Source organism: Phascolarctos cinereus, unplaced genomic scaffold (assembly GCF_003287225.1).
Source record: "Phascolarctos cinereus isolate Bilbo 61053 unplaced genomic scaffold, phaCin_HiC Scaffold_726;HRSCAF=1367, whole genome shotgun sequence".
Taxonomy (NCBI): domain Eukaryota; kingdom Metazoa; phylum Chordata; class Mammalia; order Diprotodontia; family Phascolarctidae; genus Phascolarctos; species Phascolarctos cinereus.
Window position 1 is genome coordinate 270225468 of NW_027556098.1, and position 144179 is coordinate 270369646.

Below are 144179 nucleotides of genomic sequence, written 5' to 3' on the forward strand. Positions count from 1 at the left end.
AAGGACCCACATGTACAAAAATATTCATAGCAGCTCTTTTTGTGGTGGCAAAGAATTGGAAACTGAGGGGATGCCCATCAATTGGGGAATGGCTGAGCAAGTTGTGGTATATGAATGTAATGGAATACTATTGTGCTATAAGAAATGATGAACAGGCTGACTTCAGAAAAACCTGGAAAGACTTATATGGTCTGATGCTGAGTGAAGTGAGCAGAACCAAGGGGACTTTGTATACAATAGCAGCCACGTTATGCAATGACTAAGAATGTTAAACTGAACCCTTCTCAGCATTATGAGGATCTAAGACATCTCCAGAGGCCTTGGGATGGAAAATGCTGTCCACATCCAAAGAAGAAACTATGGAAGTCGAATCGCTATCACTTATTTTTACCTTCAGTTGAGTTTTGTTTCATCTTTCTGATAGTTCCTCCTATTGGTTTTAATTTTTACTTACAACTTCACTAATGTGAAAATATGTTTAATGGGTATGTAATATAAAGCCTATGTCAGATTGTGCGCCATCTTGGGGGGGGAGAAAAAGGGAGAAAAAAATTTTCAACTCAAAAGCATAAAGAAAAAAAAATTAAAATTAAAATAAAAAAAAAAAGATAAGGTATTGGACACTGAGGCACTTTCTGAAACTAAACTGCCAAACATTCAAACTCTATTGCAGAGATTGCTGGCCATGTTGTTTCAATGCCAAATGTGTGCTTGCCTAAAAGACTATTTTCTGGAGAACTCACACAAGCAAATGCTCATATGGTGGTCAGAAAAAGTAATACAAGGACACTCAAGGTCTCTCTTAAGAACTTTGCAATTGATTGCATGACATGGATGACACTGGCACAGGACTGCCCAGCATGACATGCCCTCATAAGAGAAGGTGCTGTGCTCTACAAGCAAAGCAGAATTGAAGTAGCTCAAAAGAAATGCGAGATGTGCAAATTTAGAGAATCCATCCCAAATGTTCATGCGGACTATTTGTGTCCGACCTATGGTAGAGCGTGCCAAGCTTGTATTGGTCTGATCGGCCAAGGTCGGACACACTACCTTGACCCTATCATACTGATGTTGTTTTTGGTCCTTTTCAAGAATGAAGGACAACAACCAAACCCCAAATTCAATTTAACCACTATGTAACCTGGAGATGGCAGCCTCCTCCCTCCCCCTCCCTGCCTCAGGCTATCTCTGAATTCTTTCAATTGCATTTTCATTTTCTATGTGAGAAGTTCTGGGCAAGTCTATTCTATTATTTCCTTCATTATAGTGTTAAGGATTTTTTTGTCCTATGCTGTCCTGTCCTTCTGGGAGGCTTAGGATCCTTACGTTGTCTCTACACATCCTATCTTTGAGATCAGTGTGTTTTGCTTGCATAGTAAACATATTTTCTTTTAAAGTAATTGGTTTTTTTTTTGCTTTTCTTCTTCTAGATTGTCCTTCACTTCTGCATATTTTCATTCCCAATCTATGTTTCTCTCTTTTGTTTTTTGGTGAGGTTTGCCATTGTAGATTCCAGTTTTTCTATTTTGCCCATTATTTTTTTGTGTGTGTGTGCAAGCCATAAATACTGCTCTCACAATTATCATTTCTCTTTAAAACCACTCAGGAACAGTGTACTGTGGTTCCAGTCTCCTCACATTCCACAGGGTCCTCTGTGTAATCAAGAGTTGGATCGTTTTCCTATTTTGCAGTATTTACTTTGAGATTCCTGAACTTGTTTTATAGATCAGGAGTCCATATTTCCTTCCATTCTTACTGCTTTCCTTGTTATTTGCTTCTGCTGAAGGTCTTTGAGTTTTCTTTTTCTTGAAATTTTTGATAATTTCAGTCTCTTACCCCTGCCCCCCCCCCCCATTTCTCCCTATCACTTACTTTCTGACTTCCTCTCCTCTGATTTTGGTTTCCTTGAGGGATAAATCACAAAGCATCCCAGGCTCCTCCCATGCTGGATAATTCACAGTTCACCACCCTAGGACTCTGCCCTAGTGACTTTTGATGGACAGAACTGTCCCCAGCTGGATGCTGTGTTATTTTCCTCAGGCTTAGTGGAGTACAGTACAACCCTCTTATACACAGTGATCTGTCCTGGTGTCTATCCCCTCTGTTCCTTAGTTCTTTGGCCCAGCACTGGCAGTTCTGAGCTTTGTAGCACTAATACTATAAGGTTATCTGTCGCAGGACTGACTTTACTGGTATTATGGGATTGTTTGCCTGGCACTGGCAGTTCAGAGCTTTGCAGAGCTGTTGCTATGGAGTTATGGCTTTTGACAGGCTTTTATTTCTAAAAGGTTGTGGTAGAGCTGACTGTCACTATCAAATCTCTACAACCTGAAGCCAGACTTTTCATGGCATTGGAAAGAAGAATAGGGGATCTGGACAAAGGGTTTGCTGCATGCCCTGGCCCATGTGTTGAATTCTTGGGTCTGCTAGTGACTCCTCATTGCCTATTTCAGGGAGGTGGGGAAGGGATGCCAAGTTAGCTCAAGGTAGGTGTCAGTTCATGGGATTTTGTTGTTTTTAACTGTGTTTTGGATTATGGGTGTCCTAAACTACGAAGACAGCTTAAGTTGCTTTGTCTTTGGCACATAATTTCTGTTTTGGAGAGGTATGAGAACTCATGGGGATCTGAGAAAGCCTAGTCTTCCATCTTGTTCACATGACCTGGAACCTTAGGTTTTCTCCCTTTATACTATTTCACTGGTGATCTCATCAGTTCCCAGGGGTTTAATTATTATCTTTATGCTGATGATTTTCAAATCTACTTATCCAGCCCTATCCTCTCTGCTGATCGACAATCTTGCATCTCTGGCTGCCTTTTAGACATCTTGAACTGGATGTCCAATATGCATCTCAAACTCAACATGTTCAAAATTAACCTCATCTTTCCTCCTAAACCCTCTTGCCCCTAAACTAAACTTCCCTGTTACTGTTGAGGGAACCACCATCTTCTTAGTCCTTTAGATGCACAACTTAGTGTTATTCTCAAATCCTTACACTCTTTCACCCTACCTACCCCTATGTACAATCTGTTTCCAAGGTCTATGGATTTCACCTTTGCAACATCTCTTGAATATGGCTTCTTCTCTCTTCTGATAATGCTACCACACTGAGTAGGCCATAATTAACTCATGCTTGAACTATTGTCTTCCTGCCTCAAGTCTCTCCCTACTCTGATCCATCCTCCATTTAGCCATCAAAGTGATTTCACTAAAGTGCAGGCTTCCAGTGGCTCCCTATCACCTCTGGGATCAAATACAAAATCCTTTGGTGTTCAAAGCCCTTCATAACCTAGTTCCCACCTACTTTTCTAATTACTACCTGACAGGTGGATATTCTTTGACCAGTAACACTAGCTTCTTTGCTGTTCCATGAACAAGTCAATTCATCTCTAGCAATAGCCATCTCTAGGGCATTTTCTGTGGCTGTCCCCTATGCCTGGAATGTTCTCCTTCCTTATTGCTATTACCTCCTGGCTTCCCTGGTATCCTTCAAGTCTCAGTTTAAATCCCATATTCTATAGGAAGCCTTTTCTAACCCCTTTTAATTCTCTCACCTTCCCTCTTTTAATTATTTTCTATTTATCTTATATATAGCTTGTTGGTACATATTTATTGTTGTTTTCCCCATGAGACTGTGAGCTCCTTGAGGTCAAGGACTGGGTTTTTTTTAATTTTTGTCTCCCCAGCATTTAGCATAATGCCTGGCACAGTTGATCTCCAATGGACCTTTCAGTGCCCAAACACAATAGTTTCTCTTCCCAGACTGCATAGGTTTGCTCTTTGTAGAAATAATTTCTCTAACCTTTGAATACAAATGATGCCACACCAACAGAGACCTGGATTGTAATTTTTAAAAAATGAACTCATTGAGACATATAGAAGGACCCTAATCTAGTCCTGGGTCATTGGGAATAAGAATACACATTAGGCAGCCAAACTTTCTATCCCTGAGTTGGAATACAATTCCTATTGTTCTACTAGACAAAGTAGTCCCAATCCCAATGACTAAGTGAGGCAGAGGGATTAGATGTAGTGGAAGGGGTTAATCGCTTCTGGACTGTGTCTCAGACCACAAACAAGTGTCAGTGCATTTTAAGAAGGCAAGAATGATGTCAGCCTCCGACTTTCAAGAGCCAGTGTTTTCCTTTTGGACTCCCTGACTTTGCAGAGTGCAACGGTGAAGAAGGGCCACTGTGAGGGCTGTCGGTTTCCTGAGAGCAGCACAGTTATTGCATGGCGGAGGAGGGGATATGTGGAGGGAAGGAAAGTATCCGCCCCAGTGGCTTGAGCTCATGGTGGCTCCCCTCAATGCTTGATCCTCAGTCTTCATCTGTGTCATTCAGAAGTGCTTCCTGAGGGTTGGAACCTGATGTCAGCTTTTGGATCCCAATGCTTTCTCCACCTCTGAATCTCTTCACCCGATTTACTACACTACAAGAGAGGATTCATGAGAAATATTAAATCCACCAGAAAAATGAACTCTAGCTCCCACACCATAGGGAAAGGGGGGAGGGGAAGGAATAAGCATTTGTTAAGCACCTACTATGTGCCAGGCACTGTGCTAAGCACTTTACAAATATCTCATTTGTTAAGAGGGCTTGAGGAAATTAGGTAGGGAAGCAAAAAGAAATAGGATGCCCACAGTCACTCCTTTCCACCTGTCTTTCTTGGGACTCTGGGTCTAGAGCAGCATCTTGGGTATATCTGTTCCACTGGGAAGATGAGAAGACAGATAAAAACCCTAAACATAAGGGTGATTATGATAAGGGCAAGGGCATAAGAAACACACATATTTCCATCTGATAGACTTGTATGTCTGAATGACAAGGCTAGGGTAAGGGGTTAGGCCTGTAAAAAAGGGCTTGGGAGGCAGCTGGTAGTAGGGTTCAGCATTTTTCCTCTCATACATACCCACAAACCAGAGAGAAGTTGATGGCTACAATGATCACAGCAGCCACGTAGTGCCAGCAGAAACACATGGTGATAAACATGATGTTATCGTGAGATGTTTGGTCCCACACAGGACCCCCAGAAGGTGGATACAGCACAAAGCCAATCTGGGAAAATCACAAGGAGAAAGCCCTCATTACCAGCTCACCCTCAGGAACCTCTTGGGTCTTTGCCCCTGGCATACAAGGGCCATTCTTCAAAGACCAATCACTTCTTTATTCTAAAACTGGCTTTAACTAAGACTTATTTAAAAGGAAATTCCAGGGTCACTTCCTTGGGCTGAATAATAATTTATTTGCAGCAAACAGAAAAGACCAATATGTCCCTAATTATAGTCTTCATGGGCAAGGTAAACATATGATTGGGCAGCTATGTGGCTTGCCTAGGCTCTTGCATGGCAGTATAGTAGTACCCGAGTAAGTAGTACCTGAGTAAGATTCAGGTGGTACAGGGACCCAGGGGTAGGGGTAGTCTCCAGTTTACTGGTACTGCTGAACATTTGCTGATAGGTCTGAGATTCCAGTTGCCATGACTCCCTTAGCCTTCCCCTACAATGCCTGTCCTTGACTTTCTTACCCACCACTCTGTTGTCCTGCCACAAGCTGAGAAGCATTCTCCTGTGGACTTACCTGCCAGAACCAGGTGCCGTGGGCAATAATGACGCTGACTCGGAAGAGCTCTAGGACAATATTGTCTCTGATGAAAACTTCAATGAAGGTGGAAATGGCTCCTGCCCCCAACGTATATAACAGGAGAAGGTGGATGTGCTGGTCCAGTGGTGGCCGACCATGGACATGATAATAGAAGAGAATGCCTGACACGAATCAAATCACAACCACTAATGAGTTAGTTGTTTCTTCATTCAAGCCTTCACTTGCGCTGCGTCCCAATACTAGGATGCCCTTCTCACTCTGCTTTTCTTCAGGCACCCACTCTTCCTCCTCTCCTGACACCATCCTGAGCCTGGCCTTCCCCAGTTAATTCAACCCTCCATTCTAGTTATGCTTCCTTTACTTGTGGGGCCCTTTAGCACTTCCTTGAACCATTTTAGTGAGCATTTTGCTTGTTTATGGCTTTGTAGGTGTAATTAGGTCATTCCATATGCTGTGTTCTCCCAATAGATTACCTATTAAACTCCCCAAAGGCAAGGGCCATTTCTTCTCTCTCTTTGAACCTGACCACTGAGAAGACTGAATTGATCCTATATCATTTTGTTATTGATCCTATTTACAAGTAGTTGTTTTGTCCTGTAACTGTTTAAGTCATGGTTCTTTGTCTCTGAACTTCAGAATTCAGCTGGCCTGTAAGTTTAAAAATATAGCTCTCCTGCCTCAAGGAACTTAACTGATGTGGGGAATGTGTGTGAACACAAAGGAAGTCTAATAGCTTTAACACCACTAAGCAATCCTTCAAGGATGTCTGGTTTGCTACCAAATGTCTAGCCTGCTGTCTCTATACCTAGACTCACTTTTTAGTCTCATGAGAGAAGAAGTGGGGGTTGTTGCTAGCCCTACTATCAAACTTCTAACCAATCACGTTGTTCCCTGTGCCTCAGCTCTGTAATCAATCATATTGTCCCCAATCCCATGATGTCATCTACCCTGTTCTGTTCTTTTGTTCTGTGCTCCCCAAAACCTATGTAAGAGGAACTGTCCTTTTGCTTAGGGTCTTTGGTATAAATGGAGGCAATCCATTGACCCCATTATATAAAATGGCAGCATGTCCCTGTTAATAAATGTTATCTTGCTCAGAGATTTGTTTCAGTTTACCCTTCTGTTAAGATTCGAACACGACACCACAAGGCTTCACAAAGGGTTCTGCACACACTGCTACTCTGCCCAGTACATTCATGTTGTGAACAGACTCATGGACAACCGCATAACTTAAAATCAGGTACTCAGATCCTCCAGCAGTCTAGGGAGGAGTGATTTGGCCCAGAGGTCTGATGCAGGTACAGAATACTTCTGGCTCCTTTAGCTAATTTTGTCTTGTGTAAGAGAGGTCTTCTTCCTATGCTAGCAGTTGGATGTTCAAGGACTTCTGACAGAGCCACATCTGTCTAATTTTAGAATGAGGTCAAGAACTCAAGGCTTCTTTTGCCTGACCAAAAAGACATGTCTTTGCCTCTGCTTTGGCCAAAAGCAAGAGGAGTAGGGTTTGAAAGGTCATAAGAGAACCTGGTTGTTCAATATCCCCTTCAAAAACATTAAAAGAAATGGTCTCATCCCTAAAGAACATGCCTGTAGGATGCCCCCAAGAAGACATCTTCCTTTGCAAAGGAGAATTGTAGATAGATTCGTTCTTTCCCAGTGAGTAATCAGCTTTGTTCAGTGACCTTTGAAGTGATCTGAACTTATTGTTTTTTTCTTTAAAAATTGGGGTAGGATGGGAGGAAAGGATCAGTGGCCCAAGTCCCCAGAAATGATCTTTTTCTAGTCTGTGTTATGAAGCTCATCCTACTTGTTTAAGCCCTTTGTGGGTCCTGGAAATGGGATTTTCTAGTCAAGTATTTTGTAGGTGGGGCAGCTAGGGAGCACAATGGATAGAGAAGACTCATCTTCCTGAGTTCAATTCTGGCCTCAGACACTTACTAGCTGTGTGACCCTGGGAAAGTCACTTAACCCTGTTTACCTCAGTTTCCTCATCTATAAAATGAGCTGGGGAAGAAAATGGAAAACCACTTCCATATCTCGACCAAGAAAACCCCAAATGAGGTCACAAAGAGTTGAATATGGGTGACACAATGGAACAACAACAACAATTTTGTGAGTGAGCCACGTGGTCCCTTTGGAGACCCACTTGGATAAGTATCTCTTGTTCTTTCCCTTCTCCCTCCTCCTACTTGCCTTCAGTGACCGCAGCCAACGACATCAGAAGCCGGTCCAGCCCCAGAGGGATAACAGGGAAGAGAACAGTGAGCATGTCCATGAGGCCAGAGAGCCCATAGAACAGATACATGGTGCTGTGCTGCCAGTTCATCAGTTTTACCCAATCATGGTCAGTGTACAGGTGCAGGTGAGGTCCATCTGGTACAAACTGCTCTGCAAGGATCCCTGGTAGGAGACAAAGAAGCGAATAAAGGATAGAGGATGACCCTGTAGCTGGGGGATGGGGAGAAGGCGGTGGGTTAACGTGCTGTTGTCTGAGGAGCAGCCGATGCCTACTCTAGAGAGAAACGGAACATTTATGCTTGGTCTTCTGTGTGGGCATCCTGAAATTTGTGCTCTTCTCAGGGAGCAGCATCGAGCTGAAGCCCAACAAATATTTATTCAATAATGAAGGAAGGAAGGAAGGAACAAACAAATGAACGAGATCTGCCTAACAGCAGACTTACATGAATTACTGAATAACATGAATTACTCCAGACAGCTAAGGAGGATGTTTTGTGGCCTGCATGGCTGGTGTATGGGATCAGTCAGACTTATATAAGCCAGACTCAGCATGACCAAAGGTTTGTCATGGTCCCTGCCTCAGTTTCCCTCTCCAGAGTACTTACAGGTCAAAAGTGACAAGTGGTAGAGGACACCAACTAGAAACAAGCCATGGAGAGGCACTTTGCTTGACCCCTCAATACCACCCTATCAGGGATGCTCTGAGGGAACACCTCAAAACTGACTATAACAATAGATGCCTAATGGTTTTTCCTATATCCAGTCTATCTCCTTTCTAATCTAGCCTTTAAGTTATTTGAGTAACCTTTCCATTGAACTACTATTATACCTCTGCTCAAAAAACATTCTCTCCCTTTTTGTACACCAAATTAAATATAAATTCATAATTTGGCTTCCATGATCCTCTTGAACAACTTGAATGAATCCAGCTTACCTTTATAAGCATTATCTCACACTGTTTCCCCCAATGTTCCCTACTGTCCAGCTAAAGTAAATTACTGATCATCTCCTATTCTTGTCCTTTCCTCTCTTGTTTCAGTCATTCTGCTTATGCTGTCTCCAGTACTTGGAATACACTCCCCCATTTCTGCCTCCAAATCCTTCCCTTTTTTGAAGGTTCAACTCAGATATCATAGCCCTTTCATGAAGTCTCCCCTCATCTAGAAGGGAGCTCTTCCTTTTCAAATTGCTCATTGTTCTTTATTTGAATCTCTCCTTTTTGCATTGATTCTATTCTGTACTATGTTAGAATTACATACGAATGTGTCATATTCTTCCTTTCCTCCTATTACAGTATATGTTCCTTGAAGGCAAGAATTGCTCCTTGTTTGAAGCTTGTATTCCCAGTGTCTAGCAGTTGTCAAGACTTGTTTCTACTTTTGCAACACTTCTCACATTTGTCCCCTTTCTCCCATTCATGCCTTATTCAGGTCCTTCTCACCCCTCCTTTGGATAATGGTAGCAGCTTGCCAGATGGACGTTTGGCTTCCAGGCTCTCTCTTCTTTAACTCTTCTACCAAAAGACTGCAAACATTATCTTCCTAAGCATAAATCTGACCATGTCATTCCCCTCATCAGTAACCTCAATGTCTGCCCTATACTTCCTCTAGGAAGAAAATACAAACTTGTTAGCTTTGAATTTAAAGCCCTTCACAGACTGGCTCCAGCCTCCCTTTCCAGACTTGCCCATTAATCCCTTTCATGAACTCACTATGGAAACTCCCTCCTCCAGGCCAGGCTGTTCCCCCACATCATGAATGTGCCCCCTTCTCACCTCCACCTTTCAGAATCACTAGCTTCTTTTAAGGTTCAGCTCATGGACCATCTCACCATCTATGGTTATTAGAGCTTTCTCCCTTTTCTTCCAGTTATTATTATTTACTTATCCGTGTGTTGTATCCCCCAAATAGAATGTAAGCCTCTTGAGTGCAGGCATGGCTTTTCATTCTGACTTGCTGTCTCCAGCATATAGCACAGAGCAGTAGATGGTTAACAAATGCTTTGTCGTACTGGATTCAGTTGTTGCCATTGCAGGTCTTCCTCAGACGATGGAGGAGAGGAACAACACTTGAACCAGTCTGGTGTCCTTGGGAAAGGGAAACTGTTCACAAACAGTTCTTTAATAGCTCCCATAGAATCCTTCTATTGATTGTCTGCTCACTACCCCACTGGCCCTCCTGCCTCTCTCACCTGGGATGTGGGAAGTGCTTAATGATATGGTTGTTAGCTACTCAAGGTCCAAATCTTTTCTAGTGCATATTATGAGAAATAAATGAAAGAAAAAGGTCAATTAGTCTAAAACTGACCCTAATTACTCCTTCATTTAGAATCTCCTCAGCAGTCACTGACTCACTTTGAATAATTACAATCCTGTATTTATTGCTTGGTAAGAGTTCTTAAGTCCAATAATAAAATCTTGCAGACCCTAAACTCCCTTAGGGCAGAGACTATGTTCTTTTTCTTTGGTTTGTCCTAGCAGCTTAGTATACTGAGGCAGTGTCCTCATAGGACATAAGCTCTTTGAGGGCAGGGAGTTTCATTTTTGTTTTGTATTCCTAAGTGCTCAGCAAAGTCTCTTATACATTAGGAGATATTTCATAAATGTTTATTGGCTGAATGATTTATAAGTTTAAGATTTCATTTCATTGTAATGACTTCATTCATTTCATCCACAGGAGATCGTCAGTAATTTCTGTAGTCTCAGCAGTGTGGGGAGTTCTTATTGTATCCTTAGATCCTAGCACAATGTTTGATAAATTTATAGAATGGTATATACAGGGTGTCCCAAAAGTCTTAATTTAAAGCTTAAAAGTGCACTAAGACTTTTGGGACACCTGCTATGTCACAGATCTAGAATGAGATAGGGGCCTCAGAGTACATCTCCCTCATTTTATAGATAAGGAAACTGAAGCTGAGGAAGGTTAAGTAAATTTTGCAAGGGCATACGGGTAGTAGCAAGTGGCTGAGGTGGGATTTGAAGCCAGGTTCGTTGACTCCAAATCTAGTACTCTTTCCACTGTCTCATATTGCTTCCTATTCTGGATACTTAATAAATACTTGATTAATTAATTGTGGAGATTCCTTTGACTAGTGCAGGTCAGCATCTTATCTGTAACTTACAGCCCTAAGACAGTTTCCTGGGTCACTGATAGGTTAAGAGCCTTGTACAGGTCACTCAGCTAGTATGAGTCAGAAATGAGACTTGAACTTTAAATATCCTGTCTACAGTTCTGGTCTTCTATCCTATGTCACATTGCCTCTCATTGTATTATGTCCTACATTATATATATATATATATATATATATTATAATTATAATAATTACAGGAGTCCACTTATGCCAGATGCTTTGAAGAACAAAGTATAATCCCTGACAGGTCCTTCCAACATGAGAAGACTTGTATTAGGAGCTGAATTAAATTCAATATCACAAGCCTTTATTAAGCACCTGATACGTGCTGGGCACCGTGCTAGATGTTGGGAATATACCACCGAATGACTGGCAGTTTCTATTTTCGGTGTTTCTTTTAATGGGAGGACATTGACTTTCTAGCCTCTTGGTGGAGTTAAGAGGCAGGGAGTGTGTGTGTGTGTGTGTGTGTGTGTGTGTGTGTGTGTGTGTGTGTGTATCAACAGAAGGTCATGGATATGGCAGGGAAATCCCAGGCGCTAAGTACTCTGCCTCTGCTTACCAACTATAGCAAAGAAGACTCTGACTCCTCCATCGATGATCTCAATCTTTTGATAGTAGTAGTTCAGCTTTCTGCTTTTTCCTTTCTGACTTGTGTATCTGAGTGAGTATTTCAATGACCACCAGATCCCAACGATCAAGAAGAAACTCCCTGGGAGGGCATGGCCCTTGAAGTTTGCCATTGTGGTGTCAAGGGACCTAAAAGAGGAAGAGGAAGTTGTTAGATAACTGAATGAGGGACAAATTTGAGACTCATTTTGATGGTAAGTAGAGAGTAATGAACACAGAGATGAATGGGTCCAAAGTCAAGCCCAGTTAAGACTAATCAACCCAAATCTGCTAAATAGAGTCATTCTAAGGATTTGGCCAGTTTGGTACAGTCATGAGTCTTCGGTAAAGGACATTTGATAAATGTTTTTTTAAAGAACAAGGAAATATAGCACTGGGCACTAGGCCTTTAAAAATTGGGAAATATTTCTTATGAATCTTTAATTGGAAGCCTTTAAAAATGTTTTTAACCTTAGGGGTGGGGGATGAGTACCAGGTATAGGAGAACTGGGTTACAGTGAGGTGAAGGTGAGCAGGCTCAGGTATATAACTATATCACAGGCTCTGGAGACCTCAGGCCTGAACCTGCCACCATATAGAGTTTTACCCAACACTTCCAGCAGCTCTTTCCACCCAATCCCAGTTGATCTCATAATAGTAAACATTGTGATTATGTGCAACAACCACACAAAAGGCAAGAGGAGCGTACTTAGAAATAGAACTGCCAGAAAAAAGAGAGGAAACAGTTACATAACTACTTTCAGGAAGGCTGGGCCTTTGATGATAAAACTAGAATATTACAAACAGCCACAACATCACAGAAGCTCAGAGTCTGAAAGGACCTAAGAAGCCATTCAGGCCAGCATGTACCTAAGCAAGAATCCCCTACTGCACAGGACCTGGCAGGTGGCCACACAGCCTTTCCATAAAGATCAGAGGAAACCCACTACCTCCAGAGGAAACCTTTTTTTTTAAACTTAATAGTATTTTATTTTTTTCCCCAATTACATGCAAAGATAGTTTTCAACATTCACTTTTACAAGATTTTGAGTTCCAGATTTTTTTCTCCCCCCCTCCCCTGCCCCCTCTCCAAGGCAGCATGCAATCTGATATAGATTATACATGTACAATTATATTTAAACATACTTCCACATTAGTTATGTTGTGAAAGAAGAATCAGAACAAAAGGGAAAAAACTACAAGAAAGAAAAAACAAAACAAACAAGAAAAGAGAACATAGTATGCTTCAATCTGCATTCAGACTCCACAGTTCTTTCTCTGGATGTGGATAGCATTTTCCATCATGAGTCCCTTGGAGAAATTATCTTAGATCATTGCATTGCTGAGAAGGGCTAAGTCTATCAAAGCTGGTCATCGCATAATGTTGCTGTTACTGTGTACAATGTTCTCTGGTTCTGCTCACTTCACTCAGCATCAGTTCATATAAATCTTTCCAGGTTTTTCTGAAGTCCAATTGCTCATTAAAACCAATAGGAGGAACTATCAGAAAGATGAAACAAAACTCAACTGAAGGTAAAAATAAGTGAGAGCGATTCGACTTCCATAGCTCTTTCTTTGGATGTGGACAGCATTTTCCATCCCGAGGCCTCTGGAGATGTCTTAGATCCTCGTAATGCTGAGAAGGGTTCAGTTTAACATTCTTAGTCATTGCATAACGTGACTGCTATTGTATACAAAGTCCTCTTGGTTCTGCTCACTTCACTCAGCATCAGACCATATAAGTCTTTCCAGGTTTTTCTGAAGTCAGCCTGTTCATCATTTCTTATAGAACAATAGTATTCCATTACACTCATATACCACAACTTGTTCAGACATTCCCCAATTGATGGGCATCCCCTCAGTTTCCAATTCTTTGCCACCACAAAAAGAACTGCTATAAATATTTTTGGACATGTGGGTCTTTTCCCCTTTTTAATGATCTCTTTGGGATACAGACCTAATAGTGTTATTGCTGGATCAAATGAAGATAAGCATAGTTCCTTTTCAAATGCCCGATACAGATTTTTTCGGGGGGGGGCATAGCTCAAAGCATCAGTGTATCGTGTTTCTCCTAAAGAAGGTTGAATCTGTAATAGACACTTGATTCTTTCTCCAAGAGTCATAATTCCTATTGTGAACACACCAGATAACATCCCAGCTGCAAACAGCTAGGGATAATTCAATTTATCACTTGGTTCTTCTGTTGTAGTTCCCCCCCACCCCAATCCAAAGCCAAAGAAGCTCAAAGCAAACATGGGGGTGATACCAACAATGGGAGTGGTCATTCCTTGGTACAGGCCTTGAACACCCTCTCTAACAAGTGTCTTTCTGAAACAGCCAAAGGACCCCCAATAGAGGGGAGGTTGTCCTGGCTGGCTCTTCAGCTGAGTCTGTAGCTTTACCTTCACTTTGTCCAGAGGGTGACACCAGGCACACACTGTCAAAGCCAGGAAGTTCTTTAAGGAATTGATGGGCACTGTCACCCTTACCTCTTCATCATGGTGCCAGCCTTTACATAGGCCTCTCAGTCCTTATCTTGCCCCAGCCCCAGCTGCTGAGCTTTCCCCCACATTGAGGAAGGAGGCCCCATGCTTCTCTTTATGCAGGTTAAGACCATAATAGTTTTTTCAGTTGCTATTGTTACATCATTGACCTCTACTGAACTTGCAGTCCACTAAAACCCCAGATCTTTTTCAGGTGAACTACTATGATTGATTATGCCTTTCCTATCTTATTTTTGTGAAGTTGGTTTTTGTTTAACCCAAATGCAGTACTTTATATTGAACTCAATTATCAATTATCAACTCTTCTTATGAATCACTTTAGCATCAACTATCAAGATTGTGAATCATCCAGTATGTTAGCTACACCTCTCAGGGTTGTGCCATCTAAAAGATGGATAAGCATGCCATTTATGTCTTTATCCAAGCCATTGATAAACATGCTAAACTGCCTATATGGCCAAGCAAAGATCCATGGGGCGTCCACTAAAGCCTCCTTCCAATTTGACACTGAATTATTAGTGAATACTCTTTGGGTCTGGTCATTGAACCAGTTCTATGACTCATTATGTGTACTATTGCCTAGTCCACACTTCTCAGTTTTTCCCAAATGAATAATATAAGTCACTTGGTCCACTGATAATGCTAAAACCTAGTTAAACCTAGTTAAAATATTTCTATGGCATTCTCTTGGATCACTAGTTTGGTAACTCTATCAAAAAAAGAAGTAAAGTTAGTCTAGTATGACTTACTCTTTTTTTTTTTGAGGCATTTGGGGTTAACTGACTTGCCCAGGGTCACACAGCTAGTAAGTGTCAAGTGTTTGGTCTGAGACCAAATTTGAACTCAGGTCCTCCTGACTTCAGGGCTGGTGCTCTATCCACTGCCACCTAGCTGCCCCCTAATATGACTTACTCTTGATAAAACTATACTGACTTTTTGTGATCACCATTTCCTTTTTTTTTTTAAAGATATTTACCAATCATCCCTTTAACAACAAGTTCTATAATTTTGCCAGTAATTCAAGTCAAGCTCATTAACCTGTGATTTTTAGCCTCTGTTCTCTTCTCAAGTTTTGAAACTTGGAAGGTTTGCCATTCTTTAGTCCTATTATTCTTGACTCATCTTAGGTCCTTTGGAGATACGGTTGATCATTGCTTTGATCAGAATTCTTAAGTCTTTCTGAGCTGTTATTTTTTTTTATTTTGTTCTCATTTTATAAATTGTTTTCGTGGTTCTGTTCGAGTTCTTCTTTATCAGTTCCTTTTCCCCAGGATTCTCTGAAATCATCTCTCCTAATTTCTTACAGCACAATAATAATTTATACTTTTATACCACAATTTGTTCAGCCATTCTCCAATTGAGGGGCCCATTTAGCTTTTGAGATTGTTTTAATTCCTCCATTTTTTTTAAAGAAGCTTCTTGTTTTTATTGTTAGGATCCGGGTTACTTGAGAGGGATGAAAGGAGAGGAGTGGGTGGCTCCACTACCCGGCCTGCCGTGTTTCACAGGCTTGTAGGTGACAGAGAATTCGCCCAGGTAGTGTCCAATCGCCCCGGGCTTCATTTCTGCCTGATTGGAGATCTTGCCGTTACAGACGCCCACATTACTTCCCACCATCTCTGGCAGGATGATCGCGTCCCGAAAGTGTGTCTTTACCACTTCGGGCGCTTCAGGAGGGGATGGTGTTTGCGCCGCAGACCCCTGCCGAGTCGCCGCAGCTGCCCAGCGCCTCACACCTGCATGAGCTGTTCCTAGGACCTGTCCAGCGGCTGATCCAGGTCCACGCCACCGCAGGAGAACTTCCGGAAGGTTCGCTTCTTCTTCGGCTCCACTTCCGCCACCTTGTCTGCTGTCAGGAGAAAGAAAAACTCCTTTTCTTCTTTAACTCCTGTTAATACCCTTTTTAAGAGCAGAAATTTGTTTTGTTTGTAAGAATTTCACTCCCCGGTATTATCATCCCTCCCCATTCCCGCTTATTTCCCTATTGAGTTTGATACATTTCTGAATAAAACTCTGCGTGTGTGTGTGTGTGTGTGTGTGTGTGTGTGTGTGTGTGTGTGTGTGTGTGTGTGTGTGTGTGTGTGTGCTGCGCGCGCGTGCGCACGCGCGCTTAACCTTTCTTTGCTCGGTTCAGATAAGCGAGGTTCATCTGATGTCTGCTCCCCCCTTCCTTCATGTATATCACTTCCTTCTTTTCATGTATACCAAATGTGAGAAATATCAAGCTTCACCCCCTTATTCCGATTTTTCTATATTAACATAACTCCATTTACCTGCCCTTTTCTTTGCTCTCTTAAGACCACAGAAAAGCCCATCATTTTGCCACCCCCTACATCAATTGCTATCCTACCCATCTGCCACCAATAAGCAGATAAGCCCCAAAGCCTTAGAAATAGTGGTATCCTCCAGTTCACCAATTCTGCTTCCAGCCTCCCTCCTTCCCAAACATAATCTAGGAAAGAAGCCTCTGAGGACAAGGGATCAGTTTGTGAAGCACTTAGAATATCAAATAGAGGAGTTTATTTTTATCACATTGATGATAAAGAGCCATTGGAGTTTATTGCATAGAGGGCTGACATTGTCAGATATGTGTTTTAGGAAAATCACTTTTGGAGTCATGTGGAGGATGGATTAGAATGGGGGAGGCCTTGAAGAAGAGAGACCAATTAGAAGTTTATTGCTGTAATCCAGGAAGAGGTGATGAAAGCTGACATTAGGGTAGTGGCTAGAGGGGAGCAGATGTTGAGATGACATAAAGGCATAACAGGCTTTGCAGGGTTTGATCCTGGCAATTACTTCCTCCTTCTGTATAGTGCTGGAGGAGACAGGAGGTGATGAGCTCAAAGTTACGCATAGAGGGGTTGGCCTTGGTGTTGGGAAAGACATCTTCAGCAGAGACTAAAGGGCAAAAGAATGTGAGATGATGTCAAGAGGTTGGGAGATGTAAGGAAGGAAAAAAGAGCGAACTTACAGAGAATGGCCTGGTTTTTTCCTGTGAGTTTGAGGTCCTCAACTGAGGAGAGTGTGGGAGTATGTGGTATGGTATGTGGTGAAGAGAAAAAAGAAACCACCATGGGGATTGGGATAGAGAATCAATTAGAGAGGAGTAAAAGATTGCCTTGCTAAGGTTAAGGCCCAGTTGAGATTAGATAATTTGTAGTGGATCCAGTCAGTATGGTTGCATGACCTCTTCTAGGATATATGGGGTTTTTTTTCCTAATATAGTTAAAATTTTTTTGTTGTTGTTCTCAGTTTTGCTTCCTAAACTCAGCTCATTCCAAACTTTATTACTCCTGGCACTGATCTTACAGGATTATGCCAAGATTTGGTAATTATCTTTTTTTTTTAACTTATGCTTGGCTTTCATCTCTTTGTATCTTGTGGAAATCTAATCTTGTGGAAATCTATACCATGCACCAAAATAAATTCAAAATAGATGCATAACTTGACAATTTGACAGGTGACACTACTAAAAACAAATAGAAGAGAATGAGATAAGGTATCTTTAAAAACTATGGCTAAGGATAACTCTTAACTAAACAAGGATGGAGGAGATCACAAAAGATAATGTGTTTTAATTATATAAATTTGAAAAACTTATATAAATAATCAGTGCAAATGGGATAAGAAGGGAAATAGTCGGTTGAGAAAAAATCTCTAAGGGTCTAATACCTAAGGTGTGTATATATATATATATATATATATATATATATATATATATGTATATGTATATATACACATACATATATATGCCTTTGATATAAAATATCATATCATAAATACATTATAGGTAAAGGAAATGTGATACCTTTTCAAGTGTAGAACAGGGGACAGTTCCTAACTAAACAAGAAATAGAAATGACCATAAACAATAAAATAGACAATTTGATTACATACAATTTCAAAAGTTTTTGCGATAGTAAAATCAATGCAATTAGAATTAGATGGGAAAAAATGAACTGGGAAAAAAAAGCTGTTGTAGCCAATTTATGATATAAAAATCTGATCTTCAAGATACATAGGAAATTGATACAAATATATAAGAACAAGAGCCATTCCCTAATAGATAACTAGTCAAAGTATACAAAGAAGCAGATTCAAGGAAAGAAATATAAGCTATCAAAAGTATATGTGTTCATGATACACCAAAAATATGTGGTATGAAAATAAATTAAATAACCTCTACATATGGGATGATTAGGATTTGCTGGCAAAAATGCTTAAACATTTCTCTGTGCTTATGTATGAGCACAGCTTCTAGTAAAGCTGGGAAGGTCTTCGCGACTATTTCAACCTAGTCTATTTTCAGTGGATTACATCCCATTTTCAGATACTTTGGAAGCAAGGAGAGTGAGGTTGCTTCAGCTTTGGTCCTGGTCCGTGTAATTAATCAGGAAACAATTCGATCACAGATTTCTTCCACTACCAGGCAAAAATGGCTTACATTGGGGGCGGAGCCAAGATGGCAGAGTGAAAACAGTAACTTGCTTGAGCTCTCCCCCAAACCCCTCCAAGTACTCATAAAAAATGGCTCTAAACAAATTCTGAAGCATCAGAACCCACAAAAAGACAGAGTGAAACAAATTTCCAGCCCAAGACAACCTGGATGATTGATCAGAAAGGTGTATCAAGCTGGGCTGGGAGCACAGTGCAGCCCGGTGTGGGTGCGCAGGCTGCAGCGAACCTGGAGCAGGCCTCAAAGGACTGAATCATGGGCAACTGTGGAGGTTTCCAGACTTCTCAATCCACGAATGCCAAAGACAACTTAGAAGGTCAGTGGGAAAACTCTGTTTCTGTCGGTGCTCAGAGAGGAAGGCGAGGTTTCAGCTCCATTCCCCAAGAGCGTGGCCCTGGAGGGGGAGCTGCTTCCCAAGCATCTGGCCCATAGACTGAGGGGGAATCCAGTGGCTGATCAGAGGGATTGCAGGGATCTCTTTGCCAGTGCTGAGGCAGGAATCTCTTGCTTTGCCCGTGTTTGGATCTGGGTCACAGTTCTGGGCTGCGGTGCTGGGGTGAGGAGGAGCACTGGCGTGGTAGAGCTTGTAGTGGCTGTGGAGAGAAACCCCTCCTCACAGTTACAGGACAGAAAGGAATACTTGTGGTCACAGGCCAGGAAAGGAGTAAACACCTCGCCCCTTATCATACCACCTTGGAAGAACTGAAAATTTACAGGTCCCTACAAGTATCTCTGAAAACAGCTATACAAACCCCTGAAGCTTGGGACAGTACATTCTCCACATTGGAAGCAGACTCTTACCTTAACAAAGAGTTTAAAACTCAAGTAATTGGCCGGGATCATGAGCAAGCAGCGCAAAAAGAGTCAGACTATATTATCTTACTTTGGTGAAAAAGAAGATCAAAATATACAACCAGAAGAAGACAACAAAGTCAAAGCTCCTACATCCAAAGCCTCCAAGAAAAATATGAATCAGTCCCAGGCCTTGGAAGAGCTCAAAAGGGATTTTGAGAAGCAAGTAAGGGAAGTAGAGGAAAAACTGGGAAGAGAAATGAGAGTGATGCAAGAAAATCATGAAAAACAAGTCAACAGCTTGCTAAAGGAGACCCAAAAAAATACTGAAGAAAATAACACCTTAAAAAATAGCCTAACCCAAATGGCAAAAGAGGTCCAAAAAGCCAATGAGGAGAAAAATGCCCTAAAAAGAAAAATTGGCCAAATGGAAAAGGAAGTCCAAAAGATTACTAAAATACTTCCTTAAAAATTAGAATAGAGCAATTGGAAGCTAGTGACTTTATGAGAAATCAAGACACTGTAAAACAAATCCAAAAGAATGAAAAATTAGAAAACAATGTGAAATATCTCATTGGAAAAACAACTGACCTGGAAAATAGATCCAGGAGAGAGAATTTAAAAATTATTGGACTATCTGAAAGCCATGATCAAAAAAAGAGCCTAGACATCATCTTTCAAGAAATTATCAAGGAAAACTGCCCTGATATAGTAGAACCAGAGGGCAAAATAGAAATTGAAAGAATCCACAGATCTCCTCCTGAAAGAGATCCCCAAAGGAAAACTCCTAGGAATATTGTAGCCAAATTCCAGAGTTCCCAGGTCAAGGAGAAAATATTACAAGCTGCCAGAAGGAAACAATTCAAGTACTGTGGAAACACAATCAGGATAACACAAGATTTAGCAGCTTCTACATTAAAGGACCACAGGGCATGGAATATAATATTCTGGAGGGCAAAGGAGATAGGATTACAACCAAGAATCACCTACCCAGCAAAACTGAGTATAATCCTTCAGGGGGAAAAACGGTCATTCAGTGAAATAGAGGACTTTCAAGCATTCCTGATGAAAAGACCAGAGCTGAATAGAAAATTTGACTTTCAAATACCAGTGGAACATGAAGAGGTAAACAGGAAAGAGAAATCATAAGAGACTTATTAAGATTGAACTGTTTACATTCCTGCATGGAAAGATGATATTTATAACTCATGAGACTTTGTCAGTATTAGGGTAGTTGAAGGAAAAAATTATATGTATGATAGATAGATAGATAGATAGATAGATAGATAGATAGATAGATAGAGGGCACAGGGTGAGTTGAAGATTAAGGGGTCATATTTGGAGAATAAAATTAAGGGATGAGTGAGGATGATACTCGGAGAAGAAAAAAGGGAGAGGTAGAATGGGGTAAATTATCTCACAAAAAAACAGAAAAGTCTCTACAGTGGAGGGGAAACAGGGGAAGGTGAGAGGGAATGAGGAATCTTATTCTCATAGGATTTGGCTTAAGGAGGAATAACATACACATTCAATTGGGTATGGAAATCTGTCTTACCCTACAGGAAAATAGGGGGAGAAGGGGACAAGAGAGCAGGGGGATGATAGAGAGGAGGGCAGATTGGGAAAGGGTAATCAGAAGTAAATACTTCTGAGGAGGGACAGGGTCAAAAGAAAGAATAGAACAAATGGGAGGGCATGATAGGATTAAGGGAAATAGAGTTAGTTTTTCACAACATGTATACTATGGAAGTGTTTTGCATAACTGCACATGTACAACCTATATTGAGTTGCTTGCCTTTTCAATGAGGGTGGGCGGGGAGGGAGGAAGGGAGAAAATTTGGAACTCAAAGTTTTAAAAACACATGTTTAAAAAAATGTTTTCACATGCAATTGGGAAAAAAGAAATACAGGAAATGGGGTACAGAAGTCTATCCTGCTCTACAGGAAAATAGAAGGGGAAGGGGATAAGAGAAGGGGGGGAGAGATAGAAGAGAAGTCAGACTAGGGGAAAGGGTATTCAGAATGCATGCATCTTGGGGTGGGGGAGGGGTGAGATGGGGCAAAAAATTGGAACTCAAAAACTTGTGGAAGTGAATGTTGAAAACTAAAAATAAATAAATTTATATTTAAAAAAATGGCTTACATAAATTTTTTGTTGTTCATATCTCCCAAGAATCTTGCCTAAAGCAACTCTTGCTGTTTCTCAGGTGTCCATTTTCAATAAATGGCCAGAGATGCATGTTGGTGTTGGGGATTATATCCTAGGGAAAAGAGTATTTTTTTGCCCCATTCCTGAGTTGTCAACCCTGCATTTATTTGGTTGTACTTAAAACAGCAGTGGACAGGGCTCCTGCACACTTAGCCTATGGGTCCTGGATGATGATTTATCCAGCATGCTTTGGAAAGGATCTGTTAGTGCAGGAGTTCAACCCACAACCACAGCCTCCTTCTATTTGGTCAGGGCTTTCAGAAGAGAAATTGGAGGCTTCCCATCCCATATCTTAGCTCTCTTACTGGCATTTGCTGCCTGGAATCATGTTTCTCATCCTGGTTGTTGACAGTGCCCTACCCACAGCAGCCTCTCAATGAAATGTGATGATCTCCAGCTTTTAGAATAACACTTAAACCCTGGGACAATATTGGCCTAGAGAAGGGTTTGTTTGGTCCCAAATTGAAGGCAAAACTTAAAAGCAAATAAAAGTTTTCTGAGACTGAGGGAAACAGATTCAAACAATGGTGAAGTACCAGAGATGGAGACTTCCTCATAGGATTCTTCCTCATACTATCTGTTCTCATACTATCCCAGTCCCATCTTCCTAAAATTAATTTCTCTCTCTCTACAGCCTACTCAGTCTGAGAAACTTTAACAGTGGAATGATTCTTCTGAGTCTCACAACAAATGTTTTCAGAATCCTATTTCTAAAATTTATTTATGTTACAAGGAAATGGATTGAGGGAGAACCTTGGTTAGAACAGGGGTGATTTTTTTTTTTTGCCTTTTCCTATAATAAATTAACATGGATTAGGTAGTTGACATTATGGAAGGCATAGGGAGCCTGTTACTGAGGAGAAAACATAGGATGTGTGTATCATTGTAGGATCATAAATTTAGACTTGAAAGGGCCTTTAGATATCATCTAGATTGGGGGTTCTAACTGGGGGTCCATGAACATAGATGGGAAAAAAATTACATCTATATTTGCATCAACCTCTAGCCAAAATTAAGCATTTCCTTCAATTATTTTAGGACATTCTGAGAAGAGGTCCATAGGCTTCACCAGGCTAACTGAAAGAGGTCAATAACTCCTGATCTAGACCAGTTCTTCCTTTTTCTAGATGAGGAAACTGAGGTCTAGAAACCTGAAGTCTAAGGTATCACAGTCAGCAGGAATGACTATAGCTGCAACCTATGGATGGCTGGGAGGTAACTGAGAAGGCATGTGATGCACAGAACGTTCTAGGTTGGTATCATGGATGGGAGGAAAGGCATTGTTGTCCAAGGGATTATCCCTCCCTTCTCTGCAGTGACAAATCACTGGATTTGGAATAAATGAAATTGTGTTTGAACCAAAGTGTTGTCACTGAGTTGAGTCACTTGCCTTCATGACTGAATACATTATTTATTAAGTTTCACTTCTTGTTTTCACATGCAACTGGGAAATAAGAAATACAGGAAATGATGTATAGAAGTCTATCCTGCTCTACAGGAAAATAGAAGGGGAAGGGGATAAGAGAAGGGAGGGGGGAGAGATAGAAGAGAAGGCAGACTAGGGGAAGGGGTATTCAGAATGCATGCCATCTTGGGGTGGGGGGAGGGTGAGAAATTTGGAACTCAAAAATTTGTGGAAGTGAATGTTGAAAACTAAAAATAAATAAATTTATATTTAAAAAAAAGTTTCACTTCCTTCAACTACAAAATGACGTGGCTCTTGAGCAAATCACCTAGAATTAGCAGGTTGGACTAGATCGGGGGTGGGGAACATGTGGCCTCAAGGCTACATGTGGCCTTCTAGGTCCTTGGGTGTGGCCTTTTGACTGAGTCCAAGTTTTATAGAACAAATCCTTTTATTAAGGGTATTTGTTCTGTGAAGTTTGGAGTCAGTCAAAGGGCTGCACTTGAGGACCTAGAGGGCCACATCTAGCCATGAGGCCACGGTTCCCCACCCCAGGCTAGATAATAGGATCATAGATTAGAGCTGGAAGAAACCGAATGCTGATTCATCAGTCACCAAGGATTTTTATTAAGAGCACTGTGCTAGGTGCTAGGGTTACACATACAAGAAATGAAAAAACTCCTACTTACAAGCATGCACTCTAAAGTATATTTACCTATATAGGTAAATATAGATATAGAGATATAGCCATATATATATATACATATATATATATATATATATATATATATATATATATATATATATAGAGAGAGAGAGAGAGAGAGAGAGAGAGAGAGAGAGAGAGAGAGAGCTATAGATATAGATAACTTGATAGCTCTAACTGTGAGGACAACAAATACAAATAAATACAAAGCAGTTAAATCACAGCCCAGTGGATGAATGCTGGACCTGGAAGGAAGGTCAGGAAGACCTGAGTTCAAATGTAACCTCAGACACTTACTAGCTGTGTGATCCTGGGCAAGTCACTTAACCCTATTTGTCTCAGTTTCCTCAATCTATAAATGAACTAGAGAAGGAAATGGCAAACCACTACAGTATCTTTGCTTAAAAAATACCAAAAGGGATCACGAGGAGTTGGACACAATTAAAAACGACTTAACTATGGGAAGGGGACTGGGGATTAGGTTCGTGTTCAGCTCAGCTCCTACATAGCATTAGTCTCATCAAATTCAAAGTCCAAAGTCAAATAAAATGAACAAAATGAAGCAAATTAGGGATTCCCACACACTCCTTTCCCTGAACCCCCAAACTCATTATAACCAACAGGCAAATTAGGCTAGGGTATGTGTGCTCAGTGGTCTCTGGTTGCTGAGCATGAATAGATATATGAAAAAATTACAGAAAGATCAGTTGGATAACATTCGTGCCAAAGTGAGAACTGGGATGGTTCTGAAGTGAGACTGTAGGTTCAGATCTCATTTCTGATGCCTACTACCTGTGTGACCTTGGGTAAGTTACTTAAATATCTAGGCCTAAGTTTCCACGTCTGTAAAATGAGGGAGCTGGACAAATGAATTCAGAGGTCCTTTCCAGTTCTAGATCTAGAATCCTATAAGCCTATATATAGGCTGAATCTGGAAAGCCTTAACTTACCACTGGCCATGGTAGACATTCAACCACAGAACCAATAAGGGGAAGTCTGGACCACCTTGGAGAATCTTCCACTGTAATTCCAACTAGCCATATTTGCCTTTTCCATTGCTGATGGGGGATGGGGATGGGGAAGAGGGGAAAGAAGTGCAATGGAAGGGATGGGCCTAGGTTAGGGTTTCTTTTCAAAACCATTCAGAAGGATGAAGGTCAGAGGGAAATAAGGTTCTAAGATCAAGGCACACTTTTCATTTCCAGATCATGGCACCTTGTACTTCCTGGTTCTAGCCTTTACAGCAGAACATTTGCCTGTCTTTCATGTTATTTCCTTTGGAATTCAGCCAGCCCATTTATTGACTTGTTTTTCGATTTCGAGTCTGTTTGCAGATGGGCTGTCATCATATTTCCCTCCTCTAGAAATGGATGTGAAGTAGAATTTTGGAAAAGCCCAATGTGCTCTATTTTCCCTGTTGTACCTGCTGGATGGTTCGATTGTGGGCTGATTTCATTCCTGAATTTCATTCAACCCCAGATACTCCTGCTCTGGAGGGATTCCAGCTCAAAAATTTTCAGGGGCTCCCAAGCTTACAGCATAAAACACGAACTCCTTATTTTGGCCTTTTTTCATTGTTGTTTAGTAGTTTTCAGTCATGCCTGGCTCTTTGTGACCCCATTTCAGATATTCTTGGCAAAGATACTGGAGTGATTTGCCACTTCCTTTTCCAGCTTATTTTACAGATGAAAAACTGAGGCAAACAGGGTTAAGTGACTTGTCCAGGACCACATAGCTAGGAAATGTCTGAGGCCAAATTTGATCTCAGGCCCTCCTGACTGCAGGCCTGCACTCTCTGCACTGCACCACCTAGATGCCCCTCCAGCATTTTAGGCCTTCTACAATCTGACCTTCACTTATCTGTAGCCCTGTTTCATGCTACTTTTCTTTTTGCCATGGCATCATTGTGTCCCGCTCCCTCTGAGCACGGTGCATTGGCATAGGCAGAACCTTTCTTATGCCTCGAATGCCCTTCTTCCTCCCTTCTGTGTGTCGTGTTTTGTCAAGGCCCAGTTCTGGTGTCTCCTCCATGAAACTTTCTTGATCCCTTTGGTAGAAAGTGATCACTTCTGCCACAAATATCCTGTAGGACTTTGTCTGGACCTCCCCTTTGCCTTTTTTTTTCTTTTACATTTCACTTTGTATGATGCATAAGGTTGAGGTTAGTCTATTTGTATATCTTTACATGTCCTTATTTCCCCCGATTGGACCCACTCTCCCCCTCCTGCAGACTGTAAATGCCTCTGTGGTAGGAACTCTTGGTGTTCATTTCCCAGAATCTAGAGCAGTGGATGCTACATGGTGGGCCCTTAAATATTGACTGGCCTGGATTCTGGGGCCAGCCTGGTTCCCTCCTTGGATCTTGTCCCCCTGTGTCCAACCACAATTGGACTGTTACTATTGCTCTTGGGGGAGGAAGGGATCATTCAGGAACGCAACAGGATAAAAACCAGGCAGTGGAGGCCACAGGCCTCTTCCCATAGGTGATTTCACATGGGGAAGTATTCTAGAGCCAAAGAATTCAGTTGCTTGCCTGCCAAATCTAGGCCAATTTAATTAAAAATGTTTAGATCAATTTAATTTTCATCAGAGCAATGACTCTGGCTCAAGATATAAGATATACCCTTAATTCAATTTACTTCAGTTAAGGGAAGGTGAGGACAAGTCCTCAAGAGACCTCAGACATTGAGACAGGTGTTGAGAAAGTCCCTGGGACACTGATTTTATGAATGAACACACCCTAAGAAAAAGGAAGGAAACAAGTCTATATTAAGTGCCAATTATGTACCAGGCACTGTGGTAAGCACCTTATAAATATTATCTTATTTGATATTCAAAACAACCGTGGGAGGTAGGTGGTATTATTATCTCCATTTTACAGCTGAGGAAACTGAGATCAACAGAGGTTAGCCCAGGGTCACACAACTAGAATTATCTGAGAGTGGATTTGAATTCTGATCTTCTTGATTCTAGGCCTACAGCTTTACCTACTGAGCCACCGAGCTGCCTCCTAGGGACTCCCCCTTGAAGGGAGGTGGGGACATGTCAAGGAGAGACCTCAGATGTTGGGGCATAAGGATCTATGGGGAAGAAATCTCAGGTACACTGGAATTATGGATGGAAACATCTGAAAGATACTTCTGAGGGAGGAATCATTGGATGGTGGGGTGGAGAGGAGTGGTGAGAATGGAGCCAGAAAGAAGCTGATAGCTTCCTTTTTAAACTAACTTGTTTATTAGAGGCTAAGCTCAACTATTCTCAGTTTTTGTATTCTGGGGCAAGGCCCTGGACCCTCTGTGCTATATTACAATTCTGGTGCCTACTACGTCAAAGTGTTAGGTTTGGAGTGGAAAGGGACAGAGTGGAAAGAAGAATAAGATAAGGCCCTGACTGTATCTAGGGAAGGGGGTATGGTTTTGCAATGTCAGAAGCCCTCACCCGGTCTATCACCCAATTTGTCCTAGTTACCAAGCATTGTGTCCACTATGTGCCTTAGGGATCGAAGTCTCAAGACTCCAGAACAAAGTTTGCTGTGAAAACTTGCCATGACCCTGACATAAGGGGAGTGCCCAGGAAGGATCAGATAATCAGATGCTGTTTTAACATGTGTTTGAGCAGAAACGCCAGGAGAATGGATTTGTTTTTGAAACTCCAAGGTGTCAATGGGTATGGGTTAGAAGGAAGTTAGTGTTGAGTTCATTCTGCATTTCCATGCCCAACTCCACCCACCAGAATGCTTTTGGGCCAAAGAGCTCACACGACTACAGCTGATGAGCTGCCACAAGGCTGATTTTTGATTGCTCAGGTCATTATAAAGTTGTCTCTAAGCTCTTGAAAAAGTGTGAAAATCTCAAGACATCTCATGAGTCACCAGGCAGATAAGCACTCTGATGAGTACAAATTTTAAAATGACATAAATGGAAGGTGGAAGCAGTGGTACACAGCCAAGAACAAATATAAAAAAATAGACCTCTAAGAAAAGTCTGAGGAAGGCTGAAGAACAGAATGAGCTGAGATTTCTGCAAAATATGAAGGATAACCAAAGTTTTAAAAGACATAGTTAAGACAATAACAATAATAAAGAAAGAGGATCACTGTATGGAGCAGGTAATAACCAAGAGAAAGTGATCAATTAAACTCCTATTTCCGTTTTGACTTTTAATAATACTTAATTACTTACTATTAATACTACTACTACTAATCATAGTAATATTCTTAATAATAGCTTGCATTTATATGGCATTTTAGGATTTGAAAAACACTTTACATTTTATCCTCATAACAGCCATGTGAGATAGCTGCTTTTATTGCCCACACTGCTCTACAGATTGTGGAAGTGAGCTTAAGAGAGGTTAAATACCTTGCCCAATATCCCATGGCTGTTGTTTGAGGAAGGATTCAAGCTCAGGGAGGTCCTGCTGACTTCAAGCCCAGCAATCTTTCCACTGCACCACATGGTACTCATAAGGAGAATGATTTTCAGATCAATAAAGGCCAGAATAAAAATGGTGAAAAGGAGATTTACAGAGACTTTTGGTTATGATGGCTGTATGAATGATCACTGTCATTCTTCCATCTAATCAGTATCCCCTCATTACAACTTTTCCTATGCTTTTCTCCTCCTAGATCACTTTTGGCCTCATGGTGACCTCTCATCCCTCTCTACCCTTCATTACTTTCTTAGGTCATGCCCCTGGCTCTGACTTCATTTTCTTCTGTTCCCAATCTTGGCCCTATAGGTTACCAGTTCAACCCAACACTGTCATTTACTCTCAGATCCCTTTGTCCTATTGCTGCTCACGCCTTGCCAAACTCCAGACCTGAACTCTCTGACCCATGGCCTCCTCCCCTCCTACTTACAGTGCTGCTGAACAAAACTGGAGGGAGTCATACAGCTTAACAATCTAACCTCAACTAGACCCTTACTGCAGGATGGCAGTAATCCTTTTACTCCTCCCTAATTGAATATCTCATTCCCCACAGGAATGATTCCAAATCTTCTCTTCTGTGCTAAAACTTCCAACATTACCTTTCCGCCTCAAAGCTTAAGATGAGGCCTTATACTTTACTGAGAAAATAGAGGCCATTTGGTGTGAGCTCTTTCTTTTTCTAGATCACACTGTCTCTTGATACCATCCCTCATTCTCTCCAGCACTTAGCACAATGCCTGAAAAACAGCAATCTGGAATTATGCCCAAAGAGTTATTAACCTGCCTATTCCCTTTGACCCAGCAATACCACTACTAGGTCTATTACCAAAGATGATTAGGGAAAAAGGAAAAGAACTTCTATGTTCTAAAATATTTATAGCAGCTCTCTTTGTGGTGACAAAGAACTAGAAATTGTAGGGATGCCTGTCAATTGGGAAATGGCTGAACAAGTTGTTATGGAATACTACTATGCTATGAAAAATGATGAAATAAATTATTTTAGGAAAACATAAAAAGACTTGCATAAAATAATAAAGAATGAAAGGAGCAGATAAGAGAACATTGTATACAGTAATAGCGATATTGTTTTAAGAATGACTTTGAGCTAATAAGTTATTCTGACTATTATAAATACCCAAATTAACTATAAAGGATACATGAAGAAAGACAATATCTGCATCCAGAGAAAGAACTGAAAAAGAATTATGTATAGAATCATTTTATGTACATATACCTACTGTGTTTTAAGAAATGATGAGCTTCTTTTCATGGTGGCCAAGAATTGGAAATTGAGGGGATGTCCATCAATTGGGGAATGGCTGAGCAAGTTGTGGTATATGAATGTAATGGAATATTATTATTCTATAAGAAATGATGAGCAGGCAGATTTCAGAAAAACCTGGAAGGACTTATATGAACTGATGCTGAGTGAAGTGAGCAGAACCAGGAGAACACTGTATCCAGTAACAGCCACATTATGTGATGACTAACTTCGACAGACTTATCTCTTAGCGATGAAAGGATCTAAGACAACTCCAAGAGACCCATGATGGAAAATGCTGTCCCATATCCAGAAAAATAAGTATGGAGTCTGAATGCAGATTGAAGTATATTATTTGCTCTTTGTTGTTGTTGTTTTGTTGTTTTTTTTCTTGTAGCTCCTCCCATTGGTTCTAATTCTTCTTTACAACATGACTAATGTGAGAATGTTTAATATGAATGTATATGTAGAGACTATATGAGATTGCCTGCTGTCTTGGGGAGAGGGGAGTGGGAAAGGAAGGAAGGAGGAGGAGAAAATTTAAAACTCAAAATCTTATGGAAGTGAATGTTGAAAATTAAAAGTAAATTTTAAAAATGCATGCTAAAAAATAAAAATCATAGTTACTTGGCATTTAAAAAAAGAGAGAGAAGAAAAAAATACTGAAGTAGCCAGAGAGAAAGAGTTAAGGTACCAAGGAGCTACAGCCAGGATCACACATGACTTGGTAGTTACCACTATACAAAGAAGAAATCTTGGAATAGTCAAGAAAAAAGTAAAAAAAAAATCTTGGAAAAGACAAAGGATAAGCTTTACAACCAATAATAACTTGCCCTGGGTATAAACCTATAGGAATAAAAATATGTCTTTAGAGGAATAGACTTTGAAGCGTTCCTAGTAAAAATATCAAAGCTCAGTAAAACTGAAATGTAAACACAATTATCAAGACAAACCCAGATAAATACTTTTGAACAATTGCAAAGGACTATACAATGATGAAGTGCTCACATTTTAAGAGGGGGATAAGAAACAATTATCCCTTCAAAACACTGTTTTCATTAGTCACAAGAAGAGTTAAATCAGACAAACATAAGCCTGGAGGTGGTTTTAATTTGTCAAAGGAGAGGAAAGAAAATAGAAGGAAAAGGAACATAGTAGAGGAGAAAGGAGGAAGAAAGGGGTAGAAATCCCTATTTCTTATAATTGGGGCATGTAATGAAAGTATACAGTCGTGAAGGAAGACATGGGAGGAGTAAGTATGAATTAAATACTCTTATTAGAAGCCAGTAAGAAAGAATAGAATTTTAGAAAAGTCAGATATAATAGAGCTTCAATGATTACTGAATGGAATAGAAAGGAGTATTCATATTGTCAGCTAAACCAGAGCACAAAGACCTCACAAACAAATGTAGAAAAGAAGAGAATATTAACCACATATTTATTGACCACACTGAAATAAAATGTGTTTAATAAAGGGGCTTTGAAGAAAGGATACAAACTTTAAATGGAGGTTAAATAATTTAATCATAAAGAATTTATGGGTTAGAGAACAAATCTTAGAAGCAATAAATGATTTTGTCAACAAAAAGGACAACAAAAAGACAACATGACAAGGCTTATAGGATGCAGCCAAATCAGTCCTTAGAAAAAGGTTTATTTATCTAAATACTTTCGTGAATGAGAGAAAAGATTAATGAATTGGGCATGTGACAAAAAATACAGAAAAGCAACAAATAAAAAAATCTTAAGTAAACACACACAAGAAAAGAAATTCTGAAAAAATTAAAAAAGAGATTAATAAAATTAAATGAAAATAGGAGCTATTTTTTGGGTTTTTTTTGTTCTTTTTTTTGCTAGGCAATGGGGTTAAGTGACTTGCCCAGGGTCACACAGCTAGTAAGAGTTATGTGTCTGAGGCCAGATTTAGAACTCAGGTCCTCCTGAGTCCAAGGCCATTGCTCTATCCACTACACCACCTAGCTGCCCCTCCATTTTCCTTTGTCAAATGTGTTACTCTCCCTTTTTCTCCCTCTCTCCACCTATCTGATCTTGCTAAATCTTGCTGCCTCTACTTTACATCTCTTGTGCTTCTTACCCCTTCTCTCTATTTACACAGCTACCATTTTAGTTCAGGCCTTCATTACCTCTTACCTAGACTCTAACAATGTCACTCTAATTGGTCTCCTCTCAAATCTATCTCTACTACAGTCTACCTTGTACATAACAGCCAAAGTATTTTTCCTGAAGCACATATCTGACCATGTTACTTCCTTTCGCAATAAGTTCCAGTGAGTCCCCATTGCCTTTAAGATGAAATATAAACTCTACTGCCTAGCTTTTAAAACCGTTCACAACACAGGCTCAACATATGTTTTCAACTTCACTGGACATAGCTTCCTGAACCACATTTTGGTATCTAGCCAAACTGGCCTGTTCTTTTTTCCTCAAAATGACACTGCATCTCCAATTTCCATGTTTTTTCCATTGGCCATTTTCTCACCTCTCCTTGACAGAATCTCTTATTTCAAGATTATGTTCAAGCACCACCTTCAAAAGGAAACCTTTTCTGACACCTCATGATTGCTAATTCTCTATACCTTAACTACACTGTATTTTATACACACATACATACACACACACACACACACACACCTATCTATGTACATATACATATGTATACACAAATATATATATATATTTACTTTGTATTCATTCTGTATATTATGTGTGTATTATGTGTGTATATGTGCATATAATATTTCCCCTATAAAATATAAGCTTGTTGAGAGGGATTGTTTTGTTTTATTTTATTTTTAAGGATCTGTATCCCCATCACTGGCAAGGGGGTTGGATTATATGATCTCTGAAGTCTCTTTAAAGTCTGAGATTTTAGGATTCTGAGATGTGCCCAAATTCCTTCTGGAACAGTTTAACCCTCCTGCCTACCCAAAATCATAAGTAAACTGTCTCCTAATCCTAATGAGCAATAAGATTTCTGAAGAATTATCAAAAATCACTGCATTTTCAGAACTGACGATCACTTAGTCCAATCTCCTAATTTTATAAGCAATCAATAAACAAGCATTTATTAATTACCTACTATAACCTCTCTAGCCAAATTTCCAACTTAAAAAGGGGTTTTGAATGTCATTAGGCTTCTCTCCTATGGCAAAGCACCTGGTTGCTGATTTTATTCTAGCTGAAATTTACAAGGTGGGGGGGTCCATTGCTCATACAAAAGCTGACTGAAATTTTCTGGGTTATATGGCAAGAGGAGGTTATCCCCCAGTCCATCTCTATAAAGGTAAAGGAAAGAGACTGTCCTGTGACAATCACGGGGTGGGGTGGGGTTGTCTCTCTCTCTTAGTCATTGCTGGCAAGATTCTTTGCCACAGTCCTCCTTAATAGGCTGATCCTTCACCTGGAAGATGGTCATCTACCTGAGAGCCAGTGTGGCTTTAAAAAGGGCTGAGGAACAGTTGATATGGTGTTTGCTGCCTGACAACTCCAGGAGAAATGCCAGGAGCAGAACAGAAGTCTGTACACAATCCAACCAAAGCCTTCAATACTGTCAATTGTGAGGGCTTCTGGAAAATTATATCAAAATTTGATTGCCCAGAGAAGTCCATCAGTATTGAATGTCAATTTCATGACAGTATGCTTGCCGGGGTTCTGGATAATGGATGATGCTCTCATGCTTTCCCAGCTGTCAGTGGAGTGAAGCAAGGCTGTGTGCTTGCTCCCATGATTTTTAGCATGATGTTTTCAGCTGTGTTGTCAAACACCTTCAAAGAGGAGGAACATGGCATCAAGGTCAGCTACTGTATTGGTGGTAAATTATTTGACTTGAAAAGGTTACAAGCCAAGATTAAAATGGAGGGAGTATTGGTGCATGCTTTTTTGTTTGTAGATGATTGTGCACTCAGTGCAGCCTCTGAAGCTGAGATGCAACAAAGAATGGATTAATTCTCTGTTGCTTGTGCTAATTTTGGCTTAACAATTATCACCAAGAAAACACAAGTGTTCCACCAGCCAGTACCACAACATCTACACATGGAACCATTGGTTACAGCAAATGGAGACATTTTGAGTGCTGTGGACAAGTTCACTTACCTTTGCAGTATATATATACATATACTGGTGAGGCAATTGGAGTTAAGTGACTTGCCCAGGGTCACACAGCTAGTAAGGGTCAAGTATCTGAGGCCAGATTTGAACTCAAGTCCTCCTGACTCCAGGGCTGGTTCTCTATTCACTGTGTTATCTAGCTGCTCTCTGCAGTATATTTTCCAGAGATGTACACATTGATAATGAGGTTGACACACAAGTCACCAGAGTTAGCTCAGTGTTTGGGAGGCTCCAAAGGAAAGTGTGGGAGAGAAGAGGTATTAGACTGACTACCAGACTGAAGGTCTACAAAGCCATCATGCTGACTTCATTGTTGTATGCCTGTGAAACCAGTACAATATACCAGCACCATGCCAGGAAATTGAATCGCTTCCATTTGAATAGATTCTGAAGATCACCGGCAGGATAAGGTACCAGACACTAGAGTTCTTTCTCAAACTGAACTGCCAAGCATTCAAACTCTACTGCAGAAAGTGCAATTCCAAGGCGCTGGCCACATTGTTTGAATGCCAAATGTATGCTTGCCTGAAAGACTTTCACAGAGAGCTCACACAAAGCAAGTGCTCACGTGGTGGTCAGGAGAAGTGATACAAGGACACTGTCAAAGTCTTTCTGAAGAACCTTGTAATTGATTGTGTGACTGGGAGATGCTGGCAAAGGACTGCCCAGCACAGTGTACCCACATCGAAAAAGATGCTGTGCTCTATGAGCAAAGCAGAATTGAAGTAGCTCAAAAGAAGTGCAGTATATGCAGATTTAGAGAATCCACCCCAAAAGTTCACATGGACTATTTGTGCTTGACCTGTGATAGAGCATTCTGAGCTTGGATTGGTCTGATCAGTCATAGTCAGATACATTATAACTTGACTCTAACATAATGATGTCATTTTTGTCCTCTTTGAGAACCAAGAACCAACCAACCATACTCAAGGCACTGAGGGATACAAATACACAAATGAGACATCCCTGCTCTCAACATGCTTATGTTTTATCTGAGGGGCTTAGAGTCTATTCTTACAATTATACCACAGAGTAGCAATTACAACTGTAGCTAACATTTATATAATTCTTCACGTACATTGTTTTGTGGAAGCCTCACAACAACCCTGTTGAAGTAGGCACTATATGGTATTATCATCTCCATTTTAAATATGAGGAAACTGAGTCTTAGAGAGGTTAAGTGACTTGCCAGTGGTCACATAGCTAATAAATTATACATAAAATATTGGAACCTAGATTTCCCTTGACTCCAATCTTTCCATTATGTCAAGCTTCTTCTAGTATTGGCTTCAAGGCAAACAGCCTCAACAGGATCAAAGCTTAAGGGACCAACTCAGGAATATCTAGACCAAACAGTCATCTGGGGAAAGTAGTTGTACTGATTCAATGCCAGACTTTGTTCAAGAACCTACAAGATAGCAGAGAAAGGCAGGAAGCAGCTTTAGGGTGGATCAAAGAGTGGGTACTTAATATGTGTTTATTAAATTGAACTGAATTGAATCTACAAGGTGGAAAGGAAGAAAACAGGTCATATCAAAAAGAGAGGAAGGCATTTTAGGGCAGCAGGACAGATCTGACATGAATCCAGGGGGATGGAAAAAAATGCAAGAAGTTAATATGAAGTAGATGGGAAGGTGGTAAAGAAAATTATTAATTTCAGAGGGACATGAACAGAAGATACAAGAAAGTAAGAAGATGAGGTGCAACTGAGGAGGCAATCAATTTTTTTTTTCTTTGCAGGGGCTCATATTATATCAGAGATCCAAGTGCATACAGCCCTTTCCTACATTCAGGTTGGTATGTATTACAGCTGTATTGTGGCCACTCTGTGAGAGGATTGGCATGTACACCTAGCAAAGAGAGGTGGGAGATCATGGGTTTACTTGGTAGTAACTAACCACACAATAATCCCCCGTTTGGTGCTAGCCATACATACGGTGCAGGGACACAATTAGACTTATATTGGTCCTCTATCCTCAATCCCAACATCCCAATCTTTGTTGCCTATAAATAGAGGAGTTGGCTTGAGGATCAGTCCGTTGTGCCACGGAAGGTACTGTAAACATAAACAGCACACAATCCCCATGAGGACACACAAGAGAAAATCCACAAGCAGATACTTTAGCCAATGAAAGTTCTGTACCCTAAAACATATCTGTAGCCCATTGACTTTAGCAGTTCAATAGAGTCACTCCACATGTTTTTCAAATGTTAGGGTACCCACTTTCAGCCTCCTGTTATCACAGTTTTCTTCCATGAGGAGTTAGACTCTGGATAAGAAAGGTAGCTAGAGACGGCATGAAGGGCACAAATATCATGGGCTATGGGTGTTACAAAATCATAACCCCATGTTTCCTTCAATGTCAGAAAGGTTGAACAAACTTAAATAAAAAGAGTCACAATCTCATACATCCCTTAAATAGGCCCTATAGGTAAACTAAATCAGGTTACAGTTTAAACCACTTAGAGTGCTCACTGTGTACTAATCTGAGAGGGGACATTTACATATCACCAAGGTAACCAAGAAAACTGACTAAACATAACACCATGAAACAAAGGCCAGAGTAATATAATTAGGGACGTCAATATTAAATAACATCAAGTCTCCTTGTAACCTGGTAACCCACTCCCAACGTTCATTCAATCAGCACATTTTATCTTGAGGCCCAGATGTCCCATGTAGTCCCTGGTCCCTTGGACATTCTCTGGGCAGCTCTGAAGCAGGTTTCTTCCAGCAGATCTGCTTCTCTGGTTCCAAGTCACTTGTAGAGATTCCTAGGTAATTCTGCTCAGTGTTGTTAGTAATAAGACTGTATGATTCAGTAAACCTTAACAAAATCTAATCAGGTTGGCTTTTGTAATTAGTTCATGTGGTGAGAACTAATTCAAACGATACGGATCTAACCCTATTAACAACAAAGCTATAAGAAGGCCAAGAATTAGGAATCCATAATTCACCTGAAACTTCCAAGAATTTCAGTTTTTACATACCACCTGTTGTTCCTAGCTTTACCAAAACTCTGTATCTGATATGGACAATGTCATTCACAAACTGAAAGAAGAATCTTAAAATCCATGAGAGCCTGACTTGTAAAATGAGTCTATCTTTTATTATTTTCAAATAGGGACTTCAAACTAGGAGAACGTATAATCAAAACATAATCAAGTCTGTATTTCCCCTTAGATGCATTTGGAAGCCAAACTAGCAGCTAGTTATTTAGATTTCTAACAGTTTAATTCTGTTGCTTTCTCAAAGTTCCCTACTTGATTAAATTTAGGATACATATACACACACACATATTCCTCATGTCATCTTGAAGGAACGAAGTACTTTAAGGACCTAATCTTATACATGCATATATAGCTATGCATAAGGGAATGGCAAGGCACTCTATGAGAGGGCTGGCACATACACCCAGGAAAGGGGGTTGGGAGATCATGGGTTCATTTATAGTAGCTACAGCCTAATAATTTAGAATTGCACTATGACTTCTGAGACACTCTGTATATGAAAAATTCTTAATGCACACTAAGGAGAGACTAAGACTGAATACTTTAAACCTGAACTGAGAGGTGGATCTGGGTCTTGTGAGGCAACTCAGACTAGTCTTCCTTCATTTTATTCAGAGGAAGAAAATGGAGAAGCAGAGGAGGAAAGAGAAGGCAGAGGGATGGGTTGCCCCCTTTGTATGTACTGAGTTCTGATCAGCAAATTCTTCCTTATCTTCCTTTGCATGCAGGAATTCTGATCATTATATAGGTGATATCCCTGAGTCATTTGTGGCACGTTGTGGAGAGATGTGACAGTTGGCTTGGGTGGCCTGGGAAGATTTTCTCTGTCACCAAAATCAGTCAGTTCACAGAGCCTACCAACTTGGCACTTTACACAGTGGGAAAGCTGAAAGCAACCTGAGAAATTTGTGGTCCATCCCAAAAGAGCTTGGCTTAGTTTCCATTATCTGTAAGATGGAACCAAATGATCATTATCTCTCAGTCTTTACTGAGTACCTACTAAGTACTCAATACTACTGAGTGATGGAGAAACAAAAAAAAATGTTAGGCCCAGTTGTTCCCTTCTTGAACAATCTAATTGGAGAGACAAGGCATAATATACACTAAAGGAGAAATTAGAAAAGGTTTGTTTATTTTGGTTCTTCATTCTCAAAGACGAACAGTGACATCAGGCAGCTGATGTCTTGACTTACAAGTGAATTGGATTTAAGTGAGGCAGAGTTGTGCAAAGTCACCGCCTCAGTCTCTCCTTCAGAGCCACCTGGATCCAGCGGCAAGATATAGATCAGGACGATTGGAGATGGCCCCACTCTTCTTAGACTATGCTACTTTGAAGTATTAAGTTCTAACGTCAGAGTTTAGAGGAAGTAAAGGATATGACGAGAATAATGAGAAGGACCACATTGGGGGAAATTTTCTTTTAATCTTAACCATTTCTTCTCAGGCATTCTACCACCTGTCTTAACTTCCTACCCTAAGTCACTTTCTACTCTTCAACTCATTTCCTAGTCCTGTGTCTCAGTGTTTCAGACAAATCATTCTTTCGATAGTAATAAGATACAACTCAAATTTATATAGCTTTTGAAAGTTTGCACAGTGTTTTCCTCAGTGTGAGTTTCCTGTGAGGTAATGAGGTAAGAAGTCCAAATATTCCTATCCCTCTTTGGCAGATGAAGAAACTGATATTCAGAAGGCCACATGGCTACTGACAAGAATGGGAATTGAAACCCAACTTCTACTGACTCTGTGCCCAGTAGGGATTTCCACAAAAGAGGTAAACTACAAGGATAGGAAGATGCTACTTAATCCAAGTTAATGAGAGTCTGGGCAGAGGCTTCTTAACTGGCAGAGCCAAGCATCCATGAGGTTAGTGCTATCCAGGTGTTCCTAGGTTCCCCTGACAAACACAGGAAAGGGAATGGCAGAGCCAGACACCCTAAGACTTTGTCAGTCACTGCAGCTTAAATGAAGACTAGCAGAATTCCATCTGCTTACTCACCAAGTGAAAAATTAGTTTCTGTGAATTTTAAATGAGGCAATAGAAGACTAAATCTTATACTACCAGTACCTATATCCAAGGAAAACAAAACTTTGAGATCAAATTATTTTGTAGTCTAAATAAGCCTGGTAATAGAGTCAAAAATATAGAAATGGTTATATATGCCTGCTCAAAGATCCAGGGATCCCAAACCTTCAGTCTTTATCTTTATTTTTATCTCCCTGCTGGGTTGGGGGAGGAGGTGGTACACTTTTTATGTCTGTGTCCTTATGGCACAGAAACACGTCTGTGGGTCATATCAGCTATTCTCTAACCCTTAGAAAGGACTACAGTTGAGTTTTTCTTATATAAGCCTAAATCTGTCTTGCCAGATAAAAAGATATCTTGTTCCCCAGTATCTGTTTCACTTCCACTTGGAATGCCTTGCCACACATACATTATTTTTCAGGCCTATGACATGTATAGAGTAATTGATGATGGACAGCTAAGTGCCCAAGTGGATAGAATTCAGGGCCTGGAGTCAGAAAGACTCATCTTTCTGAGTTCAAATCTGGCCTCAAACACTTACTAGCTGTGTGACCCTGGGCAAGTCACTTACCCCCCCGTTTGCCTTAGTTTGCTCTTTGATAAAAAGAGCTAGAGAAACCCCAAATAGGGTCACAAAGAGTTGGACACGACTGAATAATGACTGAACAACAAAACTGATAATTTTTCTCTGAACAGAAGTTTATAGGTTCCTGGGACAATTGAAAACGCCTGATTTAGAGGATTGGTGCTTAGTAAGGAGACGGTCCTTGGGACTGCCAATCTAACTCCCTTAGGGATTCATGAGAAAGCTCCAGGACTGAGCAGAACAGCTTTGGGTCTAAAAGCTAAAAGGGCAAAAAATCCTTTCTCTGAGCTCCTGCCAAATGTTAAGTCCTTGACTCCTGGGCCAGATCATAAGAAGTAGATTTGGCGGAGAGAGGAGGAGAGGGAGTGTTGGGCCCTATGTTGTTTTTCATGCAGTGAAAATACCTATTTTCTGAACTAAAATGAAATCCAAGACTAGCTAGGTGGTCCTTTAACCTATTTAAATCCAGAAGGGACCAAGTTTCAGGTTCTTCTATAACCCTGCCCAGCTAACATTCCACCTCTCCTCACGTTTCAATTTCCAATTTTTTGAGATCTTTTTACTCATCTATCATTGTTTACAACAAGGAAGGAATACATGTTTAAACCCTGAGACCCCAAGCCTCAGTAAGAATGCAGGACAGAGCACAGATGGGTGTGTGAGCAGGCTGGGGAGAAGCAGCTTTTCCCAGTTTGATATCCTAGTGGTAAGAGCACTGTATTTGAAGTCAGAGGACTTCAGTTTAATTTTAGTTTAAATTTTGGCTCTGATACTACCTGTGTGACAGTGAGCAAGACTGATGTTCCAAACCAAACTTATTAACTTTCTCCCCAAACACACCCCTCTTCCTAACTTAAAAACTCTCCTTCAAAGCCCTTCATAACCTGGACCATTCCTACCTTTCCATTTTCTTTCATCTTACTCCCCTACATGTAATCTTCATCCAGTGCCACTGGCTTCCTTGCTCTTTGGCTAACAAGACACTCCCCCTCTCGGCTCTGGGAGTTTTCACGGGCTGTTCCCGAATGCCTGGATCTCCCTCCCTCTTGATTTCCACCTCCTGGCTTACCTGTCTCTTTCAAGTCTCAGCTAAAGTCCCACCTTCTATAACCTTTCCAAAACCTCTTAACGCTACTACCTCTCCTTCGTGATTTATTTCTCATTTTTCCTTTATATCGCTTGCTTGTTCCTAGTCTTTTTCACGTTGTTTTCCTGAATTAAGTCTGCGAAACCCTCGAGAGCAGGGACTGTCTTTTCCAGCGCTTAGCACTGTGTCACCAAACAGAAGGTACTTATTAAATGTTTATAGACTTTGTAGGCCTCAGTTTCCTCATCTGTAAGATGAACGGGGCGATCTCTAAGGTCTCTTCTAGCTCTAAATCTGTGATCTCACGGGGCCCTTGTTCACAACTTGGCTAGCAGAGGGCAGTCAGTCCAAGTGCGTGCGTCCGGAGGTGGGTGTATCTGGCACAGGGGATGAGGAGGGGAGGAGGTTGTCGGTTGTGGAACAAGGCAGGGTTAAGGGTGGGGAAGCGAGGTGAGAGAGAACGTGCAAGCAGAACTCCAGGGGCATGGCGGGAGACGGGCTACCAGACACCTCCGGGAGCCGGGAGCGGCAGGTGCGCTCTGACCAGCGGTCTCCGGGTTGCCTTAGTGCTAGAGGCTGTGCCTTCTCTCCTGATCCTCCGAAAAGGGGCTCTCTGAACCCAGCGGCTTGGGCTAGTCTCTTCCGGGCGCCCCTGACCTCAGCGGCGACTCCTCGATTCCTTCTGACTCCCTGCCCACTTTGCCGGGTCCCTTTCTCCTTCCCCTCCCTCCATTTTCTCCGCAGGCAGCGGGTCGGGGATCCCTACCTGGGCGGTCAGTCTCGGTCTGACTCGGCCTCAGCCGGTGCCCTGCCAGGAGATATAGAAAGGGGTGCGCAGTAGGAAGCCGTCCAAGCAAGCAGGGTTCTTGGTAGCAACTAAACCTGAGCGCTCACCCCGCCCCTCCAGCAGGAACTGTGTCAAGGGTTTAAAGCTGTTCCCTCCCTGGGTTCCCATTCGCCCGCCTGGCATTTCCTAGTGAGCTGGACCATAGCCCCACCCGAACCTTTATCCCCAAGGATTGCCTTTCTTCCCTAGGGTTGTGAATCAAAACTTCCAAGCTTTTCTTGAGTCACCTCTTTCTGCCACTGCGTCAGGGGTGGGTGTCCCAGGATATATAGATCATTTAGAACAATGCCCCCATTTTATAAAGAAGGAAACTGAGTCCCAGAGCAGTTAACCCAGGGCAGAGTTTTGCAGTGCCCTACCTCTTTCTTCTGAAGGTAGCTACCCCATACTACGCCCTCTTCCTCTGCCTAACAGGAGTGGGACCTGTCACATTCAGAAGTAGTAAGGGAGTTCCTGTGTAATTCAGAAATCTGGTTTTATCTTTTCTTCTATCTCCTGTTGTTTATCTCTTGACCTTCCCACTGCTCATTAGCTCTTAGGACCATGGAAAGGAAATTTGCCAGTTCTGCAATTTGTCAGTGTCTCCTGATAAAAGCATTAGTGAGGGAAGATCCAGGAACTCTTGGCTAAATGTGGCTAATGGGCTCTCTCATGTCCTTCACAGGAAATGGAGAGTGGGAGAATGGGTCACTAACTGGCTAGACCTAAGAATATGATATGGCATTTCCTAACTCCAAACTGATTAAGCCTCAGTAGTAGCTGCTCCAAGTAAGGTCAGGAAGATCTCCCTTTTCTCTGCCTCTGCAACATCACTAGACTCGGAAAATGTGCAGCAAAGAGTGCCAAGGCAAACCGCCGTAGGGAAATAAGGCAGCATTCCTACCCCAATTACAATCAAAACTAACCAACTCTTGCCCAGGAGACTATCAAATCATGTGCCCTGGGGAATGTGTGACAAGAAAAATAGCTGAGGCTGAGGATGAGATGATAAGCCAGCATCCTGCTCAACAATCTTTTTATTTTATTTCTAAATGTTTTACTTAAACAACATTGCTGTCCCTTTTTGTTGAGGCCCCATCATTCTCTACTGCTCCCTATCACGAGTAGAATCGTTCTTTGTAACAAAGAAACATATTTAAGCAAAAATAAATCAAAGCATTCATCGTGTTTGCCCAGTCTCACACCTAGAGACTATGGCCTCTGGCAAGAGGTGAGAGGCAGGTGGAGGTTTTGTTTTTCAGACCTCGGAAGTCCCATTGTATCACTGCACTGATCAGGGTTCTGAAGTCTTCCTATGTTTTCTTTTACTTTGCCAGTAAACTCTGTCCTAACAGTTAAGCGAAGAAAATCGAAAGCAGTTGATCCCTACGTGGCTGAGAGTGATTTGCATTGTAAGAGCTTAATAAATGGTTGTGGAATCAAACAATTGTTAATTGGAGCTGTTGAAGAAATGCATCAGTAGAGTCAAAGGATGTAGTTCGAATCCGAACTGCTACTTACTGCTTATGTGACTCCTGGCAAGTTACTTCATGTCTTTAAAGCATTTTTTTTTCTTTTTGGGGAGGCAATCGGGGTTAAGTGACTAGCCCGAGGTCACACAGCTAGTAGGTGTCAAGTGTCTGAGGTCAAATTTGAACTCATGGCCTCCTGACTCCAAGGCTGGAGCTCAATCCACTGCTCCACCTAGCAGCCCCTTCTTTAAAGGATCCTTAAGGAAATATTGGCATTCCGTGAGTAGACCAGATAATTTTTACTTCATGTCTCACTCAGGGAAACAGTGTGGTACAGTGGAAAGAATTTGGGGTTGCAGGACTTGAGTATGGATCCTGGCTCTGCCACTTAGGATCTCTGTGACCTTGAGCAAGTCACTACCTCGATGGACTTCCGTTTCCTTATTTTTCCCTCCCCAAACCCTCCCCTCTTCCTAACTTCCCTATTCCTGGCAAGGGCACCCTTTTCCTCCCAGTCACTGAGGCTCTCAACCTGGGTGTCATCCTCAATTCCTCATTCTCTTACCACGCTCCCCTCTTCACTCTGTTGCCAAGTCCTGTCATTTCTACCTTTCTCACATTATTAAAATATACTCCCCCTTGTCTCCTCTAAAGCTGCCCCTAGCCTGGTGCCGGCCTCAACGCCCCATCTGGAGTACTGTACTAGTCCCTGGGGGGTCTCCCTCCCTCTAGCCTCTCTCTGCGTCTCTACTCTCTCTGTCGTCTCTAACCAACTGCCAAAATGATTTTCCTACAGCAAAGATCTGGCCAATAAACCAATAAAAGGCCCTACTCAGTAACCTTTGGTGGGTCCCTATCCCCTCCAGGGTCAAATATAAAATACTATTTGGCGTTTGATATTCTTTACAACTTTCACCCTTCCTATCTTCCCAGTTTTCTTATATTTTGCTTCCCCACCCCTGCTCCATGTTCTCTACAAGGAGCAGCTAGATGGCCTGGTGGATACAGCAATGGGCCCGGAGTCAGGAAGACCTGAGTTCAAAGGTGGCTTTGGACACTTATTAGCTGTGTGACCCTGGGCAAGTCACTTCACTCTGCCTCAGTTTCCTCATCTATAAAATGGGCTGGAGAAGGAAATGGCAAACCACTCCAGTATCTCTGCCAAGAAAACCCCAAATGGGACATAACTGAACAACAACATGTATTCTATAACCCAGTGACGCTATTTTTTTTTTTTTTTGCTGTTCCTTGCACTCCATCCCCCGACTCCTTGTCTTCTTACTGGTTGTCTCTCATGTCTGACTGCTCTTCCTCCTCACTTCAACCTCCTGGCTTCCCTGGCTTCTTTCCAGATTCACCTCCAATTACACTGGAGGCATCCAGCTTTCCCAGCAATTACCTTTTATCTACTTGGTAGATATCTTGCACATACATAGTTATTGGCACATCGTTCCTCCCTGGGAAGGTGAGTTCCTGGAGGGCAGGGACCTTGTGTTTTGTTTAGTGCATTACTTGGAGAATTGTTAAAGCTTAACAAATACTTGTTAACTGGTGGAGCATTTTATCTCTCAGAATTGCTTCTCTGAACAACAAGGAAATGAAATTAAGTCTCAGGTCTTTAATGAGCTGGAGAAGGAAATGTCTAGTCACTCCGGTATCTTTACCATGAAAACCCCAAGAAGAGGTCACCAAGTCAGACGTGATTGAACTGACTCAGCAACAGAGAGTTAGGAGGAAAAATTCCATCCGCCTCCAAAGGAAGAACTGATGGAGTCTGAATGCAGATCGAAGCATACCGTTTTGTATTTTATTTTTTCATTTTTTTGTTTGTGTTTTCTTTTACAAAGTGACGAATATGATAATATGTTTTGCATGACTGTGCATGTATAACCTATATAAAATTGCTTGCTGTCTCAGAGAGGGGAAGGAAGGGAGGAAGGAAGAGAATTTGGAACTCAAAATTTCAAGAAACGAATGTTAAAAATTGTTTTTACATGTACTTGGTAAAAACAAAACAAAACAAAATAACATGCCTTTAAATTCACCAGAAATACATTAAACACATTGACCCATAGTTTGTAGATTCCCCGCCCCTTTTAAAATTGGGCCAGCATTGGTCCTTCTGCAGCCCTGACGTGGCCTTTCTGTTCTGTGTGGTCACTCAAAGGTAACAGACTTGGGCTAAGAAATCACCTGCTAGCTCTGTCTTCATACTGGCATTTGGCGCAGTGCATCACTTGGGACTAAGGTTCAGACAAAGCGAGCTTTTACTTCAAAAACAGCAGTTCAAGAAGATATAAACTAATTGATAAAAGTCACCAGCAAAAAGGTTAAACAGACTCAGCAAAGAGATTTCCAAACTCCAAAGTCCAAAAACTCCTTCTATACCCTCCTGGTCCAGAGGGTCCATGGGGAGGGGTGGGAGGAGGAGGGGGTGGTGGTGGTGAGGAAAAAAGTGGGGGGGAAGGGGGACAGATTAATCTCCTGAGGGGCGAAGTTGTCCCGTCCTCCTCCAGGTTTGGCCCACAACCTCCTGGCTCCCCACAACACCGGCCAGGACCGGCCCTAGCTCACATTTCCCCAGTTCCACCTGTTTCCTGTCCCATAACAAACTCAATGAGGGCAACCAGGTGCTCTCTTATTTCCCTGCTGGTCTTGATTTTCAACTTAATGTTAACCATTTTATTTGATCCTTTCCTAGAAAAGAAAACAGAAGCAAAATCAAAACTGAGTAGCTAGGTCTTCTCAGCCATGATTATTATTCCATCTGCCCCAGGCAGTGATCATATAATTGCTTTTATTCTTCTCAAACACAGCTAAACAAATAGGGGGAAAAAAAGCCCTTTTTGTTGTCCTTAGCATTCGGTGCTAGCCTCAGCTCATTCTGGGCTTCAGCATTCCTGACATTATTATTACAGAGCACGGCTTCTCTTTCTTATCCATTTGCAATTACCTGCAAGCCTTTGCTTCCATTTTATATACATGTCTTTAAAAAAAAATATCTGAGTTGGTTAATAATTTCCCTGTGTGGCCATATTCTTAGACCTCTTCTTTTTCTAGGAATCCTTTCTGTCTGTATTTCAGAGTATCACTCTTGATGTCCCCCTTGCACTGACTTCCCCTGTTGAAAATTAGGGTGCTGACTCCTACATGTCCTAATTGTACGAAGTCATCTTTCCAGAGAGTTTTAAGGTTCACAAAGCACTTTCCTCACAACAATGCTGTGAGGTAGATGGTTCAAGAATTATTACTTCCACTTTGCAGATGTGGAAATCTGGGCTCTAAGAGATTAAGTAATTTGCTTTTAATCATAAAGCTATTAAGTACTATTCCAACCCAGGCTTCCTCACTGTAAATCTAGGACCTTATCTATTACCAGTGCCTGGCCCTGTCTATCTGTCAGTGTCTATCTGTGTGTCTGTCTGTCCATCTGTGTATATCTATGTAGCTATTTCTGTGTCTGTCACTATGTCTGTCTATTTGTGTATCTGTCTATCATTTATTTTATATCCTACCCCATTTATATGCTGATAATACTCACTTTTCACCTGGAGCCCTAGGAAATGGGTAATTATGATGGCTGGCCTCTTCTGGGAATAGAGAAAGGGCAAAAAATGGCGTAATTCAAAAAGTCTGACTCTGGGATAGATATCCAGAGCTGAATGATATGACAAAGAGGCAAATCTCTATAGAAAGCACATACCCGGACCTGTTTGGAGTGGGATAGGGTAGAGAGAACAGCGCTGGTAGCCACAGGGATCTAACAGAAGCTGTGCCAGTCCCAACTTTGAGCTCATCCAGCCTGAAAGCAGAAGTGCAGCTTTCAACCCTCAGCCGCAGACGGACATGAAGAGAGAACTCCAATGGTCGGAGGTACCTTGTCCAGAGATCTTTGACCTAAAGACTGACCTGTAACAGAGAAAATAAAGTGGAAAGTGGTGAAAAGGCCTATTAAGAGTTTTCCTCTTCAGGACTTATTAGGGAAGAACTTTGAAACCCCACACTCTAAAGCTAATTTAATTAAACAAATATTTATTAAGTGCCTACTACATGCATGATACTCTATTAAGTGTTGGGGATGCAAAGTGGAAACAAAAGATGGTCCCTGTCATCGTTTGATAATCTAATAAGGAGGTGATGGGGAGGAGAGCTGTGACAAAGCTATTCTTACCTAATTTTTGGCCTCATTTAATCCAGTGTACAAAAGCCTCTTTGAGCTGACTTAGGATGAAAAATTCTGTCCACCTCCAGAGAAAGAACTGATGGAGTCTGAATGAAGATCGAAGTATACTGTTTTTTAATTTTATTTTTTGTGTTTTCTTTCACAAAATGACTAATATAATATGTTTTGCATGACTGCACATGTATAACCTATATAAAATTGCTTGCTGGACCTTAGGCCATCCTCTGGGGCACACATATAATAGCATCTCACTACCCTAGAGTTTGGCATAGAGGGAGGAGAAATCTAATCTTCTAAGCCAAGAGAAAGGCTCAATAATAACCCAGACCTGGAAAGACTGAACCTTGTGTCAATACCAAGCACTTGGGAGTGCTTGGAGAATGATTCTGAAAAGTATGTTAGAGCCTTACATTAGGGGCAGTGTGGTGGACCAAGAGGAAGATGAGGCAGCATGGGACAGTGCAAAGTAAACTGGGATTGGAGGCAGGGGACCTCAGTTCAAATGCTCTCTTTTATTATCTGTGTGACCTAGGGACCTAGCAAGGCACTACCTTTTCTGGTCCTCATTTCCTCATGAGTGAAAGGAGGAGGTTAGACTAGATAACCTTTAAACTGCCAGCAGTAAATCTATAATCCTCTGACCTGGGGTCAAATCCTAACTCCAGCACTTACTAGCTATCTGAGGTGGACAAGCCATTTAATCTCTCTGAGCTTTATATTTTTTAATCCATAAAAGATCCACAATAATACTCCAATCACCCACAGTACAGTGCTATGAAGAAAGCACTTTGTAAAACTCAAAATGTGATTTTATAGCTTCAGAAATGGCTCATAGGTTTTATATATTTATTCCTCCTGCATGAGCAAATGCTTGTGTGACTGGTACTCCTATTGGAGGTACATCGGGAGCTATTAAAATAAATGTGTTGATGCCAGGCCAAGAAGAAATATTTTTCTCTTTGGTAACATTCTGCCAAGTGATTTCAGAGTCTAAGGAAGAAAAATCCTTGGACCAAGTGAAGAGATTTAAATGGGCAGTCCTTTCACATAAAGTTGATATCTTACACTAACCTGCTTTCAAAATATTTTTTCAAGGAACAAAAGCTGATCTAGCCCTATGGATGACCATGCAACTGTCAAGGTAATACTCTAATTAAGAAGTTACTGAGATGCTAGAGTTGTGGGTAATTAGTCTTTGGGACTCAATAATAGTTTTCTGTGTTAGATGAGACAATTAAGTTTTGAGTGATTGTGGGAAAGTAATATTATTAGGGCAGTGAGGTAGCTCCATGGATAGAGTGTAAGGCCTGGAGTCAGAAAGACCTGAGTTCAAATTTGGCCTCACAAGCCCTGTGAGTCTGGGCAAGTCACTTAATCTTTTTTGCTTCAGTTTCCTCATCTGTGAAATGAGCTGGAGAAGGAAATGGCAAACCATGCCAATATCTTTGCCAAGAAAACCCCAAATGGGGTTGCAAAGAATCTAAAATGACTGAACAGTGACACACACACACACACACACACACACACACACACACATACACATGTGTGAGTATGTATATTGTATTTCAGTTTGTCATGCTCTGACCCACCTGATGGAGCCAGAACAGCAAAGTCTTGTTTTTCCCCCAGAGCATGGAGGCCCCATCCTTTCCCTATATGTTGATTAAGCAACCCTTTCCCCTATATTCTTAGCCCTTTCCCCCATATGCTGAGTAGGCAACATCACCACTCCATATCCCACCCTATCACCAGTGACCTTGTGGCCTAGGGACCCTCAGCCTACCCTATCACCAGTGACTTTGTGGTCAAGGGACTTTCCCAAGAACACACAAGTAATGACACTCCTTAATGCCTGATAGTAACTTATGTAATGTCAAAGCCTCCATTAACATCTCATGAATATGATATTGAAGGGACTCTCCAGAGCAAAAGCATAGCTACTTCATGATAGCCACCCAGAAGACCCAATAAAGTGCAGGCACAAGTCTTCTTTTGTCTTGCATAGCACAAAGATTATGTCATAGCAAATTTCCAGAAGTCATTCCCCCTTCAGCTCTTATATAAGCAGCCCCCATTCCTCTTTCAGTGTCCTGAGCTACTTGGTTCTGTTTGCTTTTGCGACAATAAAGTCCTGCTTGGAAGGACTCGGGCCTTGGTATTCTTATTGACTCTGAACCAGCTCTCCCACTGCACTCTGACCCACCGAGGAGCCCTAGATCTGGCTACAAGAAGAAAAACCTCTCCATCGCATGACTCGTGGAGAGAAAGGAGCCATCTCATCCAGTCTTCTGCAGAGAGGAGGGGACCCAATGGTGGAAAAGCATCAACATAATTTTTTAGTCCAAGAACTGGAAATTGTGGAGAATTTGAATTCCAGTTTTGTGGAAGAATGTCCAGAATTCAAATATCTCATTCGGTCATACAGGCATGGGAAACCTATGGCCTCAAGGCTACATGAGGCCTTTTAGATCCTTGGGTGTTCCACCTTTTGATTGAGTCCAAGCTTTACAGAACAAATCCTTTTATTAAGGGGATTTGTTCTGTGAAGTTTGGATTCAGTCAAAGGGCTTCCCTGGAGGACCTAGAGGGCCACAAGGAACTTGAGTTATGTGACGTGGAGGAACAAAACCTATACTTTGGCCACTCTTATTTGAATGGCCCAGGTCCGGGTCCAGTGGGAAAGGAGTTTGCTGCTCTAATCACTACAAGTTTGTTTACCTTACAAGGGGAGTCCAAACTCTTAGTTTTGTAAGGTTAGAGAACAGTATGGTTCCATATGGAGTGGGGAAGGGGTGTAAGGTACAAGAAATTATGTTTCTGCAGATGGCAGAAGAAGTGGTACTAACAATAGAATTCAGAATGCTTAATGAGCTTACGCATATTAACTTCTCCTGGGGGGTGGGAGGGTTGGGGAGGGTTAACACAATTTTAGGCACAATGTTGTATGTAGTAGGGGAGAAACATATTAAGGAGTAATATGAAGTAGGCATTCTGGGAAGTTGTACACCTTGAAGTATCCAGCCAATGGAGAAATGAGGGAGAGACCCTGTGTTTTGGGACAGGGATATAACTGCTTGCCTTCCGTTCTGTAGGGTGTGTCTGTCTCTAGCAGCACACCTGCATCTTGCAAGAACATATAATAAATGAGTTTGCCTCATCCACCTCGAGAGTCTTTGTTTTTCCTATAGAGGATATTCCTAACAAGGGGGAAGTGGACACACTAAAAAGGCAGAAGAATTGAACTAATTTATGGGCTACTGAGAGTTTTTTGTGACTTCTGTATTTTGACTGTGGGATGAGATAAAAGTTGTCCTCTACCAAATAATCATTATAAGCTTAAGTGCTTGCAGGGAACTTTTACTCTCATCTGAGGAGGCCTAGATACAAGCTATATTCTGAAGTTCCCAGAGAAAACTGTGGTTGCGGTAAAAGGAGACAAAGAAATGGATGGAGGAAGAATCCCTCCTCCCCTACCAAGATTCATCTTGATTTATGTAACCTAGAGCATTCCCTCTTACTGAATACTCCCTTCTCTCAGCTTCAGAGATACTCAACTCTCCTAGTTGACCTCCTATTTCTCTTTGTTTGTTTTTGCTTTTTGGTGAGGTAATTGAGGTTAAGTGACTTGCCTAGGGTGTCTGAGACTGGATTTGAACTCAGGTCCTCCTGACTCCAAGGCTGGAGCTGTATCCCCACCTAGCTGCCGCAGACCTCTTATTTCTCCAATCATTATTTGTCTATTTCCTTTACTGGCTCCTAATCTTCTTGACTTCTTAATGTGGAATCTACCTATAATCACTTTTTCTTGGTGATCTCATTCACTTCTATGGCTATAGCTACTATTTCTTGTTAAGGAAAAAAAAATCTACTAACATAGAATTATCTTCAGGAACAAGGCACTTTACTGCAGTTATAGGGAAGAGAGACCAGGAGGCTGAAATTTAGAATTCTCTCCCCAAAGGGTAAGTTTCACAAAGAGGTTTTTACATGTCCATGTAGATGTAAAAGTATTAGCAATTTGAAACAATTTATAACTTGTGGAGGAACTAGGCAAGAGTATCTTTAAAGAAAAGGCCGAGCTGACCTTACTTCCTTGAACTATTTCGTATTTTTGCTGTTTGGTTAGCAAAAGTCTTGTATAGTTTGGACAAAGAGCCTCTTAAAATAGCATTTTGAGGTTATCTCTGCTGAGGCCATCTGCTGCTTCCTCAAAATAAAGTTTAGCCCTCAGTAAGAACTAGAGCTTTTAATATCTTGATCATTATAAGGAGTTGACTTCCAGATCTATATTTCTAGTCCTAACCTCTCTTCTGAGATGTTCACCTGTATCTCCGCCTTCCTTTAGGAACTCTCTATCTTTATATGCTTTCACCTCATACTCAACATGTCTGAATCTGAGCTCATTATCTTTTCCCCCAAACTTCCTTCTCCTATTACTACTGAAAATATCACCATTCATCTAGTCTGAGGCCTGAAAAGGGCATCCTTCAAGGCTGTATTGATTTGTGATAGGGAAAAACTTGGACAGAAACTTCCTTAGGTTTCCTTAAGAAGAAAATTATTATCCATGGAAGAGAGGTCTCCAAGTATGGAATCTTGAAGCAATCTTTGCCTTTCCTCTCCCTCGACTCTCATATCTAATCAATTGGAAATTCCTACCAATTCTACTTCTGCTATATCTCTGGAATCTGTCCCTTCTTGTTGGGCTAATGATTGATACCCTAACCACAGGCTTTCATTCCCACGCATCTGGATGATGGCAACATCCTTCTAACACATTTTTTCTGCCTCTACACTCTATCAATCAATTCTTAATAGATTGGATAATCCAGAATAATCTTTTTTATGCACAAACACGTCACTTCTCTCTTCTAAAATCTTTAATGGCTTACCAATCAAAATACCAAGAAATTGTTTCATAGAGTTAGAAAAAATCATAACAAGATTCATTTGGAAAAACAAAAGGTCCAGAATATCAAAGGAACTAACGAAAAGAAATGCAGGGGAAGGTGGCCTAGCAATTCCAGATCTTAAATTGTATTATAAAGCAGCAATCATCAAAACTGCTTGGTACTGGCTAAGAAATAGGGAGGTGGATCAGTGGAATAGGTTAAATATGCAAGACACAGTAGTCAATGACTCTAGTAATCTATTACTTGATAAACCCAAAGACCTCAGCTTCTGGGATAAGAATCCACTCTTTGAAAAAAACTGCTGGGAAAACTGGAAAAGAGTATGGCAGAAACTAGGCATAGACCCAAATCTCACACCATATACCAAAATAAAGTCAAAATGGGCTCATGAGTTAGATATAAAGGCTGATACCATAAGTAAACTAGGAGAACAAGGAATAGTTTACCTATCTGATCTATGGAGAACGGAAGAATTCATGACCAAACAGGAGATAGAGAACATTATAAAAAGCAAAATGGATAATTTTGATTACATTAAATTGAAAAGTTTTTGCACAAACAAAGCCAATGCAACTAAGATTAGAAGGAAGGTAGAAAATTGGGAAAGGATTTTTACAACCTGTGTCTCTGATAAAGGCCTCATTTCTAAAATATATAAAGAATTAAGACAAATTTATAAGAACACAAGCCATTCCCCAATTGATAAATGGTCAAAGGATATGAACAGACAGTTCTCAGATGAAGAAATTAAAGCCATCTATAGTCATATGAAAAAATGCTCTAAATCGTTATTGATTAGAGAAATGCAAATCAAAACAACTCTGAGGTACCACATCACACCTATCAGATTGGCCAATATGACAAAACAGGAAAATGATAAATGTTGGAGAAGATGTGGGAAAATTGGAATGCTAATACATTGTTGGTGGAATTGTGAAATGATCCAAGCATTTTGGAGAACAATTTGGAACTATGCCCAAAGGGCTGCAAAAACGTGCATACCCTTTGATCCAGCAATAGCACTTCTAGGGCTATATCTGAAAGAGATCAAACAAATGGGAAAAGGACCCACATGTACAAAAATATTCAGAGCAGCTCTTTTTGTGGTGGCAAAGAATTGGAAATTGAGAAGGATGCCCATCCATTGGGGAATGGCTGAGCAAGTTGTGGTATATGAATGTAATGGAATACTATTGTGCTATAAGAAATGATGAACAGGCTGACTTCAGAAAAACCTGGAAAGACTTATATGGTCTGATGCTGAGTGAAGTGAGCAGAACCAAGGGGACTTTGTATACAATAGCAGCCACATTATGCAATGACTAAGAATGTTAAACTGAACCCTTCTCAGCATTATGAGGATCTAAGACATCTCCAGAGGCCTTGGGATGGAAAATGCTGTCCACATCCAAAGAAGAAACTATGGAAGTTGAATCGCTATCACTTATTTTTACCTTCAGTTGAGTTTTGTTTCATCTTTCTGATGGTTCCTCGTATTGGTTTTAATTTTTACTTACAACTTCACTGATGTGAAAACATATTTCACGGGTATGTAAATGTAAAGCGTATATCAGATTGTGAGCCGTCTTGGGGAGGGTGGGGGGAGGAAGGGGGAGAAAAATTTTCAACTCAAAAGCATATGGAAGTGATGATTGATAAATCAAAATAAATTAATAAAATTAAAAAAACCACAAAAAACCCCCAAAAAATCATGTAATTATGGCTAAAAAAATAAAATCTTTAATGGCTTTCTACTATGTACTAGGCAAAATTTGAACTAATAATCATCTGTCCTTCCATCTCTCCCTTTGCCTTATTCCTTCTAAAGCCATTATTTTGCCTCACTGTGATCTCTAATTCCTCTTTTCTTTCATTATATATCCAGTTCATCAGCCCTGATTTGGTCTTTTTTTGTCCCTTCATTGGCTTGACCAGTTGATCAGTTCAGTAGTAGGGGAAAGGGAACAAGCAATTATCAAGCACCTGTTACGTGCCAGCCGCTGAGCTAAGCACTTCACAAAGATTATCTCATTTGACCCTTGTGACAGCTCTGGGAGGTAGGTGTTATTATCATTCCCATTTTACAGAAGAGGAAACTGAGGCAAAGAGCGTTTAAGGGACTTGCTCAGCATCACACAGCTTGTAAGTATCTGAGGCCAAATGTGAACTCTGGTCTTCCTGATTTCAAGGCCAGCCTTCTACATACTGCATACTTAGCAGTATGTCGTTTATGACCTTTCCCCGCCTTGTGTTATTTTAACATACACATTGCAGTTCTCAACCTTGAACAACCCGGTCATTAGCTTTTACTGTTCCTATTCTTTTGCTTTAGAGGATATAATGCAACTATGTCATATAATCTAAATTCAACTGAACCCTCACTGCTTCATAGCAATCCTTTTATTCTTCCCAGATCGAATTTGTATTACAATGTCTAAAGTATCTGTTTCAAAACTTTTATCTTGTCAGACCTTCAGTATCTTCCTCAAACCCTTTTTTTTTTTTGTCTAGGTAATGGAGTTAAGTGCTTTGCTGAGTCACACAGCTAGTGAGTATTTTGTGTCTGAGGCCGGATTTGAATTCAGGTCCTCCTGACTCCAAGGCCAGTGTTCTACCCACTGTGTCACCTAACTGCCCCCTTAACCTTTCCTTCTTAATGGAGAACCTCACCTCCTAATTTATTGAGAAAATCTAGGCTATATATCATAATATGTTTCTCTATCTCCCAACTTCTTCTTTCTCTATAATTGCTTTTTCTTGGCAATCTATTCACTCCCACAGCAACCACCTCTTTTTTTTTTAAGGCAGTTGGGGTTAAGTGACTTGTCCAGGGTCACACAGCTAGTAAGTATCAACTGTTTTAAGTGGCTGGATTTGAACTGAGGTCCTCTTGACTTCAGGACCAGTGCTCTATCCACTGTGCCACCTAGCTGCCCCACAACTACCTCTTTTTTTTTTGACTTTTTAAATTTTTTTTGGGGGGTGGGTAAGGTTAGGCAATAGGGTTAAGTGACTTGCCCAAGGTCACACAGCTAGTAGGTGTTATGCATCTGAGGCCGGATTTGAATTCAGTTCCTCCTGAATCCAGGGCTGGTGCTCTATCCACTGCGCCCCCTAGCTGCCCCACAACTACCTCTTTTTAAGGAAAAAAAAAACAATTACTAGCATAGAAAATTATATTCAGGAACAAGACTTTGTTGTTGTTGTTGTTTCAGTCATGTCGGACTCTTCATGACCCCATTTGGGGTTTTCTTGGCAAGGATACTGGAGAGGATTGCCGTTTCCTTCTCCAGCTCATTTTACACATGAGGAAACTGAGGCAAACAGAATTAAGTGACTTGCCCAGGGTCACACAGCTAGTAAGGATCTGAGGCCAAATTTGAATTCAGGAAGACTCATTTTCCTGACTCCAGGCCAAGCGCTCTTCCCATTGCGCCACCTACCTGCCTTATTCTTTACTGCAATTATAGGGAAGCGATAACAGGAGGCTGAAATTTAGAATTCTCTCTCCAAAGAATAAGTTTGAGTATGATAAGTACTTTAAAGTCCCTCCACATCATCACTTATTCTCCCCTCCTTTTCTTCAGTTTCTGAGGACGTTATCATGGCTCTTCTCCTTGTCAAGACATGGCAGACAGCTTATGGAAAGGTTTGAGTTGGAATGTTACAAACAAGGAATAGGAGTAAGGCCAGAATAGATGGAATCTAATGTGTTTCATGGAGAAGAACATGAAATAAGTCATAAGAGGCAGACTGCAGTCAGACTGTGAAGTATTTTAAATACTAGAGCAGTTTGTATTTTGTTCTGGAGCTAATAGCCACTGAAGCAATCCAGGGGAAAGGAATGGGATGGGGTAACCTGTTTAGTCTAATATTTTAGAAATGTAAATTTGGTAGCACGGAGGAGGATGGCTGGAAGAGCAATTCGGAGGCTGTAGGAATCGTCTAATTTGGGGTGGGGAGCCTGCGGCCTCACAGCTATGGGTAGCCACAGATTCCCCATTCCTGGTCTAGGTGAGAAGGGAGGAGAGCCTGGATGAGGGGGGTGGCTATGTGAGTAGGAAAGGACAAATGGGATAGATGGAGCCATGGGATAGATATCTTTGAAGACAAAGCCCACAAGAGCCAGCAATTAATTGTAGATAGAGGGTCAAATGACTCCAAGGCTGTCAAACCTAGGGTCTAGAAGAATGGTGACCTCAAAAGAAATAGGGAAGTTAGGAAGAGGGGTGTATTTGAAGGGAAAAATTAATCCGTTTTGGACATATTGCATCCCAGATGACTATTGTGAGGGTCCAGTGGGCAAGTGTTGATGTGGAACTGAAACCCAAGAGAAGAATAAGGGCTAGACGTGTCAATTTTGTAGTCATCTGCACTAGAGATGATACCTGAGCCTTACAGGAACCAATGAGGTTGCTAATAATAGCAATAATAGTACATACTCATATTTATACTGCACTTTATAATTATAAAGCTCTTTATATTCATTATCTTATTTGATAAAAGAAAAAGATTAAAGCAAAAGAAGAGGGCCTAGGACAGAACCACACTTAGGAGATGGGCATAGATTATGGTCCTGCAAAGGAGGCTGAAAAGGAATAGTCTGACATGTAGCAGGAGAACCAAGAGAGTAATGTCGTGAAAATCCAGGGAGGAATGAAAATCTGGAAGAAAGAGGCAGTCAAATGATGTAGATAGATCAAGAAGACTGGGCCTTTCAAGAGGAAAAGCCCTTTGTATGTTTTAACAATAAAGAGACAACTGAGAACACTGGAGTGAGCAGTTTCAGTTGAGTAATGGGGCTGAAAGCCAGATCACAAAGCATTGGGAAGTGAGGAAGTGGAGGCAATGAGCATAGATGGCTTTTGGGTGCCATTTTCTTGTCCTTCATTTGTAAAGCTATTTGCTGAAATGCTTTTTGTTTCGAACTAATGTGTCCACTGGACGGTGAAAATGAACATATCAGTCGGGGTTCATAAAAAAAATAACTGTGAGTGGGTGTCATGGGTTCTTAATAAATGTTTATTGGCAAACTGACTGCTACCTAACCAAATACCTTGAACTTAGGGTTGATTTTTTGTGGGTCTCAGATGTGTATGGGGAACCCCAGGTACTATATCTCATAATACTTGCCTATTCCTCCTTTGAATCTACTTCTTTGTGTTTTGCTTATTTGGGTACATGTCATTTCACCTCTGCACATTGGACCATAATCTCTGAGGAGAGAGATTATAATTCTTTCATCTTCATATGTTCATTAACCTGTTTATAGCAGGAGGTTGATAAACATTTGTTGGATTTGTTCAAAGGTTCTTCATAACCACAGGCATTTCTGATGAGGTCTTCCCTCAGGGCTGGGTTAATAGAATATTGGAAGATTTTTGTTTTAGAGAAAAACTCCCATGTAACATACAATATATGTATATATCATACACACATATATGTGCATACACATATGTATTACATACATATTTGTGTTATACAAAATACAAATATATGTAAACGTATGTATGTATATATAGTTAAGCAAATGAATTTCCACATTGGCCATGTCCAAAAACGTGAGTCTCATAATGTATATTTAGCCCATCACCTCTAAAAACAAAACAGAAAGCCTCCCCTTTGCTTTTCTAAAGCAAGAAATTGTTCACTGGAGAATAGCATTTGGCAGAAGAAGGCTTTATTATTTGGGTCATTTGAAATCTTGGATATTACTTGTGGGGTTGATGCTTTACTAATAGCTACTAATGGGCTTGACATGGCCAATCTTAATGAAGAGTTGAGGGCCATGCTGTAGAGATCCAAATGTGGCTGTTACACAGAAGCTGACTTTGATTTTTAGACATTTGCAAAGGTCAGCTGACAAGGGGGATTCCTGATCCCAAAGTCATTAGAGACTGCTGAACAACTAGTGGTGAGGAGGGAACCTGAAAAATGTTAGTCATAAGGGAGTCAATGTCAGTCACTCACTTAAAATTCTCCTTCTGTGTAAAATAAGAAGATACTGGTGACCCCCTTGAAGATTCACTTGAGATATTAACCTTCCTGGAGCCCTCTATGTACCCAAACACCTACCATTAATGCCTGCACAACACGGGGGGAGAGGGGGTGCGAAACCAAGATGGTGAAGCAAAGGCAGGGACTTGACTGAGCTCTCCCCCAAACCCCTTCAAATACCTTTAAAAAATGACTCTCAACAAGTTCTAGAGCGGCAGAACCCATAAAAGAGATGGAGTGAAATAAATTTGCAGCCCAAGACAACTTGGAAATCGGCAGGAAAGGTCTGTTACACCAGGGTGAAAGAGGAGCTCAGTTCAGTGCAGGCCACCATCAGTGTAGACTGGGCCCAAACAAACCCAGAGCAAGCCACAGGGCGGCTGAATCACTGGCAGCAGTGATGGTTTCCAGGCCTCTCAGCCCACAGACACCAAAGACAACTCAGCATGTCAGCAGGAAAGGTCTGTTGCACCTGGGTGAGAGGGAGCACAGTCCAGCGCAGGCCACACAGTCCCAGCCCTAGCAAACCAGAAGCAGGCCTTGGGAGTGACTGAATCAGCAGAGGCAGTGGCTGCTTCTGTAGCTCTTGGCCCACAGATGTAAGAGGGTCAAAAAACTGGTCAGAAGGAGATTACAATGGTCTCTTTGCTAGCACTGAGGCAGGACTCTGTTGCTTTGTCTATACTTGGATCTGGGCTGCAGTCCTGGGTGGCAGTCTCATGTCAAGCAGGAGCAGTAGCACAGCAGAGCTTGCAGCCACAGTGGAGGGCGGAACCCTCCTCACAGTTCCAGGGCAGAAAAGAGTGCTTGTGGTCACTCACAGACCAGAGTACAGGCCAGGAAAGGAGTCAACACACCTCTCCTTAGATCATACCATCTTGGAAGAATTGAAAACTTATAGATCCCTAGAAGTATCTCTGAAAACAGCTGCACAAAACCCCTGAAGCTTGGGACAGTGCACCCTCCACCCTGGAAGCAAAGCCCTACTTTAACAAAGAATTAAAAGTCAAGTGATAGGCTGGGGAAATGAACAACAACAGAAAAAACTGTGACCAAAGAAAGTTACTATGGTGACAAAGAAGATCAAAACACACACTCAGAAGAAGACAATAAAGTCAAAGTTCCTACATCCAAAGCCTCTAAGAAAAACATGATTTGGTCTCAGGCCATGAAAGAGCTCAAAAAGGATTTTGAAAATGAAATAAGAGAGGTAGAAGAAAAATTGGGAAGAGAACTGAGAGTGAAAATAATGAAAAACAAGTCAACAGCTTGGTAAAGGAGACAAAAAAAATTCTGAATTATATAATACCTTAAAAAACAGGCTAGGTAGAAGCTAGTTGGTACAGTGGATACAACAGCAGCCCTGGAGTCAGGAGCACCTAAGTGCAAACATGGCCTCAGACATGTAACACTTACTAGCTGTGTGACTCTGGGCAAGTCACTTAACCCCAATTGCCTAGCCAAAGCAAAACAAAACCCCAAACAAAACAAAACAAAAAAGAAACCCAAAAAAGCCCCAGACTAGGCCAAATGGTAAAAGGGGTCCAAAAAGTCAATGAGGAGAAGAATGCCTTAAAAAGCAAAATTGGCCAAATGAAAAGGAAAGTAGAAAAGCTCACTGAAGAAAATGATTCCTTAAAAATTGGAATTGACAAATGGAAGCTAATGACTTTATACCAGGAATGTTATAGCCAAATTCCAGGGTTCCCAGGTCAAGGAGAAAATATTGCAAGCAACCAGAAAGAAACAATTCAAGTACTGTGGAACCATAGTCAGGATAACCCAAGATTTAGCAGCTTCCACATTAAGGGATTGGAGGGCTTGGAATATGATATTCCAGAGGGCAAAGGAGCTAGGATTACAACCAAGAATCACCTACCCAATAAAACTGAGTATACTCCTTCAGAGGAAAAGATAGATATTCAATGAAATAGAGGACTTTCAAGCATTCTTGATGAAAACACCGGAACTGAATAGAAAATTTGACTTTCAAATACGAGACTCAAGAGAAGCATAAAAGGGTAAACAGGAAAAGGAAAATCTTAAGGGACTTAAATAAAGTTGACTGTTGACATTCCTACACTGAAAGATGATATGTGTAACTCATAAGACCTTTCTCATTATTAGGGTAGTTAGAAGGAGTGTATATAGACAGAGGGCACAGATGTGACTTGAATATGAAGGGATGATATCTAAAAAATAAAAATTAAGGGGTGAGAGAGGAATGTACTTAGTGAAGGAGAAAAGGAGAGGTAGAATGGGGTAAATTACCTCACACAAAAGAGGCAAGAAAAAGATTTTGCAGTGGAGGAAAAAGCGGGGAGATGAGGGGGAGTGAGTGAACTTCTCATCAGAATTGGCTCAAAGAGGGAATAACATATACTCAATTGGGTATAGAAATCTATCTTAACCTATGGGAAAGTAGGAGGGGAAGAGGATAAGAGAAGGGAGGTGGTGATAGAAGGGAGGGCAGATTGGAGAAGGGGGTAGTCAGAAGCAAAACACTTTTGAAGAGGGACAGGGTGAAAGGAGAGAGAGAACAGAATAAAGGAAGGATAGGATGGAGGCAAATCCAGTTAGCAATAGTAACTGTGAAAAAAAAATTGAAGCAAGTTTTTCTGATAAAGGCCTCATTTCTCAAACATATAGAGAACTGCATCAAATTTTTAAAAAATAAATGTCATTCCCCGATTGATAAATGATTGAAAGATATGATCAGTTTTCAGATGAAGTAATCAAAGCTATCTATAGCCATATGAAAAAATACTTTAACCCACTAGTGATTGGAGAAATGAGAATTCAAATAATTCTGAGGTGCTACTTTATACCTATTAGATTGTCTAACAGGACAGAGGAGTTAGATGACAAATGTTGGAGGGGGATGTGGGAAAAATGAGATGTTAATGAACTGTTGTTGGAGTTGTGAACTGATTCAACCATTCAGTAGAGCAATTTGGAACTATGCCCAAAGGGCTATAAAAGCATGCATATACCCTTTGACCTAGCAATACCACTACAAGGTCTCTGTATTCCAAAAGAGATAAAAAAACAAAAAGGAAAGGGATGTATATGTACAAAAATATTTACAGTAGCTCTTTTCTGGGGGCAAAGAATTAGAAATTGAGGGGATGCCCATCAGTTGAGGAATGGCTGAACAAATTGTGGTATGTGATTATGATGGAATCTGATTGTGCTATAAGAAATGATAAGCAGGATGCTCTCAGAAAAACCTGGAAAGACTTACATGGACTGATGCAAAGTGAAATGTACTGTGTACAAAGTATTGTGGTTTGTGTTATGTTGTGTGGTTTGTCTTTCGTTCTCGAAGATGACCATGACATCAGGAAGATGGTACCATGACTTGCAAAGTGAATTGGCTTGCAGTGAGGGAGGGCTGTGCAAAGTCATTAACCTCACTTTCTCCTCCAGAGCCATCTGGATCCAGTGGCCAGACATAGATCAGGAGGAGTGGAGATGGCCCAGGCGTACAAAGTAACAGCAATATTGTAAGAGGGTCAGCTGTGAATGACTTAGCTATTCTCAGCAATACAACGATCCGAGACAATGCCAAAGGACTTATGATAAAAAATGCTATCCATCCTCAGAGAAAGAAATGATGGGTTTTTTGAAGCATCCTTATTTTTTTTACTTTATTTTTCTTGAGGTTTGTGTGTGTGTGTGTGTGTGTGTGTGTGTGTGTGTGTGTGTGTGTGTTTTGGTCTATGTTTTCTTTTACAACATGACTATTATGGAAATGTTTTGCATGACTACACAAGTATGACCCATATCGAATTGCTTGCCTTCTCAATGAGGGGGTTGGGGAGAGTGGAAGGGATATAATTTGGAACTCCAAGTTTTAAAAACAAATGTTAAAAATTGTTTTTAGGGACAGCTAGGTGGGGCAGTAGATAGAACTCCAGCCTTGGAGTCAGGAGGACCTGAGTTCAAATCTGAACTCAGACACTTAACACTTACTAGCTGTGTGACCCTGGGCAAGTCACTTAACCCCAATTACCTCACCAAAAAAGCAAAAAAAAATTGTTTTTAAATGTAACAGGAAAAATAAAATACTAAATAAATGAATTTTTGAAAGTTTGAAAAAAAAATACCTGCATGCCCTCTTTTCTTCCTAAGAATCATGAGCAGTAAAGGCCCTGGATTCTAATGAATAAGATTGATCCTTAGAGGCTGGAAGACTTTTGGGGCATTAGAAATTGTTCCAGGCTTGGAAGAAGAACCCCAAAAACTTGGATTCTAGTCTCACTTCTGATACTGATGAGCCGTGTGACTTCAGCCAAATCACTTCCCTTCTCTAAATATCATCTGCCCCATCTGTAAAACGGGCATGAGAGTGTATAGTGGGTAGGGCACTGACTCTGGAGTCAGGAGAACCTGTGATTAAGTCCTTCCTCTGATGCATACTGGCTGTATGACCCTGTGCAACTCACATATCCTCTCGGTGTCCCAAGCAAGTCTCTGAGACCAAGTGGCAGAACAGGAAATCTTTCTTGGTAGAATGTTGTCAGAGGGAGTTCTTATAACAATGAAATGAAACAACAGACTTGGTTCCCACCTCCACTAAAAAAAAAAAAGAAAAGAAACAATTCCTCCCTTCTTCTCCCCACCCCAAGTGCCGAAATTGTTGGAAGTAAAGTGCCGGCATATAGACTAGATGGCACAGTGGATAGAGCACTGAGTTTCAAGTCAGGAAGACCTGAGTTCAAATTTGGCTTCACACACTTACTAGCTGTATGATCCTAGGCAAGTCACCTAATCTGTTTCCCTCAGTTTCTCCAACTGTAAAATGGGGATGAAATAATAGCATCAGGGTTCCCATGCCAAGACCACCTGTTTCTTTTCATTCTTCTCCTTTTAGTATTAGGAGACAACTTGTTTTCCAGAGTTAAGGCTTAGCAATCAAATTGTCATGCCCTGAGCCTGGCAAAACAACAATCCTTTGCACTCACCCTCTGGATGAATTCTGCTGCAGCTAAATAGCAGAACTGATGGCCCCTAAGCTCACATAAGGACCAGAAAGCCCAGATATGAAGCCCTGTTATGAATGGACTCTTTGTCACCAGACAACCTTGCCTCACCACTGTTGCTATGGTATGCCACACGGATTCTGAATAAAGAATGCTTATTCTCTCTCTCTTTTATTTTTCTTTTTAGGCAATTGGGGTTAAGTGACTTGCCCAGGGTCACACAGCTAGTAAGTGTCAAGTGTTTGGTCTGAGGCCAGATTTGAACTTGGGTCCTTCTGACTTCAGGGCCGGGGCTCTGTCCACTGCGCCACCCAGCTGCCCCTAAAAAAATGCTTTTTGCTTATAACCACTGTTAGCTCTTTGCTTTTACTTTATTTTGTTTTTCGGAGTTAACAGTTGGGGTATTACCTCTGAGCTATTTGGTATTTTTCAGGGTTACCAGTGGTTGCATGACTTCTGTGACTCTTTGATTATTCATTTTTCAGGGTTTGGCAGTTTCTGTCTCCCAGGATGGTTGTGCCCAGCACATAGTAAGTGCTATATAAATGTTAGCTATTATTGTAATTATTATTATTATAAACAAGCTATTATTATAATTATTATTATTACAAACTGCAAAAGATTACTTAAAAGTGAGCTATTATTCCAACACTTTGAAGACATCTTGGAACATTGTCTTTTCTCTTCTATCTCTTTCTTAGTGGCCTATAAACATTTAGAAGATCTTTTTTCAAATTATCTCATTATTTTTTATTTTTTACTTCTCGCTCAATAGTATTTTATTTTTTCCAATTACATGTAGAGATGGTTTTCAACATTCACTTTTATAAGATTTTGAGTTCCAAATATTTTTTTCCTTCCCTCCTTCTCCTCCCTGCTCCCCAAGATGACAAGCAATCTCCTATAGGCTACACGTGAAAAATGATATTAAACATCTTTCCACATTAGCCATGTTGTGAAAGAAGAATCAGAGCAAAAGGAAAAACCATGAGAAAGAAAAAACAAAAACAAAAAAAAGAGAGAGAGAAAATAGTAGGCTTTGATCTGCATTCAGACTACACAGTTCTTTCTCTGGATGAGGATAGCATTTTCCATCATGAGTCTTTTGGAATTGTCTTGGATCATTGCATGGCTGAGAAGTGCTAAAAGTTGGTCATCACACAATGTGGCTGTTACTGTGTATAATGCTCTCCTGGTTCTGCTCACTTCACTCAACATCAGTTCATTTAAGTCTTTCCAGGTTTTTCTGAAATCTACCTGCTCATCATTTCTTATAGAACAATAACATTTCATCACATTCATATACCACAACTTGTTCATCTGTTCCCCATTTGATGGGCATCCCCTCAATTTCCAATTCATTGCCACCACGAAAAGAGCTACTATAAATATTTTTTTACATGTAGGTCCTTTTCCCTTTTTTATGATCTCTTCGGGATACAGACCTAGTAGTGATATTGCTGGATCAAAAGGTATGCACATTTTTAGAGCCCTTTGGGCATAGTTCCAAATTGCTCTCCAGAATGGTTGGATCACTTCACAACTCCACCAACAATGCATTAGTGTTCCAATTTTCTCACTTCTAGAAGATCTTAAACTAAGTGCTTGCTTTAGGGAGAGGAAACAAATGGACAGAACAGAGCTTTGGCACATGCCTAGACTCCTAAAATGGAGTCACTCACTGATCAGTGCCAGGGACCAGCTTCTGGGAGAAGACATTCCATGCTGAGTGACCATATGGGTGGGAGCAGCCTCTTTCCATTGGCTATGTAGCCAGAATTGACTGTCTTTATGTCTTTGCTTTCTCTTCCAGGGGTGGAAGACTTGGGAAAGAAGAACTCACCGATTCCATCAGTGGCATCCGAGTAACTGGGAAAGAGCCTGAGGGCATCTAATGCTCCTGTTAGGCCCTATGGCCCTAAGAAGCTTTGGGATTTTGCTCATTGTCTTCTTCAGTTCTAGATGTAGGGAGAAGAGCCCCAGGCTCTTGAACTGCTCAACCCAGGATTCCAGGCCAGATGGTATAACCAGCCCAGGGCTTCCTTGAGAAGCCAGGGAACCCAGAGGGACTTTGGACTTTGAATGTGATGAGACTAATGCTATGTAGGAGCTGAGCCAAACAATGCACCTAATTCCCTATCTCCTTTCCATAGTTGTTGTTTAGTCATTTTTAGTCATGTCCAACTCTTTGTGACTCCTTTTGGTGTTTTTTGGCAAAGATACTGAAGTGATTTGCCATTTCCTTCTCCAACTCATTTTATAGATGAGGAAACTGAGACAATTAGGGTTAAATGACTTGCCCAGGATCACACGGCTAGTAAGTATCTGAGGTTGTATTTGAACTCAGGTCTTTCTGACTCTAGGCCCAGCACTCTATGTACTGCGCCACCTACCTGCCCACCTTTCCCATTGGCTAAGAAGATATAAGGAGAATTATGCCCTCAGGTGTTGGGAGGAAATGTTTGTATGTTTTTTCTGACTATACCTTTAAAGTAAATATTCTTTTATAAGGGGTAATTTGACTGTTAAGTAGTTAAATGGAGTTGGGTTGCTTGGACCCCTAAAATGAAGGGAACACACAGTTTGTGGGGTCTTGCTTTAATGGTGAATACTAAATGTTCCAAGCCCTAAAACAGTACCTGGAGAAACCTGGAGGAGGTGGAAATGTGACATACCTGGCCTTGAGGCAGTGGAGGCCAGAGAATTACTGTGATATGGAGAAGCTGTGAAACTGATTTATTCTATAATGCACCTGGGAAGAAAGAAAAATCTCAAACAATTGGTGGTGGCTTTAAGAAAACAGGACTCATGTCTGTGGAAGAAAAAGGAGAGGTGAAAGAAGAATCTTGCCTAGATTCAGCCATAGCTCTGCTATCTCTGCACCAGCAGGAAGCTTGTGCCTCAGTTCGTGAATGAAACTGACAGAGAAGATTAAGATGAATAGTCTGAAGACCGGGCAGGTTACTTAGGAAATGACTATTTTCCTGCATTCTGAAAACAATCACTACTATGAAGCTAGAGTGGAGGCTTTTAAGGAAGTTAATTAGGGTCCCAGGTTTACCAACATTGATGGAAGGAAAAATGGTGGTGGCTGTCTTCTAGAAACTGGTTTTGAGAGCTTTAGCCATCGAATAACTCAAAATTGTTCACCTTGTAAATGACCGTATTGAAACTAACAATGATGTGGACCACTTGCTGCCACCAATAATACCACATTATAGGAACATGGCTATCTGACTGTGTCTCCCAGAATGTCTACACGTAAGCATCATTCATTGAGAGGTTTCCAGTTCTTCATTTCCCAGGAGACTGGCACTTGGTGGAGGGGGTTCTTGGAGAAGAGATAGAAATCCTGGGAAGAATCAAATAAAAAGGATGATTAAATGGTGAAGGACTTGGGTGTATCCCAAGGTATCTTTTGGCAACCCAAGGGCAGACAGCCAAATTCCTGCAGCATATTGTCATAGTTTAAAGATTGCTTAGCAGAAACACTGGCATTGCAGGTTGTGCTTGCGGAATTAAAGGTTCAGAAAAATATTTGTGAGTTTGGGGAATGCTAATCTCAGACATACAGCTTTCTCTTTCTGCTCTGGGAGGGAGAGTACTGAGCACACTGCATAAGGGCTGGAGTTCCTGAGCTAAGACTTTTTTGAATGAGACAGCAATAGAAGAGGTTCAAGTGAGGCTGCTAGGTGGTGCAGTGAAGAGAGCACTGGCCCTGGAGTCAGGAGAACCTGAGTTCAAATCTGATCTCCACTTGACACTAGCTGTGTGACCCTGGGCAAGTCACTTAACCCCATTGCCTAGCAAAAAAAAAAAAAGAGGTTCAAGTTTGGAGTACAGTGCAGCACTATGGCTAATGCTTTGAACAGAGAATAATAATGGAGCACTGATTCAGTGAGAGCTTTCCAGTGCTTGCTTCTCTCCCTGACAAAAATACTCTGGGTGGCTGGGAGGGCACTGGCTATGACCTTTGAAAGGAAAAACTGTGAAAGGTTTAATTCTCCCAGATCCTTCCCTCTTATCTCTTGCTGGTTGACTGTTGTCCTTCATACTAAAAGAAGACCAAAATGACATCGCTCTGCTGGGGTTAAGATACAATGTGTCTGACTGGCTGTTCTGACCAACATGAACTCAGAAGGCTCCGCCACAGGTTGGGTACAGAGAGTCCATTTGAACGTTTGCAATGGAGATGTCTCTAAATTTGTGCATCTCAAGTTTCTTTCGAGCTACTGCAATTCTGCTTGGCTCACAGAGCATAGTGCTTTCTTTGACATGTGCACAGCATGCTGGGTGCCCCTGGGTCAGTGTTTCCCACGTCTCACCATCGATTCCAAAGTTCTTCAGAGAGACCTTGAGAGTGTTCTTGGATTGCTTCTTTTGACATCATGTGAGCGCTTGCCTCCTGTTAGTTCTCCATAAAATAGCCTTTTAGGCAAATGTACTTTTGGCATTCAGACAACTTGCCATCCTATCACAGTTGTGCTTTCTGCAGTAGGGTTTGAATGCTTGGCAATTCAGCTGGAGAAAGGGCCTCGGTGATCTTCAGAATCTTCCTAAGGCTATTCACATGGAGACTGTTCAGTTTCGTGGTGTGATGCTGGTATACTGTCCAGGTTTCACAGACATACAACAAGGAAGTTAGCACAATGGCTCTATAGACCATCACTTTGGTAGACAGTCTAATAACTTTGTTCTTCCACACTTTCCTTTGGAACCTCCCAAACACTGAGCTAGCTCTGGCAATTCTTGCATCAGCATCATCATTTATGTGTACATTCCTGGAAAGGATACTGCCAAGGTAAGTGAACTGCGGTGAGTAAAAAATAATTCTGAGAGATAGTTTTTGGGTAAATTATAATCAATTTAATCAACCATGGCTAGCAAATGGTTAACAAAAAGGGCTCACCATTCTCTCCACTATCAAAGAGGAATCATGGCCACTTCTTGAGGCTTATATGTTTCAGGACAAGTGGGTGTTTGTTCCAGCAGATGGCAATCAACTCTTACGGGTTAACAATTAATGAGAAGAGTGAATATTATGACAGAGGTGGACCTATTCTAATGAGGGGCTGGGGGATATAACTTTGACCGGGTAATTTACTTCCAAATTGCCCAGCCTTGGGCAATCTAATTAAAGAATTTATCCCTACCCAAACCTGTGTAGAACACAGTGGTCTTCACCTTAGATTAAATTCCTTGTAAGGTTGGGTGGGGTCTAACTAAGATTGAGGAGAAAGTTAATTCAATCTCATTATCAGCAATGACCTTCAGAGACTGAGCTTTGAAATGAGGACTTTGGAAAAAGGAGAAACTGGATCTCCCCAAATCATTGGTTATTAATAACAATTTTTCTCAGAACTTATCCTCAGCATTCAAAATTTCTCCATTTGCTATAACTGATGGTTTCATGTATGGATGGTGTGGTTCTGGCTAATGGAGTGCCTGCATTTTCTTGGTGTTAATTGTTAGGCCAAAATTAGCATAAGCAGCAGAGAATTGATCCATATTCTGTTGTATCTCAGCCTCAGAGATTGCATTGAGTGTGTAATCATCTGCAAACAAGACGTTGAGCACCAGCTCTTCCTCCACTTTAGTCTTGGCTTGTAGCCTATTCAAGTTAAATAATTTACCGTCAGTGCAATAGCTAACTTGATGCCAGATTCCTCATTGAAGGTCTCTTATAACATGGCTGAAAACATCATGCTTAAAAGCATGGGAGCAAGCACACAGCCCTGCTTCATTCCATTAGCGACTGGAAAAGCTTGAAAGTATAGTCCATTATCCAGAACCTGTGCAAGCATGATGTCATGGAACTGGTATACAATACTGATGAAGTTCTCCAGGCAATCAAATTTTGCCATTCTCTTCTGACAGTATCAAAGTCCTTGGTCAGATTGATAAATATGTGTACAGACCTCAGACCTCTGTTCTACTCCTGGCATTTCTCCTGGAATTGTTTGGCAGCAAACACCATATCAACTGTTCCTCCACCATTTCTGAAGCCACACTGGCTCTTGGATAGATGACCATCTTGCAGGTGAAGGATCAGCCTATTAAGGAGAGCTCTGGCAAGAATCTTGCCAGCAATGACTAAGAGAGAGACCGCTCTGTGATTGTCGCAGGACAGCCTGTTTCCTTTTCCTTTATAGAGATGGACAATGGAGGCATCCTTGAACTCTTGGGGGATAACCTCCTCTTGCCATATAACTTGGAAGATTTCAGTCAGCTTCTGAATGAGCAGTGACCTCCTGCTTTGTAAATCTCTGTTGGAATAGAATCAGTACCACACTCTGCCATGTGAGAGGAGTCTAATGACATTCAAAACCTCTTCTTCAGTTGCAAGTTTGGCTAGAGAGGGATTGACTTCTACCTGAGGTTTATGGTCAATGGCTTTAATGCAGTTTAGGGGTTCAGGGATGCTGGTACCCCAAAATCACAACATGCAGGTCCTGCCCAAAAGAATTTGACCCAAGCCTTCTTTCAGCCAAAGACAAAGTTTATTAGAACATTGTCATATTGGGTAGACTCTTAAGGAGTCTGAACATGAGTAAGCAAGCAGTGGCTAGATTATAGGAATCTGAGCATTGCCTAAATTATAAGAATCTAAGCATCTTAATGGAGACAAGATGGACCTTATATACAGAAAGACTGTGGTGGGGATCTAGGAGTGGCCAAATAGCTTGGGGTGACTGTAGGAGGGGTCTAAGGAGATCCGAATGGGAGTGGCCAGTAAAGTGGGGTGAACAGAACTCCTGGGACCTGGACAATGGCCTAGCTAGAATTAAGTGTGGGAAATGGCCAGGGGCCATAAGGAGGTAAGACAATGAAGGGGAGATTGGGTGCAGCTGCAATGAAAGGCCAGTTGATGGGATTATAGCTTCAGGGGAACATTTGGCCACGTGGGAAAGTCCAGGGTTTTTCCTTTCTGGGCCCCAGATCCCAACCCCATCAGCTTCAGCGCTGGTTGATGATCTATTGAAATCGCGTTATGGAAGTGTCCAACCCATCTTTCCAACCTCATCTCCTTATCACTATTATACCACTACTATTATTGCTGTTGTTAGCAACCTCATTGGTTCCTGTAAGGCTCAGGTATCATCTCTAGTGCAGATGACTACAAAATTGACACTTCTAGCCCTTATTCTTCTCTTGGGTTTCAGTTCCACATTGACACTTGCCACCGGGCCCTTACAATACGTATCTGAGATGCAATGTGTCTGAAACAGGACTAATTTTTTCCTTTAAATACATCCCTCTTCCTAACTTCCCTATTTCTTTTGAAGTCACTATTCTTCTAAACACCTAGATTTAACAGCCTTGGAGTCATTTGACCCTCCATCTCCAATTAATTGCTGGCAGTCTGTGTCTACTCTTGTATTAAAGTCACTCAGAATTATAAGCTTGTCCTCTTTTGGCACATTGATGATAAGAGTCTCCAGGTCTTCATAAAATTTTTCTTTGACCTCATCAGGGTTCATCGCTGTGGGAGCACACACACTGATAATGGTGGGACGGCGCTTTCCTGCAAGTGCCAAATGCATTGTCACGAGCCTGTGGTTCACTCCTTTTGGGAGGTGTACAAGCTGGTTGACTAGATTAGATTTGATTGCGAAACCTATACCAGTTTCACAGCACCGCCTATTACTGGGACAATGCCCAAAAAATGTATCCAGCTCTGTCCTTGGTAAGCTAGCCTTCATTTGCCAGCCTTATTTGACTGTTATTTTGATGAAATACCTGCTAAGTTCTCTTGCAACAAGAACTTTTTGTCTCCCAGGTCTACTGGATTTCTTGTTGTCCATAAATAAACCAGTGCACATTCCATGTGCCAATGGTAATCAGAATCATGTTTACAAAAGTTTTTCTTCGTTTTTCTGTTTTGGCCTTAGTGTACAATCCTCTCCTGCCATGATAAGCAGGTCACGGTTAGGTTAGGTGAAGCAGACAATTTCTAGGACACCTTTTCTAACCCCTTCCTGATGCCAGGAGGTGAGCAGTGCCATCCTTAAAAAAGGCTGCTCAGATACCCAGAGGGCTGCTGAATCCTACTGCTGCTTCAGTCCCTTGGGAAGATGACCCTATGGCCTGGGCCTCCTGTGTGACTACAGCTCCCAGTGTATCTGTACCTGCTTCTTTGTCACTTGCCAGTCACCATAGGACTTTGAGGCAAGTAAAAATGGTATGAGTGATGTCTTTTGACTCTCACATAAATTGGATTTAAGTGAGGCAGAGTTTCATGAAATCATTGGCCTCACTCTAGTCCAGAGTCATCTAAGTCTAGTGGCAAGATGAAAGTCAAGACAAATGATGATGGCCTGGGATGCAGTGGATGACTTCGGTGTCTTCAACGTCTAAGCTCTAAGTGCTCCACAGAGTCTGCTTCTGCTGCCTTTATGACCTATTGGAACAAATTGTTCACATCCTCCTGTTCTGCCAGAGGAAGTCTTCACAGGCTTGGGGTAGACATACCCCTAACTCACTGATGGGTTTGAAGCCCATCTGTTACCCTCAACCTGGTTTAGCCCATCTGCTGAAATGGTTTTACTGGAGTGTAGCTGCTGCACATGCTACAGCTTCTTAAAACCACGGGTGAGAATTGGATGTCAGGTAGACAGCAAAGGTGGAAAGCAGTCTTGAAAAGGGCTTGGCAACCCGCACACCAGAGGTGCCAGTCTTCCCTTAAAACCCCTGTACACCCCTCCTTTAGGGGTAGGTGCATTCTATATATAATGTTCTCTATTTCTTTAAGCTGTTTCTTTTTATTCTGATTTTGCCCCATATAAAAACTATGATGGATTATGTTTTCTTTGTAATGTGAAAATGCATATTAATTGCATGTGTAGGGAAAGGGTAATGAAGGATGTCAGTGAATATCTAAAAATAAACAGAATTAAAAGCAGGTCAGAGAGCTGTACTTCATTCGAACATAGCCGATATTTTATTCTGGCTTGGAGACTATGAGGTGAAAGTGAGAGAGAATACTATGTTTTTTGATTATTAATAATTTTTATAAGCTTCCTGAAAGGTGAACTAAACTGGATCTGGGGTTTTTCCTTCCTATGTTCTAGGCTAAGAAACAATTCACTGAACTATATTCAGGCGTGACTTAGAATGCAAGTTTCTTGGAGAATCTTCTACCAAGGAATGGGGCAAATGTGGGCAAAAAGAAAATCCCTTCTCCAGGTCCTCTAGAGTGGGAGGAGAAGGTCTGGCAAGGGTGGCCACACCCTGGGGATGGCTGCAGTTCTGAAGGTGGGAGGGAAAGCTTTCAAATGACTAAAGCTTGCCACACAGTGACCCTTGCTTGTTATACTTGTTGCTTTCAGTTCCAGGGACTGGAGAGGAGGTGACTCGGGTTAACTAGTAAGTAAGCTAATCAAGCGCTTGGGCAGATTGCTGGCCAAGCAAGCTGTGAGGCTGTGGAAAGCTTTGGTCAAGTGATGTGGGGAGTCTGCAATGTAAGAACCAAAAGCTACCAATGGCAAGGCTCCCACTTGCAGTTTACCCTTGTTTGTAGGTAGTAACTCAGAGAAGGAGGAAATTCCTTTCCACATTTTATTGAAGAAGAAAAGAGTTGAAATGTACTCATGTGGGGAATAGTTGTTGAGAATGTCTCTAATATTACCCATTTCCTTTGCTATCCCTTTTAAATGCTTTTATTGATACTGTGCTCTTGTTTGGCTAAGTTTTTGTTTGCAAGGTTTTCATTAAACAAATTTGTGCTAAAACTGGAAGTCTTGACCCACAAAAAAATCAAATAAAAACAATTTTTTTAAAAAGTCACTGTGTTGGGCCCCCCAGGGTCTTGGATGTTGTTTAGGATCTCCGGAGGTGACTGAGGAGGGATGAATTTGCTCTTGGCCAGGAAGGTCCATGCCAACACCTCCCTCAAGGATGTTAATGTCAGCCACACAGATATATACTATTTTGACTATCCAGCTGTTTGCATTCCTTAACCTACTTCCTGTGGAGGCAGACATTTTAGCATATAATTTTGAAAATGTATAGCAGACATTTGATGACCTTCCAGCAAGATTTGGTATAGACTTCCAACTGAGGGTTTGAAGGCATTTCTGATAAACTCAAAACCAGAGAATGCCTGTGAACCCATAGCACCTCCACCACTGAAAGACAACTTCTCCAGTGCCTTTATTTTGTTCATTAGAAGATTTGATTGTAATTTTGATATTAAGGTTTTACATGCATAGAAAGCAGAATATAAAGCGGCCGTAGCACACACTGTTGATTCTGATGACCTAATTAGCATAGGATCCAATGACATTAGTATTTTAAAGAAGATTGACCTTCTTTCTGTCTTTATTGGTGAGGCATCAGCTAATTCACTTAAAGATGAATTCACATATGAAAAAGGAGGCCATATTGTTTTGATTCTGGAGTTTAGACTTCCTCTAGAATGCTACCTAATACCCTTCCTCATCATAGTGGGCACATGTCTCATTTGGATTGTCATCTTCATGATCACAAAATTTGTGCAGGACAGACACAGAGCAAGAAAGAATCGACTTTGTAAAGATCGACTTAAGAAACTCCCTATACATAAATTCAAGAAAGGACATGGGTATGACGTAAGTGCCATTTGCTTGGATAAATAGGAAGATGGAGACAAACTCAGAATCCTTTCTTGTTCCCATGCATATCACTGCAAGTGTTGGCTAACGAAAACCAAAAAAACCTGTCCAGTATGTAAACAGAAAGTTGTTCCTTCTCAAGTTGATTCAGACTCTGACATGGAGAGTAGTCAAGAAGAGAATGAAGTCCCCTTTACTTAGACCATTAGTTTCTATTAGTGGCTGGTCATTTGGGGCTTTATCAGAAGCTCATTCTCATCAGAACATGACAATCTTCATACTACGAGGAGGATGACAATGAAGATATCGATAGCAGTGATTTAGAAAATGAAGTGAATCAAGAGAGGGTGGTTGTCCAATGGTGACAGGGATTGCAACATAGCAAATACGGTTCAAACTTCCAGCTCTATTCATCTTCATATCTTGTGTGAAAAAAAATTTTGACCAGCTTATTCCTTTATGTGTATTTAAATATATACTTTCATTGTCCATCCCCCCCTTCAGTTACTTCTGTAGAAAGGAATCTTAGTGTGTTCTATGGTTTAATCAGATTATATATATTTTTTTCTTAAGCAGGTTTTCTTCCACAAGAAGCACACTTCTTATTACCAAAGCATAACATTACCAAGGTGCTGGACCTCAAGCATCATTCTCTTTTTAAAATGGAATATGTCCAAAAAGTTTAAAAAAGAAAAAACACTATAAGTATGGCTTGCAGTGAAGACTTGATTACAGTATACAAGTGTATTTATTACCATGATGAATTCTGCTGCCACACCATGAATGGCCTAACCCAATTTACCAGAATTTTTGGTATCAAAAATTTGTGGGTTCCCCCTAAACTGCCTTCATTATTGGCAGGTTAGACCATTCAATATTTTTCTCATGATTCTACAAAATGAAATAGAAATACTTGGTAAGTGAATTTGCTTCCTATTCACAAATAGTATTTTAAGCCAGAAGACAGCAGTTTGTGGTAGAGTGCAGAAAATTTTGATATTAAGATGGTTCTTATACTTAATAGTGTTGAATATTAGTCTAATCCAGCAGCTAGCTAAACTAATATGGCCCCACATTTATACTGACTTAATTTCTAGGACTAAAGGATTGTGTGTTTATGTGTAACCAAAGCAAAAAGATAGGTAACACTGCATAGAAATACTAACTACAATTTTAGCAAATGTTCTGTTGATCTTCTGATGACATATATCTATATCTATATATCTTAATAAAGAGCATCTTATGCTAACCTCCTAAACTATGTGCATAGAGAAATTTTTTTCAAGTATTTGATTTGAAAATGAGTGCTTATAAATATTTAACAGAACTCATGATGTACAACAATGTATTATGAAAGGCTAAATCATAAAAATATATAAAATTGTAACTATGTAGAAAGAAGTTAGACTCGTGTATAATGAAAATAGAGATTTTTTTATGGACTTGTATGAGGGAAGTTTGAAAGTTAATAAACACATGTTTTCCACTAAAACAAAACAAAACAAAACAAAAAGTCTCTATAGCCTACTAACTCAAGGCTACTGAGGTAAGTTAACATATCAGATCTACAATGGATCCCAGATGCTCCCTCTACAATGTCATTTTGTGATGCACAGCGTAAATCTCTCAGTGATTTAAATTCATGTTCATAGGGGTTATTTTTTGGTAAGTGTATTTCAGATGCTTTAGGCCCCATCCTAATGTAAAGCTAGGAACCTCTAACATCTTAAGGCTTGTGCAATTAGTCGTAACAGTTATTATTGCATTAACAGAAACCTTTGGCATATGATAGCATAGATTTCAGTAAGAGCTTTTAATTGGAATAGAAATGACCACTACCCCCTAAAAGAACCAGAACCAAAACTATTATCTCGGAAACGTTTTCAGCAAGCTTACACAGATGAATGCATTTCCACTCTCCTCTTCCCAGCATAGACAATAAAGGAAACTCTCTCCATCCTTTCCAATCAGTGGACCATGTCCCATAATAATGGGCTGCTCTGGTTTGGCTCTCTGCCCTTTCTACCTCAGGGCTTCCTAGAAGCCATGCCTGGGTGCTGTCACCATCTGGCTTCATTAGAGTTCTCTTTTTTTTCTCCTAGAATTTTTTTATCTTCCCCATGATACAATGTTCTCTGCAACCAGATACCAAACTCCTACAAAATTAAATACTTGCAGCTTTTTCCCAGGAATGATTGTTGCATGAGTTTAGTTGTCATGGAAGACATAGTCAGACAAACATGTCACTACTAGGAAGTATCTATGGTAGTAACAGGTATGCCATGCAATCTTTAATCCTAATAAGGTTTTGGCATTTTGTTTCATTGTTGTTTTTTTCTTTGATGAAATTTTTTTCCCATGGTTCTGCGTGGATAAGAATCCCCTCGAATGACTAAAAGAGAAACTAAGGCAGAGCCTAAGTCAAAGTACTTTATTGAAGAGACCTCGCCCCCTCTAATGAAGTGAACCTTAGACCTTCCTCATGATCTGAGATGCTCCCTCCTTCCAGAACCCTGTTTTTATAGGGTTTGAAATCAGACTTATTACCTAGACATTCTAGAGTGACCATGCAAAATACAGAATAATTGCATTGGTTGACATATGGCACATAAACTAAAATAAGCAAAAATGGTATGTCAGTAGGGTCATGGGTTGGGTGAAGCAAGAAGTATCTCTGCTGACTAGGTGGTCACAAGATGGATGGTCTCCTCCTTAGGATAGGCAAGAGGAAATGGTACACCAGGGGTGGGGCACCTGTGGCCTCAGGGCCTCTAGGTCCTCAAGTGCTGCCCTTTGACCGAATCCAAACTTCACAGAACAAATCCTCTTCATAAAAGGAGTTGTTCCGTAAAACTTGGACTCAGTCAAAAGGCCAACACCTAAGAACCTAGAAGGCTACATGTGGCTTAAGGCCACAGGTTTCCCACCCCTGGTACAAGCTATATATACATCTCAATTACATATTGGGGTGTGTGTGGGGGAGACTTTCCATACTATGCCACCACCCAAGCTTGATTTAGTCATGGAATTTGAGCAAAACACGATGGAGATATCTGTGTCAGCATTCTTGAGGCTATGCAAGTTCCATAGCTGGTAAACAAGTAATAACCATTACATTAAAGTTTGAGGTCTATTATAGGGCCCTCCTATTAGAATCCATATTCCTTTGTGACTTTCACAAAATGTGGATTAATATATTGCTTATTCTTATACCTATTATTAGGTGATTGATTAAATATGTATTACTAGATGAATATATTAAAATAATTACTATCATTATGTCTTATAGAATCATAATGAATTGACTAACAGTGATTAGAGCCTGAGTAGGAGTCCTCAATGAACCAATTCTCTTATTTCCCACTTTCATCCAGAGAAAGACCCCAGCCTTTCTTTGGATCATTACAATCTAAATGCATGGAGGACAGTCCTCCATGTGCGATACAAGACCAGCAGGAGACAGTTCCCTTACTGAGGTACAAAGGTAATGTTAGTAAAGAGAGAAATGGGCACAACTTACCACATACTGATTATGTTCCTTTTGATTAATATAACTGGTAGTATACTAAATGTAATAATATATACTAATATATATAGAATAATACTATATACTAAATACTAATATTATATATACTAAAATACCACATGTTAAATAATACTATATGTATACTGATATATATATGTGTGTATATATATATATGTATATATATAATATATACATAATATATACTACTAAATATAATAATAAATATCTGGGGTGGCACCCTTATTAACCAAGAATCACGAGGGACAAGTACCTCTTAGTAAAACATGCCCTACAAGGTATATAATGGGGGACCATAGGGCATTTGGTCCAGGGCAGCAGCATAAGCATTGTTTGCCCTACACACTGGATCTAGAAATCCCTTGATTTTGTGAAAATGATTCAAACAATTTTGACAAACAGCCTATTATGGTAATAAGAGGTAACATCTCCTCAGACAACACAAAGTCTTGGATGGCTGTAACATAGGGAGTGGAGGGAAATAAGGAATAGGTTGAGTTCCAACAGAATTATCAGTCACTGCTATCGGTGGTGAAGCAAAAGCCAAAGTAGGAGACTGACGAGGAACATTTAAAGTTCTAGCCACTGAAAGTTCAGGAACAGGTGGATTAGGAATCATTTGTGGAGAGGATGATGATGATGATGATGAAAATGATGTGCTTACTGGAACAGAAGGCAGAGTGTGAGAGGGTGTTGATGGTAGAAGATTAAATACCTCTCATGAAGATTTCATGATGCTCTGCAGAAGACACAACCCACTGGGCTCCAAGGTGCATGTCCTGAAGGTGGCACTTTTTTAGGCAATGTGCAGCATAGCTGAGGTGGGTGGCAGCAGTTATTGAGTAATTATTGTTAAAGTGGCTATATGGCTTCCTTGAAGCAGTCTTTAAAAAGTTCTCACAACTATCATGACAGCCTCATAGCGATAGCCCACAGCAAACCCACTGCAAATTGCACAAAGAAAAGCAATTGTTGTGGAACCACTTGCCTCATCCCAGATGCAGATATGGGAGGCAATAATGAAGAATGAACATAACATGAGTTGGGTAAAACAAAAGTAGTAGGATCTTCTTTTGGAGTGGAGGAGGGCTGCTGCAAGGAAGAGTCAGAAACTTCAGCCATAATCCTGCAGACAAGAGTCAAAGAATAAAATCTGACCCTATCTAGTTTGGCCGTGTCTAAGATTGTAACTTCATATCGACACTATAACATTTTTGCAGTTGGCATGCAGAACAATGTCCTCTGGTTAGGAAGTAGTGGGACAGTTGGATTTCCCTTCATATATAAATGGTCTTTTCTTCTACAGGTAGTGGCCAAAGAAGATGGCACATGGTTCACAAGTAAGGACTCCATAATTACGGCCAAGAAAGGAAATACTCCCACGTACCAGACAAATACTTTCATAAGAAACACCAGAGTAGCATTCATCAATACTTTTGAAAAAAGTATGTATATTCCATGCCATGTCAGAGAATGAAAAGGGAGGACTGGATGAACTGATGGGAACAACAAAGGGTTTATGATTGTGATTTGAGTTCTCTGTTGAAACAGCAGAGGGAATCAGTTCTGTGTTGGGGTTTTGAATGTGTTCATATTCTGCCATGACATGACATGACATAAGCTGTGGGGAACCTTTTCTCAGTGAGGAAGTCATACTGGATGAGTAGGCAAGTAAGCAGAAGTCTGTGAAAGCCTAGAGTAACAAAGAAAATGGGAACGTAAGTAATGGTAAATGAAAACAGAAACATCAAGTTCTCTCCAGTGGCCTAAAATTTGACCAATTTCTGTTGTAAGGGTTGTGGCCCACCGAGTATCTACTTGGTCTTTAAAAGAAGTCTTCAATTTTTCAACAATCTCTGATAACCTATCAATTTGGAGTGATAATTCACCAGTTGCTTTAGCTAAATTGGAAACATTGGGCCCCTGTAATTCCTTTAAGCTTTGAAAAAGTTGAGATGGTAATGAAGGAGCAGGGCCTCTGAACTGTTTTTTCTTACTTGACATTCTTATCTGGAAGCATTTCTTCATGTTGCAGGCTGGACATTTTTGTATAGAAGAGACAGGACAATTGTTATCAGAAGAAAAACATTCAAAAACAATGTCCCCTTTCTGTGCTCTGCAAAAGAATGTCTTGTGGCTTTCACAAGTGCAGTCTCCATAATGGAAGTCATAAGCAAGATCCCCAGGAATATCAAAAGTAACTTTCATGGTATCAAGAAGAGTTGAAATACAATCTGGTCTCTTAGGAAGCATTATAGGAAGGGTAGATCAAACACTGGCTCCTGTCTTGAGTAGAGGGATATCTGAGGAAGTAGAAACTGAAGGAGAATCCATTAGTGGCTTTAGAGATAAGAGAAGAGAAAAGAAAATAATCAACGATAAACTTTGGATGCACTTCTGATAGCTAACTTGGAGGCATATGTTGTACAGCAATTAATGCATACCCAGAAAAGAATAATAGTACACAAAATAGCTAAGGCCCATTTAAGAATCAGTGTAAAAATTCCTCCACCCTGAAAGAGAGAGGCAATTCAGGCCCTACCCCTCTGCGCCTCTTGCAGGCACATGAGTCTCCTGTGCTATTTGCTGAGTCATTCAGAATTCTCTGCAATTTATGTATGTTAGTAATGGCATCACGTGACTAGTTCACATAAGAACAGCAAGATTGATTAATGACAGCACAGATACCTCCCTGAGCTGCGATCGGGATATTTAAAGTCATTTGTTTCTCCATTGCCATATGAGTCACAGAGTCGGTCTCTTCCTGCAGCCCTGAAATAGCAGCAGTGGTATGTTGAATGGCAGGAGAGGTGTCTTGGTCAAGATTCTCCAGTGTGGCAAACAGGTTCCTAACAGAATCCATCACTACAGTCAGCCTAGGAAAGAGGGCCCATAAAAAGCAATAACCAGCACCTCGCTTTGCCACAGGATTGCCATCTTGCCCAAAATTACTTCGCTTCTGGTGATACTACCATGCTCCCAAGTTCCTAGTTGCTCTTATTCCTACCAATCCTATAGAGCGATTAGTTACAGTCAGAGGTAGGATCAAATAAGTGATCCCACAAATTCCATACCATCCTGGTGGGAGGGAAGAAAAGGCAAAACCAACACAGATAAAAAATTGCCCAGGGGTTACCAACCCCATGGCAGTTCAGGGATTTTGACAGTTTCATTAGTGAGGCTGTGCCCATTATAAGTGACAGTTGCTAAAGAAAAATTATGATTGTCATACAAGCTTTTGGGCAGCGCACATACAAAAGAAGAAACATTAACATCAGGAATAGTACAATTACACTTCACTGAATTGCCCACATTTTTCCAGAATTTGCAGTCTTACTTTTGTTTATACAGAGAGTAAAATTTTTTTAAATTTTTAAATTTTTAAAATTTTGATTTATCAACAATCACTTCCATATGCTTTTGAGTTTAAAATTTTTCTCCCCCTTCCTCCCCAACACCCTCCCCAAGATGGTACACAATCTCATACAGACTATACATTCACATTCCTATTAAACATGTTTTCACATTAGTGAAGTTGTAAGTAAAAAATTAAAACCAATAGGAGAAACCATTCAAAAGAGGAAATAAAACTCAACAGAAGAGAAAAAAAATGATTAGCAATTCAACTTCCATAGTTCTTTCTTTGGATGTGCATAGCATTTTCCATCACGAGGCCTCTGGGGATGTCTTAGATCCTTGTATTGCTGAGAAGGGTTAAGTTTATCAATATTAGTCATCGCACAACGTGGCTGTTATTGTGTACAAAGTCCTCTTGGTTCTGCTCACTTCACTCAGCATCAGACCGTACAAGTCTTTCCAGGTTTTTCTGAAGTCAGCCTGTTCATCGTTTCTTATAGCACAATAGTATTCCATTACATTCATGTACCACAACTTGCTCAGCCATTCCCCAATTGATGGGCATCCTCTCAATTTCCAATTCTTTGCCACCACGAAAAGAGCTGCTCTGAATATTTTTGTACATGTGGGTCCTTTTCCCATTTGTATGATTTCTTTGGGATATAGCCCTAGAAGTGCTATTGCTCGGTCAAAGGGTATGCCACATTTTTGTAGCCCTTTAGGCATAGTTCCAAATTGTCAGAGAGTAAAATTTGGTGTAGGGAGAGCTACTGTCAATGGAGGAAGTCCTTTCTCATCTCAGTGCTCAGGCTGCTGAACTGATTGCTCTCATCCAGGCCTGCCACCTTGCTACTGGCACCATTGACTCTCATAATGCTTTTGGAGTATGCCATGCAGTTGGGATGTTGTAGTTACAACAAAGATTTTTGACTTCCTTTGGTAAAGTTCTAGCCAGTTGGGATTTAGAGATTTGCTTTCTGCCATGCAATTGCCCAGAACACTTGCTATTGTGCATTGCTCTGCTCATACTAATTAATAATGGAACTGACCCTGTTTCCCACTGCATCCAAGTGGATGCAGTGCCAAATCTACAGCTGTGGAAGGACCTACTCTTGTTTCCCCTCTTTGAGATTCTTCATCATCTTCAGAGAAGCCTTCAAACAACCCTGATGCTACTCATTGGCATCCTCTTCCCTACAAGGAGGCTGAGGTGGAGAAGGAGAAGCAGTAGTACAATGTGAAACAGGTCTCAGCAGTCTGAGTTACTCCTCAAGGTAAATCACCCCTCCTCTGGAGTTTTCATGATCAAGCATGTCTTCCAGTTCATTCTGGTAGTCATTATGGCACACAGGGAATAGCTGATTCAGTTAGGTGTGGCTGGGTTGCTCCTGGTCTCATCTAAGTTGCTGCTCATATAACTTCAAATTGTCCCATCTGTTTGGCCTTTAATCAACATGCCTTCAAGAGTACAGCTTTGGGGGGGGTCCTCCTCTTGCTTATACTCCTTATACTCAAAAATATATACTTACGCTCAAATATACACTCAAGTGCTGTGCTATTTATTGAGTGTCACTCAAAATATATATACTCAAAAATACTTTTGAGCATTTACAAATAGACTTTATGAACATGGCCAAGGCAGGACATCTAAAACACCATTTGGTTATAGTTGATCAATTGCCTTGCTGGGTAGAAGTTTCCCTTACTTGAAAAGCCACTGCTGCTTTTGTTACTAAAATGTTGCTTTAAGGAAATCATCCCTGGATATGTCCCACCTGCCCAGATGGATAGAACAGCTCACTTTACTGACTCTGTCCTCTCCCAAGTGTATTCTAACCTTAGAATCTCCTCCAAATTCCACACTCCATATCATCCCCCAAGTTCTGATCAGGTTGAGTGTATGAATAAGGAATTGACGTCCCTTATTGGAAAATGGTGTTCTGGAACTCATTTGAAATGGCTTGATGTTCTCACTTTGGCTCTGTTCCATCTCAGAAGTAGACCAAGGGGTAATGTCACATCTCCCCTTATGAAATGTTTTTTGGACATGCTCCTATAAAATCAAAACCTTTTTCTTCAGGGAACACCTCACTTCTTGGAGAGGATACTTCTGCTGCCCCCTACATTTGGGAGTTATGGCATAGACCAAAGAAACCTTAGCAAATAGGAGCTGCGGTACAGATTGGGCCACCGGACTTCTCTCTCCACGACTCTCAGCCTGGTGACTAAGTCTACATTAAGAATTTTCATTGGACCAGTGGAATTGACCCTGCCTGGAAGGGATCATTTCAAGTCCTATTAATGATTCCAACAACCGTAAAGGAATCGTGGATCCATTGCTCACATACAAAACCTACACCGTTTTCTGATCAATGTTCGTAGGGGATTCTTCTGAGGGCTTTCTTAAAAAGGCTCTTTTAGCTATAAAAGAATCACCTTTGCCCCAGTGGGTATGGATGAGTTTCTTTACTTTAGTGTTTACTAGCTTTGTGCTATTGTATTTCACAGTGTCATTAGATGGATTAAGGTCTGATGCTTGCCATGGAGATATTTTCCCTTTAAATTACATCTGCCCTTTTACAGGGAGGGCAAAGGCAGCCTCTTATTTCCTTCCCAATGGATAGAACTGCCTGCTATTTAGTAATCCTAACATTATTGCTGTTTTTCTCCATGAAATGAGGATCAAGAAAGGCTATTCAGAGACATAGGCCTCCCTTGCTATACACATTCCAATGCTAATTCTGTCCTTAATGCCTCTGCTTTATACAGGTATATACCTCATTAACTGTAAGGCTGAAAAGGATGAAAATCTTATTTGTGAATTTAACATAATGTGCTAGAAGCAAAATAATAGATTTTTTAAATTTTGGCTGCCCTAGAAAGTCTTCCTCCTCTGATAAGGAAATCGCTAGTATTACTGGTTATCTATCCATGGAGAAGCAAATTTTTTTCAAGGAGGAGGTAGTCTGTGCGTGACAGGCACTAGGTTTCATTAAGGAGGAGCCCTCCGTATAGAGGATCAAATCTGGATTGCCTACTGAGACATCAACAAGGTCATGGTGAGATTTTTCAGCCAAGTCAACAACAGAGGCACCGTCGTGTAAAGGCTCGCCTGAGGTAGGAAGGTCAGGGAGTGATGTTGCAGGGTTAAGGACACAGCACCTTCCCTTCCAACTAAAGCCACTTCATATCTGGCAAGCCTTTGATGAGAAAGCAGCAAAGCCTCAATCTGGTGAGGGCACTGAATGGTTAAAGGATTTCCCAGTACCAGGTCAGAAGCCTTCTTCACTAAAAGGGCAGTTGCTGCAGCAGCCCGAAGGCAGGGTGGTGTACCAGCAGCTACACTATCCATTTGAGCTGAATATTAAGCTCTGTGCCACGTGGTGAAACCCGATGATTGTGTGAGGACACTGGAAGCTACCTCCCTTCATTCAGGCACAAAAAGAGTGAAGGGTTTACTGTAGTCTGGGAATCCTAGGGCTGGAGTAGATACCAAATGTCTTTTTAAGTTCTGTGAGAGCAATGAGATGCTCAGGATCAAGTTGCGGAGGCTCTGGAATTTGGTCTTTAGTCAAAGCAACAAGAGGTCTAGTTATTTCGCCAAATGATGGAGTCCACTGACAGCAGTATCCACAGCTCCTAAAATAACAGACTTGCTTCTTCATCTTGGGCACTGACAAGGGTTGGATTGCTTGCATACGTCTCTGGAAAATAGAGCATGGGCCAACAGAACAGACCTGAGGCTTACCCTGCTGTACCTTTGACCCGGAGACCTTGTGCCTACCGTGGTTAACCTGGAGGAGAAGATGATGACTATCCCTCTGGCAGATAGCAGCAGTAGGTAAAGCCAGTAGAAGGTCATCAATATATTGAAGACAATAAAGGCTAAACCTTGCTGTAGGATTTGAGAGAACAGAGGAGAGGACTCAACATAGCTTTGAGGCAAATGAGTTCATGTTTATTATTGATTCTTCTGAGTAAATGGGAACAGGTATCTGGATCCGGAGCTTATAGGAATACTTAAAAAAAATGCAGCGCTTAGATCTATTACTGCATCGCGGGGGATAGAAGGAACAATTGTAGCAGGGTTGGGCACAACAGGATGCCTGGTATAACATATGCATTAATGACAGGCACATCTTGAACAAACCTGTAAACAGGTTTTCAACAGGGCCGGGTTTAGGTTTGTAATAGGCAGTACAGGGGTGCTGCAGGGAGATCTGTATGGAACTACAATCCCTTGCTCTCTTAAGGAGCGAGTGATAGAAGCAATGCCTTCACTGGCTTCCTAGTTAGGTCTGGCAAAGCTTCCTTCCTACTGAGGCACTTGCTTCGGTAGCAACAGAAACTGAGATTGCTGACTTTGAAAGGCCCATATTAGTGGAAGAGGTGGCCCACAAAGAACTCGAGATGTCAGAAGGAATAGTAGGGCTATTATTATAATCATGTTGGACTAGCACCACAGAAAAAAAATTAGTAAGTACAACAGTAAATAATGGGAACAAAAAGGCTGGACTACCTGGCACTTGTAGAGTTTAAGTATTATCTGGAAGACACAAAACAATCGTTTTAAATTTACACAAAAGATCTCTTCCCAATAGGTTAGCAGGTGCATTAGATACCCATAAAAAGGAATGCAATACAGACAGGGAACCTGCTGCCTCCTCTCCTGGGGATAAGAGGTGGACCTCTCATGGGGTTGTCTCTATCGCCATTATTTGTATAGATTGAATAACAACAGTATAGCCAAAACCTGGTTTCTTAATCAAAACTCTATGAGTGGTTCCAGTGTCAACAAGGCAAACATGTGAAACACCTGCAGTCGTCAGAACTATGCTGGGATCGCCAGTTAGGGGTGAGGCAGAGGCAGGGATAACAGGGGCAAGGATATTAGAAGAAACACTATTCCCTGCCTCTCCCCTGCACCTTGATGCACCCATCTTCCTGTTGCTCATATCCTCTGTCATTTTGTTCCTGGCCTCTTCCATGCCTATCAATCACCTCAACTTGATTTAAAGGCTGTCTGAACCTGTTCTCCCTTGGAAGAACATAGATAGGCTTGCCTCTTAGGCCAATTTCTCAGGTTCCCTCATACAATCTCTGGCACAGTGCCCTCTTCTCCCGAAATAAAAGCAATCCCTGTTAACTTTAGGAGGCTGGAAAAAGTGTGCCGGGTGGCTAGAAGTCTGAACATTTGCCAGGAGAGACTTAGGCTGGCCTCTCTGTTTGGGCTTCTCTCCTATATCAGCACTATCTTTTTTGGCTCTTTTCCTTCACAAACATGCTGCACACTTGCCTTAAGTTACCATATGGGTTTTTCATGCTAGCCTGGGCAGTACTTGAGAAAGTCGTCCTTGATTTTAGGCAACGATTGATTGACAAAGGCTGCATTAATAATCCTGGCATCCCATTGGTTTAGGGGATCTAATCTAGCCGAATGCTTTCCACTCTTACATAACCTGACATAAAATCTCAAGGAGATCTCAGCCCTGTTTTGAATGGTCTCCTGAAATTATCTGATCTTTCTGCAAAACGTTCCATATCGCTAAGCAAGTCACCCCTACCCTGTTGTAGTTACGTGGGTTGGTTAGGATCCCATTGAGGATCTCGTATTGGCCAGGTTCCCTGACCTCTTGGCCCCACAATTTGTTTGTGACTTCAGTAACACCTGTTCTTTCTTTTGGAGGTAATAGTCTCTATGAGATCTGTCAGATCACTCCAAGTTGGATTATAGCCACAAAAGACAGCTTAAATTGATCCATAATTGCAGCAGAATTCTTATCAAATCTAGGGGTAACTTTTCCTCCAGTTAGAGAGGTCTGAAGGTCTAAAAGGATTATGTTCTTTAACACATGCAAGACCTCTCCTTGCTGCTTCATGTACCCTATAATCTCCTTCATGTCAGTGGAAAAGTAGCAGGAGGCGATTCAGTTTCTTAAATTTTCATTATGGGGTGAGGGAGCTTCAGTAGGAGTACAAGCAGGAGAAGCAAAAGAAGAAAGTGGAGCACAAAGGTCTGGCAAAGCTCCATAAACATATGAAGGCTGGCTGTCTTTAGACAGTGCCTCCCAGCAAAACCAATAATTCATCTGCTCGACACTAGTTTCAAGAGATTGCTCCATGAAATTCCATAATTCTTTTTTTTTAATATTAAATTTTAAAGAAATTTAATTAAAAAAAATTTTTTTAGGCAGTTAGGGTTAAGTGACTTGGCCAGGGTCACACAGCTAGTAAGTGTCAAGTGTTTGGTCTGAGGCCAGATTTGAACTCAGATCCTCCTGACTCCAAGACCGGAGTTTTATCTGCTACGCCACCTAGCTGCCCCCACAATGCTTTAAGAGTAGGTTAACCAAAAGTTCCATACTTTGGCCAGAACCACCCTTCTACACCAGAGGTGGGGAACCTGTAGCCTCCTTCTAGGTCATTGGGTGCAGCCTTTTGACTGAGTCCAAGTTTTACAGAACAAATCCTTTTGTTAAGGGGATTTGTTCTGTGAAGTTTAGATTCAGTCAAAGGGCCGCACTTGAGGACATAGAGGGCCACATGTGGCCTTGAGGCCACAAATTCCCCACCCCTCCTCTACACCCTTTGTAGTTTCATACTAAACTTTACACATCTTAATAGCTCTATCTTTAGGCATCCCCTGTTGGATAGGAAGTTCACCCTTATCCCAGGCTGCTAAAAGCCTCCCTAAGGTGGATTTTGGAGGAATGCTTATGCTTAACTCCATCTCTCCTGCAGGCCCGACCCCTCAGAGGAATTTCCTTTGAAAGGACTGGACTAGATTCCTGAGGTACTGGATTTTTCAGTTTACTCCATCTGAGAAGTTCCCCTACTGAAGGCGCTAGAGATGCTCCCCCCATCCTTACCCTTTTGAATATGAATCAAGGCAGGTAATCTACAGCCTGAGTTTTGCCCTATATGGCATCTTTCCTACAGCTAACACTCAAATGTTTTAGGGCTCTGTTCTGGCAAATTTTTCAAAGGCTTTTAAATTCTTAACCTCTAAGGCTTTAAGACTGGTCACTTAGAGCCCAAAAGTTCTTTATCAGTGACTAGAATCAAGTGGTTGGTCTATGGAAACTTCTTATATGAACCTAAGCTATTCTCTATATTTTTAGGGTTTGGAAAATAGGAGTCCCCATTCTGAAGAGCTGGGTGGTTCAATCCCCTCCAGCCTTTATGAAAGGCTTCTGGAGATCTAGTCAGGTACTTGGTGTCTGGGCTCACAAGACTAAGAGATCCCTAAGAAGGCCCTAACTGGTGGTATCCTTGATCATTTATGACTATGATCATTTATGACTTTCAGATTGGCCACCCTTACTTTCAAAGCTGCTCTTGCTGCAAGCTGCTCAAAATGGCCTTGTGTGGCAGAAATCAGCCTTAATACCGTGAAAGCTACTAAGGACCCTTCTCTCCTATTAAAGGGTTACAGGTCTCCACTGTTAGCCCCCACTTTCTGCAACAGGAATCACAGCGCCTTGCTCCAGTCATAGGCACGGCTTCCTGCAATGTTGCCCTTTCACCCTTTCGCCTTTTCCCCTTTTATGTAGTGTTTAATAGGTACTTGAAGAAATTCAGTTTCTTTTAGTTAAGAAGCAATTACATACACTTCAGCAAGATTAATATTAGCAAAACTCCCAAATATCCAGTGGTTTTAAGAGAAAAAGCAATTAATCTATTTCAACTCTGTCAAAATGAGCAGAGTTTCTGGCAAAGTGAAAGAAAAAATTGGGAAGAAAAACCAGTTTATATTCTGAAAAGTAAAATCATGGCCATAAGATACTTTAAGTGCTCCAGAGCTTATATACTCAGACAAATCAACCTTAAGTTTGAACAGTCCCTTTTAGCTCAATTAGGAACTTTGCTTAAAAGATAAGCATTTGGAAATAAAGGCAGACTCATCAATCCGCAGCTTGGAGAGACTTACCTCAGGGTCGGAGAATTTAGGTACAAATAGCAGGGGAGTCCAACCTCCCAGGGCTTGATTCTGTTGGGGAGCCAATGTTAAAAATTCATCCAGTATGCATTATTTCTTGTGTCCCTTGCAGGTGGGAGAGCCAAAGGAGGTGGGAGTCCCATCCTCCCATCCCTTCACTGATTGCCAGAAATGTGGGGATAAAAATCACCCTGAATGACTAAAAGAGATATTGAGGCAGAGCTTGAGCCAAAGCATTTTATTAAAGGGACCTGGCCCCCTCTAAAGAAGTGGACCTCAGACCTTCCTCATGATCTGAGATGCCCCCTCCTTCCAGGGCCCTATTTTTAAAGGGTTTGATACTGGATTTATTACCAGCCATTCTAGAGTGATTATACAAAATTCAGAATAATTGCAGTGGTTGACATATGACGCATAAGCTAAAAAAAAAAAACCAAAAATGGTATGTCAGTAGGGTCACAGTTTGGGTGAAGCAAGAAATATCTCCACTGACTAGGTGGTCATAGGATGGACGGTCTCCTCCTTAGGTTAGGCAAGAGGAGGTAGCACAAGCTATACTTATGATCCAAGAACATATTGGGGGAGACTTTCCGGACCATGCCACCACCCATGCTTGGTTTGATTATGGAACTTGAGGAAAACAGGATGGAGATATCTGTGTCAACGGTTATGCAAATAAGCTCCATAGCTAGTAAACAAGTAATAGCCATTACGTTAAAGCTTGAGACCTATTATAGGGCCCTCCTATTAGAATCTATATTCCCATGTGACTTATACAAAATATGGATTAATACACTGCTTATTCTTATACCTATTATTAGGTGATTGACTAAATATGTATTACCAGACAATATATTAAAATAATTACTAACAATCATTACCCCTTATGGAATCATAATGAACTAACACTGATGGGAATTTGAGTAGGATTCTCAATGACTCTCTCAGTTCTTATGATTTCTTATTTTATTCATGTATGCTTTTGGATTATATTATTTAGCCTCCATCTAAATTTGAATCTTTTCTTCAAATGTCCTTTATTGATTTTAATTTTATTGTGCTGTGGTCAATAAAGGTTGTGTTTAAAATATCTGCTTTTCTTCATTTGTTTGTGGAAACCAAAAATGTCTGAGGAGTCTCAATGTAGAACAATGAAAGCTCTCACAATCATTTTTTTTTCTGGGAGACAAGTAATCATACTGGTTTAAAAAATTTTAATCAGTGGAACAGATTAGGTACACAACATCTAGAAACAAATGCATTTATTGGCATAGTGTTCAACAAACACAAAGAATCCAACTGCTAGGGTAAGGGATGATTTGCTGTTCAATAAAATCTTCTAGGAAAATTGGAAAAGCAGTCTGGCTGAAATTAGGTTTGGATCAATATCTCACACCAAACACTACAGTAAGCCCTAAATATATACAGGGATCTGATATAAAACTAAATGTTATAAACAAACTCTAAACAATTTAGAGGAATTTGAAAGGTAATACCTTTCTTAGCTATGGATAGGGAATGTTCTTGACTAAGCCAGGGGTAGAGAAGACCACAAGAGTTAAAATGGACAATGTTTATAACATAAAATTGAAAAGCCTTTGTACAAACAGAATTAACGCATTTAACATTAGAAGGGAAATAGTTAACAGGGAAAAAAATCTTTGTAACAAATTTATACTATAAAGATCTGAAAGCCATGAAACATAGGGAATTGGTTCATATACTAACAAGAGATATTTCCCGATGGATAGTTAAAGTATATAAATTAAGCAATTTTCTAAAGAAATGCAAGGTATCACCAAATATGACAAAATGCTTCATATTGCTAATTATTAGAAAAATACAAACAAATTCTGAGATTCTACCTTCCACTCATCAGCATGATAAAGATGACAACAAAGGAAATGAGAATTGTTGGAGGAGCTTTGGGAGGACAGGCACACAAATGTTTTCTTGGGGGAACTATAAATTGGTCTAGCTATTCTGGAAAACAATTTGTAACAAAGCCAAAAAAAGAAATCACTGAATTATGAATACCCTCTTATCCAGGGATCCAACTACTAGGCACATATCCAAAGAGATAACAAAAAGAGGAAAAAGACTCATCTATAGCAAATTATTCATACTAACACTTTTTTTGTCATAGCAAAGAACTAGAAACTAAAGTATTATCTATCAATTGAGCAATGTTCACACAAATTACGTAGTATGTGAAAATAATGGAATATTATTGTGCCATAAGAAATGACAAAATGGACAGTTTCAGAGGGAACTGGGAAGACCTCTATGAAGTGATGCAGAGTAAAGTGAATAAAAACAGGAAAATAAGCTATAAAATGACTATAATATTGTAAAGAAAAACAACTTTGAAAAGCTAAGAACTCTAATCAATGTAATGACCAAACTGAGAAGAGTGAAAAGCCAGAGAGACAGAGTTCTTGGATAATTAACAATCAATTTATTAGACTAGCAAATAATCAATAAATTGATAGTCAATGGTCTCTCTTGGCAACCAAAGACAAAACCACGGAGATCATTGAATGCTTAAATACCTTTGGAAAAACAGGTGTCCCTGGCAGGCAATTAACCCTGACTGGTGAACATTTAAGGAGAGGGTGGAAGAGGAGGTGGGCTGAAAGCCTTCAGTTCCTCCTCTTGAGTACTGGCTTGATTCTGAGACTCAGCTGCCTCCAGCTATCTGGACAAAGGTATCCATCTCCACCCAGATCACACCCGTTGAACAAAGGTGAGTTTCAAGGGCATGAGTCTAGTGCTTTTAGGGCTGAAATTCACCTAGATTACATTCTCTGGGTGGGGAGGTTCCTAGGAAATCTCATCTATCAGCAATGTCCTTCAGAGACTGACTGACTGGCCAACTGGGCCTGGTCTCTGAATGAGGAAATAAAGGGAAAAAAAAATCTCAATCCTAATTTAATAATTGCTTATTAATAGAATAGAAAAATAACCATTTCTCTCAAAGCCTAGCTCTAGAAGATCAGCAATAAAGCATATTATTGAAATGGTTATTATTAGCTTGGATTTCTTCCCTTGAGAACTTTCTCTTCATATCCTTTGACAGAAAAATGGTGGATTATAAAGCACATAATAAAACATGTATTTTTTGACTTGACCAATGGGTGGATTTGCTTTCCTTGACTGTTGATATAAGGAAGGTGTAAAAAATTATTTTTGGAGGGAGATTCAGCTGGGAGATCTGGACTAGTGATAGTGGTGACAAGAAAAAAAAAGAGAAAAAGTATCATGGGACATTAAAAAAATGTATAGAAAAAAACAGAAGGAAGTTCAGAGGGAGACAGTAACAAGCAGGACAACTTTGAAATCAACATGGTGAATTCATTACATTCTTTTTAAAAAGTTATACATAATAGATTCATAGTCTCACATACAATCCTCTTTTTCTGCTCTTTGTCTCTGGAAATGTTCATGTTTGTTGGTGTTGGTCAAATTCAGAATGATGAAAAATTAAAAAACAAAAAAAATGGCTGCTGTATGAAAGATACCTTTCGTGTTATAAAAGCTGGTCAACTTAGTTTTATAGGTGTGGAAGGGGGGGGCACAACTTCCTCGCTAGGATTTCTTCACGAGTAATAGGGCAGGCCATTTTCTTTAATGAATATAGAACAACTAGAATAAGAGAACTCAGAGCTGGATGTGGATATGAAGTGTGAGATGATCTCTCAGAAGTGAAGCTTCCTCAGGGGATCAATGGTTCTTGTTAATATTTCTTGATTATTGCTTTGAAAACCCTGTTTTTAAGTGCTTAGCAGAAAGAATAGCCCTGCCCCCAACCTGAACTGCTTGCCCTTGAAAAGCTTCCCGCCTTTTCTTGTCTCTGGGATAAGGAGAAGGGGCTTAGGGAGGGGAAATTGCTGTAAGTTTTGGTTTCCTAGAAATTACCTAAACCTATAGGAATTCGGCTCTAAGCCCCTCCTGATTGCCACACCACTATCACATCAGCAGTAGGTTCAGTAGGTTTACTAAATAAGGACATGTATGTTTGGATTGGTTATGCCCTGTTTCCTTGTTCTTTGTCTTTGAATTTTTGCCTAGAATGTAAGCCCACCTCCCAACCAATGGGAGTAAGGGATAGTGGTGGGTGGAGGTTTGTTTGTTAGGGTATATAATCTCATTTTGCTTTCTGTGCCTTGCCTCTCTCCTCTTGGAAGTGTGCCAGGGGAGCAGACACCCCTTCTCATGAAATTGTAATAAAAAGTAACTTTTTCTTCCACCTTGAGAAGTCTCTGAGTTTAATTTGATCGCTATACCACACAGCTTGATGGAAAAAATTGGCATAACAGCAGTAACAGCATTAGCAGGAGCAGCAACACCATATTTATAATTTGCTGGTGGTATTTCTTTGGTCTCGTACTGAACAGGGAAACAGATTGAATCATCCCTTACTTAAAAAAAAAAAGCTTGGTTGGGGAGGTGCAGTTGGAATTGTGGGAAGATGGTGGGTGGGACCCAATGGATCCTAGATCCTGAGCAAACATTCCATTAGGGCTTAGGGATGCAAGAATCACTGCTAGACTTCCCTAGCTGGTCTAAAAATCCACTGCCTTGAGGGCAGTTCCAAGATTCCCCACCCTCCCAGGTGCCCAAGCTTTTTCTTCTGCTAAATGGGGGAGTGGTGGTGGTGGTGGTGGTCTAGCTGACCTCTAAGGTTCCTCCCAACTCTGAATCTATGATATTGTGATCATTGACATAAATAATAACAGTCTCTAATACTCTGAATCTAGTTCAAAGGTCACCAGAATGATCTGGAATGTTTCTGCTTGTTGAAAGGACATTTGATGGATGCATGATCTTATTGGTGTAGGCAAGTAGGCGGCAAAGTAGATAGTGTTGAACTTAAGAGTCGTGAAGATCTGAGTTTGAAACGTCTCAAATGCTGACTAGATATGCAACCTTGCACAAGGTACTTTTTTTAGCCACAGTTTTCTCAACTGTAAAATGGGGATAATATTATCAAGGTTGCTGTGAAGAACAAATAAGATAATACATATAAAGTGCTTTGTAAACATCAAAACTGCAGGAGCTAGGTGGGTAAATGGATAGAGTGAGGGAGACCTGAGTTCAAATCTGACTGTATTTTCTCTTTCTCTTCCCTTGCTTCCATGTCCAAAAAATAACCATTAAGTGGTGCTTAGTCAGAGACCTATTGTTGTCTGTTCTATGAGCTCCAGAGTGAATTGGGTCTAAGGCCTGGTCTTTAAGAAAAAATTCCAGCCAGTAAACCTCAGAGAGGGAGAAGAAGAGGGTGAGGGGACAACGAGCTGTGTTACCCAACTAGAACTGGCCAGCTGGGTTCCTATTTGGGCAGCTTGGACTACTAGCAGGTTGTGTTTGTCCTTCGTTCTTGAAGAGGACTATGACATCAGGGAGATGATGACATGACTTGCAAGTGAATTGGATTTGAGTGAGGGAGGGTTGTGTAAGGTCACCAGCCTCACTTTCTCCTCCAGAGCCATCTGAGTTCAGTAGCCAGATGGTTACCAGAATGACTGGAGATGACCCAGGATGCAATGCTTCCATGTAGAGAGTTGGAAATGTTTTTTTTTAAAGAATTTATTTCTTGATTGTAAGAGAGACTTTTTAGAAAATGATGTGAACTTTTTGTGGGTCTCATTTAAGTGAGATTGAGTACAGAGTTCCAAGTTCTATGATTGAAGCCTATTTCTTTTTTCCCCTATTTAACAGCATTTTATTTTTTCCAATTGCATGTAAAGATAGTTTTCAACATTCATTTTTATAAAATTTTGAATTCCAAATTTTTCTCCCTCCTTCCCTTCCATTCTCCTTCCTTAATACAGCAAGCAATCACATGTACAAACATGTTAAACATATTTACACATTAGTCATGATTAAAACCTACTTCTAATTAGAAACTAAAAAAAAAAGTATGATCCTGGCCAAGTCAACCTCTGTTTGCCTTAATCCACTGGAAAAGGAAATGGCAAACCACTCCAGTTATCTTTGCCAAGAAAATGCCCTGGACAGCATGGTCTATGAGGTCATGAAGAGTCAGACACAAGTGAATGACAACTATGACTAAAGATTAAAGCTCTCTATACATGCTATTATTATTGTTATTATTATTATCATCATCATCATCACTTCCTCCACTGGTACAGATCACAGCCCCTCCCTGCATACCCTCTTATCCTATGGAATCTTTACCAGCTGTATTATTATAGTGTATTAAGCTCCACAACACAAGATACAACATACAAATTATTGATGTGTATCTCTTATCTGATCATTAGGTGTGCACTCCATGGGAATATCAACTAACATCTTTAATCTTTCTATCTCCTTCAGTACCTAGCATAGTATAATAATAGTTCATATTTACATAGGACTTTGCATGTTATCTCATTCAATCTCCACAATAAACCCATAAGGAAAACAGCATAATTATGGAAGACAGGTGTACAGTAGAAAAGGGTAACCTTGGAACCTGAGTTTGAATCTTGGGACCATCACTTAGTAATTGTGTGATCCTGGCAAGATTAATAACAATAACAATAATAACTAGCATTTGTATAGCAATTTAAGATTTGCAAAGCTCTTTACAAATATTATCTTATTTTATCCTTACAACCACTGTAGGAAGTAGGTGCTATTATTGTCCTCATTTTACTGTTGAGAAAACTAAGATAAATAGAGGTTGATATATCTAAATATCTAATATATCTAAGAGTAGATATCTAAGGCTGGATTTGAATTCAGGTCTTCCTAACTCCAAGTCCAGTAGCAGACTCTGAAACCCAGATACTCTGACTCTGAATTCAATGCACTTTCCACTATATCACACTTTCTCTCATAATTCAGTACTTCAATGGATTCCACACGAATTGGTATGTTTTCACCAAATCACTGAATTTAAGAGTTGGAAGAGACCTCAAATATCATGTATTAACCTTTATTTCGCTTAGAATCTTCTTTATAACATTCTTGACAAGTGGTCACATAGTCTCCACGTAAAGAGTTCCAGTGATGAGGGATCTCACTACTTTCCACAGCAGCACCTGCCATGTTTGAAAAGTTTTGATGGTTAGAAAGTTTATCCTTATACTGATCTGAAATATACCTCTCTGTGACTTCCTCTTTTTAAAAAAATTAAATTAAATTAAATTAATTTTTTTGGTTACATTTTAAGTTTTGAACTGACTTGCTTACTTCTTCCTCACCTTGCAGTAGAAAAGGTTATCATTTCACACACACACACACACACACACACACACACACACCCTATGTATGTAAACCCATAGCATCTTCTTTCATAGGTCCTTTGTAGTTTGTTTGAATATCTGCAACTTCCTTATTGCTCTCTGTTTTGCCCTTAGGGCAAAGAGTCAAATCCTTCCTCCATGTGACAATCCTTTCAAATACTTGAGGACATTGGCCTCTTCCCTGCCACTCCCTATGTGTCATCTCTGGGCTGAGCATGCCAGTTTTTCAACAAATTTTCAGAGACTTGCTATTTGAAAAAAAAATTGCTGGGAAAACTGAAGAGTAGTCTGGCAGAAATTAGGTATTGACTACACACAACTCCTTTCATTTATCGTGCTAAGTTCCAAAGAGATACATGGCTCATAAATAAAATGACAACATAAGCACATTCAAGAAACAAGAAAGAAATGACCTGTGAGATCTTTGGCTAGAGGAAGAGTTCATGACCAAACAAATGATGGAGAGGGTGATGGAGGATAAAATGGCAATTCTGATTATACAAAATATTAAGGTTTTTGCATAAATACAACCAAAGCAGTTAAAGGTAGAAGGAAAACATTACAGGAGAAAATCTTTTCACCACGTTTCTTTGATAAAGGTCCCATATCCATGAGAAATGGATCCAAATTTATAAAGTGAGCAAAGGAATTGAACAAGCAGAATTTTTTTTCCTTTTCCTTTCCTTTTTCCTTTCCCCCTTTCCCCCTTTCCCCTTTTCCCCCTTTCTCCCTTTCCCCCTTTCCCCCATTCTCCTTTCCTTTCCCCTGTTGCTATTCTTACTATAATGTGCATCCACATAAACCCATCATTTGACTCCACCTCAAGGAGCAACATGGCAAGACCACAGCAGAAAATCTCCTTGATGCCAATGTATTGGAGCTCCATGTTCTTGTCCACTAGCTGGGGGAAGAATGACTAGGGAAGGGCATGGGGTGAGGTGAAGTGAGGAGACTGCTGATAGAAGGAGGGTGGTAAAGGATCCTCTCTCCCCAAGGTAAGGAAGTTGAAAGAGAGGAAAGGGCTTTTCTGTTTCCAGGAGAGGTAACACACATGCTGGGGTTAAAGGCATATTACCAAAGGGGACAGTCCCCTTTGGTAAGTAGGCCTCAGAGAGCAGCTGCTCAGGTCTTCCTTAGGGAAAAAGAACGGGATATTGAACCTTTTCTTAGGATGATGAGGAAGGAAAATTTCCTGTATTCTGGGGTAAGAGCCTACGGGAGAGAGAAGGCTCTTTTTTGGAAGAGGTAGATTATTGGGGTGAAGATGGTATGCAAAATGCAAGTAGTAAAAGGAGAAATGTAGGAGAAGATGGTTTTATCTGTAGGATAAGAAAGCTGTAGAAAAGACTTAGCTCAGTGGGTAGGGTGTATGGGAATTGGGAGGGAATCTTACCAAAGCTATCCCTCTCCTTGGGTGGGAATAGAGTGGGGGAACCTCTTAAGTTCTTGGGAGAACAATCATTAGGAGGAAAAGGTTATCAAGTCCCAGGAAGGAAAGGGCAAGGAATGTTTTTTGACATACTGGGGATAGGGTTTTTGTCTCAGGATACAAAAAGTGACGAAAGGTGACAAAAAAAAAAGAAAAAGGAAGATAGAAGTAGAATAGAAAACAATTAGAGGCAAAAGGAGAAGGAAAGTCAGAAATTAGTAAGGACTGGGGAAAAGACATGGGGAAAAGAGGAAAATACCTAGAAAAGACAGTGGTAGACAAAATATTAGTTGGGAGACATAGAGCTGTACCAACCTTTGAAAACTGTTATTGTCAGTATTTTTCCATGAGTATGTTCTATAAGCTTACAGCTTCCCTTAAGGAGAGATGTCATGATGGCCTCAAAACCGTTAGGCTTAATCTTATAACAATGATTTCTATGCATAGATTCTATGAGCTATAGCCTCCCTTGAGGGGAAACTGTCATGTCATCTTATAACAATCCACCCCTTAGTCTTTAAGACCACCTGTGACTAGTGCATTGACAACCTCTGTTGGGGACAGTCCCCTTTGGTAAGTAGGCCTCAGAGGCAGTGGCACATGGGGAAAGAAAGAGGAGGGTCTTAACCTAACTTATCCTAACTTAAGGTTCTGGAAGACCCTGTGACATACAAGAAGAACCACTATCTTAATTCTACCTCATAAAAGATAAAAGAGCATCAGCATTTCCAAGGTGCTCCTGGCCCAAGTTACCCAACTGTCAGGGAGGGCCCAGGAGAACAGGTTGTTCAATGGGCCTGGGGAGATGGAATGAATGTGAGTTATGAGGTCACCCACCTCGATGGACCCGTTCTTTGTCCCACTGTGAGTTTGGGGACCTTATGGGAGGGATCTGTCCACATGTAATAGGAGGAGTTAAGGAGGGTGCAGACTTCCCCTTGGTCTGCAAGCAAATAGTCTAGGGTGAAGCAGTGATCTGTAACCATGGCCTTGGGAGTTCTCTGACCTTTGGTTAGGCTGTCAAGTCCTAGTGTATTTGTGATCTGTTCCTTCCGGTGTCTGGTGACTGATGTGGGGCAGACAATGGTCCTTGAAGTGCTAGCTGAAAAACTGAATGGCATCTTTCATGTCTGGATGGATCAAGGTAGGTTTGTGGAAGTACTTACCTGACCGTCTCCAGATTCTAGATCACTCATAGAGATTCTCTAGATAATGCTGCTAAAGCCTGCTAGTGATGAGACAGTACAATTTAGTAAAATCTGACAAAATCTAATTAGATTGGCCTTCCAATAATTAGTTCATGTGGTTAAAACCAGTTTAGGCTTTATGGAGCTAGTCTTATAAACAACAGAGCTATAAGAAGAGCATCAAAGTTGGTACCTTATACTTGCATGCTATTACAGCAGTTCAGAGAGTATTGCAACAATACTCATCATTTTTAAAAAATTACAGTTTTATCTGCCATGGTTAGCAATTTGCTGTGAAAAGAAGGAGGGACATGATTGTAACAACATCAAGACCGTTCCTTCAGGCCTAAGCCTAAGGGCACAGAATGACTTAACATAAGTAAAACAGGATAAAGCATCCTTAGTCCTATCTGATTTTGAGTAAAGTTGTAGTTAACTTTTTCGAATAGCTAATCATGTAGCAAAGTTCCGTATTATTCACAGGATATCAGAGCCAGGCTCGGGATTAACCAGGTGGGAAACATTCTTGTTCAAAAAAAGAAACAACACAATGGAGAAACTGAATCAAGAGGCTCCTACCTATATCTAGGCAAGGTTGTCCCCTCAACCTTTCCAGACATTGACATCCACCAGCAGCAGTTCTTGGATTACGTTCCCTTTAAGCATCTTGTGGCATTTCCCTTGAATGGTATATTACTGACTTAATGATCATTCAGACATTTATATCTGAAATCAAAACTCAGAACAATATCTAATTACAGTCCCAAGAGATTTTACCTCAAATACCAAATTTCACTAATCATAGTTTAGAACTAGATAGTTATTACTATTTTTCTTGTGTTATTTCAATATTGGTAAACAATAAAAAGTTTAAAAGGCTTTTAAAAAATTTACTCAACATCCTTTTCTTCTTTTCTTCTTCTTCTTGAATTTAAACTTATTTGAATGAATGATCATTCAGTAGAAGTTAAGAAAATAGTTACATTCTGGAATTCCACATAAATAATGAATATATGATCGTTCAAAATCCAGAAAAAACACTGACTGCTTTACTTACTGTGAGTCTCCATACTACAGATATCCATCTCTTAAGGTATTCTATATTAATTCCTAAGGCAAAAATAAATCTTTAAGACTGGAGTCTGTCGAGACTCGGTTGACTCAAGATATAGCTTCAATATGTACTATTCTAAGTATAATTTTACAGGGCTGATACAATTTTGTGACCATGTAAGGAACCTGGCAAGTTTATAAATAAGGAGATTTTACAAGGCCTATTTTTTTATACTTTTCCCACACAGTAAGTAATTACTATACTTCCTTTTAAAAATATGCCCGATAACATTATGACAATAGCCTTTAATAATTTCATAGCATACAATCCCCATTACAGATAATTCTTGCCCTTGGTTTTAGGTTATTTGAAGAAAAGCTCCATTTATTCCTATGCTTTCTAGTGCTTTTAATAGGAATGAGTCCTGTATTTTGTCAAAAGCCTTTTCTACACCTATCAATATAATTTATATGATTTTTTTAATTGATATGTTCAATTATACTTATAATTTTCCTAATGTTGAAACAGATCTGCATTCCTGGTATAAATTCAGCCTGATCACAGTGTTTGATATCTGTGACATATCTGTGATATATATTGCTGTAATCTTTTTGCTATTATTTTAATTTTTTTGTATCAATATTCATTAGAAAAATTGGTTTTTAGTTTTCTTTTTCTGTTTTTGATCTCTCTGGTTTAGGTATCAAAACCATATTTATGTCATAAAAAGAATTTGGTAGGACTCCTTTATTTATTTTTTAAATAGTTTCTATAATATTGGAATTAATTGTTCTTTAAATATTTGGTAGAATTCACTTGTAAATCCACCGGATCCTGAGTTTTTTTTTTTTCCTTAGGGAACGCGTTTATGGTTTGTTCAATTGCTTTTTCTATGATAAGGTTATTTAAGTATTCTATGTCCTCTTCTGTTAATCTGGGCAATTTATATTTTTGCAAATATTCATTCAGTTAATTTTAGTGGCATACAGTTGGGCAAGATAGCTCTGAATAATTACTTTAATTTCATCTTCATTGGTTGTGCATTCATCCTCTTCATTTTTGAGACTGGTAATTTGGTTTTCTTCTTTTTAAATCAAATTTCTCATTCATGTCTACTTTTTATGCTTTTCTTGAGTGTTTTTGAATGTGAAATTTTCTATTCAGCAGAAGCAACATTGGCTGTAGGCCTTGTAGGCAGAGGCAGCAGCTAAAGCAGATCAATGAATCGGGCAACTAAAAATCTAGAAGAAGAACAAATTAAAAACCCTAATTAAATGCTATATAGAAAATCTAAAAATCAAAGGAGAGATTAATAAAATTAAAAGTAAAAAGAATTAAAAGTAAACAAATCTAGGAGCTGGTTTTGTGGAGGAAAAAACCAATAAAATGGATAAACCTATTGGTTATCTTCAACATGACTTTCTTTTATATGTATTTAGTCAAGTTCAACTGCTCTTAAGATCATAGGATTTAGAGCTAAAAGGGGTCATAAAGGTGATCTATTTATTCTATCTCAAATGTCATTTTCACTTTCTCAAATAGTGTATCAATGGGTAAGGGAGTAGAGTCCAAATACAGTGATTCCTCTATTGTTTCTGTTGACATTAGGTCTCCATAGAAATGCTGGATAGGCCTTTTTATTTTAAATAAGCTTTTACAAAGGAATATTTACTTTATAGATCTAGTAAGGCAGAAATACAAACATATCCTTCCCAATGCCTTGGGGACATATTCTCTCCTAGACCACCTCAGTTCCTGGGGAAAATGGGCTCAGACTCAATGTACTTACTACATATCATTCATCATACTAAGTTCACTTATATTGTTGTGTGGTCAGTGGATGAATGGATGAGTCCAGATCTCTGCTATTGCTGGATTTTCCAGGCAGGTCACTGTACTTTGCTCCTCACTGTGTGGTTTCTGGCAAAATCTTGCCTGGAATTTGCATCTGGACCTTTAGTGACCTGCTGTCTTAAATACTGATAAGGCTATAGTTGTCACTGATCTCCTTCACTTAAAATAGGAAAGAACGCAAAGGGGCAAAAGACCAAAGGCCCATATTTATGGGGCACGTGCTGTTCTAGGAGGAGGAGAGCCCAAGCCTCTCCTCTTAGGCACTATCTCAGCAGAAGGCAACTATGCTTCCCAAGACCCATTAAACAAGCCAAGGGCCTGACCTTGGTTCTGGGCAAATCCTTTCTATTTAAAGTCTGTTTGTTGTGTACCAGTTTGATTTACAAATTTTCTCAGGATAATCTAGATTAGCTGGGTTTTGCCAAATTTATTTCCTTTTCAGCTGCTTTTTTTGAGGAAATACTGTTTTTAGCTTCCTACCTTGTGATGTTTTTGCAAATGAACTTGGACTCTAAACTGGTATTTCTCTTTTCTTAAAAAAAATCATTGTAATCAGCACGTATGTGGTTCAAGTTCAGTTGATTTCATTCTGTATCACTTTATAGAAGGCTTTCTTGTTTGGAGAGTCACTGTAGGCTTTATATTCATCATTTCTTTTTTAAAAAAAATTTATTTTTAAGCAATCGGGGTTAAGTGACTTGCCCAGGGTCACACAGCTAGTAAGTGTCAAGTGTTTGGTCTGAGACCAGATTTGAACTCGGGTCCTCCTGACTCCAGGGCCAGTGCTCTATCTACTGCACCATCTAGCTGCCCCATCATCATTTCTTGTAGCATCACAATAGTCTGTTACATTAATATGCCACAAGTTAAGTTATTTTCATTTTTTTTTTTGCTATTTAAAATAAATCAGCTATGAACTTTTCTTTGTCCAAACAGGTCCTTTTTCTTTCTTGTCATGATATTTTTGGGATACTAGCAATGGGATTGTTGATTTAAAAGGTATAATCAATTCTGTAATCATTATTACAAATTGCTGCAGGGCTCTCCAAAATGTTTGCATCAGTCTTCAGGCCTTCCATTAGCATGCCTGTTTCCCCACAGTCTTGCCTACATTGGATTTTTATAAATATTTTGTTATCTTTATCATTTTAGTAGGCATAAGGAGTTATCTTTAGGCTGACTTGAGCTGGATTAAAAAAATTATTAAGGAATTTGGGCATCTTTTCATGTGGTTCTTAGTAATTTGAATTTACAACTTTATAAATTGTTTACTCATGACCTTTGGCCATTACTTCATTGTGGAGTATTACATAACAGAGAGTATATCTTTTTATTACAACTCAGAGCAGAGAAAGAGTTTTTTTTTATGATTTAGGCAATGAGTCAGTAGGATGGAAGATAAACAGGAGTGGCTTGCCAAACCTACTCAGTCAGTTGGTTGGTCAATAAGCATTTATTAAGTCCATGTTATGCGCCAGAAATGTACTAAGCCATAGGGATGCAAAGAAAGGACAAAGACATGGTTCCTTGTCCTGAAGAACTCATATTCTAATGGGAAAGACACCTATTAATGCAAATAATTATGTCTCTATGAGAACCATGCAGTGTGAATGGAAAGTCCCAGAGGGAAGCCTCTAGCAGTCTGTGGTCACACACCCAGTGTGTGTCAGAGGCAGGACTGGATCCCATGACTTGCCAGCTCTGATATCAGCTCTCTACGACTACATGGTGTAATATTAATGTAAGAATAATAGTTTAATTGTTACAAGCTTCAGTTTCCTTATCTCTAAGATGGGTTAATCATATAGTCTTTTGATGTGAGGAAAGCAACTTATTATTATAGACTTCAAAGACAAAAGGATAAACACAGATGGTTTTTATTGGACAATGCTTTTCTCTCCACCCACAATTGTTCAAACCTTGAAATAAATGCTTGCTAAAAGTAAACCTAGAATGTATGAAACAATGGTGCCTCCGTCTGGTTGAGGGGAAGAATAAGACCAGCTCCTCTTCCACGTCGAAGCTATGGAGAAAGCAACCAGGCAACTGTGTTACGCTTACCAACTAAAGAATTAAATGCTTATTAAACTGTAGCACAACACTTATTTACATGAAACAGTTAGAAACCAAGATTGTGGATCAAAATCACTAAACTGTCATAAAACAAGTTTAAAAAAGTTATTCAGAGAAAAAAAGAACAATATAGACTGTATGAACTAATTAGTTTTGTTGTCTTGGATACTGAGTCCAAAACCCCATAGATTTAACCAAGCTGATTTTTGACTTATCAAATAAGAGTAATAGTCAACACCTACATGGCAATCTGTTTGCAAAACTTTATATACATTATCTCACCTGAGTCTTGCTAGAACCCCATGAGGCAGGTTCTAGAAATGTGACTATTCCCATTTTAGAGATGAAGAAACAGGTTTAGAGAGGTTAAGAGATTAGTCCATGGTCACACAGATAAGTGGCAGAGATTGGATTGGAAGCCAGGTCTTTTGGACTCCAAGTTTGGTCATCTATGTGTGTGGCCCTGTGTCCCAGATCTGGGTTTAAAATCTGTTCTAGCTCTTGCATCTTGGCATGCAGAATGTTGTAGGGGCAAGGCCATTGAATAACTAGCTTAAATCAGAGGCAATACTGTGAATAGGAAAGAACACTTGAATCCTACAACTTGAGTTTGAATCCCAGCTCTGCCATTTAGTTACCTGTGGAACCTTAGGCAAGTCACTTAATCTCACCAGGCCTCAGTTTCCTCATCTGTAAAAATGGGGAGGGGGGGGTTGGACCAGATGATTTCTAAAATCCCTTCCAGTCCTAGATCTATGATTCTACCATGTTGGAGTCCAGTGAGATACTTGGCAGTGCCAAGATTGCTTGGTAGACTTGAAAGCAGTTATTTGTAGGGCATGACTTAGAAATCATCTTTGTATCATGTTATTAATGGTCTATACACACACACACACACACACACACACACACACACACACACACACATATATATATATATATATATATATATATATATATATATATATATATATATATCCCAACATTTCAACAAACATTTACCAAGTCTGAGGTATAAAGGTATCTCAAAAGCAAGCAGCTGACAGGGGAAGACACTGATAGTTAGAGCCCACAAATCTTTCACATCATGGATTATGTTTTGGGGAGCCCTGAAGAGTAAAGTGTTATATGGACACGCATCATCACAGAATCACAAAAGTTTGGAGTTGGAAGGGACCTCAGTGTCCATCCAGATCAGTGTTTCTCAAACTTTCTGGTTGTAGAACTCTTTTACCCTCTGAAAAAAATTATTGAAGATCCCCAAAGAGCTTTTGTTTATATGGGCTATATGTACTGATGTTTACTGCATTAAAAATGTGAAATTGAAAATTGATACCTTTATTTTGTGTTATTTTAATAAGCTTATTCAATTTATTACGTATTAATAATCAATCCATGATATATTGGTTGGCCCCCTCATTATGTGAGTTTGAGCTTCCTTAATCCTGAAAACAGCTGTACAAAACCCCTGAAGCTTGGGACAGTACACCCTCCACACTGGAAGCAGACCCCTACCTTAACAAAGAGTTTAAAAGTCAAGTAATTGGCTGGGAACATGAGCAAACAGCACAAAAAGAGTCAGACCATAGAATCTTTCTTTGGGGACAAGGAAGATCAAAACATACAACCTGAAGAAGACAACAAAGTCAAAGCTCCTACATCCAAAGCCTCCAAGAAAAATATGAATCAGTCCAGGCCATGGAAGAGCTCAAAAAGGATTATGAGAAGCAAGTAAGAGAAATAGAGGAAAAACTGGGAAGAGAAATGAGAGTGATGCAAGAAAATCATGAAAAACAAGTCAACAGCTTCTTAAAGGAGACCCCCCAAAATACTGAAGAAAATAACACCTTAAAAAATAGACTAACCCAAATGGCAAAAGAGGTCCAAAAAGGCAATAAGAAGAATGCCTTCAAAAGCAGAATTGGCCAAATGGAAAAGGAAGTCCAAAAGCTCACTGAAGAAAATACTTCTTTAAAAATTAGAATGGAGCAAATGGAAGCTAGCGACTTTATGAGAAATCAAAAAAATGTGAAACAAAACCAAAAGAACGAAAAAATAGAAAACAATGTGAAATATCTCACTGGAAAAACAACTGACCTGGAAAATAGATCCAAGAGAGATAATTTAAAAATTACTGGACTACCTGAAAGCCATGATCAAAAGAAGAGCCTAGACATCATCTTTCAAGAAATTATCAAGGCTGCCCTGATATTTTAGAACCAGAGGGCAAAATAGAAATTGAAAGAATCCACCAATCACCTCCTGAAAGAGATCCCCAAAGGAAAACTCCTAGGAATATTGTAGCCAAATTCCAGAGTTCCCAGGTCAAGGAGAAAATATTGCAAGCAGCTGGAAAGAAACAATTCAAGTATTGTGGAAACACAATCAGGATAACACAAGATTTAGCAGCTTCTACATTAAGGACCAGGGCATGGAATATAATATTCTGGAGGGCAAAGGAGATAGGATTATAACCAAAAATCACCTACCCAGCAAAACTGAGTATAATCCTTCAGGGCGAAAAAATGATTGTTCAGTGAAATAGAGGACTTTCAAGCATTCTTGATGAAAAGACCAGAATTGACTAGAAAATTTGACTTTCAAATACAAGACTCAAGTGGAACATGAAGAGGTAAACAGGAAAGAGAAATCATAAGAGACTTATTAAGATTGAACTGTTTACATTCCTGCATGGAAAGATGATATTTATAACTCATGAGACCTTTGTCAGTATTAGGGTAGTTGGAGGGAAAAAATTATATGTGTGTGTGTGTGTGTGTGTGTGTGATCTATATCTATATCTACAGATATAGATATAGATATAGATGTAGATATAGAGGGCACAGGGTGAGTTGAAGATGAAGGGGTTATATCTGGAGAATAAAAATAAGGGGTGAGAGGATTATACTGGGAGAAGGAGAAAGGGAGAGGTAGAACAGTGTAAATTATCTCACAAAAAAAGGGCCTAGACATCATCTTTCAAGAAACTATCAAGGAAAACTGCCCTGATATTCTGGAACCCAAGGGTAAAATAGAAATTGAAAGAATCCACCAATCACTTCCTGAAAGAGATCCCCAAAGGAAAATTCCTAGGAATATTGTAGCCAAATTCCAGAGTTCCCAGGTCAAGGAGAAAATATTGCAAGCAATTCAAGTACTGTGACAATTAGGACAGCACAAGATTTAGAAGCTTCTACATTAAGGGACTGGAGGGCTTGGAATATAATATTGTGGAGGGCAAAGGAGATAGGATTATATCCAAGGATCACCTACCCAGCAAAACTGAGTAGAATCCTTCAGGAGAAAAAATGGACATTCAGTGAAATAGAGGATTTTCAATCATTCTTGATGAAAAGACCAGAGCTGAATAGAATATATATGTATGTTATACATATATATAAATAGATAGATAGATAGAGGGCACAGGGTGATTTGAAGATAAAGGGGTGATACTAAAAAATAAAATTAAGGGGTGAGAGAAGATTATATTGGGTGGAGGAAGGGAGAGGTAGAATGGGGTAAATTATCTCCTATAAAACAGACAAGAAAAAGCTTTTACAGTGGAGTGGAAGTGGGGAGAGGTGAGAGGGAATGAGTAGAGGTCTTATTCTCATTGGATTTGGCTTAGGGAAGGAATAACATACACATTCAATTGGGTATGGAAACCTATCCTACCCTACAGGAAAATGGGGGTGGGGAAGAGGATAAGAGAATGGGGGAATGATAGAACAGAGGGCAGATTGGGGGAGGGGGTAATCAGAAGCAAACACTTCTGAGGAGGGACAGAATTAAAACAGAGAATAGGATAAATGAGGGGTGGGATAGTATGAAGGGAAATATAGATTTTCACAACATGACTACTATGGAAGTGTGTTGCATGACTACACATCTATAACCTGTATCAAGTTGCTTGCCTTCTCGATGAGGGTGGGTGGGGAGGGAGGAGAAAATTTAGAACCCAAAGTTTTAAAAACAAATGTTAAAAATTGTTTTCATATGCAACTGGGAAACAAGATATACAGGTAATGGGGTATAGAAATCTATCCTGCCCTTTAGGAAATAGAAGGGGGAGGGGTTAAGAGAACAAGGTGGTGATAGAAGGGAGGGCAGATTAGGGGAAAAGGTATTCAGACTGCATGCTGTTTTGGGGTAGGGGTAAGGGCAATATGGGGAAAAAATTTGGAATTCAAAGTCTTGTGGAATGTTGTGAATGTTGAAAACTAAAAATAAATAAATTAATAAAAAAAAGAAAAAAAGAAAAATGAGTCTGGCAGTAGTATACAGGACATATTAGAGAAGAAAGACATGGGAGAGAGGGAAGACAGCACAGTGCAATGCAGAGTGTTGGATTTGGAATCAAAGAGCCTGGATTTGAATCCCAGCTTTGATAGTGACTACCTGTGTGTCACTGGGCAAGTTAGGTAACTTCTCTAGGCCTCAGTTTTGTAATCTATAAAATGGGGAGTGGGGGTAGGGCTAGACAACTTCCAAAGTCCTTTCTAGCTCTAAATACAGGATCCTATGATCTTTTTGAGTTGTCTTTCCTGTTTGAGTCTCAGGCCATGGGATCATAACTATCATTTATCTGAACTTTCCTAAATCTGCTATTTCTATGATTATTAATTTACTCAGTACTTTAAAGAGCGCACAGTGTTTTACATAATGATTTTGGCGCCTCACAGCAATCCTATGAGGTTATCTTCATTTTATAGATGAAGAAACTGAGACTCATTGGGATTAAGTAATTTGCCCATTGTCACACTGCTACCAAATGTCAGAAAATGGATCTGAACCCAGGTCTTCCTGACTCCAAGTTAAGCCCTCTATCTACCATGCCAGCCTAGCCAGATGGACAGACTGTGTCTGTCTTTGTCCTCCATAGCAGTTACCAACTCTAGAATAATCATAATTTTCTCCCAAGGTTTTTTTCTCCTTTACCAACTAGCTCTTCCTTGTGGGTCAGAATTATATGTAAAGAGTAGCAGATCTCATCACTTTCTTTACCTTCTAAAACATTAATTTATCAGCAAGACATCAATAATATTAAAGTTACAAATAAAGATGTTTCAGATGCTATCATTTGAGGGAAAAGCCCAGGAGAAGATGATTGTATATCGTCTATTGCATCTGCAACTCTACCTGGTTTCATCTCCACAGAACAAAATGCCCTTCCCAGGTTGGACTCCTCACTTCTAATCTCATCACCATGCTGCTAACTCAAGCTTAGGTACCACTTCCCTCATCCTCTTCTCACTCTGATTGGAGGGCTGGATGGTAGAGTACCAAACTCCTGAAAAGACAGTAGACTTCTCTCTTGTTCCCTGTGCCTGGAATTCTCTCTGTTTCAAACTTTCAACTGTTAGAATCCCTACCTTCCTTCTAGACTCAAATACCATCTTCTCTAGGAGGACTTTTCTAATCTTTCCAGCTGCTATTGTCTTCCCCTCTAAGTCTACCTTCCATCTACTCTGTATTTATCTTGTAAGATGTGTGTGGTGTTCAGGACAACTAATACCTTTGGGGTAAGGGCTTGCTGGGTCTTTTTCAGGACTGTTGTCCACCTTTGGTGTTCACCTGATTCACCTAACCTTCACCTGCGGCTCCATGCACAGCAGCCACACCCCAGTAGACTGTCTCAGCAGATGAGCTAAACCAGGTTGAGGGTAGGCCTCAAACTTGTTGGTGAGTTAGGGTATCTCTACTCCAAGCATATGAACATGTTCCCCCCTGGAATGGGTAGATGACAACAGTTTGTTCCAATGGCCATGAAGGTGGCTGAAGCAGCTGCTGTGGAGCGCTTAGAACCGGATTAGACATCAAAAATACCAAGGTCATCTACCGCATCCCAGGCCATTACCAGTTGTTTTGGTTTTTGTCTTGCCACTGGACTCTGATGATGCTGGAAGAGAGACTGAGGCTGACAACTTTGTGCAACTCTGCCTCATTTAAATCCAGTTTGTGGGCGAGTGAAGACCTTTGAAATCAAAAGACAAACAACATTTATCTTGTATGTTCTGATTTATAGATATCTCTACCCCCTGTCCCCCATTAGAATATAACCACTTTGAAACAGGGTCTACATTTACTTTTTCTTTGTATTCCCAGTACTTACATGACTGGCACAGAGTAAATTCTTAATGGATGATTAGTTTATTGATTCTTATCAGGTTGACAAATATCTATCCCATACATTTCAGCACCATTCGCTACTATTTTTTTTCTTTCTCTATCCCTTTCTGGATGATCCATCACTTTATACCACCTATAGATCTGCTTTATTATTCCTTCAAGGATAAGTAGCTACTTTAACCAAGGACAGGGATTCATAACCTGGGGTTGGTGAACTCATTAAAAAAATTGATAACTATTTCAATATAATTGCTTTCCTTTGTAGTGCCATGTATTTTATTTTATACATTTTAAACCATTATTCATACATTGTTAAAACATAGAAGGGTTCTGTGTTCTTAACCAGACTGCCAAAGAGGTCTATGACATAAAAAAGGTTAAGAACTCCTAGCCTAGAGCATCCAGCTCTCTCCTTTTCAAGAAAAGTTTGTTCTTCTTCTTGTTTTTGTTCTCCTCTTCCTCCTCCTCTCCTCTCTAAGTCTACAATGGTCATGTTCTGGGCAACTTTCTTCCATTCTCCATCCTCACAGCCCAAGTAGAGTTTCTTCTCTTTCTTTAGATCCTTTTCCTACTTTTTTTCCCCACCTCCTGCTGAAATTCCACTTCCAGTTTTTTTTTTTAGGCAATTAGGATTAAGTGACTTGCCCAGGCTCACACAGCTAGTAAGTGTCAAGTGTTTAGTCTGAGGCCAGATTTGAACTCAGGTCCTCCTGACTTCAGGGCCGCTGCTCTATCCACTGTACCACCTAGCTGCCCCCAGTTTTAATTTTTTTAAAGGAACACTTCAATATCTTTGACAACCTGGCTGTGTTCCTTGGGCCCCTGTACCTTCTTTTTAAGGAGGGAGACTAGCTTACACTTTGAACGGATTAAAGTCACTTGGTTTGTGTCAGAAATGCAAACACTGAACACTCAATACAAATAACTGTGAAATTCATTCTGCTCTCCATTATTGCTGGTAGTAAGATCCTCTGTCTTTGTCTTTCTAAGGGGTACTGGGAGATGATTATGAAATAGCACATTATCACCTAATTAATGCCCTTATGCTCTTTTATTATCTAGTAATTTGGAAGTCATTTCCAGCTTCCTTTGCCTTTTCTCTCTAACCTCTTACCTTGCCTTACTAATTTATTTTACTTTATCTTTTCTAATTTACTTGGCCTTACGGACTATCTTCTTTTTGAACCTTCTTCGCCTCAGATTCTTCTCAATTGTTTTCCTCATTTAGATTGAAGATTTTTCTTCTTTGCTTCTTTTAGCTCCTTCAACTTTTCTTCAGATTCTCCTGAATTTTTCTTCCTCAAATTCAATCTCTGCCCTTCTTCACGAGTCCAAAACCATCCAGACTCAACCAACCTTTCTATAAAAATGTGCATACCCTTTGATCCAGCAATGGCACTTCTAAGACTATATCCCAAAGAGATCATAAAAATGGGAAAAGGACCTACATGCACAAAAGTATTTATAGCAGCTCTTTTTGTGGTGGCAAAGAATTGGAAATTGAGGGGACACCCATCAATTGGGAAATGGCTGAATTAGTTGTGGTATATGAATGTGATGGAATACTATTGTGCTATAAGAAATGATGAGCAGGAGGACTTCAGAAAAACCTGGAAAGACTTGTCTGTACTAATGCTGAGTGAAGTGAGCAGAACCAGGAGAATGTTGTACACAGTAACAGTCACGTTGTGCAATGACTGACTTTGATAGACTTATCCCTTCTCAGCAATGCAAGAATCTAAGACATCTCCAAAAGTCTCATGATGGAAAATGTTATCCATCTCCAAAGAAAGAAGTATGGAGTTTGAATGCAAATCGAAGCATACTGTTTGCTCTTTTTTTTCCTTCTTTTTTGTTTTGTTTCCTCTTCCTTGTGGTTTCTCCTATTGGTTCTAATTCTTCCTTACAACACGACTAATGTTTAATAGGAATGTATATGTAAAGCCTATATCAGATTGCATGCCATCTTGAAGAGGGAGGGGGAGAAAAATTTTAAACTCAAAAGCTTATGGAAGTGATTGTTCATAAATCAAAATAAATTAATAAAAATTTAAAAAAATAAATAAAATAACCTTCATGTTTCCTTCTCCTTACTTGGATCAAGTTCTTCTCCACAGAGCCTTCTTTGGAAACCAAAAGGTGTTTATTATTTTTTAAAATGAATTTTTATTGATGTCCTTTTTATATCATTAAAATTTCCTCCACTACGTTTTCTTCTGCCCCTGCTAGAGAGCCATCTCCTATAGTGAATGATATTTTAAAGACAAAAAAAAGAAAAGAAAAAATCAGCAAAACTGATGAATACATAAAAAGTGTCTGAAAATATGAGCAGTATTCCACACTTGTGAACAGATGCTTATTATTTAACAAAAATTTAATCAATGAATATCTATCAACAAAAATTTATTGGAGTCTCAAATGGTAGTATAGTTAGGGAGACAAAACTCATGCATAGAAATTATTAGAGAATAACTAAATGTTAAGGTGTATAGTATTGTTTATAATGTAAGAAGAATTCAGAGAGTGGTATGGACTAGAAGAGTATAAAATGGTTTAATTTAAAAAGGTTAGATTTGAGCTTGGCCTTGAGTGATGTTTAGAATTTATAAAAAGGCAGGGAGTTCTAGTTGGGGTATATATGTGTGTGTGTGATGAAACCCATGACTTGATTATGACTCAGAATAGGCATGATTTATTTAAATGAAATAGGATTGGTAAAGAATTAGGTGAGGCTGGGGAGTCAGGGTAGCATTTGTGACATTTAAAAAGTTTGAGAGACATAGTTTCTGGATAATTAATCGTTTTATTTTATTTTTTTTCTATTTATTCACTACTTTTTTCCGGAGATTTTATAACTTTATTTAAATGAAATTCAATTTAGCTTTCATCCACATTGACTGTCTGTAAGCTTTTGAAAGTGGTGACAGGCACGTAAGTAACCAACGTATATAGCTTGTTTGGTGAATCTTCATCCTCATTGCATTTCCTAGACAAATGCACTTGGATATGGTATGGGACATTCCTTTTTCTTTTGGCCCAAACAACTTTGTTGAGTCTGGTGTCAATGTGTACAACTGGGGTTCCCATTTCTTTCATGGCATTTCCTTTACAGCCTGAGGAGCTTGCTTTTTGAAGCCTACTCCATGAATCCTCTTGTGAATGTTGATGGTATACTCTCTGGTCACCACCTCATTAATGGCAGAACGTCCCTTCTTTTTGTCTCTACCTTTCTTTGCAGGAGCCATCCTGCCTGGGACCAGGTCAGAAAGCTGTTCACCAAATCTTACAAAGCATAGGCAGAGATGGGGGGGTGGGGTGGTTAATTTCTTTCTTTTTATTTTTTTTTTGAGGCAATCAGGGTCACACAGCTAGTAAATGTCAAATGTCTGAGGCTGGATTTGAACTCAGATCCTCCTGAATCCATGGTTGGTGCTCTATCCATTGCACCACCTAGCTGCCCCTAATCATTTTATTAATAATGTTAGCATTTTATTAATTAAAGGAATGGTCATTTGTCTCTCTCTTGGACCAAAGATGACTTGGTGGTGGGCTCACAGTTTATATGCCCTTGGAAGAGGGGTTGGCAATCAACTCTGGTTAACAATGAGAGAATGAATACTATAATGAGACGTGGACCTATTCTGTGTGGGGCTAGGTGACCTAACTTTGATTATGTCATTTGCTTCCAAACTGCCCAGCCTTGGGCAATCTAATCAAAGAGTTTATCCCCACCCAAACCTGTATAGAACAAGATGGGCTCCCCCACCCCCTTAGATTAAATTCTTTGTAAGATTTGGGGGGTAGGAATCTGACCAAGATGGAGGAGAAAGTTAATTCAATCTCATTATCAGCAAATGACTTTCAGAGACTGAGCTTTGAAAGGGCTTTAGAAAAAGGGAAAGCTCTGGATCTCCCCAATGATTGGTTATCAATAATCATTTCTTTCACATTACACCTGAAGAAGGCATATTAAATAATAGCAACAATAGATACCATTTATCTAGTTATTTCATTTGGCTCTCACAACTACCTCATGAGGTAGGTTCTATAATTATCCCTATTTTGTAGGTTAAGAAAATAAGGCTGAAAGAAATTAAGTGATTTGCTCGGTATTGTTGTTCAGTCATTTTTCACTTGTGTCATGACTCCATTTGGGGTTTTCTTGGCAAAGATACTGGAGAGGTTTGCCATTTCTTTCTCCAGCTCATTTTTACAGATGAGAAAACTGAGGCAAACAGGGTTAAGTGACTTACCTAGGGTTACCAGCTAGTTAGTGTCTGAGGCTGGATCTGAACTCTGGAAGATGATCCTTCCTGACTCCACTGCACCACCTAGCTGTCCTTAAGGCCATGCAGGAACCAGAAGAGGGAAACATAGGCTTCTGGGAGCCAAGATGCTGGATTAAGGCAGGAAATCACTTGAACTCTTCCAAATTCACTTCCAGACAACTATAAAATAGTGCTTCAAAATGAATTCTGGAGTGGCAGAACCAATAAAAAGACAGGGTAAAACAACTTTCCAGCCCAAGACAACTTGGAAGGTCAGCAGGAAAGGTCTGTATCACTCAGGTTAAAGGGGATCTCAGTCCAAGGCGGGCAGTATCTGGGTAAGCCACTGGGAGCCCTGAGCCCCAGCCCAGAAAAGTGACTGAGGCCCTAAGACCCCATTGCAGTACCAGGAGAGTGGCTAGGTCCAACTCCATCTCCTGGCCCTAATGCAGCACCAGGCCCACTGAGGGCCCTAGAGCAGCACCAGGTGTGCAGACAAGGCCTATAACCTTAGCATAAGAAGCTTGGGACAGTGCCCTCTCCACCCCAGGAGCAGAGCTCAACTTTAAAAGTAATGAAATAGGCTGGAAAACATAAGCAAAAAACAAGAAAAGAACCTAACCATAGAAAGTTATTTTAGTGACTGGGAAGATCAAAACACAAACTCAGAAGGGAACAACAGTGTTAAAAGCTTGCATGCAAAGCCTCAAAGTAAAATATGAATTGGTCTCAGGCCCAAAAAGAACTGCTGGAAGAACTCAAAAAGGATTTTTTAAATCAGAGAGGTAGAAGAAAAATTGGGAAAAGAAATGAGAGTGATAAGAGAATCATGAAAAAAGAGTCAACAGCTTAATAAAAGAAGCACTAACAAATGGAAAAAGATGTACAAAAATTTATAGAAGAAAAGAACTCCTTAAAAAGTAGGACTGGCCAAATGGAAAAGGAGGAACAAAAGCTAACTGGAGAAAATAATTCCTTAAAAATTAGAATTGAACAAGTGGAAGCTAATGAAACGTTGATCTAATGAAACATGATCTCCAGCATGAAACGTCAAGAATCAATCAAACAAAATCAAAAGAATGAAAAAAAAAATAGAAGAAAATGTGAAATATCTCATTGGAAGAACAACTGACCTGGAAAATAGATCCAGAAGAGATAATTTAAAAAAAGCCATGATCAAAAAAGGACCTGGACATCATACTTCAAGAAATTATCAAGGATATACCCTGAAATCCTAGAACCAGAAGGTAAGATAAACATTGAAATAATCCATTAATCACCTCCTGAAAAAGATCCCAAAATTTAAACTCCCAGGAACATTATAACCAAATTCCAGAACTCCCTGGTCAAGGAGAAAATATTGTAAGCAGCCAGAATGGAACAATTCAATACTGGAAAGGAACAAATACAAATATTGTGGAGCCACAGTCAGGATTGCACAGGATTTAGCACCTTCTACATTAAAGGACCAGGGGACATGGAATATGATATTCCGGAAGACAAAGGAGCTAGGATTACACGAATCATGAACATAATTCTTCAGGGGGAAAAAAGGGTCATTCAATGAAATAGAGGACTTTCATATACTCCTGATGAGAAGAGGGAATCGTGCTGGAGATCATTTAGGTGAAGATCAATGGAGGATCAACAGAATTGATTTTATGATTAGTGAATACTACAGACCACTGTAGGGATTTGAGTTGATTCCAAGTTCAGTAGGAGCCACCAGTGTGACATAGCAGCACAAAAGGCTAATACAGCCTTAGATTGCATTAATAGACCCATGGTATCCAATTCAGGTAATGTAATAGTTTTTCTGTACTATGTCAGATCACATCTGGACTAGTGATTTAGTTCTGGTCAACATATTTAAGAGGGACTTACAGTTGATAAAATGAAGTGGGTTTAGGGAAAGGAAGCCAGATGGTGGAAAAATTGAGTAGTAGGAAGAGAATGGGCTAGATTGCATTTGGGAAGTTTTGCAGTCCTTTTGATGACCCCAAACTTCTCCATGAAGCCAAGTCCAGTCTTGTTAGCACCAATGGTGGTATATGGTAAAGCCCAGAATATGGCATTCTACAAAGAAGTCAAGTTGCATGTCATCCAAAAGGGAGACTCAAAATGTGTGTGGGCTTCAGGAGATTACCGGTGAAGAATGGTGTGGGAGAAGCAAGATGTTATCAAAGAAATGTAAGACCAGAAAATGAAGTAGGCACATAGGGAGAGTGAGAAATAATTGATGCACAGCTCATGTGCTTTATTGGAATCCATTCAATGTCAAGAGGTCTGTAGTAAGGCCATCAATACCTTGGGTGGACTTTCCTGTGGAATATTTATGGGAAGATATCCACAAGAGTTGCACAAGGTGAAAAGGCGTGATTGGGTTGGTATCTGTACTCCTGAAGAGAGAAACTGCTTTGATGACATCACAGATTCATCAAAGTAAAGAAGAGAGATGATCCTCAGATCTTTATCTCTAGCTTTGACTTCTCTCTTGGGCCTCAAACTTCTATAGCCCCTGAGGACATTTCTCTCAGTGCGTCTTAACATCACTCCACAAATCTCAAACCAAACTTAGCATCTCCTAAACTTGTTTCTTCTTCTGGCTTTCCTATTTCTTTCACTGGCACATTTCTTCATCTATAGGCCATCATGTTTGAAATCTTGGTTTCAGACTTTTTTTTTGGCTAGGCAATGGGGTTAAGTGACTTGCCCTGAGGCCGGATTTGAACTCAGGTCCTCCTGAATCCAGGGCTGGTGCTTTATCCACTGTTCCAGCTAGCTGCCCTGGTTTCAGACTCTTGAAATCAAAATTCTTGGTTTCAAGACTCTTTGCTTAAATTACATAGGTGATGCTAGCTTTCATCTCTGTTCTTTCCAACACATACTTCACACTGATCAGTCTTCGTTATGTAGAGATCTAGTTATAATTCTTTGCTCAAAAATCCTTCAGTGGCTTCTAGGTGTCTATCGGTCAATAAACATTTCCTACTCTGCAGTATCTGCCCTTGAGGACCTTCAATCTGCTGTTGCTGTTTGTTGTTCATTTTCAAAGAGGATCAATGCCATCATGCCAATGATATCTTGACTCATGCATGAATTGGACTTAAGTGAGGTAGAGTTGCACAGTCATCAGCCTTACTCTCTTCTCCAGAGTCATCAAAGTCCAGAGGCAAGACAAAGCTCAAGATGACTGGTGATGGCCTGGGATACAGTAGATGACCTTGGCATCTTTGATGTCTGACCAAGCTCTAAATATTCCACTTTGACTGCACCAGCTGCCTTCATGCTATTGTTCTCAGCCATCCATTCAGCTAGGGGAAGTCTTCACATGCTCAGGTAGACACCCCCTTGACTCACAGTGGGTGTTGAGGCCGGTCAGTTATCCTCAATCTGGTTTAGCCCAGCTGCTGAGACAGTTTTACCAGGCTATGGCCACTGTTCATGCTATAGCTTCTTGGAGCCACAGGTGAGAGTTGGGTGAAAGTGAACACCAAGGTAGATGAGCGGGCCTGAAAAGGGCTCACCAAGCCTTCACACCAGAGGTGCTGGTCATCCCTGAACAACTCACACATCCTGCTTATAATCTAGCGGGAGAGACAACACGCAAACCTATCTCACGGGTTTATTATGAGACTTAAACAAGCAGAGGTATTTAAAACCCTTTACAAACTTTGAAACACAATATAAATGTCAATAATTATTTGGGAACATTGTTACTTCTCTCAGTATTTCTAGAAATAGGATCAGAAATAAGCTTATAGAAATCCGGATCATCTATTTAGTTCTGGAAGGGATCTTATAGATCATCCAGTACAACCCACCCTCACTTTACAGATGAGGAAACTGGCGTTTTGTACATAGTTAGCATTTAATTAATGTAGTTTATTTATTAACTAGTAGTTGTTGTTATTTATTATGTACCAGGGCCCACAACTAAGGGAGTAACTAATTATTATGTTTATTATGTAGTTTAATTAGGAAGGGCAGCTAGGTGGAATAGTGGATAGAGTGCTGGACCTTGAATCAGGAAGACTCATCTTCCTGAGTTCAAATCCAGCCTCAGATACTAGCTGTGTGACCCCAGATAAGGCATTTATCCCTGTTTACCTCAGTTTCCTCATCTGTAAAGTGAGCTGGAAAAGAATTGTCAAATTTATTGGCATATAGTTGGGCAAAATAATTCCTAATTATTGTTTTAATTTCCTCTTCTTGGTGGTAGCTTTGCCCTTTTCATTCTTGATACTAGTAATTTGGTTTTCTTCTTTCTTTTTTTAATTAAATTAACCAAAGGTTTATCTATTTTATTGTTTTTTTTTCATAAAACCAGCTCTTAGTTTTATTTATTAGTTCAATAGTTTTCTTAATTTCAATTTTCTTAATTTTTCCTTTGGTTTTCAATATTTCTAATTTAGTGTTTAGTTGAGGATTTTTAAGTTGTTCTTTTTCTAGTTTTTTTAGTTGTATGCCCAATTCATTAATCTCCTCTTTTTCTTAAAATGAGCTGGAAAAGGAAATGGCAAACCACTCCAGTATCTTTGCCAAGAAAACCCCAAATAAGGTCACAAAGACGGACATAACTTGTTGAGGCAAGTCACTTAACCTCCACGGGCTTCCATTCCTCATCTGTAAAGTGATGTGGTTGAAGTAGATGGTTTCTGAGGTCCCTGCTGGCTTTGGAATGATTAACTATATGAACAATCGTAAATGAGCTTGCCTTTACCCTAAGTGAAAAAGTTACTACTGAATCATGGCCACAAGGTGGTGCTGTAGGCTTGGGCAAACTGGTCCCGCAGCAGTGAAAAGACTACGGTTCTAAAACCTGTTCTCACTGTCTCCTGGGGTAGACTGCTGAATTACAGATGAAGGTGAAATCAGGAAATACAAAATGCAATGCTGCAAGCTGGTTATTTTCCCTCTCTTGGCTTTAATATCGTAGAACTAGAGTTGGAAGAGACCTAAGAGGCCAAGTGCCCAGCAAGGTTACGTATGTGGTAAGCATCAAAGGCAGGATTGGAAAACACATCCTCTGACTCCCAAGTCAAGTGCTCTTTCCATTGTACTTTGCTGCCTTCATCACCTTTCCCTTTCAATAAAATGGAGACCCTCCTTGGAGGTCCCTAGCCTCTCTAGCGTGGGAGGCATCTGCCATGCAGGAGCAAGAGCATTGAATTTGAAGTTAGAGACCTGGGTTGGAATCTCAGTTCTCTTACTATATGTGTGACCTTGAACAAGTTACGTCCCTCTCTGCCCCTCAGTTTCCTTCTCTGTAAAGTCCGGAGAAGCAGGGTGTCCACCTTGGAGTCAGAGAGAGTGAAGTTCAAGGGGCTAGGTTCAAGGGTCTCCTCCAACATATATCAGCTGTGTGATTGTAGGCAGCCCCTCAGTTTTGTTCAGTCATTTTTCAGTCATGTCTGTAACTCCTCGTGACCCCATTTGGAATTTTCTTGGCAAAGATACTGGGGTGGTGTGCCATTTCCTTCTCTAGCCCATTTTGCAGATGTGGAAACTGAGGCCAATAGGGTAATGTGATTTGCCCAGGGTCACACAGTAGTAGTGTCTGAGGCCAGATTTGAACTCAGGAAGATGGGTCTTTACTGATTCCAAGCCCAGTGCTCTAACTACTGTACCACCTAACTGCCTTTCAGTACCTCCAGGCAACTGTCTAAAACTACAGGTTACAGACAAGTTGACAGTCTGTATTGACAGGTGCAGTTCCCTATACCAATGAAATCATAAATATGTTTACTATACCAAAAGTTGCCAGGGAATCTTAAATTTAGAGCTGAAAGGCCCCTTGAAGATCATGATGCCCATTTCCTTCTTTGACAGATGAGATAACTGAGGCCTAGAGACAGGAAGTGATTTGCCCAGGGTCATATACAAAGTGAGCTGCAGAGTCTGGATTTGAATCCAGGATCTTTTGATTCCAAGTTTAATGCTCTTTTCTCTACACCATGATACATTTGGTGTAGCATTACATTAGGAGCATCAAATCAAAGGAATTTTCCTAGCTTAGAGTCATAGAAATATAGGAATAGGTTAGGACTATGAGAGCCCATCAGTGAGTTCTTGCTGACATCAGGCATTCTGACCAAAGCACTCCAAGGACTGCTATTGAAGCCACTATGCAAAAGGAGAGCCTGTAGTCTCTTTGGATTACTCTGTCCAATTTTTAATGCTTCTCACTCTCAAGGCTTTATTGTTACTATTTCTAGTTAACTTAAATCTCTTCTGCTGCACTTGGGCCTGTTTCTTCCTTCTTTGTCCTTCTCTCAGCAGGATGGCGAATAACCTTTTATACAAATGAAGGTAGTCAAAATGCTTGGTGTTGACTGTTTGAGCCGATCTTCAGACTTCCTGTCTCCATGGAGAGGCTTCCCAATTCCTTTAACCTTTCTTTGTAAATGTTCTCTTTTTTCATCCTTTTTATTTTCCTAGTCTCTCTCTGAATCTTCTCAAAATTCTATGTGCACTTAAATTGTAGGGTCCAAAACTAAAATGCTGAGGAGTCACTGACTCCAGGAAAATAACATCATAAAACATTTATAATTTCTGCCCTATTCCCAACTCCCTGATCCTCCTAACACAAACATGTTACAGTTACTGTTTTCATAACAAGGCCCCATTATTGTCTTCCGCTCAGCTTTGTTCCTGAATCTTTAAAAAAATTTTTTTTTAACTATCTTTACTTACAGTTAGGCTTTTTCAACTTTCCCAACTGTATTTCCATAGTCTGTTCAACCTAAAACTCTCAGTGATACTTCATTACAGCCAGACCAGGCTGAGTGGGCAGCTGAAACCCAAGGAAGAGAAACCCTAGGGAAATTTAAAGCCCAGGCTCAGAATAGGACCCAGCAATCCGGATTATCAGTCCTGAGTTCTGACCATCCTCATCAGGATAATATGGCTCATTAAAAAGAAGCCATTCCTGAGACTTTAAATTCCTTGCACATTTGTGGTGTGGAGATCACTGGGCAGTCAGGATCCCAGTTTTGGCCTCCATGACTACAGGAGCTCTGACCACTTTCTCAGAGAAGTATCTGGCTTGCTAATTAGCCTTCACAAACACACTGCTCTCTGCCAGCATCCCCCTGTTTGCTGTTCTATTGTCTCCTTTCAATTATCCTTTTGACTCTAGTTACAGGGTCTTCACAAAGAAAGGGCTTCTAAAATAATTGGCCAGTGATCACCATTGTTAGGAGGGCTATTTGAAAACATTATTTTTAAGTGATAGTCAGGGGATCCAAGGAAAGTTCAGCTGTTGGGAGAGTCAGAAAATGAGGGGTTGTGAGGGAAGTAAGGTGGGGTAGGGGTGGGAATTCAGTAGCATAAAGGTCAGTTAGTCCTAGATCTGAAGTATGAAGGGTGGGAGCATAGGGAAGAAGGGAGAGAAAGTTGGACAGGCTAGAGGCCCCTTATTTTGTGACCCTTGCTGTGAAATCGATTAGAGGGAGGACTTGTAAGAAAACAGAAAGAGGGTCAAGGACATGAGGCTTAGGAGTGAGGAGACACAGAGGGGAGGTTGTCCTGGGTGAATGGAGGTGGATTCCAGGAGCACCAGGCCAGAAGAAAAAATGGCCCCCAAGGCCAGCAGTGGTATGTGTTTAAGGGTACTAATGGTGTTTTGACATATTGTTTCAAGAACAATTTCTACCACTTGGGAGAGCTGGGAAGCAGCTGTTAGGAATTGGCTATTGGATGATAGAAAAGTAAGTGGGAGTGAGGGGGCTTGCTGACTAACAGACAGGCTAATGTTCCGCCTCTTGGCATTCTGTCATCAATTAAACTATTTAAGAGGTGAATAGACAAATGCCCAGCCACCTAATCTGGGGTGCAGGGGTTGAGTGTGTAAGTGCAGGGAGGGAGCCAAGTAGCGATTAGTTATGTCTGCCCGAAAGGGCCAATGCCTGACTTAAATGGGGGACATTAGGAGCTCTCACAGTAGAGAGTATAGGGGAGTGGTAAGAAGCAAGGCTAAGTTTGATGGTGTTGAAGGCAACGTTTATGATCAGCGAGGGTGGGAGATGGCCCATTTTCCTATCCTCCAACTGGTGGATAACACACCCCTTTGGGGTCAAGCCACTGCCATTTTGGGGCCAGCACATGGCTGTCAGACTTTGTAGCCCATTGCTGCCTAGGACCGGGCCCTCCACCTCAACTCCAGTAACATGCGGATGTTAAAAGTGGTCTTCAGGAGACACTCCACCTTTCCTTGCCTGAACCAGGGGAGTAACTAATTAAGGACAGAAAATTCAGATTGTATAAGGGATGGGCCGTGCCATGGCAGGCTGGTGGGAACCCTTTGGGGCCCTTCAAATTAAATCACGTAGGATAGAGGAGACTTCATCTCCTTGTCAGGCTGGACCTGTTTAAATGCATCATTTTATTCTGGCTTTGGTCCAATTGCTCACAGACATTATAACTCAGCCTTTATTGCAACCACATGTGGTACTGTGTTGCTCACCCCACTAGAATTGCTACATAGACGCAGTCCTAATCCTATGGGAGTTTATAGTCTGAGACAAGTCTTGGTGAGGTGATGTGGGTGTAAGTCGGGAGACCTAGGTTCAAGTACTGGCTTTCATAAATACCTACTGTGCGTTGCAGTCTCTTTAAAATGGGAATGACGACATGTTTATTACCTACTTCATGGGGTTATTATGAGGAAAGAATTTTATACATCTTAAAAAAAGCTTTAGAAACATGAGTAATTATTGTGTGGTTATACCTGGTAAGCCAAACCACCTAGATGCAAATCCTTCCACAGTGGCCTCAGTTAGCAAGTTTGCAACAGAAAGTTGGCTGTTATAATGGGACGCTTTGGGGAATGAAGCGGCCTGAGGCAAGAGGAAGGATAACTCTCCAAGCTCAACCCTCGAGCCCTTCTTGTCTGGGTTTTTTTTTGGGGGGTGGCCTTTCTCTCCATAGTTGGCTCTAGTCTTAAGCCAACTGCTACCACTAATTACACACACACACACACACACACACACACACACAAATATATATATATGTATACAGTTATCCCTTCCACAATTTCCCCATCGTGGTTTTGATCTATAGTGGGTCAGTATTAGAAACTAAATGGGGATTTTGGGGGAGTTTTATGAAAGCCGCAGATAACACACAAAGGCCAGCAGATGACACAGAAGAAGTTTAGAAACTCAGAAATGCACTATATATATATATATATATATATATATATATATATATATATAGTATTGCATAATATCAACATATTTTATCTTTTGATTCCATAATAATTCAGACTTCTACTCTGGTATAAAGAGAGGGCCAAAAATTTTTACATGGATTTTCCAGATCACAGGGGTACTGCACCCCTAACCCCCACAACGTGTAAGGGATAACTGTATACATTTTTTTACATGCATTTATTTTCTCTCACAGGGCAGGCAAGCCAGCTCTGCTGTAGCAGCAAGGAACCCTGAGAGACACACAGGAGGAAGCTTGTGTCAGATAAGTTGAACCACCACCACCTCCACCACCACCACCATCTTGAAGACCACCTCCCCTCAGACCTTGATAGTCAGCCCAGGACATTGAACTCAAGACCCTTGGGAATAGCAGCATCCCCCAAATCACCAGACCTACTCCTGGCCAAGCACCAGAAGATATCGTTGAGAGGAGACATCATTGTGGAGAAGAGGTCCACCTTCCCTATCACCGACTGCTACCAATAGGCAAATAAGCTCAGGAGCCCTGGGAGAGGTAGCGCCCACCTTCCAGCCTGGCTGTCTTGCTATCATCCAGGGAAGCAGCTCCTGTGGAGAAGGGCTTCACCAGCTGTCACTTACAGGGCAGATGAGCCAGCTTAGTTGAAGCACCAAGGCACCTTGAGGGAGAGAGAGGAGTTAACATGTGCCAGGCAAGTCAGAATGACATCACTGCCTTGACTACCATCTCCCTGGGACCCTACTAGAGACAGCTCAGGACCTTGAACCTGAGAACCTTGGGAATGGCAATGCTACCAGTCCAGCGTCCTGGGAAGCAGCCCCTATGGAAGTACACAGCCTGGTAACTGCTCCTGCAGGTGCTGCAGCTACAGCTGCTGAAGACCCAGAAAGCAGAGCTCTCACCACCAAAGTCCTTGGAATTATCATACGGCTCAGCATCAGAAACTCCCTGTGGGAATGACATGAAAGAAGTGGCATTAACATCTGCTTTACTGTTGGACCATGGATCCAAGGACCAGGAGATCTTTCCACCTGATTGCAGATGAATTCTTCCATATGTGTTCTGTCCCTCATTAGAATGTGAGCTCCCTGAGAGCAGGGACTTTATTGCTTTTCTATTTGTATCTTCAGTGCTTAACACAGCACTTTGCATACAGTAAGCACTTAATAAATGCTTCATTCATTCATTCATTCTCTGAAGAGACAATTGTCAGGTAGGATGAGGCTTCCATTTCAGTTGCAAATACTTCTCTGGAATTGTTTCAGTACCCAATGGTGATGTGGATCAGTGGCCTATGGTTTATGAGAACCATACTCAAGCTGGTCAAGTCTTCAGAGACAAAGGGCCATGTCATCTGCCTGTCATCCTTAGTATGAGGCCCTGAATCTGGGTTTGGAGGAAATAAACTATGAGTTCAAGAAAAAGTCATGGAGATGGAGAATGAATGGAAAAGAGGCACCTGGAGTAGTATTTTAGTACTGCAAGGTACTTCTGAATGAAAAGGCTTGGAGACAGTTATAGATTTTCTGTTCTCTAAGAGTCTTTCCATGAGAAAAGACTAGCTGTCTTCCTCCTGATGGCTTGGGTGTAGTCCTATCAGAGGGGCAAAGGCTGAACAAAATTATCTAAAATTATCTCAAAATTATTCTAATGCCCATAGGATTTATAGTATGTGCAGGACACAGGCAACTCACCTTTCAACACCAGGTGACACTGCAGAGAAGCTATTTGACATAGTTGGAAGAGCACTTACTTTGAAATGATAAGGGCTGAGTTAGAATTCTGGCCCAAATACTTACTAGCTGGATAACCTTGGGGACTGTGTCACATCTCAAAGAATAACAGAATCTCAGAGCGGAAAGAACTTGAGGGTCTTCCAATCAAAATGAATCTGAACAAGAATCTCACAACATCCCCAATAAATGGTCATTCAGTCTTTTCTTGAAGACCTCCAGTGACAAGGAAGCTGCCACTCAAATCACTCTTGAGGGAGCCCATTCTATTTTTTGGACAGCTCTAATTGTTAGGAGGGCAGCTAGGTGGTGCAATGGATAGAGTGCCTGGCCTGGAGTCAGGAAGACTCATCTTCCTGAGTTCAAAGCCAGCCTCAGACACTTACTAGCTGTGTGACCCTGGGCAAGTCATTTAACTCTGTTTGCCTCAGTTTCTTCATCTGTAAAATGAGCTGGAGGAGGAAATGGCAAACCACTCCAGTATCTTTGCCAAGAAAACCCCAAATGGGGTCACAGAGAGTTGGACACGACTGAAATGAGTGAATAACCACTATTGTTAGTAGACTTTTCTTGACATCTTGTCTAAATCTGCCTCTGCCCCTCTGCAACCTCAACTCATTGTCCTTAGTTCTTCCTTCTGGGGTCATGCAGAACAAATAAATTAACAAGTATTTATTAATGACCTACTATGTGCTGGGTGTCAGGGATACAAAATAAAGAATGTAACAATTCCTGGACTCAAGGAGCTTTCATTCTAGTGAGGGAGACAAAAGTAGACATACAGAAATACCTACGGTAAGTATGAAGATAATAAATACAAAAATTTTGTTGTTGTTAAGTCACGTCTGACTCTTCTTGACCCCACTTAGGGTTTTCTTGGCAGAGATACTAGAGTGTTTTGCATTTCTTTCTATAGCCCATTTTACAGATGAGGAACTAAGGCAAACAGGGTTAAGTGGCTTGCCCAGGGTCACACAGCTAGTAAGTGTCTGAGGCTGGATTTGAACTCAGGAAGATGAGTTTTCCTGATTCCAAGCCTGGTGCTCTATCTACTGCACCACTTAGCTGCTCTAAACACAAAAAAGTACATAATTCCTTGCTCTTTAAACACCTCCATGTCTTTTCTTATATCATTTCCCTGAATCTGGAATGCCCTCTCTCCTCTTCTCTGCCTACTGAATTTCTATTTGTCCTTGAAGAACCAACTCCAGTGCCACCACCTCCTCCAGGGAGGCCTCCCTAATTCCTTCTCCCATCCCCCTTCAGAAGTGACTTCTCCCTTTGGATCCAATCATCCATTTTTCAAGGAATGGTGTGTGAAACAGTTATCTGTGTTGGTGTCTTCACCTACTAGAGTGTAAGTTCCATGAGGCAACTGCACTTACTAGTTGAATGGCCATGAACAAGCCATTTATTCTCTTGGACCCTTAGTTTCCTACAAAAAAGTGATGTGTACAAGGTCACCCAGAGAGTGAGTCACAGAGCCAGGATCTGAACCCAAGTCTTCTGACTCTTAATGCATCTCACTCTCTTTTCCTAATGTACCATCCTACCTCTATAGTCTTCTCTCTCTTCTGAACACAACACACTAAATGAGGAAACCGAGATAAAGAGAAGAAGATTCAAACTCAGGTCTTGCTAAGCTAAATTTATTGAATGAATGTTGAATGGATGCTCCTCTCTTTCTGTGGCCAGGTGATTTTCCTTCTGTTGCATGGTATCTGCCACACAGCCAGAGGGGACCACTCAGAAAACTTGTGCTGGCAGCTAGAATCCCATCAGGGTGGGCTGATACATGAGACAGGCAAATGACGGCTCCCACAGGTTAGGATCCCAGCAGAGGGCAATGGGAAGCCAGTCTTAGGTGAAGTGCCTGACAGAGCCCAATTACCAAGGCAGCTCCCTGAGGGAGAGCAGGAAGGAGGAAGGGCGGGGCAAGACGAGCATCTAGGAGAGAAACCAGGAATGATGGGATGTTTGGTTGAAAGGATACTTTTGACAAAAGCCCCTTTGAAAGCTTTGTGGTTTGGTAATGCTGCAATGAATAACTTTATCTCAACAATTTGGACTTGGTTAATCCAGCACTGTATTAAGATTTTGACGTCTTTAACAGGTTGTTGATTTTTCCCCCCTAGAAAATGAATTCAGCGTTTGGTGAAAGGAAAGGCATGTGATAGCCCTGGGAAATGAAATCCTTTCACTCTTCCTGAAGAGTTGTGGTCAGGTCCCATGGAGAGGCAAAGCCTAGATTAGTGTTCACAATTTAAAAATTATTATATTAAATATTGGCATTATTATCTGTATCTGCTGCTCCTGGCTTCAACTCCACAGAATAAGATGCCCCCAGTGATCTTCCTGTCTCCCTCCCCCCTTTTGTGTGTTATTTCCACCCCATCCTCCCCGATTAGATTGTAAGCTCTGAAGTCAGAGACTGTCTTTTTGTTAATTAGATACCCAGTGCTGAGGACCTCAGTGCCTGGCACATAGTAGGTACTTAATAAATATTTAATGTATTGGATTGAAAAGCAAAGTGCTTTCATATGTATTCTCTTGTGAATTTTTTAGAGAGATGGATTCGACTGACTAAAAAATCATTTTGTCCTCCTGAAACACAATCTTATTTCATCCCTCTGCCCATATTGTCACACCTTTGCACTTATACTCCAGCACTCCATAGATCTGCTTTGTCCATGTAAATACTCACTACACAGACCCAGATAGCAATCCTCCAGCTACTTGGAAGACTGTCTGAGAATGGGTAAGACCAAAAATTTCATCACCTTGCAACCAGCCTGGAAATGAGACTTTCCAAACTTAGCTATCACGTTGGTGCCCAGGGATGCTAGCTATAGCTACCATTTCAATAGTGCTTTAAGATCTGCAAAGTCATTTACATAAATTATCTCATTTTATTCTTGCAACAACCCTGGAAAGTAGGTGCTATTATTATTTTTATTTTACAAATGAGGAAACTGAGGCAGACTGAGATTTAAGTGACTTGCCCAGGGTCACACAGCTAGTAAATAAATATTTAAAATCAGATTTGAATTCTGGTCTTCCTGACTTCCACTAGGCTACCTAGCCTTCCACGTCTAATGAAAGAAATCTAATACTTTCCTATACTTTTTTAGGTATAAACTCTGTATAAAGTATTGTGCTGGAGCTGAGGGAATGAAGATAAAAAATGAAAAACATTCCTAGTCCTCATTTTCTTGGAGGATACAATGAAGTAAACAGATATGGACATACAAGAGAATATGAGGAAAGAAAGAACAGAGACAGCTAAGGCAAGGTATTCTAGAGAAGGTGATACATGAGCTGAGCCTTGAAGAAAGGTTAAGAGTCTTAAGAGAAAAATGATAAGGGACTGAATAGGCATGAGGATGAGGTATAGCCTGTGTGAACACAAGAAATGGAATTCCAACTTCAGGGAAGAGCAGGTCAGCCAGTTTGGCTGGGACACAGAATGGTAGAGCATGGGGAAGTAATGTGAAATGTCTAGAAGGGTAGGCTGCAACCAATCTGTGAAGAACTTGAAATTCTAAGCTGAGAAGTTTGCCTTTTCCCCCAGAGACAATAGGGAGCTGCTAATCATAGGCTAGGGAGTGAAATGAAAGATTATTTTGGCACGTGTGGAGGATAGATTTTAGAGAGGGATGAGAAGGGAAACTCAGAGTCCAGTTTGAAAGTTGTTTTAATACTCCAGAACAGAGGTGATGAGAATCTGAACTAGGGTGATGGAAAGGAAAAAGACATTCAAGAGATGTGGAAGTAGATGCGATAGGAATTGTTAGTTTATTGGGTAGGGAGAGAGAAGAATTGTTAGTGCCTTTGAAATCCCCAAATGTGAGCGGCTAAAATTTAGATAGTGCCCTTGTTAGAAACAGGTAAATTTGAGGCACATGTGGGTTTAGTAGCGGGTGATAAAGAGTTTTGTTTTGGAATGTTGAGTTTGAGATGTCTACTGGACCTCTTCAGGAGGTGATGCAGGTCTGGAGCCAAGGAGAGACACCAGGGCTAGATACATAGACCTGGGAGTCATTTGCATAGAGATGATAATTGAACTCATGGGAACGGATGAGATCATTAAGCAAGAGGGAGTAGAGAGAGATAGCATCAACAGTGTTGATTTCACAAGTACATCCCAATAAGCTCAATGCCATCCTAATTAAAATAAGCAAGCGAATCAATTGTAGTGGAAAGAACACTGGATTTGGAATCAGAAGCTGTGGGTCTAAAGCTTTACTCAGGTGCTTACTGTGTGGCCTTGAACAAGTTAACTTCTCTGCATGTCAGGTTCCTCACCTGTGAAGTGATGGGATTGGACTAGATAATCTCACCTGTCCCTTCTCATTCTAAATCCCCTCCCAGCCTACCAAATACCACACAGTTAACCACAAGGAAACACCTATTCTGGGCCTGGCAAATACTGAGTCCTCAGCTTTGTAAATAATAGTGCAGTAGGTGGCACTATCCCCATGGGGTGACAGATGAATTCAACACCCTTCAGTGCGTTGCTTAAGAGGCCACCTTTGGAGAGGTGAAGGGAAAAAAGGTAGATGTCCAGCCTTCCCGCTCACAAATCGTTCAGCAATCTATGATCTAAGAATAAATGACTCTCCACAGATGGTTTTCTCCCTTAACTTGAGCATTGCAGTTCTGGGCTTCACTGCATTTTCCATTAGGTCAGGCATCTTTCCTTTGTTCCTAGGCCAGGGTGGGAGAACCTTCCCAAGGCAAGATAGGTGGAGTTCCATGATACCTAGCCACTAGGTAGGGCTTCCAAGGGTTTAAGCCATTGCCACTCCCATACCTCCTAGAAAAGTGTAAGAAAAAGGACAGGTCACCCCACAGGCCACTGACTAAATTCCCAACCAGTAGTTTCACAATAGTACTCTGTGGTTGTTCTGGGCTACAGCTCCTTGAGTCTACACCATTGCAATGGGCCAAGAGAATTCAGACTCAGAATAGGGCATGAAAGGGCGTTCTCAACATGAACCACAGATGTGGCCCAGCTCCACCCTGGCATTTATCTGTCAGCAGGAGGCTATTATTGAGACACAAAGCTAGATTCTATTAACATTGTCATCACTTAATGCAAATAGGAATCACTTCTGCAAATCTCCCTTGTCAAGAGCAAAAAGAGCACACCCATTTGTCCCTGTTCCCGCCAAACATGAGCCCCTGAGACTTCACAGGGGATTGGCAGGAACATGCCGGTGGAAAGGCTGGGTGACCTCATCTGGAGGTTAAGGCTAAAGAGCCTGTGGCATTAGACATTGCAGTTTGAGATCTCCTTTCCAAAATTGTATTTCTCCCATTGGCCCAGGGCAGAGAAGATAATCTGTTGAAACTTGGGGCTTAGCATCATCTTGCCTCCTAAAGTTATTCCAGCCGTGAAGTCAAAAACTTTACCAAGAACAAAAAGACTTTTGTTCATCTCCACAGGTGTTTGACTTTTTGGAAGCACATCCCTCTCGGGTGGAGGCAGGTAGGGCATAGCGGGAGGAGGATAGAGAAGAAGTCACTAAGTGAGATGAAGGAATCAGAAATGGGTAGCAATGTGGTCTGTCACCATTCATTTGTGCATTCATTCAGCAAGCATCATTAAAGTGTTTATGTTGCTCAAAGCACTGTCCTAGGGGAGATAGGAAGACAGGTAAGATGTGGTTTCCTGACCTTGTGGTTCAAGAAAGAGTGAAAAAATTTGAAGAAAAGAGGGAGCTGACAAAAAGCTCTCTTATTCCCAACTTTAACCTTTACTTTCGGAGGCAGCCACAAGAATATTAAAATGATAGTGGTAGGAGAGAAAAGAGAAGAAAGTGAAGTTCCCTGGACTCCTACTGAAGTTATCAGACCTCTTCTGGAATACTGTACTCGGTCCTGGGTGCCACAATTTAACAAGGTTATTGATAACCTAGAGAGTGTCCAGAAGAAGGCAACAAAGATGGGGGGAAAGCTCATGTTATATAATAATAAATAATAATAGCTAATATTTATTTAGCACCTACTATGCCCCAGGCATTGTGTTAAGCTCCTTACAATTATTATTTCATTTGATCCTCACAACAATTCTATGAGGTAGGTAGTATTATTACCCCCATTTTACAGATGAGGAAACTGAGGCAGACAGAGGTTAAGTGACTTGCCTAGGGTCATACAGCTAGTAAATGTCTGAGGCAAGATTTGAACTCAGGTCTAGGCCCAGTTCTCTTTACACTTTGCCATCAGCTGCCTGTATATGAAGACCATATGAAGAATCTATGTCATATGAGGAGCTGTCGAAGGATGGGGCATGTTAAATCTGGAGAAGAGGTAGTTAGGAAATGGAGGAAGGGGGGATAGGGACATGGTAATTGTCTCTCTACAAGTATGTGAAGGTCTGTCATATGGACATTAAATTTAAATTTAAACATTAAATTAAAAAATTAAATTTAAATTTAAACATTAAATTTACTGTTTGGTCCCAGAGGGTAGAATCAGGAACAATGGGTGGGAGTGGTAAAGAGGTAAATTTATGACCATAAGCAAATCAATTGTAGTGGGAAAAGGGTCCAACTCTTTACTCAGGTACTTACTAGGTATATAGGTAGGCATTTGAATAAGGCAGTGAATTGAGAGCTGGACCTGCAGTCAGGAATGGAGTCAGCACCCGAGTTCAAATCTGACCTCAAACACCTATTAACTGTGTGACTCTGGGCAAGTCACTCAATAACCTTGGACAATTTCAGTTTTTCAGTCTGTAAAGTGGAGATAATAACCTGCTAATAATAACCTGACCCCAGAGTTGACTATTGTGAGAATGAAATGAGACAATATTTGTAAAGAACGATGAAAACCTTAAAGCACTACAAAAACGCTAGCTATTATTATTAGCTAACAATCTGTGCTGTCCCAAAGTAAAGTGGACCACCTGATAGAGGTGGGTTTCCTCCTACTTGGCGTTATTCTCTTAGAGTTGAGATGACCACTTGCTAGGTATGTTATAATGGAGATTCCTTTTGTGCTTAGCCTGGACTAATTTCTGTTGAAACCTCTTCTATCTCCTGGCTTCTGTGACCCTGTGGCTGTAGTCTAAAAAATATGACCAGAAACATTTTTATCCTATGCAAATTCAGAGGCTGTGTTTGCCTCTGGCTGTCCTAAACCTTTTTCTGACTTCCAGTTTCAGTCCAAAACAAATTCAGGAGAAAATGACTTTTCTTTAGTCAAAACCAAATGTCTAGTCAACCATGTATAATATACAGAGTACTTACTTTAGGATCCCTACTCCTCAGATGTCTCCAGTCATACTGTCTTCTCTTGGCCCATCAACTCCAACTCTTCCCCATGGGAAAATTGGACTCAACCCCTGGAACCTCCCTGAACTTTGGTAGGTCAACTTTGGGCTTAATTTTGTCAGTTCTAGTCTCCACAATACTCCCTGGAAATCTCCAGCCATGCCACCCCATATTTCCCAACTCACCTTCATTTCTGGTTCTCCTTTATGTGTTGTCTTTCTTCATTAAAATGTAAGCTTCTTCAGAACCAGGAGAACATAGTACACAAGTAACAGCAGCATTGTGTGATGACCAACTTTGATATACTTAACTCTTCTCAGAAATGCAATGATCTAAAATAATTCCAAAAGGCTCATGATGGAAAATGCTATCCACATCCAGAGAAAGAACAGGGGAGTCTGAATGGAGATCGAAGCGTACTATTTTCTCTTTCTCTCTCTCTCTCTCTTTTTTCTTTCTCATGGCTTTTCCCTTTGGTTCTGATTCTTTTTTACAACATAACTAATGTAGAAATGTGTTTTATATGATTGTATATGTATAGCCTATATCAGAATACATGCTGTTTTGGGGAAGTGGGGGAGGGGAAATTTAGAACTCAAAAATTTTGTGAAAGTGTTGAAAACTAAAAATTAATAAACGAATACATTTTAAAAAAAGAATGTAAGCTCCTTGAGGTCAGGGACTGTCTTAGAGCTTAATATAGTGTCTAAAACAAAGTAAGCCCTTAATAAACATTCACTCATTTCTCTCTCTCTCTCTCTCTCTCTCTCTCTCTCTCTCTCTCTCACTCATCTCTGTCTGTGTCTTTCTTTCCTTCCATATGAGTCCTTCAGGGTTTCTGTAATCTGTTTTTCTGTTAAGAGGCTGTTTTTGTACATCAAAAATGTAGTGGAAAAATCCCACATTTAAAATCTCAGACATACTTTTACTCAATTTGTTGTTGTTCAGTAGTTTCAGTCATGTCTGACTCTTCGTGACCCAGTTGGGGTTTTCTTGGCAAAGATACTAGAGGGTTTTGCCATTTTCTTCTCCAGCTCATTTTACAGATGAGGAAACTGAGGCAAACAGGGTTAAGGGACTCACCCAGGGTCACACAGCTAGTAAGCATCTGAGGCTGGATTTGAGCTTAAGTCTTTCTGACTCTAGGCATGGCACTCTATCCATTGCAGCCCCTAGCTGCCCCTTTACTCAATCACTTGGATATTTTAGGTAAAATTGTTTAGGGAAGCTGAATTATCCAGATAATTCTTCAAATCTTTTCTTCACTTTGCATGTCTAGATCTACCCTCAGAGTTCCACTCCCCCCCAGCCCCTTCACCAATTTTCCTAGGAAAACTAAACAGAAAAGGGAAAAGCCTGGTTTTTCAGGAACCCCCATTGCATCCTGCCTTCTATTTGACTAGCCCAGACTTCTTTTAGCTCCTGAGCACTATTTGTATCTGAGAATGGTGCTGCAAGTACCAGATCAGCCTGCTCAGATTTCAGATCCTCCAGCTCTCGGAAGAACCTCTTGCTTCAAGGGAGCTGTGTTCTCATTCTTTTGTTCTCTTCCTTGGAAGTTTTCCCTATCAAGTCAGGCCCAAGTCACAGGACCCTGCTTAGGCAAAAGACATTGCTAAAACCCAGGGTTCTGATCTAGACTGGGAGTAGGTCTCCAGCAGTTTGGGATCTGACCAGGCTCTACCAGAGAGAGGCTGGCCTACAAAAAAGGATGAGGATTCGGTAATCTAATTATTTAGCATGATGGGTTTGAGAGGAAGTCCTTTGGTGAGCGGTAAGGGGAGTAGAGTGTGGTGGTGGGAAGTTATTTTAATTTTTTTGGGTGCTTTTCAGGGGTCAAGGAGAGTTGAGTTCTTCTGCCAGGTGGATTCTCTTGGAGCCCGGCTGGGAGTTATCCTCAGCATGTGACTTAGTGGCGCCAGCCTGGGCTCTCTGATCTGGGCCTACTCTCCATCAACAAAGGCCATGAACTTGACTTCGTGATTTTTCCTTCCTTTTCCACACACGCACACACACACACACACACACACACACACACACACACACACACACACACACACACACACACACACACACAGAGGCAGGACAGATCCTGAGAGGGGGAAGGGGGAAGGGGGAAGGCAGAAGGCAAGCAGCTGGCATGGCCAAAGGGTAGGGGAGCAGGACTAGTCAGTGCGAAACAAGCACAGGAACTCCAGGCAGAGAACCCAGATTCAAATCCTGTCTTTACCACTTACTATCTGTGTGACCTTGGAAAATTCACTTAGCCTCTCTCTGCCATATATCGGCACTACCTACTTTACAGGGTATTTGTGGGGGCATGCTTTATAAAAGTCAAAGCACTTGATAATTATTTCTACCTGTGAAGCCTGGAGCAAATCAATTATCTCTGCTACTTATTGCCTGTGTAACCTTGGGCCAATCATCTAACTTCTCTAGGCCTCAGTTTCCTTACTTATAAGGGAAGGGGATTTACTATGTTCTGAATCAGTAAGTTGTCCTCTATACTTGCTTGCCTAAGATTAATTGGGGTAATGTGGTTAAATTGAAAGAATACTGGGTTTGGAGTCAGAAGACTGGGGTTCAAATATCTACTCTACCTCTTACTACCTGTATGCCCTAGGATCAGTCATTTTATCTCTCCATATATTATCTGTAAAATAGGGAATAGGACAAGGATACCTTCCAGCTTCATCTATGATGCTATGATCTTATGTCTGAAACCAGCGCTGGAAATTATGGTATAGATTTTCCTTCCTGCTTACCTAGAGATTCTCTCTCTCTCTCTCTCATTTTTTTTTTAGTCAATTAGGGTTAAGTGACTTGCCCAGGGTCACACAGTTAGTAAGTGTTAAGTGTTTGGTCTGAGGTCGTATTTGAACTCAGGTCCTCCTGCCTTCAGGGCTGGTGCTCTATCCACTGTACCACCTAGCTGCCCCTAGAGACTCTTCTTTATCCAGGACATTTGCTTATGTGAGTCCTTGTCAGACAAGCATGTTGGGGAATGAAGTTGGTGACTGAGTTCAGGGACACACACCCTCAAGCCTTTCTGTATTGGATTTACAAATGGGAATAGAGAGAAATTCTCCCTCAACATTCCTTCTCCCTGGGAAGGTCCCATTTCTTCCTAGCAAATGGTCTTCCATTTTGCTTTTCTCATTGTTTCCATCTCTTCCCAGGCAATCAATAAATATTTATTGAGTGCCTATTATATGTTAGGAGATATAAAGACTTTCTGAGGCTCTTCCAACTCTAAAATTCTGTGGGCCTGCTGGAGTTGGAAAGGTCCTAGATGAAGAAACTGAGACCCAAACATAATACATGGGCTCACCTTCAAAGAACTCATGATCTAATTGTGGAAACAGAACTAATATGCATAAAAATAATTGATTAAGAGCTAAATTGTGTGGTTATGACTTGTGTAAGTTATTTATATAATTGCATTAAGAGTTCACATGAGGGAGAACTTAATGTGGGCTGGGGAAGGCCCTATGATGAAGATGGGACTTGATGGGCACTGGATGTCTTGTAAATATCTCAAACTCTACATTTCCAAAATAGAATTCGTTATCTTTCCCCCAAACTCTTCCTTGTCCCCAAATATCCTATTCTGTAGAAAGCAACTGAATCTTCCATATCACCTAGACCTGCAACCTCAGTGTCATCCTCAATTCCTCACTCACCCTCACCCCACATATTCAGTATTTTGCCAAGTCTCATAGTTTCTACCTTCTGAACATCCCTCACATCCATCTCTTCTCCACTCACACAGCTATCACTCTAGTTTAGGCCCTTATTGGCTTGCATATAGGTTTATTGATCTCTTGATCCCTTAAATACTAATTAGACTAGCAGATATGATCAGGTTTAATCTAACTTAATCTAACTTTTGATCACTGTTTCTCATTACTACTGAAGGGCACCCCAAGTTCTATAGGTTTGACCCCATTCCTACTAAATACCAGTTCCACAATGAATGTATATCACAGACAGCAAGGAAACCCATTAATCTAAAATCATAGCAAAACATAAACTAGAGAAGGTATGCATAGGAGATTAAATACCAAATGATTAGAGAGTGAAGGATCTCTCTCATTGGGAGTGAGGTAACACAGCTTAACCAAAAGAGAGTCCCAAGTCTTACCCATGGGGAAATTTCCCAGAGTTTCTAGCATAGCAAACTGGGGATAGGAACACAATGGAGACTGTCATCTCCTCTCATGGCTTCCTAGAGTCTTTTCCTTCAGCAACCTGAAGTGAGGTTGGCCTCTTCCTTCTTCTTCCTTGAAGCTGGAAGCCAGGAGCGCCTGAAACAACTCAAAGCATGAAGAGTCCTCAAGAAGCTGGGATGGCAACTGAAGCTTTCTCACTCTTAACTGCCCCATGCCTCACAGAGGACAAGGCATTCATCACCAGAGAGGAGAGAGTCCCATACCAATGGGTGTGGGACAGGGATTACCTTCAATTTTTACAAATGAATTGGTTTTGCTGAATTTCTTCTCTTCTTACTGTTTTTATTTAAAAAAAAACTCCTTTGTTATAGGAGTTGACTCTCTGGGAGGAAGAAAAGGAAGGGATATGGGAGAAGTTAGGCAATATAGAAGCAAAAGATATCAATAAAAACCTACTTCTAAAAATCTGAAAAAAATGTTTATTGACTGACTGGATTTAAGTAGCTTACATGTGAATTATCTACCTCCTTATGTATCACTTGTGGCAGTACTTTTGGTTCCAACCTTCACTGAGTGTAGGGAAATTCCCATGATGGCTGGTCATTCACCAGTCACAGTTTACGGGACCTCAAGCCATTTTTGTACCTCCTGTCCTGAAAAAAGGAGGGGAAAGCCATAGGTGAGTGGGTAAATATCTATATACCTTTAGGACAAATGGTTTAATTCTTGGGCCTGAACTTTCTCTTCAGCTTTCTGTCTACACCAGTGCCAGGCCTCCTATGGGGGCAGCTTTCATCCCCACAGTGAAGCCCGAAAAGCACTGGACACTATATTTAACCCCAACCTAAAAGAAAAATGCCTGCCCTGAGCATAGCCAGACCGGAGACGGGGGATTGTCACCTCTGAGGACACCCATTTATTGTCTACCTCAGAGACAAGAACAAACGGTCATGGAATTCTGTTCCCTTTTTTGCTGGGCCTTCAGCTGCTGGGCAGTCCCAGGCAAAGGCTGAGTCAGTTTTGGTGGGAATGAAGGGATTAGGACTCCAGGAGACAAGAATAATAACAGCTCACATTTACAGTAGATAATGTCCCACAATTCATAATATACTTTCCTCACAACTGCCTTCTAACTGCACACTGATATTATCATCCCCATTTTACAGGTGAGGAAGGTGAAGATCAAGGTTTTTATCCATATCTAGGAAGTGGAGCAGAACCTAGTGTTCTTTACACTGGACCACGTTGCTTTCTTGGAAGTCAGAGTTATGGAGCATCTGCTCCTAGCAGAGTATAGGAGCTCCTTCCAAAGTATAGGAAGTTTAACCAGAGCACATGGGCTGGTTTTAGGGAGAAGGAAGTAAAGTGGTAAAACAGAGGCAAAGCAGAGGGAGAGGGGCTGGGCATTTTGCCTTATGTGGCATTACCCTGGTGCCTGAACCTGGGGATGTAGGATGAAGGAGGCTAAGGAAAACAGTTATGCCACATGCTTAAGAATATGTGGATCCATTCTCATTCCTTCCTGTGTGCTGTTGAATGGAGCATCTCATCTGATATTGTTATCTCACCTGAAAAAGTAGGAGAAGACTGGACCAAGTACCTCTGTCCCTTACCCTTAATATTTCCTTGGCATCTGGGTGGCACAGTGAGAGAGCATAGGATCTGGAGTCAGGGAGACTTGAATTAAAACCCTGCCTCAGACACTAAATAGCTGCGTGACCCTGGGCAAGTAACTTAATTTCTCCATGCCACAGTTTCCTCATTTGTAAAACAGGGATAATAATAGCATATACCTCACAGGTTGCTGTGAGGATTATATGAGATAACATGTAAAGAGCTTTGCGAATCTTAAAGGGTTATATAAATTTCAACTGTTGTTATTATTATCCTCATCATTTATTATTTTCTTGCCTTCTTTCCTTGAGATGGCCCTGTTAGGGAAGGTTTCAGAAAAACCTGGGAAGACTTATATGATCTGATGCTGAGTGAAGTAAGCAGAACCAGGGGAACATTGTATATCATAATAGCAATATTATAATGTTAATCAGCTGTGAAAGACTTAGCTGCTCTGATCAAGACAATGATCTAAGACAATTCCAAAAGGCTCATAATGAAAAATGCTATCCACCTCCAGAGAGAACTGATGAACTCTGAATGCAGATCGAAGCATATTTTTTTCACTTTTTCTTGCCTTTTTTTTCTTTTGCAACATGGCTAATGTAGAAACATGTTTTGCATGACGTCATGTATATAATGTGTATTGTATTTCTTGCTTTCTCAATGGGTGGGGGAGGAGGTGGAGGGAGAGAGAATTTGGGCTTGAGAATAACAATTAGAAAAAAATAAATGGCTCCTTTCCAGACATCTGGAAAGGGGAAAAACTTGCCATAGAGGTCTGCTGATGAAATGAAGTCTCTCCCAAGACCAGGGATATCCCTCCTGTTTGACAGGACAATATTCAGGAAAGCCTGGGTTCCATGTCATAGAAGGGAGAGATTCCTGGCTGGGCTATGTCTTTATTTTTTATTTTTTTAGGCAATTGGGGTTAACTGACTTGCCCAGAGTCACACAGTTATTAAGTGTCAAGTGTTTGGTCTGAGGCCTGATTTGAACTCAGGTCCTCCTGACTTCAGGGCTGGTGCTCCATCCACTGTGCCACCCAGCTGCCCCTTGGGCTATATCTTGTAGCAGCCAAAAGGCTTCAGTAGATTCCAGATTGATGAGTTACAGTTAGCTTTTGGCTCAGTAGCAATGTTAATCGCCAAGTATTTTTTTTTTTAACATTTGATTATTTTATTTTTCTCAATTACGTGTAAATTTTTTAACATTTGTTTTTTAAAAAATTTTGAATTCCAAATTCTCTCCCTCTCTTCCTCTCCTCCCTGCTCCTTAAGAAGGCAAGCAATTTGATATACATTATACAAAGGCAGTCATGCAAAACTTTCCCATATTAGCCATGTTGCAAAAGAAAACACAGACCAAAAAAAAAGCCAAGAAAAATAAAGAAAGTAAAAAAAGTATGCTTCAATCTGTATTCAGACTCCATTAGTTTTTTCACTGGAGGTATCACCAAGTTGTTTTTTTTTTTATTTAAATCTGACTTTATTTGTATAAAAAAGTTTTTTTATAATTATGTTCATGTAGTTCCTGGGTTTGTCTTGGCAGGTATACTCCCAGGTATTTTATACTGTCTACAGTTATTTTAAGTGGTGTATATCTTAATATCTTTTCTTTTTTGAAAATAATATTTTTCCCTTCAATTACATGTAAAAACAATTTTTAACAATTTTTAAAAAAAGTTTTGAGTTCCTACAAAGTATTTTTAAAACCCCTACTATGTTCAAGGAACTGTGCTATGCACTGTGTATAAAAAGACAAAAATGAAACCAAACGGTTCCTGCTCCCAAGGATCTTTTATTCTGATGGAAGAGACAACATATAATTACCAAATAATTTCAAATTAGTTTAATGAGTTTCATGCGTGGAGGTGGGGTGGGGATCTGTACAAAAACACAAAGATAGGAGATGAAGAACCATGTGGCCGGTTTGGTTGTCGAGGGGTGAAACAGGAGTAATATGTAATAAGGGTGGGGCTTAAATGAATAGGGAGAAGGTGATTGATGTGAGATATTGTGGTGGTAGAAATGGCAAGATTCAGCAACTGATTAGATATTTGAAGTGAAAGTGAGGAGTTGAAGATAATGTTGAAGCTGTAAAAAGATAGGATGGATGGTGGTAGCTCTACAGAAATGCTGGCCTTATTCAGTCATTTTTTTTCAGACACGCCTGACTCTTCATGACCTTATTTGAGATTTTCTTGGCAAAGATCCTGGAGTGATTTGACATTGCCTTTCTCCAGTTCATTTTATAGATGAGGAAACTGAGGCCAACAGCATTATGTGACTTTTCCGAGGTCACCCAGCTAGTAAGTGTCTGAGGCCAGATTTAAACTCAAGAAGACAAGTCTTTCTGACTCCAGGACCAGCACTCCATCTATTGTGCCACCTAGCTGCCCCCTCTGAAGAAACAGGGAAGTTTGAAAGGGTGGCTTTTGGGATGGGTGGGGAGAAAGATAACAAGTTCAGTTTTAAACATGTAGAGTTGGAGATTTCTATGGCACATCTAATTTAAAATATCTAGTAGGCAGTGATTGACATGGGGACTGGAGGGCAGGAGACAGTTTGGGGCAGAATAAATCAATTTGGCAACAAAAAGACTGTGGAGTGGTCAGAGAGGTGTGAGGAGAACTAGGAGATAGAGTAGCAGTTGGACAAGAGTATCAAATACCGCAGAAAGTTCACAGAAGGTGAGGGTTAAGAAAAAGTCATCAGATCTGACAATTAAGATATCATTAATAGTGACACAATGGATAGAGCACCTGCCCTGGAGTCAGGAGAACCTGACTTCAAATCCAGCCTCAGATAATTACTAGCTGTGTGACCCTGGAAGGGTCACTTAACCCTGATGGTGGGGAGAGAGGAGACATAGTCGAGAGAGAGGGCTGAGGAGTCAATGAAAAGAGAGGAGGTGAAGGCACTGAGCATTGACAGCTTTTTCAAGGAGTATGGCTGAGAAAAGGAGTAAAGATAGAGGACAATAGCTTGAAAGAATGATAGTGCATAGTGAGGATTTTTTACAGGCGGAAGAGATTTGGGTAAGTTTATAGGCATTAGGGAAATGAATTGTTGAGAGAATGATATTGAAGATTAGAGAGAGTGGGAAATAATTGAGAGGCAATCTACTAGAAAAGATGGGGGAAGATGGGATCAAAGGCACATGCAGAGGGGTTGACTTTGGCAAGGAGAAAGACCATTTCATTATTAGAGAATGCAGGAAACAAGAGTCGTCAAGCCAATAAACATTTCTAAAGCATCTGCTATTTTTAAAATTTTTATTTATTAAAATTTTAATTTATGGAATAAAATAGCATTTCTGTAACATAGTATAATAAAAAAGATGATCACACATGAAACTGAAAATCTATTATGTACAATTTGCCATTCCTTTTAAATATACAATAAAATTATCATGTACATTTTTTTCCTTTTTTCTCTGCCCCCTCCCTATGGCTAGCATTAGACACAAATATATATATATATGTGTGTGTGTGTGTGTGTGTGTGTGTGTGTGTGTGTGTGTGTGTGTATGTATGTGTATATATATGTGTGTGTGTATATATATATGTAAAATCATTCTATACTTACTTCTATGTATCAGTTCTTTCTCTGAGTGCAGATAGAATCTTCCTTCATATGTCCCTTGTAGTTATTTTGGGAATTTCTAATAGTCAAAATGATTTATTTGCTCAAAGTTGTTCTTAAAACAATATTGCTGTTACTATATATAGCATTCTCTTGGTTCTGCTTATTTTGCTCTTCATTATCTCCTGCAAGTCTATCCATGTTTTTTTAAGATCATTAAGCTCATCATTTCTTTTTAAAAATTTACTTATTTTTTGTTTTCAACATTCACTTCCATAAGATTTTGGGTTTTAAATTTTCTCCTCTTCCTTCTCCTCCCTCCTCCTCCCTCCTCCTCAAGACAGTGTGCAATCAGATATAGGCTCTCTCTATAATTCATATTAAACATATTCTAGAACTAATGGGAGGAACCATGAGAAAGAAGAAATAAAACAAAATAACAAAAGAAAAAAAAGAGATCAAATAGTATGCTTTGATCTGCATTTAGACTCCATAGTTCTTTCTTTGGATGCAGACAGCATTTTCCATCATGAGTCTTTTGGAGTTGTCTCAGATCCTTGCATTGTTGAGAACGGCCAAGTCTATGAAAGTTAGTCATTGCACAATGTGGCTGTTACTGAGTACAATGTTCTCCTGGTTCTGCTCACTTCACTCAGCATCAGTCCATACAAGTCCTTCCAGGTTTTTCTGAAGTCTGCTTGCTCATCATTTCTTGTAGCACAACAACATTCCATTGCATTCATATACCACAACTTGCTCAGCCATTCCCCAATTGATGGACATCCCCTCAATTTCCAATTCTTGGCCACCATGAAAAGAAGCTCATCATTTCTTAAAACACAGTAGGTATATGTACATAAAATGATTCTATACATAGTTCTTTTTCAGTTCTTTCTCTGGATGCAGATATTGTCTTTCTTCATGTATCCTTTATAGTTAATTTGGGTATTTATAATAGTCAAAATGACTTATTTGCTCAAAGTCATTCTTAAAACAATATTGCTATTACTGTATACAATGTTCTTTTGGTTCTGCTCATTTCACTCTTCATTATTGCGTGTAAGTCTTTTTATGTTTTTTTGAAAATCATTGAGTTCATCATTTTTCATAGCATAGTAGTATTCCATCACAACTTGTTCAGCCATTTCCCAATTGACAGGCATCCCCACAATTTCCAGTTCTTTGCCACCACAAAGAGAGTTGCTATAAATATTTTAGAACATAGAACATTTTCCCCTAATCATCTTTGGTAATAGATCTAGTAGTGGTATTGCTGGGTCAAAGGGAATAGGCAGGTTAATAACTCTTTGGGCATAATTCCAGATTGCTATTTTTCAGGCGTTGTGGTACGTGCTGGAGAGAATGAGGGATGGTATCAAGAGACAGTGTGATCTAGAAAAAAGAGAGAGCTCACACCAAATGGCCTCTATTTTCTCAGTAAAGTATGAGGCCCCATCTTAAACTTTGATGGAGAAGGGTAATGTTGGAAATTTTAGGAGAGAAGATTTGGAATCATTCCTGTGGGGAGTGAGATAATCAATTAGGGAGGAGTAAAAGGATTGCCATCCTGCAGTAAGGGTCTAGCTGAGGTTATATTGTTAAGTTGTATGACTCCCTCCAGTTTTGTTCAGCAGTACTGTAAGTAGGAGGGGAGGAGGCCATGGGTCAGAGAGTTCAGGTCTGGAGTTTGGCAAGGCATGAGCAGCAATAGGACAAAGGGATCTGAGAGTAAATGACAGTGTTGGGTTGAACTGGTAACCTATAGGGCCAAGATTGGGAACAGAGGAAAATGAAGTCAGAGCCAGGGGTATGACCTCAGAAAGTAATGAAGGGTAGAGAGGGATGAGAGGTCACCATGAGGCCAAAAGTGATCTAGGAGGAGAAAAGCGTAGGAAAAGTTGTAACGAGGGGATACTGATTAGATGGAAGAATGCCAGTTTTTGATCATGGAAATGGAACATTTGTGATTTATGGAGAGCTAGAGTACAACCATCCCTATGTTAGCCTGAGGTGAGTGGAGGAGCAGGTCAGGGCACTGAAAAGATTTAAGAACATGAGAACTGTTCGCAATTGGAATGGGTTACCTCTATACACAGCAAGTATTCTAACACATTGAGTGACCACTTGTTTTAAACTTTGTTTTTTCAAATAATAAGTATTTATTTTCTTTCCCTCTCACCATGATGCCCAAATTGAGAAAAAACAAAAACCACAAGAACCCCAAATCTTCGTAACAAATATACAAATATAACCCGAATCCTAAAGCCCGTTGATATGGGACTCTCTGTTCATTAGTGGAAATCAATGCCCTGAGCCTGTGTGAGGGGTGGGGTGGAGTTGTCAGGAGCAGTAAGAGCTCCAGGCTCTTGGGATCCATGAGTCTCTTGAGGTCTCTTCAGTCTCTTCTGGCTTCCACATTCGAGAGAGAAGATGGATGATGCCAACCCCACTACAGGTTGTTGAGGGGAGAAAAGACTCTGGGAAGAAGCCTACATGAGTGGATCTGGCAGATTCCATCACATCTCTATCCCCAGCTTGCTCCACTAGAGATTTGGGGGAACGTCCCCTTGGGTGAGATCTGGAACTCTCTCTCTTGGTTGAATTGAGTTACCTCACTCCCAATGGGACAGCTCCTTCACTCTGTATTGTCTGGCATATATTATTAAATGTATACTTTCTCAGATTTCTATTTTGGAATGGATTTGGATAATGGGTTTCTTTGCTGCTTCCCCCTATGCACTGGGGAACTGGTATTTTCTTAGGAAAGGAATGAAACCTTGGATAAAAAGCTTGGGTCTGCTTCCCCCAATTAATGAAATGGTGATCAGAAGTTAGATTGAAATGGAAAATCACATTCCTTAGATTAATAATACTTAAGGGAACAGACTGATATAATTCTAGTCCCATATTCCTTCTCTGAGGACAGCAGAGTAGCCAGTCTTCTGACCTCAAATTCCTGCTTCCCCCTTCGGCAGAACTTAAAGTCTCCCTTGGAGATAGCAGTGGGGCGTGGGGGGTATATGAGACTAAAGAGGTCTGTTCTGCCTCCCTTTGTCTATACAATGCCATTACCATGCTACATATGGGGGACAGCCTGTGCTCACATAGTTGAGCAAAACAAATCTCCACGTGGGCCATTTTGGATGGCCATGTGTTACACAGGTTCATGCTTCAGCGGGGCAGTTGCTGTAGATGGCGACTGAAGTTCCTTCCAATGCTGAATCTAGGACTTTATAATTCTTGCTTTTGTTTCATCTTTTCCCTTTAAACACAGGCAATAGGGTCTTGATAGTTATTTGGAGGTTGCTTTCCTTCTGCCCTAAAACCTCTATCCTTCCCCCAACCCCAAACTCTCCAACA

General features: G+C 40.6%; 1 protein-coding gene and 3 pseudogenes across 1 annotated transcript; 1 reads left to right on the plus strand and 3 right to left on the minus strand.

The window, feature by feature from the left end:
- Positions 1-3836: 3836 nt before the first annotated feature.
- TMEM45B (transmembrane protein 45B) lies at positions 3837-41083 on the minus strand. Its single transcript, XM_020963825.2, has 6 exons — positions 40947-41083; positions 11532-11728; positions 7796-8002; positions 5579-5763; positions 4911-5056; positions 3837-4430 (listed from the first exon to the last, which is right to left on the minus strand). Exons 2-6 carry the CDS (start codon positions 11710-11712, stop codon positions 4319-4321), a joined length of 831 nt encoding a protein of 276 aa, XP_020819484.1. The 5' UTR covers positions 11713-11728; positions 40947-41083; the 3' UTR covers positions 3837-4318.
- LOC144454373 (small ribosomal subunit protein uS19 pseudogene) lies at positions 12661-16016 on the minus strand (annotated as a pseudogene).
- Positions 40665-73592, plus strand: LOC110192581 (E3 ubiquitin-protein ligase RNF13 pseudogene; annotated as a pseudogene).
- Positions 73593-111847: 38255 nt separating this feature from the next.
- Positions 111848-112224, minus strand: LOC110192592 (large ribosomal subunit protein eL31 pseudogene; annotated as a pseudogene).
- Positions 112225-144179: the final 31955 nt, after the last annotated feature.

What these genes read in the sequence shown, in the direction of transcription:
- TMEM45B (XM_020963825.2), bottom strand. Translation starts at nt 11,712, where the DNA reads ATGGCAAACTTCAAGGGCCATGCCCTCCCAGGGAGTTTCTTCTTGATC. An exon ending in AGTCTTCTTTGCTATAGTTG is followed by an intron (nt 8,003 to 11,531) that starts GTAAGCAGAGGC and finishes GTCTCCTACCAG; the next exon opens with GGATCCTTGCAGAGCAGTTT. An exon ending in GTTGGCTGCGGTCACTGAAG is followed by an intron (nt 5,764 to 7,795) that starts GCAAGTAGGAGG and finishes GATTCGTGTCAG; the next exon opens with GCATTCTCTTCTATTATCAT.